Source organism: Anolis sagrei, chromosome 4 (assembly GCF_037176765.1).
Source record: "Anolis sagrei isolate rAnoSag1 chromosome 4, rAnoSag1.mat, whole genome shotgun sequence".
Lineage (NCBI taxonomy): Eukaryota > Metazoa > Chordata > Lepidosauria > Squamata > Dactyloidae > Anolis > Anolis sagrei.
In genome coordinates, this window is record NC_090024.1 from 153636961 (window position 1) to 153781139 (window position 144179).

At 41.6% G+C, this 144179-nt stretch overlaps 3 protein-coding genes across 3 annotated transcripts; all 3 read right to left on the reverse strand.

The window, feature by feature from the left end:
• Positions 1–670: 670 nt before the first annotated feature.
• On the reverse strand, positions 671–36580 carry LOC132773408 (calcium-activated chloride channel regulator 1-like). The gene is made up of 14 exons (XM_067467093.1): positions 36425–36580; positions 34207–34347; positions 27516–27666; positions 22460–22568; positions 20763–20931; positions 20024–20245; positions 17300–17524; positions 15043–15220; positions 13930–14036; positions 11821–12051; positions 11285–11555; positions 9916–10083; positions 3774–3863; positions 671–1092 (listed from the first exon to the last, which is right to left on the reverse strand). Exons 1-14 carry the CDS (start codon positions 36578–36580, stop codon positions 671–673), a joined length of 2640 nt encoding a protein of 879 aa, XP_067323194.1.
• Positions 36581–41833: 5253 nt separating this feature from the next.
• Positions 41834–72307, reverse strand: LOC137096825 (calcium-activated chloride channel regulator 1-like). Its single transcript, XM_067467054.1, has 14 exons — positions 72152–72307; positions 69949–70089; positions 68305–68455; positions 64119–64227; positions 61982–62150; positions 61262–61483; positions 58684–58908; positions 56395–56572; positions 55282–55388; positions 53178–53408; positions 52642–52912; positions 51268–51435; positions 45049–45138; positions 41834–42228 (listed from the first exon to the last, which is right to left on the reverse strand). Exons 1-14 carry the CDS (start codon positions 72305–72307, stop codon positions 41834–41836), a joined length of 2613 nt encoding a protein of 870 aa, XP_067323155.1.
• Positions 72308–76685: 4378 nt separating this feature from the next.
• LOC137096857 (calcium-activated chloride channel regulator 1-like) lies at positions 76686–113281 on the reverse strand. Its single transcript, XM_067467094.1, has 14 exons — positions 113126–113281; positions 110523–110663; positions 108885–109035; positions 103835–103943; positions 101698–101866; positions 100967–101188; positions 98911–99135; positions 96289–96466; positions 93976–94082; positions 91908–92138; positions 91372–91642; positions 90001–90162; positions 82419–82508; positions 76686–77107 (listed from the first exon to the last, which is right to left on the reverse strand). Exons 1-14 carry the CDS (start codon positions 113279–113281, stop codon positions 76686–76688), a joined length of 2634 nt encoding a protein of 877 aa, XP_067323195.1.
• Positions 113282–144179: the final 30898 nt, after the last annotated feature.

Below are 144179 nucleotides of genomic sequence, written 5' to 3' on the forward strand. Positions count from 1 at the left end.
CCACATTACATGTGGATAGATTCAGTTAAGGAAACCACGGCCCAGAGTATGCAAAACTTGACTGGAGCCAATGATAATAGGGTGACTTGGAGGCTGTCATTCATAGGGTTGCCACGAATCCAAGTTGACAATAACAACGTAAAATTCTGGTTCCTGTGTCACTGAATGGGATGCACATAAGCTGTATGAGGGGAAATAAAAACTTCCAATAGAAAGAAGATCACAATGAAATAGGACACTAAATATATTATTAAATCAATCACAATGTTCATCACAATCTAGCAGCTAGTACTTGAATGATATCTTGTCACCCAAACCAGAGTTTGCATAAATAAATTTGCATCAGAGATATTAATAGAGTGGAGAAATTGTAACTATCTCACATTGATATGCTAAATAACTTTAATAGCAAACCCAGAAGTCAGGGAACAAATAAATATAACATGTCTTGACCCCCTTGGCATTATTTCATTGAATGATGAAACGTAATTCACAAAATTAATTAGTAGTTTATTCTTGTAACTTTGAAGAATTTTTTTCCCAACAATTCTTAAAACAGATTCATTTTTCCCTTTATATTTTTCTTTTTAGTCTAAAAATAGGAAAAACTTTATGTCTAGGTGGTGCACAATATATGAAGAACCACCAATGGAAGGGAAACATGTAGTGTTCAATTAACATTTTGACTGGACGCAGTTTGATCCATGCTATCAACACTCTCACGATGACTTTTTTTCCACTTATATAAAACATATAATGTTATGCCAGCAATAACACACAATACAGCAACACATACTATGATCACAGAGGCACGTGAGGAAGTAGGAGTAGGAGGCGCTGCACGAAGGAGCAGAGTGGCCCTTGCAATATTGGATACTTCCCCAATATTGTTGTTTTCATCAATGGCACGAATGGCAAAGTAGAGTAAGGTGCCATTTTCTTTTGTGAGATCATCTGGCTTATACCGAAAGGTCTGTTTGACTCCAGAAAATTCAGGCATCAGATCAGAAGTGTCCAAAGAAGTGGCACTAGGAAAGTTAATCTCTACTAAGTCCAATGGGTTTGAACTGACTTTTATTTCATATCTGTCAGCTGAAAAACATGGGAGAGATGACACATTCACATTAGGCTACATGAACTAAATCGTGACTCTAAATCCGAGGTGTCAAACTTGTGGCCCTCCAGATGTTTGGGCCTTCAACTCCCAGAAGTCCTGGCCACTTTATCCAATTGCCAACACATCTGGAGGGCCACAAGTCTGACACCACTGCTCTAAGCAAACTGTGAAATAATAGTAGTACTGTATTTCCCAAAAAATAAGGCCGGGTCTTATATTAATTTTTGCTCCAAAAGATTAGGGCTTATTTTCAGGGGATAGCTTTCTTTTTCGTGTACACCAATCTACCTTTATTCATGTCCAACAATCTATATTCATGTCACTTTCTTCTGGAACATAGTTGTAATATTCTAGCAATAATATCTATATTGAATTTTATATAATAATAATATTTTATAATTCAATTTGTCTCTTGTGTGTTGCAATGGATGTACTACAGTAATTGGTAATTTTAACTGGATCTTATTTTTTGGGGTAGGGCATATTTTCAGGGAAACAGGGTAGTAGTTTCCCTGCAAGCCCTTAAAATAAAACTTACCGGGCTGTCATAACTCCTCCCTAGAAGGCCTCCTGGAGTGTAGAAATGATGTGCCAGGAGTTTGGGGGGGGGGGGGGGTTGGTCGTGTCAAGAACCACTCGAGAAACTGCAAGTCGCTTCTGGTGTGAGAAAATTGGCCGTCTGCAACAACGTTGCCCAGGGGACACCCAGATGTTTTGATGTTTTCTCATCCTGTGGGAGGCTTCTCTCATGCATGCCAGGAGATGGGGGGCCAGGAGCGATTTGGGGCCCCCAGCCTCCTGGCACGTCATTTCTATACCCAAAGAAATGAGATGGGAAATGGGGACTGATCCCTGGGTAGTCACAAGATTGAGTCCCAACAGGCCCCATTCCCCATTAGACCCAGGTCTTTCAGGAAGGCCTGGGTCTAATGCAGTATCAAATTCATTTGGGATAAAGCAGGGTTTACCTGCTTTGTCCCGAATTAACTCTCTTTTACTGGAGGGGTCATTTGGATGCCCCCAGTAAAAGTCTGATAGGGCCCGCATTTTGGGCCCTGTCTGGAAGGGCTCCAGGTCTCCATTCAGATGGAAATGATTTTGTTGTTGTGGAATCGACCTATATCTGCCTCTGGCTAACATGTTCTCTAACTGTGAATTCAGGAGACACCACCATGCAGCATAAAGAAAATGCACCCAGACAGCCAAACAATAGTAACAAATGCCTCAAAAAGAAAGAATGAAAGACGAGAACCCTGAATTTAACTGTGGGATGGAACCACTTTGCCATCTACTAAAACAAGTGAGAGCATTGTTAGCAGGTCTGAAGACTATACTTTTTGTCCAAAGGAACCCACCATAAGGTGCAAACCTCCTCATCCCTACCTAATTGAAAACCAAAGCCAAAAATTCTGTTTCAGAAATAGTTCTTTTCAGCTTTAACATAATTGCCTCTTCTATTACCAGAAAACCACAACTACTAGAGTACAATTTTCTTTATTTTACTTAAAATTTTAGTTTTGTGTATGTGTGTGGTACTAATGTTGATGGGTTGTTCATCCCCATCCCACAGTAAATCCAACTTTCCTTGCAAGTAACACTGGACCAACTTGAAGATTGATATCTATTACATTATTATTATTGTTGTTGTTGTTGTTGTTGTTGTTGTTGTTGTTGTATAATAACAATTATCATCATTACCATCATCACCATCATCATCTGATTTTCTCTCTCTCTCTCTCTCTCTCTCTCAAAAAAGGAGATCCATAGTGGCTCACAATAATACCAAGGCCAGGCAGCCCCCAAGTGTGAGACAACAGAAAGTGAGAGAAATGTACACCTCAGAAGGGAAATTCACTTCTGAAAGAGTTATCATGGGGAAAGGGTGTCTCCACTGAAGCTTTATCACCAATCTTTGTTTCCACAACAAGCTATTTTTTTCAAAATCCAATTCCCACAGGGACAGAAAGTGGGGTGAAATCTTCTCAAGAGGGGCACAGACAGCAAAACATGGGTGTTAACCCTTCCCTATGCTATCCAAAAGCCTTTGTGTGTGTGTGTATGTATTTGTCTGGAGTTACACTTAAAAATGTAACTGTTCCGACTTATATACAAATTCAACTCAAGAACAAACCCACAGAACCTATCTTGTTGATAATTTGGGGACTGCCTGTACATTACAGTTAAAACTTAAAAATTTCAGTTAAAACTACAGCAACATTATAATACTACTCTTAATGTTAAGGAAATTGGATAATTAATGTTAATAGAACTAAAAACAGTATTTCCTCTTTATACTGCAGAAAAGTCAATCTGTTGAACTGATGGGCTCATAAGTTCAACCGTTCAAATCAGAATTGTACAAAATCATAATCATCCCCAGGGGCTGTCCAAGTCAAGACGAATTCCTCATCCTCATTGTATATTACTTCAAGGTCGGTGATTTTATTTGGTGGAAAGACATCTATATATGTTCCTCCGCCACCTCCTCCTCCTCCGCCACCTCCTCCTCCTCCGCCACCTCCTCCGCCACCTCCTCCTCCACCTCCTCCTCCACCTCCTCCTCTTCCAGGAGTAACACCTCCTCCTCCAGGAGGAACAACTCCTCCTCCAGGAGAAACACCTCCTCCAGGAGGAGCACCTGTTATAATAATACTACCTCCTGATACTACTCTGTCAAAATTTCCTAGGCCAGGAGTGGGTGTCGTATCATTCATTACAGGTCTTGGTGGATTCAGAGTCACTGCACCTGTGTGGAAAAAAAATGGAAAAACCTTCATTTTTGTGCTTGATTATTTCCTTTCATTAATTCTTTTGGATAATGCCAGTTCTGTAAATGCCAACTTTTGTTATATTTTGCCTCCCCATCAAAATGTTGATTCTTCAAAAGCATTACTAATGATAAGGATGAACTAGTCTTATATCTTATTATTGAATATGTTATTATACATTTATTTCCCCATACTTAAAATGTCAGAACAAATGCTAGTGCTCCTTTCATTTTTGTAAAATATATGAAGCTGTGAATCTCCACATGATGAGAAGTTTCTATGGAAGTAGAAGATGACTGGAAATCAGTTTTAAAACACATGCAGATCATTCAGGAAGATCACCATCCAGATGCCAAAATTTGAAAGCCATTCATTTGTTTATCTTTGGAACCACTGAACCTCTTAAATAAGTCCATGACTGTAACATGTCAAGTTTTTTCCAAAAGTATGTGTAATCCTGCATATCTTTTGCACTCTTCTGGTGGCGGTAGCTGAAACATTCATTTAGCTATATTGCTCACGTTAAAAATGTTCTCAGGTAACTGTGCACCAAGAACTCCCCAAAAATTTGGGAACCCTTGCTCAAACCTTGCAACCCCCCCCCCCCAAATTTGGATAAAAGAACTAAAAGATTTGCTAACAGATACACTCAAAAACAGTGATAAATGTGTCATGAAATATAGTATGATGATTAGTCAGAAGTATTAAGTTTTCATGCAGCAATACTAAAAATGTTTTATTTGTTTTCATTTTAGTTTGTGAAAAATTATTTTAAAATGAACTTCTCATTTACCCCATTCTGATAAATGTTTCTCCTTTATTTTCCATTTTAAACCTAAGTCACTGAAAACCATTTTTAATAGAGATAACATTTGGCTTAAACGGGTTTTGTGCAGAGGCAATTACAAGCAGTTCCCCAGGTGATGAACATCTGACTTAGGTATACCTGACCTTGTATACCAATGGGCCTGTCTCTTCCTCACTGCCACAAAATCTCCGTGCTGAGTGAAAGCTTGTCTGTAACTTTCCCTCCTTTTCCTTTCCTTTGTGTCTGTATCTCTCCCCACTTTTCCTTTCCCTTCATGTCTATATCTCTCGCCTCTTTTCCCTTTCCTTCATGTCTGCATCTTTCCTCCATTTCCTTTCCTTCATGTCTAACACCGATTTAATTGTCTGGGCTCAATGCTATGCAATCCTGGGATTCTGTAACATTGAACCAGGGCAGTTAAATTCATTTTACAATATGATGTACCTCAAGGAAGCTGAGGCCGAAGGCACTTCCAGACAGCATCAAAATGTAGGACAAATAAGTGGAACAAAAAATCACAGAACCTGACAGCAAGTCCAAACACAGACCTGTCGGTCCCAGTAAATGGTACTCCGCTGTCTTGACACCTTTGTTTGTAGCAGATTTTAGAAATCTGAAATGTGGATGGGGATATCCAGTGGAAGTTTTTTTAAAAAAAAATGATTCTCCAAGATGCTCTGGACCTCATATGTGCTCATGCAGATATCTCAATGTACACACAAGCAAATTTCTTATTATTTCTCTTCATCCAATGTAATTTCAAACTCTGATTAATTTCATAAAGATCAGAACAAAGGAATCCTTGCAGGGAGTTCTCGTTGTAATTGTTTTTCATTTGTACTTCCATTTAGCCTCCTGTGTGTCCATGGCTCCAATTATTTACAGCCCAGATCACCTGTTTCAGGATGTTAAAATATGCACATGCACTGGAGTACTCCACACCAGGGTATACGAACAAACTTGTGAGCTTTCCTTGACTGCAGGGATATACAGTCATGCGAATATGCACATTTGTCGTCCGAATCAGGTTTTAAACACACATTTTTAACACATGTTTTTCAGATGTTAATCCGAATCAGCATACGTATTACTGAAACATCCTTTCATCATCCCACTTTCTTCCACATTTTAAGGGCATGTGTAAAGGGCCCTAAATAAATAGGTGAGGCTCTCAATTGCTGGAAGCTTTGGTGTTCTAACACTTTTATTTTTAAAGAAAGAATTCTACACATGCAGCAACTGTAATGCACCTCTTTTGGCACTTTTTGCCACTGAGCATTATACTTTGGGGGATGATGAAGTTTCTTGGGCTCCATCATCCCCCTGTGCATCAGGCTTCTTCCAACTTACATAAAAATTCAATTTAAGAATGAACCTATAGAACCTAACTTGTCTGTAATCCAAGGATTGCCTGTACACATCCTGCCCAGGACCTAGAGCCAGATCTCCAAACTCCTGGATATATAGTCATTGTGCCATAGGTTGTTTGTTAGGTTGTTTTGCACAGAGCTATACAGTATTTGATATTTATAATAATTGTTATATGTCTCATGTTTTGTGTTTATTTACAATACAAGGAGTCCAGTCAAAAGCTATTCCTCAGATCTAAAAAATGCCGAACTTACTCTCTTCAAGTGCTGGAGTTCAGAGATGATCAAAGACTCACTGTTAGACTTAAGCTACTTGTTCTTTTATACAGATTTGTATCAAGCTTGCTTCTCTTTTTACAACAATATCCCATCATCTTCGCATGAATATGAATAAGTCCTTATGTGTTTTTAATCGTTATTAAAAACACATTATTTTTTCATTGGATTTTTAAAAATCTATTTGTGCTATTACTTTTTCTTTATTAACATTTCATGTATTGGCTTTCCTAACCTCTTACTGCTTATCACTTGCAAGTTACATTTCAGATTGTAAGTCTAAAGTCCACATACTCAGCTGCAGAAAAAGTTCAAGTAACAAACACTGGTGATTCATAAATTCCAAATATTTCTTTTTCATAATCAGTAACTACATTAAAGTCACTACTCCGTACTGCAGCACCTTCTTGACAAGATCAACCAGATTCCCCTTTTCATTTATTAATGGAACCACACTGAGGGCCTGCCCAGACTGTACCTTCATCCCAGGAGTTCCTGCTTCAAACTGGAGGGTGGCCAAACAATGTCCCCTGAAAATGTGGGAACAATTGCTACAAAGCCCCAAAATTGCAAAATTTTCGGGTGTGGGAATATCCCAGTTTTGGCCAGAAAATGTATGTCCCTACACTCAGAAAATACGGGTTTTTTATATTGGGTTTGTTCCTGGGTTATACATGTCGCTTCCTGATTGGTTGTATTCTAAAAACGTGGCAAACGTTGACTAGATGATGAAAACTTTCTCCTTGCAAGAGAAACTCCACATATTTAATGACGTTTGTGGCTCACAAACAAAGGTTTTGCCTTGTAATCAACTTTCCCCATGTTTTTATGATAAAATCAATGAGGAACAGACATGTATAACCCAAGAACATCACCCTGTTGCTCCATGCCACAAGTACACCATAAAACCTGTCTGCACAGATGGCCAGGCAGTCTCTAAAAATGGTGATAATGACTAAGTTCTATTCCTGGCTTGAAAGTGTGTGTTTCAGTTTGATTGTGTAGTACTGCCTTCAATAGTAGTGGTCCTACTCCAGAAACTTTGTTTGTGTGCCAGAAACTCAATTAAACATGCGGATAGCAACTTTGTCTTGTCAGGACAAGGTTGTCACCCTGTAGTCAACGTTGTAACATCTATCATGAACAGACATGTATAACCAGGAACAGCACCCCATAGTTCCCAGGCACAAGTGCATGGCCCCACTTGTCTACACAGATGGCCACCCAGGCTATATAACCCAGGAACTGAACGTATACAATGAGTCGCATATTCAAATCTTAATTTTTTTAAATAAACTGCTGAAATTTCCAACGGATGTCCTGCAACGGAAATCTTAGAGGTTGCAAAATCCCAGGACAAAGCAGCAAGTGTGGACGATGGAGGCAGAAATCCTAGGACTAGCAGGTCTGTATGTGGACCTCTTCTCAGGTTCGGTGGGATTTTTTAATCCCTTACGAAAACCTGCAATTTGGTGCTGTCTGGAACCGCCCTGAGTTGCATCCTCACATTGACATTTTCCATACTGGAATTTTAAATTGTAATAAATTTGATTGTGGTAATTTTACCATTTTTCTCCCTGCTCCAAAAATAACCTTGAAAATGTGCTTTTCATCATTTGGGATTTATTATGAAAGAAACCAATAATTAAGCTGTTGCAGAAATAAAGGCATGTTCTGTGCTTGTATTATTTTTAAGTAGAAAAAACATTTTTTTCTCTGTGTAGGACACTTGCTTTCTATGCAGAAAATGCAATATTCTTTTTAAAGGAATCACATGCATCTTAAACAGATTAAATCATAAATGGCCAAGGTTTTCATCTATCCAGGAAACTCCTCAATAGCATTACCCCACATATGGGAAACCCAGTTTTGTCTATTACTTGACGATTTTAAAATATTCTTTCCATCTTTATCCCATGCCGCTGCTACATGGGTATGGATACTGCAGCTACATTAGCAAAAAGGGAAAGTAACTGTTTCCCACCCAATCAACATAACGTGTAACATAAAACGTTTATAAACAGTTTGTAAATCCAATTATCAATTCAGTTACAGTGCACCCATGGAACCAATGTTACTTATGTGTCCACTTACCAAATTCCCATACATTCGATGGATCTAACCAAGCTGGAACTAACAACTGCATTTATTTCAGATGTCGCTAGAGACTTCAGGGCCCATCTAGACAGCCCCTTTAATGCGGGAGTTACCACAATAAAAAGGGAGCTGTCCAGATGACATCCTGGATAAACCCGAATTAATTTGCCACAAACCAGGATAGTGGTTTGATAGTGGGTTTATTCCGTGCCTTTTTGGAAGGCATGGGATAAACCCACTACTTCTGGAAACCCACTACTGCAGTCCAGACAGTAGTCCCACAGTTTTCTGTGAGGATACCAACTCCCTCCCCAAAAAGTCCCCAAAAGCAGTGTAAAAAACAAAAGAACTTACCCAGCCTCTATTAGAGGGCTATTGGAGCACTCCTGGCGCGTACAAATGATGCACCAGAAGAAAGGGGGAGGGGAGGGAAATCGCTCCCCTCCGCTTCTCCTGGTGTGTCATTTGTATGCACCAGGAGAGCTCCAACAGCCCTCTAATAGAGGCTGGGTAAGTTCTTTTGTTTTTTACACTGCTTTTGGGGAGTGTGTTAGTGTCCAAGTGTTCTCTCACAAAGTTCAGGGAGAATGTCTGTACACCTACCCCAGAAAGCATGTGTGTGGATAGAGGCTCAGGAACATCCGTGTTTTTTAAAACATGGATGCTCCTGGGATAAAGGGCTGTGTGGAAGGGCCCTCACTCAGAGATCTGCATCTACTTGGTGACTGCATTTATGATTATGATTATGTTTATCAATACCCTGCTTTCTCTCTCTAAAAAGAGAGTTAGGGACCTTCCGTATAGCCATAAAACCCAGAATATCAAGGCAGAAAATCCCACAATATCTGCTTTGAAGTGGGTTATCTGAGTACACACTTCCATATACTCCAGTTCAAAGCAGATAATGTGGGATTTTGTTTAGCTGTGTGGAAGGGGCATTACTGTAGCTTACAGTAAAATCAATACAATATAAATATAGTACAATACAAAACCTGAAATACACAAACATTAAAATAGAATTAAATGTTAATGGTATTAAAAATGAAACAGAAGCTGGGTGACTATCCATCAAGAGTGCTTTCACTTTGTGTTCCTACATGGCTGGGATTGGATGGCCATTGTGGCCCAGCTATGATTCTATGATTCTACAGCTCTTTAGGAAGGCAAAAAAGACTGCCAAAATATTGTTTTAAACACATGTAAGAATTAGGAAAATGTTTAACTGAAACCCCTCCAACGCATTCATTTTGGCACGCTATGTTAGGAAGCACAACTAATAGGATTACAACAGACTGAGTGAATGACTGTGTAACTGTATGCTCACCCTTGTTGCAAAATCAAATCTATACAAAATTAACCAAGGAAATTGGAAAAAGAATGGTAAAAAGCCCCTGTATTTCCATAAGGATTTCACATCCTCAGAATTTCTATCGCCACCAACATCATGCTCTACAGTTTTCCTAGAATTTGGTTACTTACCAGTAGCATCTACATAACCCGATACATGCATAGCTTGACTTTGCCTACGGTTCCTTCTAGAAGTCTTGCCTTGCCCTTGAACACTCACTTTGATGCTGTATCTGCCATTGTCACTGTAAGCTATAAAATACCTTGAATAGATCCCATCATTCTTTATAATATCAGCACCTTAATACATAAAATACTGAGAATTAATAATTATCTATGTATTTTATAGTCAAAATATCTCTGTATCTATGTATGTATTTTTCAGGGTGGCTGAAACTTCCAGAGAACCCCATGACTCCTGCCAACAGTAGATCTTGGCACACAGACCTCCCATGACCAACAAAAAATACTTACAGGAGTTTGGGAGTTATAATTCACCCCACATGCAGAAAGCCTTGTGGCTCCCACCAACAATGGATCTGGACCAAACTTGGCACACGTGCCCAGCATATGAACTCCATGAGGCTGGATCTGGGCCAAACCTGGCACCCATACTCATCATAACCATTTTAAAATATTGGTGGGTTTTTTTTGGGGGGGGTGGGGTGGGGGGATTGACCCTGGATAATGGAAGCAGCAGTCCACACGCAAATCACTGGTGTGTATCCTACATCCAGAGAGCCACATGTATTTCTAATGGGACCACTCATAAAATCCAAAAACCAGACGACAATTTCTAATATTTATCATTTCAAAGAACCTAACCCAGGCATTGCTGGGTACCTAAACTAGTCTACAGTAAACATCTCACTGATGGCCAGTTTTTAAACATCGTAACAGATGTATGATATGTTCACATAATGGTATCCTCCTGTTTTCAGGGAAATAAAGAGTAAATAATTGTTAGGAGTAATTTCAGAAAAGAAAAGAAAAACATTCAAAAATAGTAAAGCAGAAACAAGAGCAGTAGCAGCAATTCAGCAGATCAGAAATGTCTATAGCCAGCAGTTGAGAGATTGAGTTTAAGCAATTCAGGAGCAGAGTCAAGCTTAAAGGTTATAAAAGACGTTATTCAAAGGATTACATATCCAGTTAGGAAAATTAACAGGACCTTGCTGTCTAACTATCAAACTCACAGCAGACATTTTGTCTCTTCATGTTCACAGGAGAAGAACAAAATAAGAACAAATGGATGACTCGGGCTTGCCATGTGCTCAGAAAAAGAGGTGTGTCCCTGAAAAGTATCAGTCTAATAAGAAAGATGGGGAGGAGAGAAAGGAGGAAAGGCAGATGGAGAGGCCAATGGGAGAAGGACTTTTCCTTGTCAACAAACTTATCTGCCTATCTAAGTGAGGACTACAAGCTTGTGCCAGGACGTTTTAATAATAATAATAATAATAATAATAATAATAATAATACAAGCACTTGAAAATAAACTTACCTGCACCATCATCCAATAGCTCTAACTCTACAAGGTAACCAGTTGTGGATTCAACCGTGGCCATAACAATGGCTCCTATAATTGGCAAAAATCCTTGGGTGACTTCTGCATAAATGATCGTTGGATTAGGAAAAGTGTTGTTAGTGTTACTCATGTAGGACTTCACAGTCACTGGAGGAACAGTGGCAGATGCAGCTCGGGTGGTGACCGTTATTGAAATGGCTTGAGGTGCTGTGTCATTATTTTTAATTGAATATGCCCATTCTCCTGTCTGTAAATCAAAGTGTTGAAATATGAAATCTTGCATGTAGAACTTCTGGAAATAGTTATTTTCCATTTATACAATCTGTCATGGCGTTTTATCTGCAGCTAGCAAAGCTGTAATTCCAGCAGCTTTACAAGACATAATGTATATTTAATTTAATAATCCTTATATATAGTCATTTTTAATGACTGAATATTAAGTTAAATATACATATGTATGAATGTTCATTCAATGTATCTAAAATAAAATGGAAATAAAACCCATTTTTTACCTTTGCAGTTCCAGGAATCTTCAGCCTAGCTGTTCGGATGTTGGAATTTTCAATTATAAAGTCATTATTTTCATACTTTCTTCCTCCGGGATCTTTCAGGGAAATTTCGGGTGGACTTGTGCTTGAACTCCATGTAATCAGAAAGAAAGTGTCACTTCCCACAGTTTTATCAATAGTAAAAATACCATCTAGCAATCTCATGGAAGTGATGTCTTCTGCCTTACTTTCAAGCTGTTGGGGGGGGGGGGGTAGGGGGAAAGAGAGAAGGAGTGTTTTAATATAGTGGAAAAGTGAGCACACAGACATCCCACACATATGTGTGTATCTTTGTGTGTGGGTGTGTGTGATCAGGACATTGGCTCAGTGGACTCTATTTGCACAAATAGGTTGAAATCCAGCCCGCGGCATGCAACAGTTGGCTTTCCCTCCCCTCTTTTTTACATCTTTGCCCAGTGACAAAGGCATGTTTTGAGTGGTTTTCCCAGTACTGTGGACCATTTTTTTGTGGTTTGTGGACCTGAAGCAAAGAGAAGGGATTGTCCAGTTGTGCTGGATTCTGATCTACAGGCAGAAGGCTAGTTGAAACAGATATCCCACAACATTCCACCAGATATAAATGTTGGTATGGCAGCCATGAGGAGATTTGTCACAGATTCCATTTTGTCAGCACTGAAATCACATAGAATCATAGAGTTGGAAGAGACCCCAAGGGCCATCCAGTCCAACTCCCTGCCATGAAGGAAAAGCATAATTAAAGCACCTTCAACAGAGAGTCATCCAGCCTCTATTTAAAAGCCACCAAACAAGGAGCCTCCACCACACTCTGAAGTTCTTCCTAATGTCCAGGTGGAATCATTTTCCCCTGTATTTTGAACCATTGCTCCAGGTTCTACTCTCCAGGGCAATAGAAAACAAGTCTGCTCCCGCCTCCTTATTGCATGTTTTCAATATAAAAGTTGTGATTCATTTCAGGCTTTATTCCAGACTTTATTGGTGTTCCCCAAGATGCTAAGTCTTAGGGCAGTGGTTCTCAACCTGTGGGTCCCCAGGTGTTTTGGCATACAATTCCCAGAAATCCCAGCCAGTTTACCAGCTGTTAGGATTTCTGGGAGTTGAAGGCCAAAACATCTGGGGACCCACAGGTTGAGAACCACTGCCTTAGGGCCTATCCAGATAGTCCTTTAAACTGAGACCTGTCTCGGTTTTATTGCAGGCGTCCTCATGATGCCTCCAGTAAAGCCGAATTCATTTGGAACAAGGACTTATGGCACCCGGCAAGTTTTTAAAAGCTTTAAGGGGTTATTTTGGAAGGCTTTGGGTGGCTGCATGCCATCCCCATATTTACCAGGATGACATGTAGACACTTCCCCCCTCCCCCCAGGGTCTAGTGTGGAAGTAACCTTTCACACTAGATTCGGCACCCTGGATAACTCCTTAAAAGCTGGAATGGGTTCATTGCTCCAAATGACATAGAAGTCATCAGCTGCCACTGTCTTACAGCTAAACATAGCTAAACTGTTGAGCAAGCACACCTAACGCCTAAGAGCTGTTGCAAATGAATTCCAATCCCATTACTTCTAAGCTAACTTAAGCAATTTTTTTGTATTTCTATACTTTTTGTGCTTATACATAATTCCCATCTATAAGGTCTTTGAATTTTCTAAGTGAAAGATAGAAATATTTAAGCAAATATACAAAATGCTAAACAAAGAGCTTGCCAGATTGTTTCAAAGGCATATGCTAATTATACATTAATCTACTGCAAGAACTACACATGATAACAGTAATATGCAAAAATTAAAACAGGTGAAATCTCCAAAATGATGCATTACTGGGGTCATTTAATGATCTAAAGCACATTTCAGTATGCACTAAAAATGTATAGCATGTCTGTTAATAGAACTGAAAAAAGCAATGGTAGCAAAAACTGGACTATGAAATTGTTGTTGTTGTTGTTGTTGTTGTTACGTTAGCCACATACCCTTATGGCTTGTAGTGGGGAGCTCTGGTTTAATATTTGCTCACTATCTAGCAATTGCAAACTTGCTGCTATTTGTCATTACAGCTACCAACAAAGCCTACTTCCTTACAAATCTTTGAAATACAGACCTGAATAGATTGTTGAGTGATATCTCCACTTCCAGATGAAATCTTACTGAAAGCATCTATGAGGCCATTGGAGCTCAAACTATCTGTGGCATAAAATGTCATACCTCCTGAAATGGGATTGGAAGAATAAACAAGGTTGCAAATTAGAATAAAAGATAATATGTCTGTAGTAGTGAAATCAAAATAACTTATACAAGAATAAGTGCCCTATTCTCCAGCAGCCCAGTGTTCACATCGATGGTTCTTATGTCCTGTATCTATTCCCAGTCCTCATTTCCCTCCATGTCTAGTTTAGATTGTGAATAAAGACCAGACCAATCTGTTCTTAGAAAAGCATCGCGTACGTCCTGAGCTCCCTCCCCTCTTCATTCTCTCTCTCTATCCCAACACACAGACACAAAATATCACTTCATTTCTCAACTGTATCTCGTGTTATGAGAAACTGAAAAGACCAGGCGGCATTATGAAGAATCACATAGAACAAACTCTTCCCATATTTTGGTCCATCCATGTCACCATGACTTGAGAGAAGGAGGGAAAGGTGGTCCGTTGATCCCTCTTGCTTCCCTGAGATCTCAGCAGATATGCCTACATTGCTGATGAGATCAAAACAAAGCATTCACTTAAAATATCTTAAAAGGCAGACGGGCTCATTTTGAAAGAAATGGGTTTCAGGCAGTCTGGTCCTTAACATTGTGATAATGAGGGTCCTTCCACACAGCCCTATATTCCAGAATACCAAGGCAGGAAATCCCACAATATCTGAGTGTGGACTTAGATAACCCAGTTCAAAGCAGATATTGTGGGATTTTCTGCCTTTATATTCTGGGTTATATGGTTGTGTGGAAGGGCCCGGAATGAATCACTTGTATCAATCTGTATTGAAAGACTTCCACTACGTTTTTGTTCTCAGCATCTGATGCTCATCTGTACTCTCCTTCAGCAACTGGGCATCCCATTTGGTTATTATGACTGCTAAGAATTGTTCCATGTGAGGATCAAGTGAGAAAGACATTGTGAAGTACATTGACACTATGGCCGGGTAGCAACCTACCCAGCTGGCATTAAAGAGCACAGAAGAAAAAACCTTTGATACTTGGCTTGGTCATTCACCTGTCATGTCTGCCAGCATTTCTAGATCATTTGAAGCCGCTGAACCAAAAGCAATGGTATGAATTATAGTCCCACTGTTTTGAATCTGAGAAAGACAAGGGCTTATGTCTGTACCTTCACCATTTGTCAAAAGCACAATTTCACAACCTTCTGAATTTGGATATTTCCCCGTAAATATCTAGATGAAAAAGAAGACTTAGACTTTTAGCAGTGCTGGAAAAAATGTAGGAAGCTAGTTGTTAGAAAAACATTTCAACAATTTATTGCATGATGAGTTTTACGCATGAAACAAGGACGAACGAATGTGCTACTTGTAACAGATGTAATGTTTGATGAGATAGTTGAATATGATAGAATGCCAGTTTTGTTAAATTAACAACATGGAGCATTTCTCCACAGTATGGATCAGGACAGCCTTCTAAATAGCTCTTCACAAAACTGATTCCCCAGCTCTTTCTCCCTAGCTGTTCTTCTGCTACAACTCCCATAGCAGATTCCTGAAGTCTCCTGAAAGACAAGAGTCTATATGAGTGGACATCAAAATTCTCTTCACCAAGCCTGCACAAAGTGGCAGTAATAAGGGGCCGATATTAAATAGGCTAATCCCTCAGTGTAGTGATGAGTTGCAATCCTTTCTGAGAAAAAGAAGAAGCGGCTCAGCTCTTGCCTCCACTGCTCTTCCTTTCTCTTTACCTCTGGGTTGCCTCATTTGTGAGGGCAGAAACTTAGCTAATCTATGAAAACATCACAACAACTTCATAGTGAAGCTACGTCTCTCCCTCATAAGTGAGGGAAATGAACAACACAGAGTTGATGTTTTTCCTACCGGGGGAGTAAGAAAAGACAAAGGAAAAGCAGCAAAGTCAAGTTTCTCACAAGCCCTCACAAGCGCATGGTGCTGAGTTGGCAGTTTTGTCACCAGATGAAAAGGAGATAACAGAGGTGAAGTGAAAAGAAGACCAATAGAAGGAAGAACTGAGTCCCTTCTTCTTTACTACCTCATTCTCCCTCTAAACTAGTGTTTCTCAACCTTTCTAATGATGCAACCCCATAATACAGTTCCTCATGTTGTGGTCAATCCCAACTATAACATTATTTTCGTTGCTACTTCACAACTGAAATTTTGCTACTGTTATGAATCATAATGCAGGGTGTATTTTCATTCATTGGACCAAATTTGGCCCAAATACCCAATACACCCAAATTTGAATACTGGTGGGTTGGGGGGGGGATTGGTTTTGTCTTTTGGGAGTTGTAGTTGCTAGGATTTATAGTTAACCTACAATCAAAGAGCATTCTGAGCTTCACCAACAATGGAGTTGAACCAAACTTGGCACTCAGAACTCCCATGACCAACAAAAAATACTGGAAGGATTTGGTGGGCACTGACCTTAAGTTCACCTACATCGAGAGAGCACTGTAGACTTAAACAATGATAGATCTGGACCAAACTTGGCACAAATACTCAATATGTCCAAATGTGAACACTGGTGGAGTTTGGGTAAAATAGACCTTAACATTTGGGAGTTGTAGATGCTAGGAATTATAGTTCACCTACAATCAAAGAGAATTCTGAACTCCACCAGTAATAGAATTGGGCCAAACTTCCCACACAGAACTCCCCTGCCTTGAAGGGACTCGCTGGCGCAAGCCTCCCTCTCACCTCACATGCTCTCCTTTGCCTACATATGCACACCATGCAGCCATGCACCAAGCACGACTTCTCTCTCCTCCCCACTTGGAGTCTCAAAAACAGCCTCCCCCTTGGCAAAGAGTGGAGGAGGGCTTTTGGTGGGAGTATTCACTGTCTGTTCCCAAAAAGGAAGAGAAGGACAGGTGAAGAGATCTTCAGCCTTCTCTGCCAAAGAGGTTCCTAAAGCCATCAGAAATATGTGTTTTGCAAATTGCTACTCTGCTGTTGTGCTGCATGTGACCTCCCTCTCTAAGGCTGAGGCTCAGAGCCTCTGCAGGCTGCATCCAATCCAGCCCCCAAGCCACATGTTGTGCACAACTGCCTTTCAACAACATACTAAAAGAGAGAGAATCACTACTGCTGCAAACACACAGGGATATTCTATGTCTCTTTCAGTCAGCCTTCATAGATTAGGATGCAGTTGCCAGGCTTTAAAATTCCCTTGAGTGCTCTCCCTTGGGTTCACCTATTTGGTAGAAGTGAAATGTATGTGGAGCTTGCAAAAATTCCTTTGCAGTAAGGTGGGATGTACCCAATGCTTTTGAAAAAAAAGTCCACCTTCACCTGAAATCCTGAAGTCACTCCCTCACATATGTTACTATCTCCAGTGGCTGTGTTAGGAAGAGAGCTTGTAAGACTTTCGTGCACATTGTCATTGACAACCTGTTGCAACCTGGCATTGATATTTGCTTTGGTATTGAATGTTATAATTCCAACCCAGGATCCTTTTTCAATAATCTGGAGAAGAAATAGTTTTGCAGCTTGGTTCATCCGATAAAGGCGATTGTCCTGCATTGGAGGGTAGGGGTGTGTGCATAAGACAAAATTAATTAAATTTCGAAATTCCATAAACAGTATGTATATTCTACATAATTTTACCCATGTTGCAATTTGAGGCAAAAACCAATGTGGAACGCTTTTCCAATATAGTATCTTCATTGCTTTGTTCATTACATTCTCTCTAGTCTATTATCCTTATCAGTCACATTTAAGAATGTAGCTAGTGGCTCCTGTATCAGTGGAATGGAGTCATTAGCCTTTATTGGTTGCTACACTTCACGTTACACACACAGAAAGATATGTGGCCACTTTCCAACAGTGTACACCTTCAAAAGAGTGGCTGCTGGTGGCTTCTATGACAGTGGAGTGGGAAATCTGCCTTATGTTTTAGGGCCCTTCCACACTGCCCTTTATCCCAGATTATCTGCTTTAAACTGGAATATATGACTCTCCACTGCCAGATAACCTGGGATGAGATCCTGGGATGTAGGGGCAGTGTGGAAGGGCCCTTAGTTTGGACTTTTACAAGACATCCATTAAAGGATCTATTAATGTTGCAAAGCCCTCTTTCTCTCTATTCTTCAAAGATCAGTGCTTTGAACTGTTAATATTAGGCAGTCACCAAGTTACGGACAAGATAGGTTCTGTTAAGTCTGATCATAACTTGAATTTGTATGTAAGATGGAACAGGTCAATTTTTAAGTCTATTTCCATATATATATACACACACACACACACACACACACACACACACACACATACACCTTTATCCGATTTGTCATTGATCCACTCCTTTGGGCTTCACGCAAATCTATGATCCTGTCTAGCTGAATAGCTGAAATTCAGATAATATTTTGACTTTGGTATTTTAGTAATTAAATTTTGTGGCAGTGTTGTTCGGGCTGCTAGCCCTTATGTCCTTATAGCTGCTTGTCCTTCCGTCAGTTCCGAGGTTCAATCCCAACTACTGATGGACAAGACACAAATAAGCTGTGTCTTGCCTGTGTCTTAGCACTTCCCTATGCACTTTGGATAGCACAGGGAAGTGTTAGCACTCATGTTGTGCTTGTTTTGCTACCTGTGCCCTGTTCAAAAGAATTCACCTCACTTTCTGTCCCTGTGATAACTTGTGAAAACAAGGACTGATAATAAAACTTCAAGAGAGAAACCTTTTCCCCCTGATAACTCTTTCAGGAGTAAATTTACTTTCTGAGGGGTAGATTTCTCTCAGTTCCTGTTGTCTCACCCCGTTCTTAACTATGAGTGGTCGGACGTTTGTAACTCAGGGAAGCACCTTTGATCTGGTTCTTAAACATCAAAAGGTACTTTCAATGAAATATTTTTCTCCTATGTTGCTTCTGAATTATATTGGGAGAGATCTGGGGCACCTAATGCTCATGGGCAGATGTTCCCACCGCATCCTAGGAACTCTTCTTTCCTCCTGCCCCACAAATCTTCTGACAATAAAGCAGTTTGCCTTTTACTCATAAACGAGGTTTGCAAATATTCAACCAGAGAAATCAGCCATAGTAGAGCACCTGATGAACCAACCTGGACACAGCATTTTATTTGAGAACACAGAAATGCTGGACCACTCTCACAACCACCATGTCAGACTACACAGAGAAGCCATTGAAATACACAAGCATGTGGACAATTTCAACAGAAAGGAGGAAACAATGAAAATGAACAAAATCTGACTACCAGTATTTAAAAACTCTAAAATTGCAACAGCACAACAGAGAGGAAGCAGGCAGGGACATCTAATTACCTCTCAACAAAACAAAACAGTCAGCCCATTGTATGCTAATCAAGGTGGTCAGTTGAAACATTCACACCTAGCTCCAGCAGACAAAAGCCCTTTGTCTCACCCTGGTCATTCCACAGATATATAAACCCCTTTTCCTAGTTCCAACAGACCTCACAACCTCTGAGGAAGCTTGCCACAGATGCAGGCGAAACGTCAGGAGAGAATGCCTCTAGACCATGGCCATACAGCCCGAAAAAACCTACAACAATCCAAATATTCTAGCTGTTTATTACCAAAGAGCTGGATCATTTATTTTACCCATTTGGTATCAGAGGCACCTTTAGAGGAAAGAAATAAGAAATTCACCTCTGAGTATTCTTTAGAGAAGAAACCCTATGAACTTCATGGGGTCACCATAATGCAACATGTGACTTGAAGGCACATGCACACATGCAACATCACCGGGTTAATATCCTTAGAACCAGTGGTTGATGTTGGCTGACATATCTAAACGTTACTTTAAAGGAGGTAGCCATAGTGACAATACTATTTGGGAAATGACATTTAGCACATGTTTGGGAAATTTAGCACCTTGAATAGCTTTAAATTTTAGGCTAAATCTGGTGGACTCACTACTCGACTAAGATGGAAACCACCGCCTAGGACAACTCTTTTATACATATCCATCACTGTATCCAGAATTGCAAATCTAATCAGATACAGAAACAGTAGGCTCAAATAACAGGAGACAAACTTACCCGTCCCATAGCCGCAGAAGCATCAAGTACTAGACAAAGTGCTCTCTCCTGCATTTTCATCAAATGAATTACAGGGTCAGGAGGAGGAGCACCTAATGGACGTGAACTGGCAAAATCAGCGGAGCTCGTAATCACTTCCCATGTGCTTTTGTAGCTGCACATTTTGTTCTGCATGTTTGGCGCCATAAGGTTATGATTGCTTTTGTCACAAAACTGAGATACCTAGAGGAAAAAAGAGTAGGGCATGATTGCAGGATCATTAGTTAAAAACAACTGTTCCCATTTTATAAAATAATAGTACAAATATGGAAAATCTGTGCCACACAAACAAGCTATAGAGACTCTGTGGATTTTTAGTTTGAAATATGCTATGTCCTCAGTCATATAAAATATAAAATGTTCCGGTTTACCTAAAGTTCTGAAATCCCACAAAAAAACTACCTCAAAAAAAAAAAAAGAAAAGAAAGAAAATGGCACAAGAAGGATGGGAGAAATCTAGGAGAAGGAACAAGAGAAAAAGGAGATGGTAAACATGACTGAATATCTGTGATTATTAATAGAAACATCTAGAGAGCTCTACTTCCAAATTTACATTAGTTGCAGAATTTCATGCTGTTGTCGCCTGAAACAATGAAACAAGATTCCATTTGGCAACGTTGGACAATATTTTGTATTTTTGAGGACAGACATTAAACTAACGAATTCCTATAGTATCCCCACAGACTGTAGTCATACTTACTGAAGACAGACTTTGCATGAACATTATTGATGCCGGCGAAATTTGCTTTTTATGAGGAATAAACAGGCATCCAGGTTCATAAAGCTCAGTCTGGTGTTCAATTCTGCATCTTCTGGTCCTGTCTCCCCTAGTTACGAATCTATATAGGCCAGTGATACTAGCTGTACATGTTTACATTATCAGATACAATGGCTCTTTAAATTAAGGAAATGTTTACAGGGTTCCTTACATTAAGAAAGAAGTTAACACAAGGCTCCTTATGTTTACCAACACCAATTAAGAAAAGTCAATATTTGCCAAGAAACTGGGGTGCCAGGATGTTTCAGGCTGGAAAAACACCTATCAATCATTTACAACTTTGGAACAATATTAGCAAGAAATACTGCTCTATAAGAGACTTTATTACAATCCAAAAATTGTGACAGATATTCTATTGAAAGAGATGGTGTATCTTGGGAGTGTCAGATCTACTATGGGAAAGCAGGCTTCTGGACACTTGCTCCTTTTCTCAAGGAAAGAGAAAGGAGTGCAATTTTGGAGTCATGATACTTTTGTTGCAGGGAGTTAGTTTCTGCTGTAGAGGAAGACAGGGATGTGGTCCTTGGCATTGTTCTTAGGGAAACAGGATGCACTTTAGAAGTTTTGAAACTGTGTGTTGGCAGGCTGCAGGGAAAGCAGGGTCTGGCCAAAGAGATGTTGATGAGTTCACCTTGAAGGTACACAACAACCATTTTTAAAATTATTGGCCAAAGCAGTTTGATGACTTTTTAAAAAACAATAATGACTCTTCTGAGAGAATTAACATAAATTGTTCGGCTTCCTTCCCTTCTTCCTCACCTTGTCCTGCCATTTCCCCCCTCTTTTTCAGTTCTCTTTTTAGTCCTCTTTTCTTTCTCTCCCACCTTGTTACATTCATACTGTTATCTGCCTATCTCTCCTTCAACACAGGGAGCAGGAAGAAAGATGAGATAAAGCAAGGAGGGAGTTGGGGCAGCAGAACAAGCTGGAGAAGAGAAAAAGTAGCAATAGGAGACCCTAATGGAAAACAAATATAACACATCAAAATTAAGCATCATTGGGAAAGGAAATAGGAACACCAGGAGGAATAAGGTTTGGGTAAAGTAAGACTCATTGATATCTATTAATTGTCCTTGAATGTCCTTAGATCCAAAATAGAATAAAAAGTAAGGTGGGGTGGGATACTAAGGGAGGGAGGAGACTCAAAAGAATAAAATTAAAATAATGCATGTGCATATATCTATATAAATAAAAATGTAATGTTAGTTTGTGGGATTACCATAACTCAAAAACGACCAGACAAATTGACACCAAATTTGGACACAATACACATATCAGGCCAACAAGTGAACATCACTCATAAAAACATTGAAAAAACACAGCAGAAGAGACTTTAAAAGCCAAAAACTGAAAATACATTAAAACGCATGTGCAAAACCACACACATATATGTGCAAACACACATATACACAAATATATACACACATATATACGTGTGACAGGTGATGGCTAGTGTATGTATGTGTGTGTATACATATACACATATACATACATGGGAAAGGGAAAAAAAGAAAGAAAAAAGAAAAAAAAGTATGTTGACTTCCAATCGTTTTCATCCTGTTGTTGAATTTTCTCTTCTTTTCTATACAAGGCTAGCATGGCTAATTATTGTATGGTACCTTGTTGCTTCAATCTTTCTTCGTCCAATAGAATAGAAGGGTGCATCATAATTGTATTCATCAAAAACACCCCATCTGAGATGAGCCCATTCATGAACTAAGATTTTGCCTGTGAAAAACCAATAAAAACAAGCCAAAGCAGTATTGTTTTTCTTGCATGTTCTCCTGCAACCCCCTTCAAAGATCTAAATAAGATGCTAACCTATACTTCAATTACTCAAGAGACAGATATTTTCAAGATAATAGCCAAAATCCTTTAAACTACTAGAATAATGAAAATTTACACAAGTGAGGTTACTCTGGATTCCAGTGCTGTGAAATACACATCATGTGCCTGTACTCACTCACTGGACAATATAATCATGTTGGCCATGAAGTAAAATGAAACAAAAAGAATAAACATAAAAATCCACAAAAGAGCGATACCTTTATTTCCCAGCTATAATGGACTTGGAAGCTTTCCAAGCTGGGCTGGCTTCTTTCTCAGGTCCAAGATAATAATAAAAATAATGTAGGGTGCATGTGTCAAACTCAAGTTCCACAGTCCAAATTTGGCTCACCTTGTCATTTTATGTGGCCCTCCAGATGCTGGATTACAACTCCTGTATCATTACACATGAAGACTAGAACCGATGGGGATTGTGATACAGTAATATCTGTAAGGTTGCAGTTTGCTCTGTTTAGTCAGGATAGTGGGGTTTCAATTTAAATACAGTGATGTCTTGACTTATGATCAACCCAACTTGCGGGTTTTTTGGAGATACGAGCTGTCGCTAGTCTCGTTTTTTGCTTTGAGATATAAACGGAGATCCGGGTTGAGCTAGATATCCCTTTCTGCAGCCTTCTTCTCCACCATCTCCCCTCCCACAAGTCCACCTCCTCATAATACAACCACTCTTTGGATGGTTGATAATGCAAGCCTCAACGGCACTGCTCGAGGGCATCATCCTTTTCATGATGGAAGCTCAGTGTGCAGTCACACCCAAGCTGATTTACATGTCTGTTTCGCATTAACACATCCTAACTTTCTGTCAGCTTGAGGGATGCTGGATTGCCTTCCTGTTTGAGCAAGGAACCCCACAGAATCAATGTCCACGCTATTGTTTTCACGAAATGGTAACATTTTATTAACTGGTCCTGGGACTATGTCCACCCAGGCACTAACTTGACTTCCTCTCATATTTAAAATTTGAAGGGTAACTGGTTGTACCTGAAGCTGCCAGTTGTGGAAGGTTTCTGAGGAGAATATATGACAGTTTTCCTTGCTCGCTGTCTCTGGTATTGTGGCCTTTAGGGCACCCAATGCCCAAGGCGTTAATTAGTTAATGGCCAACTAATTATTGGTCTAGAAATTGACTTCAAATGGCTTGTCCAAGCCTGGATCTCACTGGGACCAACTGCAGACACTTCTTACTTCCAAGATTCCCTGGTGGTCTATGATCTAAAATGGCTCCCTTTCCTTAGGCAAAGGGGTGGACAAAATGGCTGATACAAACTCCACCCACATAAAACTAACATAAAAGTGACTACTCTAAAACTGTGCGTGAGAAAGCCTGACAAAGGAACTGGAACTTATACATTTCCAGCACACTCAGATTGGATGAGCCGGGCGCCCGTTGTAAGGGAACGAGACGAACACTCTCTGTGTGCCGAGGGGTGTCTCTTTTTTCCCTCTCCACTCTGGTAGCGTCAATGGCTCCTCCTGCTACAGAGCAGTGGTGATGGCGACAGGCTTAAGTCAAAGTGGGGCCAGAGAGGAGGAAAAGGAGGAAGAGAGGGGGATATTTGGGTGACTTCCTCAAGCAAAAGTGGGGGCTGGGGAGGGGGGCAGGAGCGTGTGCACGAGGCACAGGTGGCACAAGTGTCCCCTTCATCAACTGCCACTGAGGAGGAGGAAGAGGAAGGGTGGTAACAAAAAAATTGGTGTGGTTTGGGGGGAGGAATGGAATGGATTAAAAACATTTCAATTCATTCTGATGGGGAAATCTGATTTGACATACAAGCAAACTGAGTAATGAGCTTGGTCCCAGAACAAATTAAACCAATTTCTCATGGTATTATTGTACAAGGCTGGTGGATATGTCTGACTTTCATATGCCCTTTAACCTTTCTCCAGCCTTAGAGCCACAAGAACTCTTGGGTTGCAATTCCCATCATCACCAGTTCATATGGTGGATAAACAAAAAGGATCTCAATGCAGGGAAGAATCTCAATGTAGGCAGAAGCCTTTCCCTTCTTGTGACAATGCAGGGACTGAGACAAGGTTATATGATTTTAAACATATTTTGCCTGATGAAGAAACCGTTGGAATGTTGAAAGTGTGCATCATTGAACAATGGTTAATTAGCTCCTTCTCCCAAACTAGGCAAAAGTGTGAGAAAGAGTGATTATATGTGCTTGCAACAAGTTTGGATTCACTAGAGACCACAGATATGTAAATAATTGTACAACTATTTTTATACAAGTATAGCTGACCAATAGGATTCTAACCAATATATGTAGTCAAGGAAAGCAAAAGGAATTGTTTGATGACTTTAGATTAAGATGTGTCATGGAAACAGCATGTGCACTATATGGACACATTCTGTTCTTATCACAAAAGTGACCTCATCATATTAGCAAGGCAAAGCATCCTGTTTCACCTGACATCACATGGGGAAAGCGTCACCATTGTGGAGAGGCCCTGTACTAGCTCCGAGGGAGCTCCATTGGAGCCAGCAGAACAGGCGAAGCCTCTTGTGTTGAAAGTGAAGCATACAGCGACGTTTCCATTTCAGTTGGAGGAGGGCTTCCACAGGTAGCTCCTCTTCATCATCTGATAGGTGGCGTGCCCATCCAACTTCCAGCTGGAGTAGAAGAGTCGTAAGACAGAATTCTGTCTATCAATATCATGCTGAAACACCATGCTCCTAGCATCTCATGTGTGTGATGATAAGTTTGACCCAATTCTTGTTTTTTATATAGTTTGAAGACATATGACAAGGCAAATCCACTGGGCTTGAAGATTTATTTTATTTTATTTGCAGCTTGAAAATGTATTGAAGAATCAAATTATGGACTATTGCTAGTCCATGTTACATATAGGGCCCTTCCAGACAGAGCTTTATCCCAGGAGCATCCGCGTTTAAAACACACAGATGTTCCTGGAGCCCTGTCCACACTCACCCCAGAAAGCACACACTTTCTGGGCTGGGTGTACAGATGTTATTCTGGGACTGGCCCGGGAGAACATCTGGAGACTCTAAACCCCTCTCCAAAAGCCTTTAAAAATAAAAGTACTTACCAGCCTCCATTGGAGAGTTGCGGCAGTTCTCCTGGCATATATAAATGACACGCAAAGAGAAGGGGGGGGGGAAGGAGCAAATCCTTCCACTGCCACCCACCCCACCCCCCACCCCCCGTTCTCCTGGCGCATCATCTCTACATGGCAGGAGAGCTCCTGCAGCTCTCTGTTGGAGGTTGGTAAGTACTGTTATTTTTAAAAGGGGGGAGCACTTTTGGGGAGGACGTTGGGATTCTTCAATACTAACTTAGTCAGGAAAACTGTGGGAATGTTGTCTGGACTGCAGACCAGACACCGGAAGTAGTGGATTTATCCTGCACCTTCCAAGAAGGCACAGAATAAACCCACTATCTAATAAATTCGCCACAAACCAGGGTTTTCCTGGTTTATGGTGAATTAATTTGGAATTTCCAGGACGTCAACTGGACAGCCCCTTTTTAATTGCAGGAACTCCCACGTTAAAGGGGCTGTCTGGATGTGCCCTCAGTATCCTTTAGAATCGATCATGGGTCCTCAAACTAAGGCCCGAGGGCCGGATACGACCCTCCAAGTTCATTTACCTGGCCCTCGCTCAGGGTCAACCTAAGTCTGAAATGACTTGAAAGCACACAACAACAATAACAATCCTATCTCATCAGCCAAAATCAGGTCTGCACTTCCCATTGAAATATTAATAAGTTTATATTTGTTAAAATTGTTCTTGATTTTAATTGTTGTATTGTTTTAAGGGGTTTTTTTTTTTTGCACTACAAATAAGATATGTGCAGTGTGCATCAGCTGGACGGCATCTAATTGTGCCGGTCTGTACGCCACCCTGCATCGTCTTCAGGCTGAAATGGACGGATAAAAATGGCGTAAATTAAAAAATGATGTAAATAAATGTTTTTTTCAAATTATAATCCGGCCCTCCAACAGTTTGAGGAACTGTGACCTGGCCCTCTGTTTAAAAACTTTGAGGACCCCTGCTTTAGATAAAGGACTGAATGTTGGAAACGGCAACCTTCCAAGCCTGCACTAATTGTTTGAAAAATGTGTATGATTGTTAACTTATATTGTATGTACATTTTGGTTTGCCTATTTGACTGCACCTCTTTGGTGTGGGAGGGGCTTCAGACTCCATTTTGTATTTAGTGTGCTTTTAGATTGATGCAGTTTGTCTCTTTTCAGACTTCAGTGAGTCTATAGTTATGCAGTTTGGACTATATCTACAGGCTTAAAGACATTGGACTATGGACAAGTATGCTGAATATATACAAGAAGTTTGTTAGTACACCTGAGATACTATTTTTCACAAAAGACTACTTTGTTTTTGTCTTTTGAGTGCATATTTTGAAGAAGAGGTTTCAAGGGAGCGTATATCTTTTGGGTGATTACAACTGCAAATTCTACTTCAAAGAAATACCTATACTCTACTTGGCAGTTTAAAGACATGGTTCTTCGGTTTCACAGCTGAGTTACCTGTGTGTGCCATTACATGAATGATTATATCACATCACTTGTTCAAAGGGTTGACTTCTAACAAGGTCATGCTTTTCTCAGCTAGTGATTTTCAAAGGATGGTCTCCATGTTCATGGAAATTCACATTTGCCAAAAGGATGTAACATCATTTTTTACTTTTTCAATAAGGTTATGGTTCACTTACTCCCAATAGGTTCTGGAATTTCCAATAACTGTAAAATGAAATTGTGTTTTCATGGCTTTCCTCATTCTGTGATTTTTTTAAAAAAGGAACTTTGATTATAAGCATTTGTGCTTGAATTAAGAGATACTACCTCGTGACCCATAGATGCTGAGAAAATAGTTATCTGTCAGGAAGTCAGGGGTGAAATGAATGTAGCGTCCCTTTTGGCCACATCCTCCATACTGCAAAGTGTAAGGTTCATCTCCATATTTCTGGAAAGGTTCTGCCACTATGATATCAGCCTAAAATGAATAGAAACTGTTTTAGAGAGCACCATCAAAAGTAGATGTACAAGTAGAAGATGTCAAAGAGGAGGAGGAAGAAGACTATGATAACTATGAGCATTTGTTTAGAATTAAGTCTTGATGTGATCAGCTTATATCCAAATAAGAATCATAATGTTTGAACATAAGACGAGTCTTTCAAAATCAGGTTAAGGGTGTAAACAAAGCCAGAAACTTGTTTCATTTTAAAAGAATTAACTTTATTAAAAAGGTTTTAAAATTTACAGTAAATGATATGGAAGGAAACGGATTTTTGGAACATATGGGGTAAATTTGAGTTGATGAGTTAGTCCAGGTGGAGGTGGCACAAGAAAGGGGTAAGGGATAAGAGGGGAGGGGAGAGGAAATAAAACAAATTATACTTAAGTAGATAGAAGATTGTAACCGAAGTATAAAAATAATATGCCTTAAGCAGAGAAAGTTGTAAACCAGGTTTTGCTTTTTTTTTCATGTCAGAAGCGATTTGAGAAACTGCAAATTGCTTCTGGTATGAGAGAATTGGCCGTCTGCAACGACATTGCCTAGGGAACACCCGGATGTTTTACCATTCTGTGGGAGGCTTCTCTCATGTCCCCGCATGAGGAGCTGGAGCTGATAGATGGGAGCTCAACCCACTCCCTGGGTTCGAACCACCAACCTTTCGGTCAGAAGTCCTGCCCACACAAGGGTTTAACCCATTGCACCACCGGGGGCTCCTAAACTAGATGGGAAGCAACTTATTATTATGCTTATTCTTATTTTAGTTTAGCTACTACATAAATGTTTGCATTCTTAATTATTTTATGTATAAACTGTATTAAGACATCAACAATTTTTCTTTTCTTTAAAAAAATACAGTGTACTTTCCCAACTTAGATACTGTTCTCAAAATGGTTAATTGTATATGCTGTTGGAAAAAAATTAAAATTGAATAAGATACATTAAAAGTTTAAAAAGCGAAGTAAAAAAAGAAATATAGAGTAGAAACACAAAAAAAGGGGGGGGGGGACAAAAAGAAAGAAAGAAGAAAAGGAAAAAGCAGATGATCTCAGATCTATCCTCACCTAACCATAAGAAAACTACATTATTTATTTATTTATTTCTTGCATTTATTGACCGCCCCTCTCAGCCCGAGGGCGACTCGGGGCGGTGAACAACAACAAAAAGACAGTATACAGTGAGCCGTGACGATAACAAACCAGACAACTACAACATAACATATACTTATACTAAAAGTCCGCTTCGTCAAGTCCTGGGGTCATAGCCAAAATTCGTAGTCCTAGTTCATTCCATTGTCATTCAAATACACTCAGTTGAAGGCCTGCTCGAAGAGCCATGTTTTCAGGCCCCTACGAAAGGCCATCAAGGAGGGCGCCTGTCTAACTTCAGCAGGGAGGGTGTTCCACAGCCGGGGGGCCACCACCGAGAAGGCCCGCTCCCTCGTCCCCGCCAAACGTGCCTGTGAGGCAGGCGGGACCGAGAGAAGGGCCTCCCCGGATGATCTCAAGGCCCTCGTGGGCTCGTAGGCCGAGATGCGGTCTGCAAGGTATTTTGGGCCGGAACCGTTTAGGGCTTTGTAGGATAACACCAGCACCTTAAATTGGGCCCGGTAGCAAATCGGCAGCCAGTGGAGCTGGGACAGCAGGGGCGTTGTATGCTCTCTGCGTCCAGCTCCCGTTAACAACATGGCTGCCGCGCGCTGGACTAGCTGGAGCTTCCGGACCGTCTTCAAGGGCAGCCCCACGTAGAGAGCGTTGCAGTAGTCGAGGCGGGATGTGACCAAAGCGTGTACCACCGTGGCCAAGTCAGACTTCCCAAGATACGGGCGCAGCTGGCGCACGAGCCTAAGCTGTGCAAATGCTCCCCTGGTCACCGCTGAAACCTGGGGCTCCAGGCTCAGCGATGAGTCCAGGGTCACACCCAAGCTGCGAACCTGCGCCTTCAAGGGGAGTGCGACCCCGTCCAGCACAGGCTGTAACCCTATACCCTGTTCGGCCTTGCGACTGACCAGGAGTACCTCTGTCTTGTCTGGATTTAATTTCAGTTTGTTCGCCCTCATCCAGACCATTACAGCGGCCAGGCACCGGTTCAGGACTTCGACGGCCTCCTTAGTAGCAGGTGGGAAGGAGTGACAGAGTTGGACGTCATCTGCGTACAGGTGACACCGCACCCCGAAACTCCGGATGATCTCACCCAGCGGCTTCATGTAGATGTTAAACAGCAAGGGGGACAAGATGGAGCCCTGAGGAACGCCACAGGTCAACGGCTGCGGCGTTGAACAGGAGTCCCCCAGTAACACCTTCTGAGTACGACCCTCCAGAAATGACCGGAGCCACTGCAAGGCAGTGCCCCCGAGGCCCATCTCTGCAAGGCGCCCCAGAAGAATACCGTGGTCGACGGTATCGAAGGCCGCTGAGAGGTCCAGGAGCACCAACAGGGACACACTCCCCCTGTCTAGCTCCCGGCGCAGATCATCCACTAAGGCGACCAAGACCGTCTCGGTACCATGTCCCGGTCTGAAACCAGACTGTGCCGGATCCAGATAATCCGTGTCTCTCAAGAATACCTGGAGTTGTGAGGCCACCACGCTTTCCATGACTTTGCCCAAGAAGGGAAGATTAGAAACAGGCCGAAAGTTGTCCAATTTAGTGGGGTCAAGTGATGGTTTTTTCAACAGCGGCTTTATAACAGCCTGTTTTAGGCTCGCTGGAATCTTGCCTTCCCGAAGGGAGGCGTTAACCACCACTGTTACCCACTCGGCCAATCCCCCTCTGGCCTCCTTAAGAAGCCAGGATGGGCAGGGGTCTAGGATGGACGTGGTGGGTCTCATTCCTCCAAGTACCTTGTCCACATCCTCGGGTTTCACAAACTGAAAAGAATCCAACAAAATCTGACAAGCAGGTGCTTGTGTCACATCCACGGAGACTGCATCTAATGTGGCGTCCAGCCCGGAACGGATCAAAGCGACTTTGTCTGCAAAGAACCGAGCAAATGCTTCACAGCGCGTTGCCGAGTTGTCAGGGCTCCCACCAGTCGGGGGAGTTAAAAGGCCTCTGACAACCCGGGACAACTCCGCCGGACGGTTCTTTGCAGACGCAATAGTGGCCGCAAAGAAGGTTTTCTTTGCGGCTTTTATTGCCGCGGCATATGCCCTCAAAAAGGACACAAACCGTGCTCGGTTTGACTCGCTTGGGTCCGATCGCCACACGCTCTCTAGAACCCTCTTCCTTCGCTTCATCGCTGCCAGCTCCTCGGTGAACCAAGGGGCTGGTTTAGCTCGGTTACTTGAGAGGGGACGTTCCGGAGCGATCATGTCAATAGCCCTGGTCATCTCCCCATTCCAGAGAGTGACCAAGGCCTCGACATTGTCGCCTACCGCGGTGGCGGGAAACTCCCCAAGAGCCGTCAGGAATCCGTTCGGATCCATTAGCCTCCTGGGGCGGACCATCTTAATGGGTCCCCCACCCTTGCGGAGGTTAGGGGGCGCAGTGAGCCTAAATCTAATCAGGAAGTGGTCGGTCCACGGCAACGGAGAGATGGACAACTCCTCCACACCGCCACCCTGCTCCCATCCCTGGCAGAAAACCAAGTCCAATGTGTGTCCAGCACAGTGGGTGGGGCCAGTTATTTGTTGGGACAGCCCCATGGTTGCCATGGCGGACATGAAGTCCTGAGCCGCACCTGTGAGGGTTGCCTCGGCGTGGATGTTGAAGTCCCCCAGCACAAGAAGCCGTTGGGACTCCACCGCCAGGCTCGAGACCACCCCCGCTAGCTCAGGTAGGGAGACTGTAGTGCAGCGAGGTGGACGGTACACTAGCAGAATCCCTATTCTGTCCCGGTCACCCACCCTCAGGTGGACGCATTCAAAATTTGTGGTCTGCGGGATGGGGCTCCTGGTTAGATGGATGGTATCTCTATAGACCACTGCGACCCCGCCTCCCCGTCCTCCGGCTCTCGGTTGGTGTTGCACGGAGAAACCTGGAGGACAAAGCTGGGAGAGATTTACGCCCCCCGCTTCATCCAGCCAGGTCTCCGTGATGCACGCCAGATCTGCCCGCTCCTCCAGGATTAGGTCCTGAATCCAAGTTGTTTTCCCGTTGACAGACCTGGCGTTCAACAACACCACCTTCAAGCCAGAGGGCCCGCTCACCTGGTTACACCAAATTACCTTAGGAGACCTATTGGGAATAGTTAATTTGGAAAAGCGGTCCGAATCAGGCCGAATTCAAGGTCTCCTTCTCCCGCATCTCCTCCTTCCCACCACGACCTCTATGGGGGCCCCTCGGCTAGTGGAACACCTCCCCCCCTCCATGCCGCAGTTCTGAGCCATAAGAGTGCTTTCTCCTATGCTTGTTGTTAAGTTTATTGGTTCTTGCCAGCATCCCCCCTCCCCCTCCTCCCCCCTCCCTACCACACTCTCAATCCCAGGCTCCGGACTACCTCCTCCTCCTCTCCCACCCCCTCCCCCACACCAGAGCAACATAAGCAGTATCCAAAGGGGGGCAGGGGACCACATGGGTAGCAGTGATGCAGGTGGTAATATTGGTATAGCTAGTTCTTAAAGTGCAAGGGTTTCAGGAGCAGTCTGTCAGTGAGCGAGGATGATCGTAAATTTCTTAGCAGCAAAACACATTCAAAGGCACATTAATAAAGTGCTAGGTCTAAAGTGCTCTACTTAGCGATATAAAGTGCGGCACAGAGGGACAGGGCAGGGGTGAAAGTGCTGGTGCAATCTAGCAGCAGATGGCAGGCGCCTAGGTGTTCTAAATCGTTCTTATTGCAATGTTAACAGATGACAAACAATGACTATCGGAAAGTGCTAGTTGATATTATACGATATTAACTAAATATTGCTATGACCCCAGTGAGACTCTAATGAGACTCCAGACGGTTGGTGAACCAGCGGATAGGCTTCCGGAGTTGATAACTCGGGGGTGGGGCAGCACAGGTGGTTGGTCACACTTTGCTCAGTAAATAACAGCGAAGAAGCCTACTTCTTCTAATCTAATGGATCTAATGGAAAGGCTACGCAGCCGTGGCCAGTTCGAAATGGCGCTCAGTGAAATCGGGCTCGCCCAGGGTGGAACGGCTCAGTGGTCCGACAGCGGCCCAACAACCCAGCCGGCCCAGCGACGATGACTTTCCCACCGGCGGCGGTTGTGGAGGCCAGGAACATCCGGTCTCTACACCCAGCGACCGGCGGCGGACGGCGGCGGCGGATCGGCGGCGGTGGCTCAGCGGCGGCGGCCCAGCATCCGGCCTCTCCAATTTACAGCTGATGGTGGCGGTGGTTTGGCGGTCCAATAGACTGATGGGTGAGGCCAGGCAGCACTCGGCCTCTCCTTCGGACCAAGCCGCCTCGATGGTCAGCGGGGGCCAAGCAGCGACGGCGGTAATCCGGCTGGCCGAGCCCCCTCTAACGAGGGCTTGAGGCTTGGAGTTTTTCCGGCGGTTGTTCGGTCTCTGACCCCAGGGTGATGATGGTCTCGCCCCGAGTGGCAGCGGCGACGGCCTGGCGGCAAAGGTGGCTGACCACTCAGCAGCGGCCTGATGGTGAAAAGGCCGCGGCAGCGGCCTAATTGCAGTTGCGGCCTAGCCCCTGTAGAGGGCGGCCACTGCAATTGCGGCCTAGCCCCTGTAGAGGGCGATGGTTTCGTCTGGGTGGCGGCGGCCGCGGCCTAGCGTTGATGTCGGCCGCGGCAACGGTCGCGGCCTGTTAGTAGTGGTGGGGGCCGCGGCAGCTGGTGGCTGCGGACCCGCCTGGTGGCTGCGGACCCGCGGCGGCTTGGCGATGGGCTGGCCGGCTCAGCGAAGGACCGGTGGGGCCCGGTGGTGCTCCCAGCCAGCTGCAGGCCCGCCGCGGGGCGGCGACGATCTCCTCCAGGCGGCGGAGGCAGCGGCCCAGCGATGGTGTCGGCCGCGGCCCGGTCGCAATGGCGGCCGCGGCACCTGCGACGGCGGCGGCGGCCCAGCGTCGGCCGCGGCCTAGTAGCGATGGTCTGGCCGGTCTGGCCGGCCTGATGGTGGTCCGGCGGCTGCAACAGTGGCGGCCCGGCGGCGTCCGGCCTCCACAGTGGGCGGCGGCGACCCCCCTCCGGATGGCGACCCAGCGATGATGGCGGCCGCGGCTCATAAACTTCTTGTGTCCAAGATACTTTTTGGACAACTGTAAATACGATTTGAAAGCTACTGGTACTTCTCCACTGTTCCCCATTTTACCTTAGCAACTGATCTTTAGAGGCACATGGAAGTTATCTTTGGTTGTTATGGCTTCAAATATGCATGTTATCAATACTCTATTAACTGATCTGATGGATCCTTCTTTAAAGCTGTTATCACATCCATAATGACTTTACAGTATATTGTGCATAACCCAATTCTCTCCATATTTACTGTAAAGAAAGTCCCCCTGCAATAATTCTATCTATAATTCTTTGCTTTTTATGCTGCCTTTCCCTAATATAGAGACAACAAAAGTGGGGGAAATGCATTTAGACTGAAAGCATGCTTCCCACTTACATGTTCATAGGATTCTCTGGTTGCCCTTTTATATTCAGGTTTGGATGCCCATGTTGAAGGTATTACAATTTTTATAGTCCTGAAATAAAACCTCCGTTGTGAAGCACCATAGAGATAAGAAGAAGCCTCTTCAAACATTTCCTAACAACAGATAGGGAGGGAAGGTTGTAGAGTGAATCACATCTTTGCATCTCAGCCTTCTAATAGATCCCCTTTAACTTTGACAATACAAAAAATTACACATTGCTGTCCCTGGTATCATGAAAATCGATGTGAAGGAACCATTTCTGATAGAAGCACAGGTAAGGGGAATAAAACCAGTCATTTCAGGACTCATAGCTATTTCTACCTTCCCAACTTAAAGTATGGTGCATATGTACATACACGTTCTTAAAAATGTCTACAGTGGAAATCTGTTGTCGAAGGCTTTCATGACCGGAATCACTGGGTTGCTGTGAGTTTTATGGGCTGTATGGTCATGTTCCAGAATTATTCTCGCCTGATATTTCGTCCACATCTATGGCAGGCATCCTCAAACATTGAGGGGTCTGTTGGAAACTAGGCAAGTGAGGTTTACTGTGTATATCTGTGGGATGTATATTGGGTGTCATTTTGGATTCACAGCTGACAATGGAAACTCAGGTCGCTGCTGCCAGCAAACAGGCCTTTTTCCATCTACGACAAGCGAGGTAATTGGCACCCTACCTATCTGATGAGGCTCTGGCAACAGTCATCCATGCCACGGTCACGTCTAGGCTGGACTATTGCAACACCCTGTATGTTGGCCTTTCGATGTCTACGACCCGAAAGCTCTGTATTGTTCAGAATGCGGCAACCGGGCTACTCACAAGAACACCCATGAAATGCCATATAACACCAGTGTTGCGGCATTTGCATTGGCTTCCAACGGATTACCGTGTTCTATATAAGATGCTAGTTCTGACCTTTAAAATTCTTTACAGCCAGGGTCCATCGTATCTTAGGGACCGTCTCTCATTCTCCCATCATCGGAGGTCGCAACAACCATCCCAACGGGACTTACTTTATATACCGGGTCCTAGAGAAGTGCACTTGGAAAGGACCAGACGCAGAACTTTTTCTCTTTCTGCCCCTGCCTTATGGAATTCCTTGCCGCCCTATATGAGAGCCATGTGTGAGTTAGGGCCTTTTACCCTAGCACTTAAGACCTGGCTTTTTACTAGAGCTTTTGATCTATGTTAATTTTATCAATATCGGTATGTATGTATTTTTATCCTTTACAATTTTAGCTTGCAAACTGCCTAGAGCAGTGGTTCTCAACCTTGGGTCCCCAGATGTTTTTGGCCTACAACTCCCAGAAATCCCAGCCAGTTTACCAGCTGTTAGGATTTCTGGGAATTGTAGGCCAAAAACATCTGGGGACCCCAGGTTGAGAACCACTGGCCTAGAGCTTCTTGGATGGAGGGCGATTAATAAGTAATTAAATGATGATGATGATGATGATGAATGTCCAGGATGGAAGAAAGAGCTCTTGTCTGCTTGAGGCAAGAGTGAATGTTGCAAATGGTCACCTTGATTAGCATTTAACTGCCTTGCAGCTTCAAAGCCTGGCTGATTGGTGCCTGGGGGTGCTGGGGGGGTGTTAGCTGACCCTGATTGATTCTTGTCTGGAATACCACTGCTTTTTGAATGTCGCTCTTTATTTACTGTCCTGGTTTTAGAGGGTTTTTTTTTACAGTGGGACATTTATAAAGCTGATTTTCAACCAAGGTGGAAGGAGGTCAAAGAATACATTAAAGCTGAGCTACCACCCATCTTTGCTAACCATTTAATGTAGTTTTAAACCAATGTTGAAGAAAGCAATGTCACTGTGCCAATGATTACATAGGAAATCCTGAAATTAGTTTCAGTCCTGGATGGCGATGCCTCCCACAGGTGTGCATTAAGGGCTTTCTTTTGTGGGTGTTTGTTCAAATGGTCAGTATAGATGGGGCCTCTGTTACCACATCTAGGCAGCGAGGAAGGGACCTATGAGAGGATTTACAACCTAAAACACCCATCTATGGCCACCGAATCTTGTGAATCTCCAAAATAATATATAATAATTATAATAATAATAATAATAATAATAATAATAATAATAATAATTGCCCTTTTCTCCTTGTGGTTCCAGTTAGCTAAAGTCACCAATGGCTACGCTACTACAAATCACTACATCAACAAAATATCGTGGTCTCACCTTTATGCTACTAATGATTCTGCCGCTTTCCGGGATGCTAGGGTGAATGCCAATCACGACATCTTCATATCCACCATTGCGGAGCTTTATAAGGCTCCCTTTCACTCCATGGAGCAGAAGCAATGCCGTGAATAGGTGCCACCCTTTCTGCGCCATCTTTGCTTTGTGCCAGGCTGTATCTCGGGCAGAAATGGTGGCACAGAGGGGTAACCGATATCACTGTGTGTGTGTGTGTGTAAACAAAGACAAAAAGAAACCCTCTGTTACGTTTAACCGGTGTTTTATGACAGGCTTTGTTCTGCCGACAACGTCCAGGCGCTTGCTCCTGTCAGAAATAAACCTGTCACCAGTCCTTAAGAATACTTCTTAGGGAGAGGAAGAGAAGGCCTCCGCCTCCCTTGGGTGCTTTGGAGCGGCCCTGAGGCAGGCTTGTCAAGGCCGGCCTTGTCTCCTTGCTCCATGAGGCAGATCCTCCATCTCTCCTCTGGTTTGCCGCCAATCGCTATGTTGCTGAGGGGATTGGGGCATGGGTAGGCCTTGCAGCCTCAGCAGCCCCTGCTTGCCCTATTGGGAGGACTGTGGGGAGCCTCGGGTCTTGCAGGCCTCTCTAGGCCCCTCCTAGGCCTGCTGCCTTCACAATGGGCCCCGTCCTGCCTGTCCTCCTGTTTCCCAGCTTGAGAGTTTCTACAAAAAGACTTCTAGGAATATATACCTAGGATGCATCTATACCAGGCATGGGCAAACTTTGGCCCTTCTGGCTTTTGGGACTTCAACTGGGAGAAATCATAGGGAGGAAGGGGCAAGCTTGTTTTCTGCTGCCCTGGAGACTAGGGCGCGGAACAATGGCTCCAAACTACAAGAAAGGAGATTCCATCTGAACATGAGGAAGACCTTCCTGACTGTGAGAGCCGTTCAGCAGTGGAACTCTCTGCCCTGAGGTGTTGTGGAGGCTCCTTCTTTGGAAGCTTTTAAACAGAGGCTGGATGGCCATCTGTCGGGGGTGCTTTGAATGTGATTTTCCAGCTTCGTGGCAGGGGGTTGGACTGGGTGGCCCATGAGGACGCTTTGAACTCTATGATTCTATGATGAATTATGTTACTCTGTAGAAAACTACAGAAAGATTCTTTCTGCACTATGATACATATTGGGAAACAGTATGCAACTTGCAGTTTCTCAAGTCTTCCTGTGGATAATAAATTTATGACATTAAAGATGTTTTGACACCTAAGGCAATTCCTTTCACTATTACACTCATACATACAAAACTCCACAACCCCCCAACGAAACTGTACCAAAATTGCCATGCCCATAACACAACCCACAAGGTACAAACATATCTACTCAAAATGAAAAACAACACAACAACACACTCACAAAACGGCAAAACAACAAAACTCAAAAAAACCCAACGAAACTTAACCAAAATTCCCATGCCCATAACACAACCCACAAGGTACAAACATATCTACTCAAAATGAAAAACAACACAACAACACACTCACAAAACGGCAAAACAACAAAACTCAAAAAAACCCAACGAAACTTAACCAAAATTCCCATGCCCATAACACAACCCACAAGGTACAAACATATCTACTCAAAATGAAAAACAACACAACAACACACTCACAAAACGGAAAAACAACAAAACTCACAAACCCCCCAACGAAACTTAACCAAAATTCCCATGCCCATAACACAACCCATAAGGTACAAACATATCTACTCAAAATGAAAAACAACACAACAACACACTCATAAAATGGCAAAACAACTGAGCATGCGCATTGGTGCCCAGCCGCAAGTTCCCTGGCGCGTGCACACAGTTCCCTCTGCGGAAGCCATGCCCACTCCAAGCCCCGCCGCGCCGCTTCCCGCACACACACACCCTGCCGCACGCACACGCACAACCCTACACTCCATCACTCCCCCCGCCGCACACACACACGCAACCCCACGCTCCATCACTTCCCCCACCGCCACACACACACGCGCAACCCCACTCCCCCCTGCTGCCGCACACACACGCAACCCTATGCTCCATCACTCCCCCCACCGCCACACACACACGCACAACCCCACTCCCCCCCCGCTGCCGCACACACACACACAACCTCATGCTCCATCACTCGCCTGCCCCAATCTTACCTCCTTTTACTTCACGCCACGTCCAAACCCCACCCTGCCCCTTCCCGCCCTGTCAAAATCCAGGAAAGACAGGAAGGAAGGAAAGAAGGAAAGAAAAAGGGGAATGAAGGAAGGAAAGAGGGAGTGAAGGAAGGGGGAAGATGTAGAGAAAGAGGGAGGGAAGGAAAGAAGGAAAGAGAGAAGGATGAAAAGAGACCAGAAGAGAAAGAAAAAGGGGGAAGGAAGGAAGGAAGGAGAGAAGAAAAGAAAAAAGGGAATGAAGGAAGGAAAAAGGGAGTGAAGGAAGGGGGAAGATGTAGAGAAAGAGGGAGGGAAGGAAAGAAGGAAAGAGAGAAGGAAGAAAAGAGACCAGAAGAGAAAGAAAAAGGGGGAAGGAAGGAAAGAGATAGAGAAGGAAGAGGAGAAGGAAAGATGGGAGGGAAGGAAGGAAGGAGGGAAAGGAGAGAAAGAGGGAAGGTTGGCCACAGCAACGCGTGGCGGGTAAAGGTTGTTATTTCTATGATTATTATGATGCTATTATTCCTATGAGACCCTTTTAGGGGGAATGGGAGAGGTGTCAGGTCCCAGAGGCAATGCATTGCATTATTGTTATTGTTATGATGGTGGTGAAATAAAAGGAAATAAAAAGAGAAAGAAGGAAGCAAACAGGGAGGGAAGAAAGGCAAAGGAAGGAAAGGGGAGGGAATGAAGGAAAGAGAGAAGGATGAAACCAAGTAGTGAAAGAAGGAAAGAAAGAAAGAAAGAAAGAAAGAGGTAGAGAAGGAAGAAAGGAGAGAAAGGGGGAGGAAAAGGGGGAAGGAAGAGGTAGGTACCTCTCTTTCATAATAGTCCAGATATCTACCTCAACTTTGATAAGTTTTACTATAGGCCACAGCAACGCGTGGCAGGGCACAGCTAGTCTTGTATAATTTTGATGTGTTTGTATTCATTTGAGGCATTGAATATTTGTTTTGTGTCTGTAAACCACCCTGAGTCCTTTCCAGGAGAGAGAGCGGTCTAGAAATAAAATTTTATTATTATATTCTTATTATGTGATGACTTTTTTAATGGAAACCTTTACCTGGCTATTCTTTCCACTGGTAGAAAAGCAAGTCTTTATAAACTTCCTTATGAAGACTTTATTTCCCTTGCATCTGTCTCATTCTTAAGTTATTAGAGTTCTCCTCTGTATTCAGAAGATATAAAAATATTTCTCTAATGTCATGGTGCTGTTACTTTACACTTCAGCATCAAATGTTATTGCATGTTCTGGAAAGGGATGGTAGGGCAATAAGGAATGCCACTTTGACACATGCTATGCTGTGATTGTATATTCAAAATAAAGTGTGAGTCCATCCTCAAACTTTTATTTAAATAAAAATGTAATGTTCGTTTGTGGGATTAAGAGAACTCAAAAACCTCTGGATGAATTGACACCAAATTTGAACACAAGACACCAACTAAAGCAATGTATGTCCTTCACTCAAAAAAACAAACACAATTTAACCGGAAAGAACTTAAGCCCCCACAAACCTATATTGGATAGACCACATCAGCTCTAGATTATTAAATATGGTTTTCTGTGGGTGAGCAGATGGCGACTACTGGACACCATATGTTCTATCAGAAACTAGGGCTGATGTGGTCTATCCAATGGTCGTTTCTGAATCAGCACCCCAAATAACCAAACCAAATCTAAAGTTGACCAAAAACTGATTCATAACCCTTTTGGTACTAATGTTGGAGAGTGGTCCCTGGTCAAAGGGGTCCCACTGGGAACCACTGGTGTAGATGCACCCTAGGGTTTGGAAGGCAACTGAGAAGAAACTAGACAAGATCCCGAAGTGCAAAGTATATCATTGAATAGTAAAGTTAGAACTGCCCATGCCATTATATTCCTAATTTTTATGTATGGTTGTGCTAATGCTGTGATTCAAATTTCTGTTTGATAAAAAGAGGGTGAGACAAAATGACCCATGGGGCCCTATTTGGAGAAGAAAGCACCAAGAGACAATTTAGAAAGTTCAAAGAGGACCATCAAGGCAATTATGAAAGCACAGAAATGTATGAGCAAAGAAACCTGAAAGAACTTCTAAAAAGACATCCCTTCCTGGGTCTGATACAAAAGCGGTTAGGAAAAAAACAAAAAACATTTCATTACATACCAGTATTCATGCTTAATTTTATAGTCATTTCTTGTTATATGGATTTTTTCCTGATGAATATATATAGTGGGGTTGTTCTATAATGATACAGTGCTATTTTTCATAGCCAACCAACAGATCTTTTATGTAAATACACAAGGCTATAAATTCCTGTTCAAGTTGCTATACTTTGGAAAGAACAGAACTTTATAAAATTATTTTCCATTCTGCAGAATGTTCACTTCAACAGTTGTAAAAGCTTATAGAAGATGGCTAAAAGGACAACCATATGAGTCCTGGAGCAAATCAAGCCTGAACTCTCCCCAGAAACCAAGATGACCAAACTGGGACTGCCGTACTTTGGCCATATCACGAGAAGACATCACTAGGAAAGACAATGATGTTTGGTAAATTAGTAGGCAATAGAAAAAAGAAGACGGCCACATTACATGTGGATAGATTCAGTTAAGGAAACCATGGCCCAGAGTATGCAAAACTTGACTGGAGCCAATGATAATAGGGTGACTTGGAGGCTGTCATTCATAGGGTTGCCACGAATCCAAGTTGACAATAACAACGTAAAATTCTGGTTCCTGTGTCACTGAATGGGATGCACATAAGCTGTATGAGGGGAAATAAAAACTTCCAATAGAAAGAAGATCACAATGAAATAGGACACTAAATATATTATTAAATCAATCACAATGTTCATCACAATCTAGCAGCTAGTACTTGAATGATATCTTGTCACCAAAACCAGAGTTTGCATAAATAAATTTGCATCAAAGATATTAATAGAGTGGAGAAATTGTAACTATCTCACATTGATATGCTAAATAACTTTAATAGCAAACCCAAAAGTCAGGGAACAAATAAATATAACATGTCTTGACCCCCTTGGCATTATTTCATTGAATGATGAAACGTAATTCACAAAATTAATTAGTAGTTTATTCTTGTAACTTTGAAGAATTTTTTTTCCCAACAATTCTTAAAACAGATTCATTTTTTCCCTTTATTTTTTCTTTTTAGTCTAAAAATAGGAAAAACTTTATGTCTAGGTGGTGCACAATATATGAAGAACCACCAATGGAAGGGAAACATGTAGTGTTCAATTAACATTTTAACTGGACGCAGTTTAATCCATGCTATCAACACTCTCACGACGACTTTTTTTCCACTTATGTAAAACATATAATGTTATGCCAGCAATAACACACAATACAGCAACACATACTATGATCACAGAGGCACGTGAGGAAGTAGGAGTAGGAGGCGCTGCACGAAGGAGCAGAGTGGCCCTTGCAATATTGGATACTTCCCCAATATTGTTGTTTTCATCAATGGCACGAATGGCAAAGTAGAGTAAGGTGCCATTTTCTTTTGTGAGATCATCTGGCTTGTACCGAAAGGTCTGTTTGACTCCAGAAAATTCAGGTATCAGAGCAGAAGTGTCCAAAGAAGTGGCACTAGGAAAGTTAATCTCTACTAAGTCCAATGGGTTTGAACTGACTTTTATTTCATATCTGTCAGCTGAAAAACATGGGAGAGATGACACATTCACATTAGGCTACATGAACTAAATCGTGACTCTAAATCCGAGGTGTCAAACTTGTGGCCCTCCAGATGTTTGGGCCTTCAACTCCCAGAAGTCCTGGCCACTTTATCCAATTGCCAACACATCTGGAGGGCCACAAGTCTGACACCACTGCTCTAAGCAAGCTGTGAAATAATAGTAGTACTGTATTTCCCAAAAAATAAGACCGGGTCTTATATTAATTTTTGCTCCAAAAGATTAGGGCTTATTTTCAGGGGATAGCTTTCTTTTTCGTGTACACCAATCTACCTTTATTCATGTCCAACAATCTATATTCATGTCACTTTCTTCTGGAACATAGTTGTAATATTCTAGCAATAATATCTATATTGAATTTTATATAATAATAATATTTTATAATTCAATTTGTCTCTTGTGTGTTGCAATGGATGTACTACAGTAATTGGCAATTTTAACTGGATCTTATTTTTTGGGGTAGGGCATATTTTCAGGGAAACAGGGTAGTAGTTTCCCTGCAAGCCCTTAAAATAAAACTTACCGGGCTGTCATAACTCCTCCCTAGAAGGCCTCCTGGAGTGTAGAAATGATGTGCCAGGAGTTTGGGGGGGGGGGGTTGGTCGTGTCAAGAACCACTTGAGAAATTGCAAGTCGCTTCTGGTGTGAGAAAATTGGTCGTCTGCAACAACGTTGCCCAGGAGACACCCAGATGTTTTGATGTTTTCTCATCCTGTGGGAGGCTTCTCTCATGCATGCCAGGAGATGGGGAACCAGGAGCGATTTCGGGCCCCCAGCTTCCTGGCACGTCATTTCTTTACCCAAAGAAATGAGATGGGAAATGGGGACTGATCCCTGGATAGTCACAAGATTACCCGTGAGTGAGTCCCAACAGGTCCCATTCCCCATTAGACCCAGGTCTTTAAGGAAGGCCTGGGTCTAATGCAGTATCAAATTCATTTGGGATAAAGCAGGGTTTACCTGCTTTGTCCCGAATTAACTCTCTTTTACTGGAGGGGTCATTTGGATGACCCCAGTAAAAGTCTGACAGGGCCCGCATTTTGGGCCCTGTCTGGAAGGGCTCCAGGTCTCCATTCAGATGGAAATGATTTTGTTGTTGTGGAATCGACCTATATCTACCTCTGGCTAACATGTTCTCTAACTGTGAATTCAGGAGACACCACCATGCAGCATAAAGAAAATGCACCCAGACAGCCAAACAATAGTAACAAATGCCTCAAAAAGAAAGAATGAAAGACGAGAACCCTGAATTTAACTGTGGGATGGAACCACTTTGCCATCTACTAAAACAAGTGAGGGCATTGTTAGCAGGTCTGAAGGACTATAATTTTTGTCAAAGGAACCCACCATAAGGTGCAAACCTCCTCACCCCTACCTAATTGTCAAAGAACACTGAAAACCAAAGCCAAAAATTCTGTTTCAGAAATAGTTCTTTTCAGCTTTAACATAATTGCCTCTTCTATTACCAGAAAACCATAACTACTAGAGTACAATTTTCTTTATTTTACTTAAAATTTTAGTTTTGTGTATGTGTGTGGTACTAGTGTTGATGGGTTGTTCATCCCCATCCCACAGTAAATCCAACTTTCCTTGCAAGTAACACTGGACCAACTTGAAGATTGATATCTATTACATTATTATTGTTGTTGTTGTTGTTGTTGTTATAATAACAATTATCATCATTACCATCATCACCGTCATCATCTGACTTTCTCTCTCTCTCTCTCTCTCTCTCTCTCTCTCTCTCTCTCAAAAAAAGAGATCCACAGTGGCTCACAATAATACCAAGGCCAGGCAGCCCCCAAGTGTGAGACAACAGAAAGTGAGAGAAATGTACACCTCAGAAGGGAAATTCACTCCTGAAAGAGTTATCATGGGGAAAACGTGTCTCCACTGAAGCTTTATCACCAATCTTTGTTTCCACAACAAGCTATCTTTTTCAAAATCCAATTCCCACAGGGACAGAAAGTGGGGTGAAATCTTCTCAAGAGGGGCACAGACAGCAAAACAAACATCACATGGGTGTTAACTCTTCCCTATGCTATCCAAAAGCCTTTGTGTGTGTGTGCGTGTGTATGTATTTGTCTGGAGTTACACTTAAAAATATAACTGTTCCGACCTATATACAAATTCAACTCAAGAACAAACCCACAGAACCTATCTTGTTGATAATTTGGGGACTGCCTGTACATTACAGCTAAAACTTAAAAATTTCAGTTAAAACTACAGCAACATTATAATACTACTCTTAATGTTAAGGAAATTGGATAATTAATGTTAATAGAACTAAAAACAGTATTTCCTCTTTATACTGCAGAAAAGTCAATCTGTTGAACTGATGGGCTCATAAGTTCAACCGTTCAAATCAGAATTGTACATACCTTGTCCAAAATCATAATCATCCCCAGGGGCTGTCCAAGTCAAGACGAATTCCTCATCCTCATTGTATATTACTTCAAGGTCGGTGATTTTATTTGGTGGAAAGACATCTATGTATGTTCCTCCGCCACCTCCTCCTCCTCCGCCACCTCCTCCTCCTCCGCCACCTCCTCCACCACCTCCTCCTCCACCACCTCCTCCGCCACCTCCTCCGCCGCCACCTCCTCCTCCACCACCTCCTCCTCCTCCACTACCTCCTCCTCTTCCAGGAGTAACACCTCCTCCTCCAGGAGGAACAACTCCTCCTCCAGGAGGAAAACCTCCTCCTCCAGGAGGAACAACTCCTCCTCCAGGAGGAACACCTCCTCCTCCAGGAGGAGCACCTGTTAGAATAAAACTACCTCCTGATATTACTCTGGCAAAATTTCCTAGGCCGGGAGTGGGTGCCGTATCATTAATTACAGGTCTTGGTGGATTCAGACTCACTGCACCTGTGTGAAAAAAATGGAAAAACCTTCATTTTTGTGCTTGATTATTTCCTTTCATGAATTTTTTTGGATAATGCCAGTTCTGTAAATGCGAACTTTTGTTATATTTTGCCTCCCTGCCAAAATGTTGATTCTTCAAAAGCATTACTAATGATAATGATGAACTAGTCTTATATCTTATGATTGAATATGTTATTATACATTTATTTCCCACATACTTAAAATGTCAGAACAAATGCTACTGCTCCTTTCATTTTTGTAAAATATTTGAAGCTGTGAATCTCCACATGATGAGAAGTTTCTATGGAAGTAGAAGATGACTGGAAATCAATTTAAAAACACATGCAGAACCACTGAACCTCTTAAATAAGTCCATGACTATAACATGTCAAGCTTATTTCCAAAAGTATGTGTAATCCTGCATATCTTTTGCACTCTTCTAGTGGCTGTAGCTGAAACATTCATTTAGCTATATTGCTCACGTTAAAAATGTTCTCAGGTAACTGTGCACCAAGAACTCCCCAAAAATTTGGGAACCCTTGCTCAAACCTTGCAACCCCCCCCCCCCCAAAATTTGGATAAAAGAACTAAAAGATTTGCTAACAGAGACACTCAAAAACAGTGATAAACGTGTCATGAAATATAGTATGATGATTAGTCAGAAGTATTAAGTTTTCATGCAGCAATACTAAAAATGTTTTATTTATTTTCATTTTAGTTTGTGAAAAAATATTTTAAAATGAACTTCTCATTTACCCCATTCTGATAAATGTTTCTCCTTTATTATCCATTTTAAACCTAAGTCACTGAAAACCATTTTTAATAGAGATAACATTTGGCTTAAACGGGTTTTGTGCAGAGGCAATTACAAGCAGGTCCCCAGGTGATGAACATCTGACTTAGGTATACCTGACCTTGTATACCAATGGGCCTGTCTCTTCCTCACTGCCACAAAATCTCCGTGCTGAGTGAAAGCTTGTCTGTAACTTTCCCTCCTTTTCCTTTCCTTTGTGTCTGTATCTCTCCCCTTCTTCCATTTCTTCATGTCTGTTTCTCTCCCTACCTTTTTCCTTTGTGTCTGTATCTTTCCCATTTCACCATTTCCTTCATGTCTGTATCTCTCCCCACTATTCCCTTCCCTTCGTGTCTGTATCTCTCGCCTCTTTTCCCTTTCCTTCATGTCTGCATCTTTCCTCCATTTCCTTTCCTTCATGTCTAACACCGATTTAATTGTCTGGGCTCAATGCTATGCAATCCTGGGATTCTGTAACATTGAACCAGGGCAGTTAAATTCATTTTACAATATGATGTACCTCAAGGAAGCTGAGGCCAAAGGCACTTCCAGACAGCATCAAAATGCAGGACAAATAAGTGGAACAAAAAATCACAGAACCTGACAGCAAGTCCAAACACAGACCTGTCGGTCCCAGTAAATGGTCCTCCGCTGTCTTGACACCTTTGTTTGTAGCAGATTTTAGAAATCTGAAATGTGGATGGAGATATCCAGTGTAAGTTTTTTTTAAAAAAAAAATGATTCTCCAAGATGCTCTGGACCTCATATGTGCTCATGCAGATATCGCAATGTACACACAAGCAAATTTCTTATTATTTCTCTTCATCCAATGTAATTTCAAACTCTGATTAATTTCATAAAGATCAGAACAAAGGAATCCTTGCAGGGAGTTCTCGTTGTAATTGTTTTTCATTTGTACTTCCATTTAGCCACCTGTGTGTCCATGGCTCCAATTATTTACAGCCCAGATCACCTGTTTCAGGATGTTAAAATATGCACATGCACTGGAGTACTCCACACCTGGGTATACGAACGAACTTGTGAGCTTTCCTTGACTGCAGGGATATACAGTCATGCGAATATGCACATTTGTCGTCCGAATCAGGTTTTAAACACACATTTTTAACACATGTTTTTCAGATGTTAATCCGAATCAGCATACGTTTTACTGAAACATCCTTTAGCCATCCCACTTTCTTCCACATTTTAAGGGCATGTGTAAAGGGCCCTAAATAAATAGGTGAGGCTCCCTGAGAGAAGGGCTATCTATTTCTCTACTTTTCTTCTCAATTGCTGGAAGCTTTGGTGTTCTAACACTTTTATTTTTAAAGAAAGAATTCTACACATGCAGCAACTGTAATGCACCTCTTTTGGCACTTTTAGCCACTGAGCATTATACTTTGGGGGATGATGAAGTTTCTTGGGCTCCATCATCCCCCTGTGCATCAGGCTTCTTCCAACTTACATAAAAATTCAATTTAAGAATGAACCTATAGAACCTAACTTGTCTGTAATCCAAGGATTGCCTGTACACATCCTGCCCAGGACCTAGAGCCAGATCTCCAAACTCCTGGATATATAGTCATTGTGCCATAGGTTGTTTGTTAGGTTGTTTTGCACAGAGCTATACAGTATTTGATATTTATAATAATGGTTATATGTCTCATGTTTTATGTTTATTTACAATACAAGGAGTCCAGTCAAAAGCTATTCCTCAGATCTAAAAAATGCCGAACTTACTCTCTTCAAGTGCTGGAGTTCAGAGATGATCAAAGACTCACTGTTACACTTAAGCTACTTGTTCTTTTATACAGATTTGTATCAAGCTTGCTTCTCTTTTTACAACAATATCCCATCATCTTCGCATGAATATGAATAAGTCCTTATGTGTTTTTAATCGTTATTAAAAACACATTATTTTTTCATTGGATTTTTAAAAATCTATTTGTGCTATTACTTTTTCTTTATTAACATTTCATGTATTGGCTTTCCTAACCTCTTACTGCTTATCACTTGCAAGTTACATTTCAGATTGTAAGTCTAAAGTCCACATACTCAGCTGCAGAAAAAGTTCAAGTAACAAACACTGGTGATTCATAAATTCCAAATATTTCTTTTTCATAATCAGTAACTACATTAAAGTCACTACTCCGTACTGCAGCACCTTCTTGACAAGATCAACCAGATTCCCCTTTTCATTTATTAATGGAACCACACTGAGGGCCTGCCCAGACTGTACCTTCATCCCAGGAGTTCCTGCTTCAAACTGGAGGGTGGCCAAACAATGTCCCCTGAAAATGTGGGAACAATTGCTACAAAGCCCCAAAATTGCAAGATTTTCGGGTGTGGGAATATCCCAGTTCTGGCCAGAAAATGTATGTCCCTACACTCAGAAAATACAGGATTTTTTATATTGGGTTTGTTCCTGGGTTATACATGTCGCTTCCTGATTGGTTGTATTCTAAAAACGTGGCAAACGTTGACTAGATGATGAAAACCTTCTCCTTGCAAGAGAAACTCCACATATTTAATGACGTTTGTGGCTCACAAACAAAGGTTTTGCCTTGTAATCAACTTTCCCCATGTTTTTATGATAAAATCAATGAGGAACAGACATGTATAACCCAAGAACATCACCCTGTTGCTCCATGCCACAAGTACACCATAAAACCTGTCTGCACAGATGGCCAGGCAGTCTCTAAAAATGGTGATAATGACTAAGTTCTATTCCTGGCTTGAAAGTGTGTGTTTCAGTTTGATTGTGTAGTACTGCCTTCAATAGTAGTGGTCCTACTCCAGAAACTTTGTTTGTGTACCAGAAACTCAATTAAACATGCGGATAGCAACTTTGTCTTGTCAGGACAAGGTTGTCACCCTGTAGTCAACGTTGTAACATCTATCATGAACAGACATGTATAACCAGGAACAGCACCCCATAGTTCCCAGGCACAAGTGCATGGCCCCACTTGTCTACACAGATGGCCACCCAGGCTATATAACCCAGGAACTGAACGTATACAATGAGTCGCATATTCAAATCTTAATTTTTTTTAAATAAACTGCTGAAATTTCTGACGGATGTCCTGCAACGGAAATCTTAGAGGTTGCAAAATCCCAGGACAAAGCAGCAAGTGTGGACGATGGAGGCAGAAATCCTAGGACTAGCAGGTCTGTATGTGGACCTCTTCTCAGGTTCGGTGGGATTTTTTAATCCCTTACTAAAACCTGCAATTTGGTGCTGTCTGGAACCGCCCTGAGTTGCATCCTCACATTGACATTTTCCATACTGGAATTTTAAATTGTAATAAATTTGATTGTGGTAATTTTACCATTTTTCTCCCTGCTTCAAAAATAACCTTGAAAATGTGCTTTTCATCATTTGGGATTTATTATGAAAGAAACCAATAATTAAGCTGTTGCAGAAATAAAGGCATGTTCTGTGCTTGTATTATTTTTAAGTAGAAAAAACATTTTTTTCTCTGTGTAGGACACTTGCTTTCTATGCAGAAAATGCAATATTCTTTTTAAAGGAATCACATGCATCTTAAACAGATTAAATCATAAATGGCCAAGGTTTTCATCTATCCAGGAAACTCCTCAATAGCATTACCCCACATATGGGAAACCCAGTTTTGTCTATTACTTGACGATTTTAAAATATTCTTTCCATCTTTATCCCATGCCGCTTGTACATGGGTATGGATACTGCAGCTACATTAGCAAAAAGGGAAAGTAACTATTTCCCACTCAATCAACATAACGTGTAACATAAAACGTTTATAAACAGTTTGTAAATCCAATTATCAATTCAGTTACAGTGCACCCATGGAACCAATGTTACTTATGTGTCCACTTACCAAATTCCCATACATTCGATGGATCTAACCAAGCTGGAACTAACAACTGCATTTATTTCAGATGTCGCTAGAGACTTCAGGGCCCATCTAGACAGCCCCTTTAATGCGGGAGTTACCACAATAAAAAGGGAGCTGTCCAGATGACATCCTGGATAAACCCGAATTAATTTGCCACAAACCAGGATAGTGGTTTGATAGTGGGTTTATTCCGTGCCTTTTTGGAAGGCATGGGATAAACCCACTACTTCTGGAAACCCACTACTGCAGTCCAGACAGTAGTCCCACAGTTTTCTGTGAGGATACCAACTCCCTCCCCAAAAAGTCCCCAAAAGCAGTGTAAAAAACAAAAGAACTTACCCAGCCTCTATTAGAGGGCTATTGGAGCACTCCTGGCGCGTACAAATGATGCACCAGAAGAAAGGGGGAGGGGAGGGAAATCGCTCCCCTCCGCTTCTCCTGGTGTGTCATTTGTATGCACCAGGAGAGCTCCAACAGCCCTCTAATAGAGGCTGGGTAAGTTCTTTTGTTTTTTACACTGCTTTTGGGGAGTGTGTTAGTGTCCAAGTGTTCTCTCACAAAGTTCAGGGAGAATGTCTGTACACCTACCCCAGAAAGCATGTGTGTGGATAGAGGCTCAGGAACATCCGTGTTTTTTAAAACATGGATGCTCCTGGGATAAAGGGCTGTGTGGAAGGGCCCTCACTCAGAGATCTGCATCTACTTGGTGACTGCATTTATGATTATGATTATGTTTATCAATACCCTGCTTTCTCTCTCTAAAAAGAGAGTTAGGGACCTTCCGTATAGCCATAAAACCCAGAATATCAAGGCAGAAAATCCCACAATATCTGCTTTGAAGTGGGTTATCTGAGTACACACTTCCATATACTCCAGTTCAAAGCAGATAATGTGGGATTTTGTTTAGCTGTGTGGAAGGGGCATTACTGTAGCTTACAGAAAAATCAATATAATATAAATATAGTACAATACAAAACATGAAATATACAAACATTAAAATAGAATTAAATGTTAATGGTATTAAAAATGAAACAGAAGCTGGGTGACTATCCATCGAGAGTGCTTTCACTGTGTGTTCCTACATGGCTGGGATTGGATGGCCATTGTGGCCCAGCTATGATTCTATGATTCTACAGCTCTTTAGGAAGGCAAAGAAGGCTGCCAAAATATTGTTTTAAACACATGTAAGAATTAGGAAAATGTTTAACTGAAACCCCTCCAACGCATTCATTTTGGCACGCTATGTTAGGAAGCACAACTAATAGGATTACAACAGACTGAGTGAATGACTGTGTAACTGTATGCTCACCCTTGTTGCAAAATCAAATCTATACAAAATTAACCAAGGAAATTGGAAAAAGAACGGTAAAAAGCCCCTGTATTTCCATAAGGATTTCACATCCTCAGAATTTCTATCGCCACCAACATCATGCTCTACAGTTTTCCTAGAATTTGGTTACTTACCAGTAGCATCTACATAACCCGATACATACATAGCGTGACTTTGCCTACGGTTCCTTCTAGAAGTCTTGCCTTGCCCTTGAACACTCACTTTGATGCTGTATCTGCCATTGTCACTGTAAGCTATGAAATACCTTGAATAGATCCCATCATTCTTTATAATATCAGCACCTTAATACATAAAATACTGAGAATTAATAATTATCTATGTATATTTTATAGTCAAAATATCTATGTATCTATGTATGTATTTTTCAGGGTGGCTGAAACTTCCAGAGAACCCCATGACTCCTGCCAACAGTGGATCTTGGCACACAGACCTCCCATGACCAACAAAAAATACTACAGGAGTTTGGGAGTTATAATTCACCCCACATGCAGAAAGCCTTGTGGCTCCCACCAACAATGGATCTGGACCAAACTTGGCACACCTGCCCAGCATATGAACCCCATGAGCCTGGATCTGGGCCAAACCTGGCACCCATACTCATCATAACCATTTTAAAATATTGGTGGGGGTTTTTTGGGGGGTGGGGTGGGGGGATTGACCCTGGATAATGGAAGCAGCAGTCCACACGCAAATCACTGGTGTGTATCCTACATCCAGAGAGCCACATGTATTTCTAATGGGACCACTCATAAAATCCAAAAACCAGACGACAATTTCTAATATTTATCATTTCAAAGAACCTAACCCAGGCATCGCTGGGTACCTAAACTAGTCTACAATAAATATCTTACTGATGGCCAGTTTTTAAACATCGTAACAGATGTATGATATGTTCACATAATGGTATCCTCCTGTTTTCAGGGAAATAAAGAGTAAATAATTGTTAGGAGTAATTTCAGAAAAGAAAAGAAAAACATTCAAAAATAGTAAAGCAGAAACAAGAGCAGTAGCAGCAATTCAGCAGATCAGAAATGTCTATAGCCAGCAGTTGAGAGATTGAGTTTAAGCAATTCAGGAGCAGAGTCAAGCTTAAAGGTTATAAAAGACGTTATTCAAAGGATTACATATCCAGTTAGGAAAATTAACAGGACCTTGCTGTCTAACTATCAAACTCACAGCAGACATTTTGTCTCTTCATGTTCACAGGAGAAGAACAAAATAAGAACAAATGGATGACTCGGGCTTGCCATGTGCTCAGAAAAAGAGGTGTGTCCCTGAAAAGTATCAGTCTAATAAGAAAGATGGGGAGGAGAGAAAGGAGGAAAGGCAGATGGAGAGGCCAATGGGAGAAGGACTTTTCCTTGTCAACAAACTTATCTGCCTATCTAAGTGAGGACTACAAGCTTGTGCCAGGACGTTTTAATAATAATAATAATAATAATAATAATAATAATAATAATAATACAAGCACTTGAAAATAAACTTACCTGCACCATCATCCAATAGCTCTAACTCTACAAGGTAACCAGTTGTGGATTCAACCGTGGCCATAACAATGGCTCCTATAATTGGCAAAAATCCTTGGGTGACTTCTGCATAAATGATCGTTGGATTAGGAAAAGTGTTGTTAGTGTTACTCATGTAGGACTTCACAGTCACTGGAGGAACAGTGGCAGATGCAGCTCGGGTGGTGACCGTTATTGAAATGGCTTGAGGTGCTGTGTCATTATTTTTAATTGAATATGCCCATTCTCCTGTCTGTAAATCAAAGTGTTGAAATATGAAATCTTGCATGTAGAACTTCTGGAAATAGTTATTTTCCATTTATACAATCTGTCATGGCGTTTTATCTGCAGCTAGCAAAGCTGTAATTCCAGCAGCTTTACAAGACATAATGTATATTTAATTTAATAACCCTTATATATAGTCATTTTTAATGACTGAATATTAAGTTAAATATACATATGTATGAATGTTCATTCAATGTATCTAAAATAAAATGGAAATAAAACCCATTTTTTACCTTTGCATTTCCAGGAATCTTCAGCCTAGCTGTTCGGATGTTGGAATTTTCAATTATAAAGTCATTATTTTCATACTTTCTTCCTCCGGGATCTTTCAGGGAAATTTCGGGTGGACTTGTGCTTGAACTCCATGTAATCAGAAAGAAAGTGTCACTTCCCACAGTTTTATCAATAGTAAAAATACCATCTAGCAATCTCATGGAAGTGATGTCTTCTGCCTTACTTTCAAGCTGTTGGGGGGGGGGGGGGTAGGGGGAAAGAGAGAAGGAGTGTTTTATTATAGTGGAAAAGTGAGCACACAGACATCCCACACATATGTGTGTATCTTTGTGTGTGGGTGTGTGTGATCAGGACATTGGCTCAGTGGACTCTATTTGCACAAATAGGTTGAAATCCAGCCCGCGGCATGCAACAGTTGGCTTTCCCTCCCCTCTTTTTTACATCTTTGCCCAGTGACAAAGGCATGTTTTGAGTGGTTTTCCCAGTACTGTGGACCATTTTTTTGTGGTTTGTGGACCTGAAGCAAAGAGAAGGGATTGTCCAGTTGTGCTGGATTCTGATCTACAAGCAGAAGGCTAGTTGAAACAGATATCCCACAACATTCCACCAGATATAAATGTTGGTATGGCAGCCATGAGGAGATTTGTCACAGATTCCATTTTGTCAGCACTGAAATCACATAGAATCATAGAGTTGGAAGAGACCCCAAGGGCCATCCAGTCCAACTCCCTGCCATGAAGGAAAAGCATAATTAAAGCACTTTCAACAGAGAGTCATCCAGCCTCTATTTAAAAGCCACCAAACAAGGAGCCTCCACCACACTCTGAAGTTCTTCCTAATGTCCAGGTGGAATCATTTTCCCCTGTATTTTGAACCATTGCTCCGGGTTCTGCTCTCCAGGGCAATAGAAAACAAGTCTGCTCCCGCCTCCTTATTGCATGTTTTCAATATAAAAGTTGTGATTCATTTCAGGCTTTATTCCAGACTTTATTGGTGTTCCCCAAGATGCTAAGTCTTAGGGCAGTGGTTCTCAATCTGTGGGTCCCCAGGTGTTTTGGCATACAATTCCCAGAAATCCCAGCCAGGTTACCAGCTGTTAGGATTTCTGGGAGTTGAAGGCCAAAACATCTGGGGACCCACAGGTTGAGAACCACTGCCTTAGGGCCTATCCAGATAGTCCTTTAAACTGAGACCTGTCTCGGTTTTATTGCAGGCGTCCTCATGATGCCTCCAGTAAAGCCGAATTCATTTGGAACAAGGACTTATGGCACCCGGCAAGTTTTTAAAAGCTTTAAGGGGTTATTTTGGAAGGCTTTGGGTGGCTGCATGCCATCCCCATATTTACCAGGATGACATGTAGACACCTCCCCCCTCCCCCCAGGGTCTAATGTGGAAGTGACCTTTCACACTAGATTCGGCATCCTGGATAACCCCTTAAAAGCTGGAATGGGTTCATTGCTCCAAATGACATAGAAGTCATCAGCTGCCACTGTCTTACAGCTAAACATAGCTAAACTGTTGAGCAAGCACACCTAACACCTAAGAGCTGTTGCAAATGAATTCCAATCCCATTATTTCTAAGCTAACTTAAGCAATTTTTTTGTATTTCTATACTTTTTGTGCTTATACATAATTCCCATCTATAAGGTCTTTGAATTTTCAAAGTGAAAGACAGAAATATTTAAGCAAATATACAAAATGCTAAACAAAGAGCTTACCAGAATGTTTCAAAGGCATATACTAATTATACATTAATCTACTGCAAGAACTACACATGATAACAGTAATATGCAAAAATTAAAACAGGTGAAATCTCCAAAATGATGCATTACTGGGGTCATTTAATGATCTAAAGCACATTTCAGTATGCGCTAAAAATGTATAGTATGTCTGTTAATAGAACTGAAAAAAGCAATGGTAGCAAAAACTGGACTATGAAATTATTGTTATTGTTGTTGTTACGTTACCCACATACCCTTATGGCTTGTAGTGGGGAGCTCTGGTTTAATATTTGCTCACTATCTAGCAATTTCAAACTTGCTGCTATTTGTCATTACAGCTACCAACAAACCCTACTTCCTTACAAATCTTTGAAATACAGACCTGAATAGATTGTTGAGTGATATCTCCACTTCCAGATGAAATCTTACTGAAAGCATCTATGAGGCCGTTGGAGCTCAAACTATCTGTGGCATAAAATGTCATACCTCCTGAAATGGGATTGGAAGAATAAACAAGGTTGCAAATTAGAATAAAAGATAATATGTTTGTAGTAGTGAAATCAAAATAACTTATACAAGAATAACTGCCCTATTCTCCAGCAGCCCAGTGTTCACATCAATGGTTCTTACGTCCTGTATCTATTCCCAGTCCTCATTTCCCTCCATGTCTAGTTTAGATTGTGAATAAAGACCAGACCAATCTGTTCTTAGAAAAGCATCGCGTACGTCCTGAGCTCCCTCCCCTCTTCATTCTCTCTCTCTATCCCAACACACAGACACAAAATATCACTTCATTTCTCAACTGTATCTCGTGTTGTGAGAAACTGAAAAGACCAGGCGGCATTATGAAGAATCATATAGAACAAACTCTTCCCATATTTTGGTCCATCCATGTCACCATGACTTGAGAGAAGGAGGGAAAGGTGGTCCGTTGATCCCTCTTGCTTCCCTGAGATCTCAGCAGATATGCCTACAATGCTGATGAGATCAAAACAAAGCATTCACTTAAAATATCTTAAAAGGCAGACGGACTCATTTTGAAAGAAATGGGTTTCAGGCAGTCTGGTCCTTAACATTGTGATAATGAGGGTCCTTCCACACAGCGCTATATTCCAGAATACCAAGGCAGGAAATCCCACATTATCTGAGTGTGGACTTAGATAACCCAGTTCAAAGCAGATATTGTGGGATTTTCCGCCTTGATATTCTGGGTTATATGGTTGTGTGGAAGGGCCCGGAATGAATCACTTGTATCAATCTGTATCGAAAGAGTTCTACTACGTTTTTCTTCTCAGCATCTGATGCTCATCTGTACTCTCCTTCAGCAACTGGGCATCCCATTTGGTTATTATGACTGCTAAGAATTGTTCCATGTGAGAATCAAGTGAGAAAGACATTGTGAAGTACATTGACACAATGGCCGGGTAGCAACCTACCCAGCTGGCATTAAAGAGTACAGAAGAAAAAACCTTTGATACTTGGCTTGGTCATTCACCTGTCATGTCTGCCAGCATTTCTAGATCATTTGAAGCCGCTGAACCAAAAGCAATGGTATGAATTATAGCTCCACTGTTTTGAATCTGAGAAAGACAAGGGCTTATGTCTGTACCTTCACCATTTGTCAAAAGCACAATTTCACAACCTTCTGAATTTGGATATTTTCCCGTAAATATCTAGATGAAAAAGAAGACTTAGACCTTTAGCAGTGCTGGAAAAAATGTAGGAAGCTAGTTGTTAGAAAAACATTTCAACAATTTATTGCATGATGAGTTTTACGCATGAAACAAGGACGAACGAATGTGCTACTTGTAACAGATGTAATGTTTGATGAGATAGTTGAATATGATAGAATGCCAGTTTTGTTAAATTAACAACATGGAGCATTTCTCCACAGTATGGATCAGGACAGCCTTCTAAATAGCTCTTCACAAAACTGATTCCCCAGTTCTTTCTCCCTAGCTGTTCTTCTGCTACAACTCCCATAGCAGATTCCTGAAGTCTCCTGAAAGACAAGAGTCTATATGAGTGGACATCAAAATTCCCTTGACCAAGCCTGCACAAAGTGGCAGTAATAAGGGGCCGAAATTAAATAGGCTAATCCCTCAGCGTAGTGGTGAGTTGCAATCCTTTTCTGAGAAAAAGAAGAAGTGGCTCAGCTCTTGCCTCCACTGCTCTTCCTTTCTCTTTACCTCTGGGTTGCCTCATTTGTGAGGGCAGAAACTTAGCTAATCTATGAAAACATCACAACAACTTCATAATGAAGCTATGTCTCTCCCTCATAAGTGAGGGAAATGAACAACACAGAGTTGATGGTTTTTCCTACTGGGGGAGAAAGAGATGACAAAGGAGTCAAGTTTCTCACAAGCCCTCACAAGCGCATGGTGCTGAGTTGGCAATTTTGTCACCAGATGAAAAGGAGATAACAGAGCAACTTGCAGTTTCTCAAGTCGCTCCTGACACGATTTAAAAAAAGAAAAACAAAACAGAGGTGAAGTGAAAAGAAGACCAATAGAAGGAAGAACTGAGTCCCTTCTTCTTTACTACCTCCTTCTCCCTCTAAACTAGTGTTCTCAACCTTTCTAATGCTGCAACCCCATAATACAGTTCCTCATGTTGTGGTCGCCCCCAACTAGAACAGTATTTTTGTTGCTACTTCATAACTGAAATTTTGCTACTGTTATGAATCATAATGCAAGGTGTATTTTCATTCATTGGACCAAATTTGGCCCAAATACCCAATAAACCCAAATTTGAATACTGGTGGGTTGGGGGTTTTGTCTTTTGGGAGTTGTAGTTGCTAGGATTTATAGTTCACCTACAATCAAAGAGAATTCTGAGCTCCACCAACAATGGAGTTGAACCAAACTTGGCACACAGAACTCCCATGACCAACAAAAAATACTGGAAGGATTTGGTGGGCACTGACCTTAAGTTCACCTACATCGAGAGAGCACTGTAGACTTAAACAATGATAGATCTGGACCAAACTTGGCACAAATACTCAATATGTCCAAATGTGAACACTGGTGGAGTTTGGGTAAAATAGACCTTAACATTTGGGAGTTGTAGATGCTAGGAATTATAGTTCACCTATAATCAAAGAGAATTCTGAACTCCACCAATGATAGAATTGGGCCAAACTTCCCACACAGAACTCCCCTGCCTTGAAGGGACTCGCTGGCGCAAGCCTCCCTCTCACCTCACATGCTCTCCTTTGCCTGCATATGCACACCATGCTGCCATGCACCAAGCACGACTTCTCTCTCCTCCCCACTTGGAGTCTCAAAAACAGCCTCCCCCTTGGCAAAGAGTGGGGGAGGGCTTTTGGTGGGAGTATTCACTGTCTGTTCCCAAAAAGGAAGAGGAGGACAGGTGAAGAGATCTTCAGCCTTCTCTGCCAAAGAGGTTCCTAAAGCCATCAGAAATATGTGTTTTGCAAATTGCTACTCTGCTGTTGTGCTGCATATGACCTCCCTCCTAAGGCTGATGCTCAGAGCCTCTGCAGGCTGCATCCAATCCAGCCCCCAAGCAACATGTTGTGCACAACCGCCTTTCAACAACATACTAAAAGAGAGAGAATCACTACTGCTGGAAACACACAGGGATATTCTATGTCTCTTTCAGTCAGCCTTCATGGATTAGGATTCAGTTGCCAGGCTTTAAAATTCCCTTGAGTGCTCTCCCTTGGGTTCACTTATTTGGTAGAAGTATGTGGACATTGCAAAAATTCCATTGCAGTAAGGTGGGATGTACCCAATGCTTTTGAAAAAAAGTCCACCTTCACCTGAAATCCTGAAGTCACTCCCTCACATATGTTACTATCTCCAGCGGCTGTGTTAGGAAGAGAGCTTGTAAGACTTTCGCGCACATTGTCATTGACAACCTGTTGCAACCTGGCCTTGATATTTGCTTTGGTATTGAATGTTATAATTCCAACCCAGGATCCTTTTTCAATAATCTGGAGAAGAAATAGTTTTGCAGCTTGGTTCATCCGATCAAGGCGATTGTCCTGCATTGGAGGGTAGGGGTGTGTGCATAAGACAAAATTAATTAAATTTCGAAATTCCATAAACAGTATGTATATTCTACATAATTTTACCCATGTTGCAATTTGAGGCAAAAACCAATGTGGAACGCTTTTCCAATATAGTATCTTCATTGCTTTGTTCATTACATTCTCTCTAGTCTATTGTCCTTATCAGTCACATTTAAGAATGTAGCTAGTGGCTCCTGTATCAGTGGAATGGAGTCATTAGCCTTTATTGGTTGCTACACTTCACCTTACACACACAGAAAGATACGTGGCCACTTTCCAACACTTTCCCTTAGTTTGGACTTTTACAAGACATCCATTAAAGTATCTATTAATGTTGCAAAGCCCTCTTCTCTCTATTCTTCAAAGATCAGTGCTTTGAAACGTTAATATTAGATCTACAGGCAGTCACCAAGTTACGGACAAGATAGGTTCTGTTAAGTCTGATCATAAGTTGAATTTGTATGTAAGTTGGAACAGGTCAATTTTTAAGTCTATTTCCATATATATATATATATACACACACACACACACACACACACACACACACACCTTTTTCCGATTTGTCGTTGATCCACTCCTTTGGGCTTCACGCAAATCTATGATTTGTCAAAATATATGATCCTGTCTAGCTGAATAGCTTAAATTCAGATAATATTTTGACTTTGGTATTTTAGTAATTAAATTTTGTGGCAGTGTTGTTCGGGCTGCTAGCCCTTATGTCCTTATAGCTGCTTGTCCTTCCGTCAGTTCCGAGGTTCAATCCCAACTACTGATGGACAAGACACAAATAAGCTGTGTCTTGCCTGTGTCTTAGCACTTCCCTATGCACTTTGGATAGCACAGGGAAGTGTTAGCACTCATGTTGTGCTTGTTTTGCTACCTGTGCCCTGTTCAAAAGAATTCACCTCACTTTCTGACCCTGTGATAACTTGTGAAAACCAGGACTGATAATAAAACTTCAATAAAGAAACCTTTTTCCCATGATAACTCTTTCAGGAGTAAATTTCCTTTCTGAGGGGTAGATTTCTCTCAGTTCCTGTTGTCTCACCCCGTTCTTAACTATGAGTTGGTGTAAGTCGGAAGTTTGTAACTCAGAGAAGCACCTTTGATCTGGTTCTTAAACATCAAAAGGTACTTTCAATGAAATATTTTTCTCCTGTGTTGCTTCTGAATTCTATTGGGAGAGATCTGGGGCACCTAATACTCATGGGCAGATGTTCCCACCACTTCCTAGGGACTCTTCTTTCCTCCTGCCCCACGAATCTTCTGACAATAAAGCAGTTTGCCTTTTACTCATAAATGAGGTTTGAAAATATTCAACCAGAAAAATCAGCCATAGTAGAGCACCTGATGAACCAACCTGGACACAGCATTTTATTTGAGAACACAGAAATGCTGGACCACTCTCACAACCACCATGTCAGACTACACAGAGAAGCCATTGAAATACACAAGCATGTGGACAATTTCAACAGAAAGGAGGAAACAATGAAAATGAACAAAATCTGGCTACCAGTATTTAAAAACTCTAAAATTGCAACAGCACAACAGAGAGGAAGCAGGCAGGGACATCTAATTACCTCTCAACAAAAGTTTGCTCCAAGCACAGTCAGCCCATTGTATGCTAATCAAGGTGGTCAGTTGAAACATTCACACCTAGCTCCAGCAGACAAAAGTCCTTTGTCTTACCCTGGTCATTCCACAGATATATAAACCCCTTTTCCTAGTTCCAACAGACCTCACAACCTCTGAGGATGCTTGCCATAGATGCAGGCGAAACGTCAGGAGAGAATGCCTCTAGACCATGGCCATACAGCCCGAAAAAACCTACAACAATCCAAATATTCTAGCTGTTTATTACCAAAGAGCTGGATCATTTATTTTACCCATTTGGTATCAGAGGCACCTTTAGAGGAAAGAAATAAGAAAGTCACCTCTGAGTATTCTTTAGAGAAGAAACCCTATGAACTTCATGGGGTCACCATAATGCAACATGTGACTTGAAGGCACATGCACACATGCAACATCACTGGGTTGATATCCTTAGAACCAGTGGTTGATGTTGGCTGACATATCTAAACGTTACTTTAAAGGAGGTAGCCATAGTGACAATACTATTTGGGAAATGACATTTAGCACATGTTTGGGAAATTTAGCACCTTGAATAGCTTTAAATTTTAGGCTAAATCTGGTGGACTCGCTACTCGACTAAGATGGAAACCACTGCCTAGGACAACTCTTTTATACATATCCCTCACTGTATCCAGAATTGCAAATCTAATCAGATACAGAAACAGTAGGCTCAAATAACGGGAGACAAACTTACCCGTCCCATAGCCGCAGAAGCATCAAGTACTAGACAAAGCGCTCTCTCCTGCATTTTCATCAAATGAATTACAGGGTTAGGAGGAGGAGCACCTAATGGACGTGAACTGGCAAAATCAGCGGAGCTCGTAATCACTTCCCATGTGCTTTTGTAGCTGCACATTTTGTTCTGCATGTTTGGCGCCATAAGGTTATGATTGCTTTTGTCACAAAACTGAGATATCTAAAAAGGAAAAAAGAGTAGGGCATGATTGCAGGATCATTAGTTAAAAACAACTGTTCCCATTTTATAAAATAATAGTACAAATATGGAAAATCTGTGCCACACAAACAAGCTATAGAGACTCTGTGGATTTTTAGTTTGAAATATGCTATGTCCTCAGTCATATAAAATATAAAATGTTCCAGTTTACCTAAAGTTCTGAAATCCCACAAAAAAACTACCTCAAAAAAAGAGAAAGAAAATGGCCCAAGAAGGATGGGAGAAATCTAGGAGAAGGAACAAGAGAAAAAGGAGATGGTAAACATGACTGAATATCTATGATTATTAATAAAAACATCTAGAGAGCTCTACTTCCAAATTTACATTACTTGCAGCTGTCGCCTGAAACAATGAAACAAGATTCCATTTGGCAACGTTGGACAATATTTTGTATTTTTGAGGACAGACATTAAACTAACGAATTCCTATAGTATCCCCACAGACTGTAGTCATACTTACTGAAGACAGACTTTGCATGAACATTATTGATGCCGGCGAAATTTGCTTTTTATGAGGAATAAAGAGGCATCCAGGCTCATAAAGCTCAGTCTGGCGTTCAATTCTGCATCTTCTGGTCCTGTCTCCCCTAGTTACGAATCTATATAGGCCAGTGATACTAGCTGAGCATCTGAGGAATATCAGAAAAATACAGTTATTATATACAGTCATATATAAGTTGACTCGTAAAAGTTAAGGTGCATGTTTGGAGATCAAAATTAAGGGTTTTGTAATGATACGTGGATAGGTCAAGAGTGGAGAGGGGAAAACACCAATGTTGCCTCGGGGGTCCAGCTGTCCCTGGCAGCTCCTTCCATGTCCCTGCACATGTGATGCATAAATATATGATGTATGGTTTGAATGGAATTGTATGAAAGGTGTACGAATGAGGCCTAATTGGGCTGAAAACATCTAAAATATTGAGGCTTGGAAAACAAATACACTCAGAAACTGTAATTAAAAGTTGCTGAACTGCTGACATTGATGAATTGTGACAAATTATTAACTGTTGAACTTTTGGGGGGAAACATGTTTACATTATCAGATACAATGGCTCTTTAAATTAAGGAAATGTTTACAGGGTTCCTTACATTAAGAAAGAAGTTAACACACGGCTCCTTATGTTTACCAACACCAATTAAGAAAAGTCAATATTTGCCAGGAAACTGGGATGCCAGGATGTTTCTGGCTGGAAAAACAGCTATCAATCATTTACAACTTTGGAACAATATTAGCAAGAAATACTGCTCTATAAGAGACTTTATTACAATCCAAAAATTGTGACAGATAGCGGTGCTGTTCACCCACCATGTTCTATTGAAAGAGATGGTGTATCTTGGGAGTGTCAGATCTACTATGGGAAAGCAGGCTTCTGGACACTTGCTCCTTTTCTCAAGGAAAGAGAAAGGAGTGCAATTTTGGAGTCATGATACATTTGTTGCAGGGAGTTAGTTTCTGCTGTAGAGGAAGTCAGGGATGTGGTCCTTGGCATTGTTCTTAGGGAAACAGGATGCACTTTAGAAGTTTTGAAACTGTGCGTTGGCAGGCTGCAGGGAAAGCAGGGTCTGGCCAAAGAGACGTTGATGAGTTCACCTTGAAGGTACACAACAACCACTTTTAAAATTATTGGCCAAAGCAGTTTGATGGCTTTTTAAAAAACAATAATGACTCTTCTGAGAGAATTAACATAAATTGTTCGGCTTCCTTCCCTTCTTCCTCACCTTGTCCCGCCATTTCCCCCCTCTTTTTCAGTTCTCTTTTTAGTCCTCTTTTCTTTCTCTCCCACCTTGTTACATTCATACTGTTATCTGCCTATCTCTCCTTCAACACAGGGAGCAGGAAGAAAGATGAGATAAAGCAAGGAGGGAGTTGGGGCAGCAGAACAAGCTGGAGAAGAGAAAAAGTAGCAATAGGAGACCCTAATGGAAAACAAATATAACACATCAAAATTAAGCATCATTGGGAAAGGAAATAGGAACACCAGGAGGAATAAGGTTTGGGTAAAGTAAGACTCATTGATATCTATTAATTGTCCTTGAATGTCCTTAGATCCAAAATAGAATAAAAAGTAAGGTGGGGTGGGATACTAAGGGAGGGAAGATATAAGAGAAGGAGGGAGGAGACTCAAAAGAATAAAATTAAAATAATGCGTGTGCATATATCTATATAAATAAAAATGTAATGTTAGTTTGTGGGATTACCATAACTCAAAAACGACCAGACAAATTGACACCAAATTTGGACACAATACACATATCAGGCCAACAAGTGAACATCACTCATAAAAACATTGAAAAAACACAGCAGAAGAGACTTTAAAAGCCAAAAACTGAAAATACATATGTGTGTGGTTTTGCACAACGCATGTGCAAAACCACACACATATACACAAATATATACACACATATATACGTGTGACAGGTGATGGCTAGTGTATGTATGTGTATGTATACATATACACATATACATACATGGGAAAGGGGGGGAAATGAAAGAATAAAGGGAAAAAAGTATGTTGACTTCCAATCATTTTCATCCTGTTGTTGAATTTTCTCTTCTTTTCTATACAAGGCTAGCATGGCTAATTATTGTATGGTACCTTGTTGCTTCAATCTTTCTTCGTCCAATAGAATAGAAGGGTGCATCATAATTGTATTCATCAAAAACACCCCATCTGAGATGAGCCCATTCATGAACTAAGATTTTGCCTGTGAAAAACCAATAAAAACAAGCCAAAGCAGTATTGTTTTTCTCGCATGTTCTCCTGCAACCCCCTTCAAAGATCTAAATAAGATGCTAACCTATACTTCAATTACTCAAGAGACAGATATTTTCAAGATAATAGCCAAAATCCTTTAAACTACTAGAATAATGAAAATTTACACAAGTAAGGTTACTCTGGATTCCAGTGTTGTGAAATACACATCATGTGCCTGTACTCACTCACTGGACAATATAATCATGTTGGCCATGAAGTAAAATGAAACAAAAAGAATAAACATAAAAATCCACAAAAGAGCGATACCTTTATTGCCCAGCTATAATGGACTTGGAAGCTTTCCAAGCTGGGCTGGCTTCTTTCTCAGGTCCAAGATAATAATAAAAACAATGTAGGGTGCATGTGTCAAACTCAAGTTCCACAGTTCAAATTTGGCTCACCTTGTCATTTTATGCGGCCCTCCAGATGCTGGATTACAACTCCTGTATCATTACACATGAAGACTAGAACTGATGGGGATTGTGATACAGTAATATCTGTAAGGTTGCAGTTTGCTCTGTTTAGTCAGGATAGTGGGGTTTCAATTTAAATACAGTGATGTCTTGACTTATGATCAACCCAACTTGCGGGTTTTTTGGAGATACGAGCTGTCGCTAGTCTCGTTTTTTGCTTTGAGATATAAACGGGGATCCGGGTTATGAGCTAGATATCCCTTTCTGCAGCCTCCTTCTCCACCATCTCGCCTCCCACAAGTCCCTTTCAAACCCTCCCTTCTTTTTTTTCTCCACCTCCTCATAATACAACCACTCTTTGGATGGTCGATAATGCAAGCCTCAACGGCACTGGTCGAGGGCATCATCCTTTTCATGATGGAAGCTCAGTGTGCAGTCACACTCAAGCTGATTTACATGTCTGTTTCGCATTAACGTGTCCTAACTTTCTGTCTGCTTGAAGGATGCTGGATTGCCTTCCTGTTTGAGCAAGGAACCCCACAGAATCAATGTCCACACTATTGTTTTCACGAAATGGTAACAATTTATTAACTGGTCCTGGGACTATGTCCACCCAGGCACTAACTTGACTTCCTCTCATATTTAAAATTTGAAGGGTAAATGATTGTACCTGCAAGTTGTGGAAGGTTTCTGAGGAGAATATATGACAGTTTTCCTTGCTCGCTGTCTCTGGTATTGTGGCCTTTAGGGCACCCAATGCCCAAGGCGTTAATTAGTCTGACTATGTCTGGATATGTCTGGATATGTCTGACTTTCATATGCCCTTTAACCTTTCTCCAGCCTTAGAGCCACAAGAACTCTTGGGTTGCAATTCCCATCATCACCAGTTCATATGGTGGATAAACAAAAAGGATCTCAATGCAGGGAAGGATCTCAATGTAGGCAGAAGCCTTTCCCTTCTTGTGACAATGCAGGGACTGAGACAAGGTTATATGATTTTAAACATATTTTGCCTGATGAAGAAACCGTTGGAATGTTGAAAGTGTGCATCATTGAACAATGGTTAATTAGCTCCTTCTCCCAAACTAGGCAAAAGTGTGAGAAAGAGTGATTATATGTGCTTGCAACAAGTTTTGATTCACTAGAGACCACAGATATGTAAATAATTGTACAACTATTTTTATACAAGTATAGCTGTCCAATAGGATTCTAACCAATATATGTAGTCAAGGAAAGCAAAAGGAATTGTTTGATGACTTTAGATTAAGATGTGTCATGGAAACAGCATGTGCACTATATGGACACATTCTGTTCTTATCACAAAAGTGACCTCATCATATTAGCAAGGCAAAGCATCCTGTTTCACCTGACATCACATGGGGAAAGCGTCACCATTGTGGAGAGGCCCTGTACTAGCTCCGAGGGAGCTCCATTGGAGCCAGCAGAACAGGCGAAGCCTCTTGTGTTGAAAGTGAAGCATACAGCGACGTTTCCATTTCAGTTGGAGGAGGGCTTCCACAGGTAGCTCCTCTTCATCATCTGATAGGTGGCGTGCCCATCCAACTTCCAGCTGGAGTAGAAGAGTCGTAAGACAGAATTCTGTCTATCAATATCATGCTGAAACACCATGCTCCTAGCATCTCATGTGTGTGATGATAAGTTTGACCCAATTCTTGTTTTTTATATAGTTTGAAGACATATGACAAGGCAAATCCACTGGGCTTGAAGATTTATTTTATTTTATTTGCAGCTTGAAAATGTATTGAAGAATCAAATTATGGAATATTGCTAGTCCATGTTACATATAGGGCCCTTCCAGACAGAGCTTTATCCCAGGAGCATCCGCGTTTAAAACACACAGATGTTCCTGGAGCCCTGTCCACACTCACCCCAGAAAGCACACACTTTCTGGGCTGGGTGTACAGATGTTATTCTGGGACTGGCCCGGGAGAACATCTGGAGACTCTAAACCCCTCTCCAAAAGCCTTTAAAAATAAAAGTACTTACCAGCCTCCATTGGAGAGTTGCGGCAGTTCTCCTGGCATATATAAATGACACGCAAAGAGAAGGGGGGGGGGAAGGAGCAAATCCTTCCACTGCCACCCACCCCACCCCCCACCCCCCGTTCTCCTGGCGCATCATCTCTACATGGCAGGAGAGCTCCTGCAGCTCTCTGTTGGAGGTTGGTAAGTACTGTTATTTTTAAAAGAGGGGAGCACTTTTGGGGAGGACGTTGGGATTCTTCAATACTAACTTAGTCAGGAAAACTGTGGGAATGTTGTCTGGACTGCAGTCCAGACACCGGAAGTAGTGGATTTATCCTGCACCTTCCAAGAAGGCACAGAATAAACCCACTATCTAATAAATTCGCCACAAACCAGGGTTTTCCTGGTTTATGGCAAATTAATTTGGAATTTCCAGGACGTCAACTGGACAGCCCCTTTTTAATTGCAGGAACTCCCACGTTAAAGGGGCTGTCTGGATGTGCCCTCAGTATCCTTTAGATCATGGGTCCTCAAACTAAGGCCCGAGGGCCGGATACGACCCTCCAAGTTCATTTACCTGGCCCTCGCTCAGGGTCAACCTAAGTCTGAAATGACTTGAAAGCACGCAACAACAATAACAATCCTATCTCATCAGCCAAAATCAGGTCTGCACTTCCCATTGAAATATTAATAAGTTTATATTTGTAAAAATTGTTCTTGATTTTAATTGTTGTATTGTTTTAAGGGTTTTTTTGTGGCACTACAAATAAGATATGTGCAGTGTGCATCAGCTGGACGGCATCTAATTGTGCCGGTCTGTACGCCACCCTGCATCGTCTTCAGGCTGAAATGGACGGATAAAAATGGCGTAAATTAAAAAATGATGTAAATAAATGTTTTTTTCAAATTATAATCCGGCCCTCCAACAGTTTGAGGAACTGTGACCTGGCCCTCTGTTTAAAAACTTTGAGGACCCCTGCTTTAGATAAAGGACTGAATGTTGGAAACGGCAACCTTCCAAGCCTGCACTAATTGTTTGAAAAATGTGCATGATTGTTAACTTATATTGTATGTACATTTTGGTTTGCCTATTTGACTGTACCTCTTTGGTGTGGGAGGGGCTTCAGACTCCAATTTGTATTTAGTATGTTTTTAGATTGATGCAGTTTGTCTCTTTTCAGACTTCAGTGAGTATATAGTTATGCAGTTTGGACTGTATCTACAGGCTTAAAGACATTGGACTATGGACAAGTATGCTGAATATATACAAGAAGTTTGTTAGTACACCTGAGATACTATTTTTCACAAAAGACTACTTTGTTTTTGTCTCTTGAGTGCATATTTTGAAGAAGAGGTTTCAAGGGAGCGTATATCTTTTGGGTGATTACAACTGCAAATTCTACTTCAAAGAAATACCCATACTCTACTTGGCAGTTTAAAGACATGGTTCTTCGGTTTCACAGATTAGTTACTTTTTCAATAAGGTTATGGTTCACTTACTCCCAATAGGTTCTGGAATTTCCAATAACTGTAAAATGAAATTGTGTTTTCATGGCTTTCCTCATTCTGTGATTTTTTTAAAAAGAAACTTTGATTATAAGCATTTGAGCTTGAATTAAGAGATACTACCTCGTGACCCATAGACGCTGAGAAAATAGTTATCTGTCAGGAAGTCAGGGGTGAAATGAATGTAGCGTCCCTTTTGGCCACATCCTCCATACTGCAAAGTGTAAGGTTCATCTCCATATTTCTGGAAAGGTTCTGCCACTATGATATCAGCCTAAAATGAATAGAAACTGTTTTAGAGAGCACCATCAAAAGTAGATGTACAAGTAGAAGATGTCAAAGAGGAGGAGGAAGAAGACTATGATAACTATGAGCATTTGTTTAGAATTAAGTCTTGATGTGATCAGCTTATATCCAAATAAGAATCATAATGTTTGAACATAAGACGAGTCTTTCAAAATCAGGTTAAGGGTGTAAACAAAGCCAGCAACTTGTTTCGTTTTAAAAGAATTAACTTTATTAAAAAGGTTTTAAAATTTATAGTAAATGATATGGAAGGAAACGGATTTTTGGAACATATGGGGTAAATTTGAGTTGATGAGTTAGTCCAGGTGGAGGTGGCACAAGAAAGGGGTAAGGGATAAGAGGAGAGGGTAGAGCAAATAAAACAAATTATACTTAAGTAGATAGAAGATTGTAACCGAAGTATAAAAATAATATGCCTTAAGCAGAGAAAGTTGTAAACCAGGTTTTGCTTTTTTTTTCATGTCAGAAGCGATTTGAGAAACTGCAAATTGCTTCTGGTATGAGAGAATTGGCCGTCTGCAACGACATTGCCTAGGGAACACCCGGATGTTTTACCATTCTGTGGGAGGCTTCTCTCATGTCCCCGCATGAGGAGCTGGAGCTGATAGATGGGAGCTCAACCCACTCCCTGGGTTCGAACCACCAACCTTTCGGTCAGAAGTCCTGCCCACACAAGGGTTTAACCCATTGCACCACCGGGGGCTCCTAAACTAGATGGGAAGCAACTTATTATTATGCTTATTCTTATTTTAGTTTAGCTACTACATAAATGTTTGCATTCTTAATTATTTTATGTATAAACTGTATTAAGACATCAACAATTTTTCTTTTCTTTAAAAAAATACAGTGTACTTTCCCAACTTAGATACTGTTCTCAAAATGGTTAATTGTATATGCTGTTGGAAAAAATTAAAATTAAATAAGTTACATTAAAAGTTTAAAAAGCGAAGTAAAAAAAGAAATATAGAGTAGAAACACAAAAAAAGGGGGGGGGGGGGACAGAAAGAAAGAAAGAAGAAAAGGAAAAAGCAGATGATCTCAGATCTATCCTCACCTAACCATAAGAAAACTACATAAACTTCTTGTGTCCAAGATACTTTTTGGACAACTGTAAATACGATTTGAAAGCTACCGGTACTTCTCCACTGTTCCCCATTTTACCTTAGCAACTGATCTTTAGAGGCACATGGAAGTTATCTTTGGTTGTTATGGCTTCAAATATGCATGTTATCAATACTCTATTAATTGATCTGATGGATCCTTCTTTAAAGCTGTTATCACATCCATAATGACTTTACAGTATATTGTGCATAACCCAATTCTCTCCATATATACTGTAAAGAAAGTCCCCCTGCAATAATTCTATCTATAATTCTTTGCTTTTTATGCTGCCTTTCCCTAATATAGAGACAACAAAAGTGGGGAAAATGCATTTAGACTGAAAGCATGCTTCCCACTTACATGTTCATAGGATTCTCTGGTTGTCCTTTTATATTCAGGTTTGGATGCCCATGTTGAAGGTATTACAATTTTTATAGTCCTGAAATAAAACCTCCGTTGTGAAGCACCATAGAGATAAGAAGAAGCCTCTTCAAACATTTCCTAACAAAAGATAGGGAGGGAAGGTTGTAGAGTGAATCACATCTTTGCATCTCAGCCTTCTAATAGATCCCCTTTAACTTTGACAATACAAAAAATTACACATTGCTGTCCCTGGTATCATGAAAATCGATGTGAAGGAACTATTTCTGATAGAAGCACAGGAAAGGGGCCTAAAACCAGTCATTTCAGGACTCATAGCTATTTCTACCTTCCCAACTTAAAGTATGGTGCATATGTACATACACGTTCTTAAAAATGTCTACAGTGGAAATCTGTTGTCGAAGGCTTTCATGACCGGAATCACTGGGTTGCTGTGAGTTTTATGGGCTGTATGGTCATGTTCCAGAATTATTCTCTCCTGATATTTCGTCCACATCTATGGCAGGCATCCTCAAACATTGAGGGGTCTGTTGGAAACTAGGCAAGTGAGGTTTACTGTATATATCTGTGGGATGTATATTGGGTGTCATTTTGGATTCACAGCTGACAATGGAAACTCAGGTCGCTGCTGCCAGCAAACAGGCCTTTTTCCATCTACGACAAGCGAGGTAATTGGCACCCTACCTATCTGATGAGGCTCTGGCAACAGTCATCCATGCCACGGTCACGTCTAGGCTGGACTATTGCAACACCCTGTATGTTGGCCTTTCGATGTCTACGACCCGAAAGCTCTGTATTGTTCAGAATGCGGCAACCGGGCTACTCACAAGAACACCCATGAAATGCCATATAACACCAGTGTTGCGGCATTTGCATTGGCTTCCAACGGATTACCGTGTTCTATATAAGATGCTAGTTCTGACCTTTAAAAGTCTTTACAGCCAGGGTCCATCGTATCTTAGGGACCGTCTCTCATTCTCCCATCATCGGAGGTCGCAACAACCATCCCAACGTGACTTACTTTATATACCGGATCCTAGAGAAGTGCACTTGGAAAGGACCAGACGCAGAACTTTTTCTCTTTCTGCCCCTGCCTTATGGAATTCCTTGCCGCCCTATATGAGAGCCATGTGTGAGTTAGGGCCTTTTACCCTAGCACTTAAGACCTGGCTTTTTACTAGAGCTTTTGATCTATGTTAATTTTATCAATATCTGTAGGTATGTATTTTTATCCTTTACAATTTTAGCTTGCAAACCACCTAGAGCAGTGGTTCTCAACCTTGGGTCCCCAGATGTTTTTGGCCTACAACTCCCAGAAATCCCAGCCAGTTTACCAGCTGTTAGTATTTCAGGGAATTGTAGGCCAAAAACATCTGGGGACCCCAGGTTGAGAACCACTGGCCTAGAGCTTCTTGGATGGAGGGCGATTAATAAGTAATTAAATGATGATGATGATGATGATGAATGTCCAGGATGGAAGAAAGAGCTCTTGTCTGCTTGAGGCAAGAGTGAATGTTGCAAATGGTCACCTTGATTAGCATTTAACTGCCTTGCAGCTTCAAAGCCTGGCTGATTGGTGCCTGGGGGTGCCTGGGGGGTGTTAGCTGACCCTGATTGATTCTTGTCTGGAATACCACTGCTTTTTGAATGTCGCTCTTTATTTACTGTCCTGGTTTTAGAGGGTTTTTTTTTACAGTGGGACATTTATAAAGCTGATTTTCAACCAAGGTGGAAGGAGGTCAAAGAATACATTAAAGCTGAGCTACCACCCATCTTTGCTAACCATTTAATGTAGTTTTAAACCAATGTTGAAGAAAGCAATGTCACTGTGCCAATGATTACATAGGAAATCCTGAAATTAGTTTCAGTCCTGGATGGCGATGCCTCCCACAGGTGTGCATTAAGGGCTTTCTTTTGTGGGTGTTTGTTCAAATGGTCAGTATAGATGGGGCCTCTGTTACCACATCTAGGCAGCGAGGAAGGGACCTATGAGAGGATTTACAACCTAAAACACCCATCTATGGCCACCGAATCTTGTGAATCTCCAAAATAATATATAATAATAATAATAATAATAATAATAATAATAATTGCCCTTTTCTCCTTGTGGTTCCAGTTAGCTAAAGTCACCAATGGCTACGCTACTACAAATCACTACATCAACAAAATATCGTGGTCTCACCTTTATGCTACTAATGATTCTGCCGCTTTCCGGGATGCTAGGGTGAATGCCAATCACGACATCTTCATATCCACCATTGCGGAGCTTTATAAGGCTCCCTTTCACTCCATGGAGCAGAAGCAATGCCGTGAATAGGTGCCACCCTTTCTGCGCCATCTTTGCTTTGTGCCAGGCTGTATCTCGGGCAGAAATGGTGGCACAGAGGGGTAACCGATATCACTGTGTGTGTGTGTGTGTAAACAAAGACAAAAAGAAACCCTCTGTTACGTTTAACCGGTGTTTTATGACAGGCTTTGTTCTGCCGACAACGTCCAGGCGCTTGCTCCTGTCAGAAATAAACCTGTCACCAGTCCTTAAGAATACTTCTTAGGGAGAGGAAGAGAAGGCCTCCGCCTCCCTTGGGTGCTTTGGAGCGGCCCTGAGGCAGGCTTGTCAAGGCCGGCCTTGTCTCCTTGCTCCATGAGGCAGATCCTCCATCTCTCCTCTGGTTTGCCGCCAATCGCTATGTTGCTGAGGGGATTGGGGCATGGGTAGGCCTTGCAGCCTCAGCAGCCCCTGCTTGCCCTATTGGGAGGACTGTGGGGAGCCTCGGGTCTTGCAGGCCTCTCTAGGCCCCTCCTAGGCCTGCTGCCTTCACAATGGGCCCCGTCCTGCCTGTCCTCCTGTTTCCCAGCTTGAGAGTTTCTACAAAAAGACTTCTAGGAATATATACCTAGGATGCATCTATACCAGGCATGGGCAAACTTTGGCCCTTCTGGCTTTTGGGACTTCAACTGGGAGAAATCATAGGGAGGAAGGGGCAAGCTTGTTTTCTGCTGCCCTGGAGACTAGGGCGCGGAACAATGGCTCCAAACTACAAGAAAGGAGATTCCATCTGAACATTAGGAAGACCTTCCTGACTGTGAGAGCCGTTCAGCAGTGGAACTCTCTGCCCTGGGGTGTTGTGGAGGCTCCTTCTTTGGAAGCTTTTAAACAGAGGCTGGATGGCCATCTGTCGGGGGTGCTTTGAATGTGATTTTCCAGCTTCGTGGCAGGGGGTTGGACTGGGTGGCCCATGAGGACGCTTTGAACTCTATGATTCTATGATGAATTATGTTACTCTGTAGAAAACTACAGAAAGATTCTTTCTGCACTATGATACATATTGGGAAACAGTATGCAACTTGCAGTTTCTCAAGTCTTCCTGTGGATAATAAATTTATGACATTAAAGATGTTTTGACACCTAAGGCAATTCCTTTCACTATTACACTCATACATTTTTGCCATTTGATTAATACATATTCAGCAGATTTTTTTTAGTTAAAACAACTTTGAATAGGATAGAATTAATGAGGGCTTTGAACATGATAGAATGAATCAACAGTTTGTATGTTAGCACACAAAGATGAAACTAGCACATGCTAACATAATTTCGAGATTTATAGTTAGAAGAATACCAGTGAGAAGAGTTGCATAACTCACATAAACCAAGTTATCTCTTCTTCAAGTAAGATGTTTTTCTAAAGAAGCTTTCTATATAGCTTTCTTCAAACTACAGGAAAGAAGATTCCACCTGAAAATTAGGAAGAACTTCCTGGCTGTGAGATCTGTTCAGCGTTGGAACTCTCTGCCCCGGAGTGTGGTGGAGGCTCCTTCTAAGGAAGCTTTTAAACAGAGGCTGGATGGCCATCTGTCGGGGGTGCTTTGAATGTGATTTTCCTGCTTCGTAGCAGATGGTTGGACTGGATGGCCTACGAGGTCTCTTCCAACTCAATAATTCTATTATTCTATAGTAATTATTTCCGTGGTAGAAATAATTAAGTGGATGTCTTTTTGAAATGCTGTCTATGGAGGGGGAGGATTAGGACATTTTAACCCATTCGTATGCTTTGTTGTTTTTTTCGTGTCAGGGGCAACTTGAGAAACTGCAAGTTGCTTCTGGTGTTCACTGACTAATCCAATTGTATTTTGTGGCTCCTACGATACATATTAAATGAATATTGGTGTTAGCTATTTTAATGTAATTGTATCATAATTACTTTTAGAGTACATGTTGTAATGTTTAATCATGTTTTAGTTTACTATGTCTTATTGGATTGTTTTTTATTATTTTCATCTCAATGCTTAATTCTTTGTTGTAAGTTTACTGTTGCATTATCTTGTATAATTTTGATGTGTTTGTATTCATTTGAGGCATTGAATATTTGTTTTGTGTCTGTAAACCACCCTGAGTCCTTTCCAGGAGAGAGAGCGGTCTAGAAATAAAATTTTATTATTATATTCTTATTATGTGATGATTTTTTAATGGAAACCTTTACCCGGCTATTCTTTCCACTGGTAGAAAAGCAAGTCTTTATAAACTTCCTTATGAAGACTTTATTTTCCTTGCATCTGTCTCATTCTTACGTTATTAGAGTTCTCCTCTGTATTCAGAAGATATAAAAATATTTCTCTAATGTCATGGTGCTGTTACTTTACACTTCAGCATCAAATGTTATTGCATGTTCTGGAAAGGGATGGTAGGGCAATAAGGAATGCTACTTTACACATGCTATGCTCTGATTGTATATTCAAAATAAAGTGTGAGTCCATCCTCAAACTTTTATTTAAATAAAAATGTAATGTTCGTTTGTGGGATTAAGAGAACTCAAAAACCTCTGGATGAATTGACACCAAATTTGAACACAAGACACCAACTAAAGCAATGTATGTCCTTCACTCAAAAAAACAAACACAATTTAACCGGAAAGAACTTAAGCCCCCACAAACCTATATTGGATAGACCGCATCAGCTCTAGATTATTAAATATGGTTTTCTGTGGGTGAGCAGATGGCAACTACTGGACACCATATGTTCTATCAGAAACTAGGGCTGATGTGGTCTATCCAATGGTCGTTTCTGAATCAGCACCCCAAATAACCAAACCAAATCTAAAGTTGACCAAAAACTGATTCATAACCCTTTCGGTACTAATGTTGGAGAGTGGTCCCTGGTCAAAGGGGTCCCACTGGGAACCACTGGTGTAGATGCACCCTAGAGTTTGGAAGGCAACTGAGAAGAAACTAGACAAGATCCCGAAGTGCAAAGTATATCATTGAATAGTAAAGTTGGAACTGTCCATGCCATTATATTCCTAATTTTTATGTATGGTTGTGCTAATGCTGTGATTCAAATTTCTGTTTGATAAAAAGAGGGTGAGACAAAAATGACCCATGGGGCCCTATTTGGAGAAGAAAGCACCAAGAGACAATTTAGAAAGTTCAAAGAGGACCGTCAAGGCAATTATGAAAGCACAGAAATGTATGAGCAAAGAAACCTGAAAGAACTTCTAAAAAGACATCCCTTCCTGGGTCTGATACAAAAGCGGTTAGGAAAAAAACAAAAAACATTTCATTACATACCAGTATTCATGCTTAATTTTATAGTCATTTCTTGTTATATGGATTTTTTCCTGATGAATATATATAGTGGGGTTGTTCTATAATGATACAGTGCTATTTTTCATAGCCAACCAACAGATCTTTTATGTAGATACACAAGGCTATAAATTCCTGTTCAAGTTGCTATACTTTGGAAAGAACAGAACTTTATAAAATTATTTTCCATTCTGCAGAATGCCCAAATTAAAGGTTGATTGATTTCTTATATTTTTGAGGGATTGTTTATTAATTCAAAAGTTCACTTCAACAGTTGTAAAAGCTTATAGAAGATTGCTAAAAGGACAACCATATGAGTCCTGGAGCAAATCAAGCCTGAACTCTCCCCAGAAACCAAGATGACCAAAGTGGGACTGCCGTACTTTGGCCATATCACGAGAAGACATCACTAGGAAAGACAATGATGTTTGGTAAATTAGTAGGCAATAGAAAAAAGAAGACGGCCACATTACATGTGGATAGATTCAGTTAAGGAAACCATGGCCCAGAGTATGCAAAACTTGACTGGAGCCAATGATAATAGGGTGACTTGGAGGCTGTCATTCATAGGGTTGCCACGAATCCAAGTTGACAATAACAACGTAAAATTCTGGTTCCTGTGTCACTGAATGGGATGCACATAAGCTGTATGAGGGGAAATAAAAACTTCCAATAGAAAGAAGATCACAATGAAATAGGACACTAAATATATTATTAAATCAATCACAATGTTCATCACAATCTAGCAGCTAGTACTTGAATGATATCTTGTCACCCAAACCAGAGTTTGCATAAATAAATTTGCATCAGAGATATTAATAGAGTGGAGAAATTGTAACTATCTCACATTGATATGCTAAATAACTTTAATAGCAAACCCAAAAGTCAGGGAACAAATAAATATAACATGTCTTGACCCCCTTGGCATTATTTCATTGAATGATGAAACGTAATTCACAAAATTAATTAGTAGTTTATTCTTGTAACTTTGAAGAAATTTTTTCCCCCAACAATTCTTAAAACAGATTCATTTCTTCCCTTTATTTTTTCTTTTTAGTCTAAAAATAGGAAAAACTTTATGTCTAGGTGGTGCACAATATATGAAGAACCACCAATGGAAGGGAAACATGTAGTGTTCAATTAACATTTTGACTGGACGCAGTTTGATCTATGCTGTCAACACTCTCACGACGACTTTTTTTCCACTTATGTAAAACATATAATGTTATGCCAGCAATAACACACAATACAGCAACACATACTATGATCACAGAGGCACGTGAGGAAGTAGGAGTAGGAGGCGCTGCACGAAGGAGCAGAGTGGCCCTTGCAATATTGGATACTTCCCCAATATTGTTGTTTTCATCAATGGCACGAATGGCAAAGTAGAGTAAGGTGCCATTTTCTTTTGTGAGATCATCTGGCTTGTACCGAAAGGTCTGTTTGACTCCAGAAAATTCAGGTATCAGATCAGAAGTGTCCAAAGAAGTGGCACTAGGAAAGTTAATCTCTACTAAGTCCAGTGGGTTTGAACTGACTTTTATTTCATATCTGTCAGCTGAAAAACATGGGAGAGATGACACATTCACATTAGGCTACATGAACTAAATCGTGACTCTAAATCCGAGGTGTCAAACTTCTGGCCCTCCAGATGTTTGGGCCTTCAACTCCCAGAAGTCCTGGCCACTTTATCCAATTGCCAACACATCTGGAGGGCCACAAGTCTGACACCACTTCTCTAAGCAAACTGTGAAATAATAGTAGTACTGTATTTTCCAAAAAAAATAAGACCGGGCCTTATATTAATTTTTGCTCATAAGATTAGGGCTTATTTTCAGGGGATAGCTTTCTTTTTCGTGTACACCAATCTACCTTTATTCATGTCCAACAATCTATATTCATCTCACTTTCTTCTGGAACACAGTTGTAATATTCTAGCAATAATATCTATATTGAATTTTATATAATAATAATATTTTATAATTCAATACGTCTCTTGTGTGTTGCAATAGATGTACTACAGTAATTGGCAATTTTAACTGGATCTTATTTTTTGGGGTAGGGCATATTTTCAGGGAAACAGGGTAGTAGTTTCCCTGCAAGCCCTTAAAATAAAACTTACCGGGCTGTCATAACTCCTCCCTAGAAGGCCTCCTGGAGTGTAGAAATGATGTGCCAGGAGTTTGGGGGGTTTTTTTGGTCGTGTCAAGAACCATTTGAGAAACTGCAAGTCGCTTCTGGTGTGAGAAAATTGGCCATCTGCAACGACGTTGCCCAGGGGACACCCAGATGTTTTGATGTTTTATCATCCTGTGGGAGGCTTCTCTCATGCATGCCAGGAGATGGGGAACCAGGAGCGATTTGGGGCCCTCAGCTTCCTGGCACGTCATTTCTATACCCAAAGAAATGAGATGGGAAATGGGGACTGATCCCTGGGTAGTCACAAGATTACCCGTGAGTGAGTCCCAACAGGCCCCATTCCCCTTAGACCCAGGTCTTTCAGGAAGGCCTGGGTCTAATGCGGTATCAAATTCATTCGGGATAAATCAGGGTTTACCTGCTTTGTCCCGAATTAACTCTCTTTTACTGGAGGGGTCATTTGGATGCCCCCAGTAAAAGTCTGACAGGGCCCGCATTTTGGGCTCTGTCTGGAAGGGCTCCAGGTCTCCATTCAGATGGAAATGATTTTGTTGTGGAATCGACCTATATCTGCCTCTGGCTAACATGTTCTCTAACTGTGAATTCAGGAGACACCACCATGCAGCATAAAGAAAATGCACCCAGACAGCCAAACAATAGTAACAAATGCCTCAAAAAGAAAGAATGAAAGACGAGAACCCTGAATTTAACTGTGGGATGGAACCACTTTGCCATCTACTAAAACAAGTGAGGGCATTGTTAGCAGGTCTGAAGGACTATAATTTTTGTCAAAGGAACCCACCATAAGGTGCAAACCTCCTCACCCCTACCTAATTGTCATAGAACACTGAAAACCAAAGCCAAAAATTCTGTTTCAGAAATAGTTCTTTTCAGCTTTAACATAATTGCCTCTTCTATTACCAGAAAACCACAACTACTAGAGTACAATTTTCTTTATTTTACTTAAAATTTTAGTTTTGTGTATGTGTGTGGTACTAGTGTTGATGGGTTGTTCATCCCCATCCCACAGTAAATCCAACTTTCCTTGCAAGTAACACTGGACCAACTTGAAGATTGATATCTATTACATTATTGTTGTTATTGTTGTTGTTGTTGTTGTTGTTGTTATAATAACAATTATCATCATTACCATCATCACCATCATCATCTGACTTTCTCTCTCTCTCTCTCTCTCTCTCTCTCTCTCTCTCTCTTTCTCTCAAAAAAAGAGATCCACAGTGTCTCACAATAATACCAAGGACAGGCAGCCCCCAAGTGTGAGACAACAGAAAGTGAGAGAAATGTACATCTCAGAAGGGAAATTCACTCCTGAAAGAGTTATCATGGGGAAAAGGTGTCTCCGCTGAAGCTTTATCACCAATCTTTGTTTCCACAACAAGCTATCTTTTTCAAAATCCAATTCCCACAGGGACAGAAAGTGGGGTGAAATCTTCTCAAGAGGGGCACAGACAGCAAAACAAACACCACATGGGTGTTAACCCTTCCCTATGCTATCCAAAAGCCTTTGTGTGTGTGTGTGTGTGTGTATGTATTTGTCTGGAGTTACACTTAAAAATGTAACTGTTCCGACTTATATACAAATTCAACTTAAGAACAAACCCACAGAACCTATCTTGTTGATAATTTGGGGACTACCTGTACATTACAGCTAAAACTTAAAAATTTCAGTTAAAACTACAGCAACATAATAAATATCTGGCCCCACCCACTGTGCTGGACATACATTGGACTTGGTTTTCTGCCAGGGATGGGAGCAGGGTGGCGGTGTGGAGGAGTTGTCCATCTCTCCGTTGCCATGGACTGACCACTTCCTGATCAGATTTAGACTCACTGCGCCCCCCAACCTCTGCAAAGGTGGAGGACCCATTAAGTTGGTCCGCCCCAGGAGGCTTATGGATCCGAATGGATTCCTGACGGCTCTTGGGGATTTTCCCGCCACCTCGGTAGGTGACCATGTCGAGGCCTTGGTCGCTCTCTGGAATGGGGAGATGGCCAGGGCAATTGACATGATCGCTCCGGAACGTCCCCTCTCAAGTAGCCGAGCTAAACCAGCTCCTTGGTTCACTGAGGAGCTGGCAGTGATGAAGCAAAGGAAGAGGGAACTAGAGAGCGTGTGGCGTTTGGATCCGAGCGAGTCAAACCGAACACGGTTTGTGTCCTTTCTAAGGGCATATGCCGCGGCAATAAAAGCCGCAAAGAAAACTTTCTTTGCGGCTACTATTGCGTCTGCAAGGAACTGTCCGGCGGAGTTGTTTCGGATTGTCAGAGGTCTTTTAACTCCTGCCCCCTCAGACGGGAGCCCTGACAATTCGGCCACGTGCTGCGAAGCATTTGCTCGGTTCTTTGCAGACAAAGTCGCTTTGATCCGTTCCGGCCTGGACACCATGTTAAATGCAGTCTCTGAGGATGTGACACAAGCACCTGCTTGTCCTATTTTGATGGATTCCTTTCAATTTGTGAAACCCGAGGATGTGGACAAGATACTTGGAGGAATGAGTCCCACCACATCCATCCTAGACCCCTGCCCATCCTGGCTTCTGAAGGAGGCCAGAGGGGGATTGGCTGAATGGGTAACGGTGGTGGTTAACGCTTCCCTTCGGGAAGGCGAAATTCCAGCGAGCTTAAAACAAGCTATTATAAAACCGCTGTTGAAGAAACCATCATTGGATCCCACTAAATTTGACAACTTTCGGCCTGTTTCCAATCTCCCCTTTTTGGGCAAAGTCATGGAAAGCGTGGTGGCCTCACAACTCCAGGTATTCTTGAGAGACACGGATTATCTGGATTCGGCACAGTCTGGTTTCAGACCGGGACATGGAACTGAGACGGTCTTGGTCGCCTTAGTGGATGATCTGTGCCGGGAGCTAGACAGGGGGAGTGTGTCCCTGTTGGTGCTCCTGGACCTCTCAGCGGCCTTCGATACCGTCGACCACGGTATCCTTCTGGGGCACCTTGCGGAAATGGGCCTCGGAGGCACTGTTTTGCAGTGGCTCCGGTCATTTCTGGAGGGCCGCACACAGAAGGTGTTATTGGGGGACACCTGTTCAACACCACAGCATTTGACTTGTGGGGTTCCACAGGGCTCTATACTGTCCCCCATGCTGTTTAATATCTACATGAAGCCGCTGGGTGAGATCATCCGGAGTTTCGGGGTGCGGTGTCATCTGTACGCAGATGATGTCCAACTCTGTCACTCCTTCCCACCTGCTACTAAGGAGGCTGTCGAGGTCCTGAACTGGTGCCTGGCCGCTGTAATGGTCTGGATGAGGGCGAACAAATTGAAATTAAATCCAGACAAGACAGAGGTACTCCTGGTCAGTCGCAAGGCCGAACAGGGTATAGGGTCACAGCCTGTGCTGGACGGGGTCGCACTCCCCTTGAAAGCACAGGTTCGCAGCTTGGGTGTGATCCTGGATTCATCGTTGAGCCTGGATCCCCAGGTTTCAGCGGTGACCAGGGGAGCATTTGCACAGCTCAGGCTCGTGCGCCAGCTGCGCCCGTACCTCGGGAAGTCTGACTTGGCCACGGTAGTACACGCTCTGGTCACATCCCGCCTTGACTACTGCAACGCTCTCTACGTGGGGCTGCCCTTGAAAACGGCCCGGAAGCTTCAGCTAGTCCAGCGCGCGGCAGCCATGTTACTAACAGGAGCGGGACGCAGGGAGCACACAACGCCCTTGTTGTTCCAGCTCCACTGGCTGCCGATCTGCTACCGGGCCCAATTCAAGGTGCTGGTGCTGGCCTACAAAGCCCTAAACTGTTCCGGCCCAAAATACCTCTCTGACCGCATCTCGGCCTATGAGCCCACGAGGACCTTGAGATCGTCTGGGGAGGCCCTTCTCTCGATCCCGCCTGCCTCACAGGCACGTCTGGCGGGGACGAGAGATAGGGCCTTCTCGGTGGTGGCCCCCCGGCTGTGGAACGCCCTCCCTGTAGATATCAGACAGGCGCCCTCCCTTATGGCATTCCGCAAGAGCCTAAAGACATGGTTATTTGAGAAGGCGTTTGACTAAGTGCTACAACAATTGGCAATGATGATCGGAACGGAATATGGATAACGAGTTTGGTATATGATTCTACGATGAGACGGCGCGGATGATTTAGTGTAATTGTATTATTGATAGTTATGTTGATTTTGTTGTGATATTGCCTATTGTAAACTGTTTTTATATGTTGTACACCGCCGTGAGTCGCCCTAGGGCTGAGAACGGCGGTCAACAAATGCAGTAAATAAATAAATAAATAAATTCTACTCTTAATGTTAAGGAAATTGGATAATTAATGTTAATAGAACTAAAAACAGTATTTCCTCTTTATACTGCAGAAAAGTCAATCTGTTGAACTGATGGGCTCATAAGTTCAACCGTTCAAATCAGAATTGTACATACCTTGTCCAAAATCATAATCATCCCCAGGGGCTGTCCAAGTCAAGACGAATTCCTCATCCTCATTGTATATTACTTCAAGGTCGGTGATTTTATTTGGTGGAAAGACATCTATGTATGTTCCTCCGCCACCTCCTCCTCCGCCACCTCCTCCTCCTCCGCCACCTCCTCCACCACCTCCTCCTCCACCACCTCCTCCACCACCACCTCCTCCACCACCTCCTCCTCTTCCAGGAGTAACACCTCCTCCTCCAGGAGGAACAACTCCTCCTCCAGGAGGAACACCTCCTCCTCCAGGAGGAGCACCTGTTAAAATAAAACTACCACCTGATACTACTCTGGCAAAATTTCCTAGGCCGGGAGTGGGTGTCGTATCATTAATTACAGGTCTTGGTGGATTCAGAACCACTGCACCTGTGTGAAAAAATGGAAAAACCCTCATTTTTGTGCTTGATTATTTCCTTTCATGAATTTTTTTGGATAATGCCAGTTCTGTAAATGCCAACTTTTGTTATATTTTGCCTCCCCATCAAAATGTTGATTCTTCAAAAGCATTACTAATGATAATGATGAACTAGTCTTATATCTTATTATTGAATATGTTATTATACATTTATTTCCCACATACTTAAAATGTCAGAAGAAATGCTACTGCTCCTTTCATTTTTGTCAAATATTTGAAGCTGTGAATCTCCACATGATGAGAAGTTTCTATGGAAGTAGAAGATGACTGGAAATCAATTTAAAAACACATGCAGAACCACTGAACCTCTTAAATAAGTCCATGACTGTAACATGTCAAGCTTATTTCCAAAAGTATGTGTAATCCTGCATATCTTTTGCACTCTTCTAGTGGCTGTAGCTGAAACATTCATTTAGCTATATTGCTCATGTTAAAAATGTTCTCAGGTAACTGTGCACCAAGAACTCCCCAAAAATTTAGGAACCCTTGCTCAAACCTTGCAAACCCCCCCCCCCATTTTGATGAAATAACAAAAAATTTGCTAACAGAGACACTCAAAAACAGTGATAAATGTGTCATGAAATATAGTATGATGATTAGTCAGAAGTATTAAGTTTTCATGCAGCAATACTAAAAATGTTTTATTTGTTTTCATTTTAGTTTGTGAAAAAATATTTTAAAATGAACTTCTCATTTACCCCATTCTGATAAATGTTTCTCCTTTATTTTCCATTTTAAACCTAAGTCACTGCAAACCATTTTTAATAGAGATAACATTTGGCTTAAACGGGTTTTGTGCAGAGGCAATTACAAGCAGTTCCCCAGGTGATGAACATCTGACTTAGGTATACCTGACCTTGTATACCAATGGGCCTGTCTCTTCCTCACTGCCACAAAATCTCCGTGCTGAGTGAAAGCTTGTCTGTAACTTTCCCTCCTTTTCCTTTCCTTTGTGTCTGCATCTCTCCTCTTCTTTCCTTTTCTTCATGTCTGTTTCTCTCCCTACCTTTTTCCTTTGTGTCTGTATCTCTCCCATTTCACCATTTCCTTCATGTCTGTATCTCTCCCCACTTTTCCCTTCCCTTCGTGTCTGTATCTCTCGCCTCTTTTCCCTTTCCTTCATGTCTGCATCTTTCCCCCATTTCCTTTCCGATTTAAATGTCTGGGCTCAATGCTATGCAATCCTGGGATTCTGTAACATTGAACCAGGGCAGTTAAATTCATCTTACAATATGATGTACCTCAAGGAAGCTGAGGCTGAAGGCACTTCCAGACAGCATCAAAATGCAGGACAAATAAGTGGAACAAAAAATCACAGAACCTGACAGCAAGTCCAAACACAGACCTGTCGGTCCCAGTAAATGGTCCTCCGCTGTCTTGACACCTTTGTTTGTAGCAGATTTTAGAAATCTGAAATGTGGATGGGGATATCCAGTGGAAGTTTTTTTTTAAAAAAAAAAATTGATTCTCCAAGATGCTCTGGACCTCATATGTGCTCATGCAGATATCGCAATGTACACACAAGCAAATTTCTTATTATTTCTCTTCATCCAATGTAATTTCAAACTCTGATTAATTTCATAAAGATCAGAACAAAGAAATCCTTGCAGGGAGTTCTCGTTGTAATTGTTTTTCATTTGTACTTCCATTTAGCCACCTGTGTGTCCATGGCTCCAATTATTTACAGCCCAGATCACCTGTTTCAGGATGTTAAAATATGCACATGCGCTGGAGTACTCCACACCTGGGTATACGAATGAACTTGTGAGCTTTCCTTGACTGCAGGGATATACAGTCATGCGGATATGCACATTTGTCGTCCGAATCAGGTTTTAAACACACATTTTTAACACATGTTTTTCAGATGTTAATCCGAATCAGCATACGTTTTACTGAAACATCCTTTAGCCATCCCACTTTCTTCCACATTTTAAGGGCATGTGTAAAGGGCCCTAAATAAATAGGTGAGGCTCCCTGAGAGAAGGGCTATCTATTTCTCTACTTTTCTTCTCAATTGCTGGAAGCTTTGGTGTTCTAACACTTTTATTTTTAAAGAAAGAATTCTACACATGCAGCAACTGTAATGCACCTCTTTTGGCACTTTTTGCCACTGAGCATTATACTTTGGGGGATGATGAAGTTTCTTGGGCTCCATCATCCCCCTGTGCATCAGGCTTCTTCCAACTTACATAAAAATTCAATTTAAGAATGAACCTATAGAACCTAACTTGTCTGTAATCCAAGGACTGCCTGTACACATCCTGCCCAGGACCTAGAGCCAGATCTCCAAACTCCTGGATATATAGTCATTGTGCCATAGGTTGTTTGTTAGGTTGTTTTGCACAGAGATATACAGTATTTGATATTTATAATAATTGTTATATGTCTCATGTTTTATGTTTATTTACAATACAAGGAGTCCAGTCAAAAGCTATTCCTCAGATCTAAAAAATGCCACACTTACTCTCTTCAAGTGCTGGAGTTCAGAGATGATCAAAGACTCACTGTTAGACTTAAGCTACTTGTTCTTTTATACAGATTTGTATCAAGCTTGCTTCTCTTTTTACAACAATATCCCATCATCTTCGCATGAATATGAATAATTCCTTATGTGTTTTTAATCGTTATTAAAAACACATTATTTTTTCGTTGGATTTTTAAAAATCTATTTGTGCTATTACTTTTTCTTTATTAACATTTCATGTATTGGCTTTCCTAACCTCTTACTGCTTATCACTTGCAAGTTACATTTCAGATTGTAAGTCTAAAGTCCACATACTCAGCTGCAGAAAAAAGTTCAAGTAACAAACACTGGTGATTCATAAATTCCAAATATTTCTTTTTCATAATCAGTAACTACATTAAAGTCACTACTCTGTACTGCAGCACCTTCTTGACAAGATCAACCAGATTCCCCTTTTCATTTATTAATGGAACCACACTGAGGGCCTGCCCAGACTGTACCTTCATCCCAGGAGTTCCTGCTTCAAACTGGAGGGTGGCCAAACAATGTCCCCTGAAAATGTGGGAGCAATTGCTTGTTGTTGTTGTTGTTCATTCGTTCAGTCGTCTCCGACTCTTCGTGACCTCATGGACCAGCCTACGCCAGAGCTCCCTGTCGGCCGTTACCACCCCCAGCTCCCTCAAGGTCAGTCCAGTCACTTCAAGGATGCCATCCATCCATCTTGCCCTTGGTCGGCCCCTCTTCCTTTTGCCTTCCACTTTCCCCAGCATAATTGTCTTCTCTAGGCTTTCCTGTCTCCTCATGATGTGGCCAAAGTACTTCAACTTTGGCTCTAGTATCTTTCCCTCCAGTGAGCAGTCGGGCTTTATTTCCTGGAGGATGGACTGGTTGGATCTTCTTGCAGTCCAAGGCACTCTCAGAACTTTCCTCCAGCACCACAGCTCAAAAGCATCGATCTTCCTTCGCTCAGCCTTCCCTAAGGTCCAGCTCTCACATCCGTAGGTGACTACAGGGAATACCATGGCTTTGACTAGGCGGATCTTTGTTGCCAGTCTGATGTCTCTACTCTTCACTATTTTATCGAGACTGGACATTGCTCTCCTCCCAAGAAGTAAGCGTCTTCTGATTTCCTGGCTACAGTCTGCATCTGCAGTAATCTTTGCACCTAGAAATACAAAGTCTGTCACGGCCTCCACGGTTTCTCCCTCTATTTTCCAGTTGTCAATCATTCTTGTTGCCATAATCTTGGTTTTTTTGACGTTTAGCTGCAACCCGGCTTTTGCGCTTTCTTCTTTCACCTTGATTAGAAGGCTCCTCAGCTCCTCCTCGCTTTCGGCCATCAGAGTGGTGTCATCTGCATATCTGAGGTTGTTAATGTTTCTTCCAGCAATTTTCACCCCAGCTTTGCATTCATCCAGCCCCGCACATCGCATGATGTGTTCTGCATACAAGTTAAAAAGGTTGGGTGAGAGTATGCAGCCTTGCCGTACGCCTTTCCCAATCTTGAACCAGTCTGTTGTTCCGTGGTCAGTTCTGACTGTTGCTACTTGGTCCTTGTACAGATTCCTCAGGAGAGAGACAAGGTGGCTTGGGATGCCCATCCCACCAAGAACTTGCCACAATTTATTATGATCCACACAGTCAAAGGCTTTAGAATAGTCAATGAAGCAGAAGTAGATGTTTTTCTGAAACTCCCTGCCTTTCTCCATTATCCAGCGGATATTGGCAATCTGGTCTCTCGTTCCTCTGCCTTTTCTAAACCCAGCTTGAACATCTGGCAACTCTCGCTCCATGTATTGCTGGAGTCTTCCTTGCAGGATCTTGAGCATTACCTTACTGGCATGAGAAATAAGGGCCACTGTACGGAAGTTGGAGCAGTCTTTTGCATTTCCCTTTTTTGGTATGGGGATATAAGTTGATTTTTTCCAGTCTGATGGCCATTCTTGTGTTTTCCATATTTGCTGGCAAATGGCATGCATCACCTTGACAGCAATTGCTACAAAGCCCAAAAATTGCAAGATTTTCGGGTGTGGGAATATCCCAGTTCTGGCCAGAAAATGTATGTCCCTACACTCAGAAAATACGGGATTTTTTATATTGGGTTTGTTTCTGGGTTATACATGTCGCTTCCTGATTGGTTGTATTCTAAAAACGTGGCAAACGTTGACTGGATGATAAAAACTTTCTCCTTGCAAGAGAAACTCCACATATTTAATGACGTTTGTGGCTCACAAACAAAGGTTTTGCCTTGTAATCAACTTTCCCCATGTTTTTATGATAAAATCAATGAGGAACAGACATGTATAACCCAAGAACATCACCGTGTTGCTCCATGCCACAAGTACACCATAAAACCTGTCTGCACAGATGGCCAGGCAGGCTCTAAAAATGGTGATAATGACTAAGTTCTATTCCTGGCTTGAAAGTATGTGTTTCAGTTTGATTGTGTAGTACTGCCTTCAATAGTAGTGGTCCTACTCCAGAAACTTTGTTTGTGTACCAGAAACTCAATTAAACATGCGGATAGCAACTTTGTCTTGTCAGGACAAGGTTGTCACCCTGTAGTCAACGTTGTAACATCTATCATGAACAGACATGTATAACCAGGAACAGCACCCCATAGTTCCCAGGCACAAGTGCATGGCCCCACTTGTCTACACAGATGGCCACCTAGGCTATATAACCCAGGAACTGAACGTATACAATGAGTCGCATATTCAAATCTTAATTTTTTTTAAATAAACTGCTGAAATTTCCGACGGATGTCCTGCAACGGAAATCTTAGAGGTTGCAAAATCCCAGGACAAAGCAGCAAGTGTGGACGATGGAGGCAGAAATCCTAGGACTAGCAGGTCTGTATGTGGACCTCTTCTCAGGTTCGGTGGGATTTTTTTATCCCTTACGAAAACCTGCAATTTGGTGCTGTCTGGAACCGCCCTGAGTTGCATCCTCACATTGGCATTCTCCATACTGGAATTTTAAATTGTAATAAATTTGATTGTGGTAATTTTACCATTTTTCTCCCTGCTTCAAAAATAACCTTGAAAATGTGCTTTTTATCATTTGGGATTTATTATGAAAGAAACCAATAATTAGGCTGTTGCAGAAATAAAGGCATGTTCTGTGCTTGTATTATTTTTAAGTAGAAAAAACATTTTTTTGTGTGTAGGACACTTGCTTTCTATGCAGAAAATGCAATATTCTTTTTAAAGGAATCACATGCATCTTAAACAGATTAAATCATAAATGGCCAAGGTTTTCATCTATCCAGGAAACTCCTCAATAGCATTACCCCACATATGGGAAACCCAGTTTTGTCTATTACTTGACGATTTTAAAATATTCTTTCCATCTTTATCCCATGCCGCTGCTACATGGGTATGGATACTGCAGCTACATTAGCAAAAAGGGAAAGTAACTGTTTCCCACCCAATCAACATAACGTGTAACATAAAACGTTTATAAACAGTTTGTAAATCCAATTATCAATTCAGTTACAGTGCACCCATGGAACCAATGTTACTTATGTGTCCACTTACCAAATTCCCATACATTCGATGGATCTAACTAAGCTGGAACTAACAACTGCATTTATTTCAGATGTAGCTAGAGACTTCAGGGCCCATCTAGACAGCCCCTTTAATGCGGGAGTTACCACAATAAAAAGGGAGCTGTCCAGATGACATCCTGGATAAACCCGAATTAATTTGCCACAAACCAGGATAGTGGTTTGATAGTGGGTTTATTCCGTGCCTTCTTGGAAGGCACGGGATAAACCCACTACTTCCAGTGTCTGGACTGCAGTCCAGACAGTAGTCCCACAGTTTTCTGTGAAAATACCAACCCCCTCCCCAAAAAGTCCGCAAAAGCAGTCTAAAAAACAAAAAAACTTACCCAGCCTCTATTAGAGGGCTATTGGAGCGCTCCTGGCACGTACAAATGATGCACCAGGAGAAAGGGGGAGGGGAGGGAAATCGCTTTGTATGCACCAGGAGAGCTCCAACAGCCCTCTAATAGAGGCTGTTTTTTACACTGCTTTTGGAGAGTGTGTTAGTGTCCAAGTGTTCTCTCAGAAAGTTCAGGGAGAATATCTGTACACCTACCCCAGAAAGCATGTGTGTGGATAGAGGCTCAGGAACATCCGTGTTTTTTAAAACATGGATGCTCCTGGGATAAAGGGTTGTGTGGAAGGGCCCTCACTCATAGATCTGCATCTACTTAGTGACTGCATTTATGATTATGATTATGTTTATCAATACCCTGCTTTCTCTCTCTAAAAAGAGAGTTAGGACCCTTCCATATAGCCATAAAACCCAGAATATCAAGGCAGAAAATCCCACAACATCTACTTTGAAGTGGGTTATCTGAGTTCACACTTCCATATACTCCAGTTCAAAGCAGATAATGTGGGATTTTGTTTAGCTGTGTGGAAGGGGCATTACTGTAGCTTACAGAAAAATCAATATAATATAAATATAGTACAATACAAAACATGAAATATACAAACATTAAAATAGAATTAAATGTTAATGGTATTAAAAATGAAACAGAAGCTGGGTGACTATCCATCGAGAGTGCTTTCACTGTGTGTTCCTACATGGCTGGGATTGGATGGCCATTGTGGCCCAGCTATGATTCTATGATTCTACAGCTCTTTAGGAAGGCAAAGAAGGCTGCCAAAATATTGTTTTAAACACATGTAAGAATTAGGAAAATGTTTAACTGAAACCCCTCCAACGCATTCATTTTGGCACGCTATGTTAGGAAGCACAACTAATAGGATTACAACAGACTGAGTGAATGACTGTGTAACTGTATGCTCACCCTTGTTGCAAAATCAAATCTATACAAAATTAACCAAGGAAATTGGAAAAAGAACGGTAAAAAGCCCCTGTATTTCCATAAGGATTTCACATCCTCAGAATTTCTATCGCCACCAACATCATGCTCTACAGTTTTCCTAGAATTTGGTTACTTACCAGTAGCATCTACATAACCCGATATATACATAGCTGGCCTACGGTTCCTTCTAGGAGTCTTGCCTTGCCCTTGAACACTCACTTTGATGCTGTATCTGCCATTGTCACTGTAAGCTATGAAATACCTTGAATAGATCCCATCATTCTTTATAATATCAGCACCTTAATACATAAAACATTGAGAATTAATAATTATCTATGTATATTTTATAGTCAAAATATCTCTGTATCTATGTATGTATTTTTCAGGGTGGCTGAAACTTCCAGAGAACCCCATGACTCCTGCCAACAGTGGATCTTGGCACACAGACCTCCCATGACCAACAAAAAATACTACAGGAGTTTGGGAGTTATAATTCACCCCACATGCAGAAAGCCTTGTGGCTCCCACCAACAATGGATCTGGACCAAACTTGGCACACCTGCCCAGCATATGAACCCCATGAGCCTGGATCTGGGCCAAACCTGGCACCCATACTCATCATAACCATTTTAAAATATTGGTGGGGGTTTTTTGGGGGGTGGGGTGGGGGGATTGACCCTGGATAATGGAAGCAGCAGTCCACACGCAAATCACTGGTGTGTATCCTACATCCAGAGAGCCACATGTATTTCTAATGGGACCACTCATAAAATCCAAAAACCAGACGACAATTTCTAATATTTATCATTTCAAAGAACCTAACCCAGGCATCGCTGGGTACCTAAACTAGTCTACAATAAATATCTTACTGATGGCCAGTTTTTAAACATCATAACAGATGTATGATATGTTCACATAATGGTATCCTCCTGTTTTCAGGGAAATAAAGAGTAAATAATTGTTAGGAGTAATTTCAGAAAAGAAAAGAAAAACATTCAAAAATAGTAAAGCAGAAACAAGAGCAGTAGCAGCAATTCAGCAGATCAGAAATGTCTATAGCCAGCAGTTGAGAGATTGAGTTTAAGCAATTCAGGAGCAGAGTCAAGCTTAAAGGTTATAAAAGACGTTATTCAAAGGATTACATATCCAGTTAGGAAAATTAACAGGACCTTGCTGTCTAACTATCAAACTCACAGCAGACATTTTGTCTCTTCATGTTCACAGGAGAAGAACAAAATAAGAACAAATGGATGACTCGGGCTTGCCATGTGCTCAGAAAAAGAGGTGTGTCCCTGAAAAGTATCAGTCTAATAAGAAAGATGGGGAGGAGAGAAAGGAGGAAAGGCAGATGGAGAGGCCAATGGGAGAAGGACTTTTCCTTGTCAACAAACTTATCTGCCTATCTAAGTGAGGACTACAAGCTTGTGCCAGGACGTTTTAATAATAATAATAATAATAATAATAATAATAATAATAATAATAATACAAGCACTTGAAAATAAACTTACCTGCACCATCATCCAATAGCTCTAACTCTACAAGGTAACCAGTTGTGGATTCAACCGTGGCCATAACAATGGCTCCTATAATTGGCAAAAATCCTTGGGTGACTTCTGCATAAATGATCGTTGGATTAGGAAAAGTGTTGTTAGTGTTACTCATGTAGGACTTCACAGTCACTGGAGGAACAGTGGCAGATGCAGCTCGGGTGGTGACCGTTATTGAAATGGCTTGAGGTGCTGTGTCATTATTTTTAATTGAATATGCCCATTCTCCTGTCTGTAAATCAAAGTGTTGAAATATGAAATCTTGCATGTAGAACTTCTGGAAATAGTTATTTTCCATTTATACAATCTGTCATGGCGTTTTATCTGCAGCTAGCAAAGCTGTAATTCCAGCAGCTTTACAAGACATAATGTATATTTAATTTAATAACCCTTATATATAGTCATTTTTAATGACTGAATATTAAGTTAAATATACATATGTATAAATGTTCATTCAATGTATCTAAAATAAAATGGAAATAAAACCCATTTTTTACCTTTGCAGTTCCAGGAATCTTCAGCCTAGCTGTTCGGATGTTGGAATTTTCAATTATAAAGTCATTATTTTCATACTTTCTTCCTCCGGGATCTTTCAGGGAAATTTCGGGTGGACTTGTGCTTGAACTCCATGTAATCAGAAAGAAAGTGTCACTTCCCACAGTTTTATCAATAGTAAAAATACCATCTAGCAATCTCATGGAAGTGATGTCTTCTGCCTTACTTTCAAGCTGTTGGGGGGGGGGGTAGGGGGAAAGAGAGAAGGAGTGTTTTAATATAGTGGAAAAGTGAGCACACAGACATCCCACACATATGTGTGTATCTTTGTGTGTGGGTGTGTGTGATCAGGACATTGGCTCAGTGGACTCTATTTGCACAAATAGGTTGAAATCCAGCCCGCGGCATGCAACAGTTGGCTTTCCCTCCCCTCTTTTTTACATCTTTGCCCAGTGACAAAGGCATGTTTTGAGTGGTTTTCCCAGTACTGTGGAGCAAGTTTTTGTGGTTTGTGGACCTGAAGCAAAGAGAAGGGATTGTCCAGTTGTGCTGGATTCTGATCTACAGGCAGAAGGCTAGTTGAAACAGATATCCCACAACATTCCACCAGATATAAATGTTGGTATGGCAGCCATGAGGAGATTTGTCACAGATTTCATTTTGTCAGCACTGAAATCACATAGAATCATAGAGCTGGAAGAGACCCCAAGGGCCATCCAGTCCAACTCCCTGCCATGAAGGAAAAGCATAATTAAAGCACCTGCAACAGAGAGTCATCCAGCCTCTATTTAAAAGCCACCAAACAAGGAGCCTCCACCACACTCTGAAGTTCTTCCTAATGTCCAGGTGGAATCATTTTCCCCTGTATTTTGAACCATTGCTCCAGGTTCTACTCTCCAGGGCAATAGAAAACAAGTCTGCTCCCGCCTCCTTATTGCATGTTTTCAATATAAAAGTTGTGATTCATTTCAGGCTTTATTCCAGACTTTATTGGCGTTCCCCAAGATGCTAAGTCTTAGGGCAGTGGTTCTCAACTTGTGGGTCCCCAGGTGTTTTGGCATACAATTCCCAGAAATCCCAGCCAGTTTACCAGCTGTTAGGATTTCTGGGAGTTGAAGGCCAAAACATCTGGGAACCCACAGGTTGAGAACCACTGCCTTAGGGCCTATCCAGATAGTCCTTTAAACTGAGACCTGTCTCGGTTTTATTGCAGGCGTCCTAATGATGCCTCCAGTAAAACCGAATTCATTTGGAACAAGGACTTATGGCACCCGGCAAGTTTTTAAAAGCTTTAAGGGGTTATTTTGACATGTAGACACCTCCCCCCTCCCCCCAGGGTCTAGTGTGGAAGTGACCTTTCACACTAGATTCGGCATCCTGGATAACTCCTTAAAAGCTGGAATGGGTTCATTGCTCCAAATGACATAGAAGTCATCAGCTGCCACTGTCTTACAGCTAAATATAGCTAAACTGTTGAGCAAGCACACCTAACGCCTAAGAGCTGTTGCAAATGAATTCCAATCCCATTACTTCTAAGCTAACTTAAGCAATATTTTTTCTGTATTTCTATACTTTTTGTGCTTATACATAATTCCCATCTATAAGGTCTTTGAATTTTCTAAGTGAAAGATAGAAATATTTAAGCAAATATACAAAATGCTAAACAAAGAGCTTACCAGAATGTTTCAAAGGCATATGCTAATTATACATTAATCTACTGCAAGAACTACACATGATAACAGTAATATGCAAAAATTAAAACAGGTGAAATCTCCAAAATGATGCATTACTGGGGTCATTTAATGATCTAAAGCACATTTCAGTATGCGCTAAAAACGTATAGCATGTCTGTTAATAGAACTGAAAAAAGCAATGGTAGCAAAAACTGGACTATGAAATTGTTGTTGTTGTTGTTGTTGTTGTTGTTACGTTAGCCACATACCCTTATGGCTTGTAGTGGGGAGCTCTGGTTTAATATTTGCTCACTATCTAGCAATTGCAAACTTTATGCTATTTGTCATTACAGCTACCAACAAACCCTACTTCCTTACAAATCTTTGAAATACAGACCTGAATAGATTGTTGAGTGATATCTCCACTTCCAGATGAAATCTTACTGAAAGCATCTATGAGGCCGTTGGAGCTCAAACTATCTGTGGCATAAAATGTCATGCCTCCTGAAACGGGATTGGAAGAATAAACAAGGTTGCAAATTAGAATAAAAGATAATATTTTTTCAGGCTATATAGCCCGAAAAAACCTACAACAACCCAGTGATTCTGGCCATGAAAGCCTTCGACAATAAAAAGATAATATGTTTGTAGTAGTGAAATCAAAATAACTTATACAAGAATAACTGCCCTATTCTCCAGCAGCCCAGTGTTCACATCAATGGTTCTCACGTCCTGTATCTATTCCAAATCCTCATTTTCCTCCATGTTTAGTTTAGATTGTGAATAAAAACCAGACCTATCTGTTCTTAGAAAAGCATTGCGTACATCCTGAGCTCCCTCCCCTCTTCAATCTCTCTCTCTATCCCAACACACAGACACAAAATATCACTTCATTTCCCAACTGTATCTCGTGTTGTGGGAAACTGAAAAGACCAGGCGATATTATGAAGAATCACACAGAACAAACTCTTCCCATATTTTGGTCCATCCATGTCACCATGACTCCCATGTCAGTGGAAAGCATGGAAATATCAGCAGCAAGGATGTAAAATATGAAGAAAAGGATGTGGGTTTTAAAATGGTGCATTTCTGAATTAAAGATCTAGACTCAAAACAAATATAAGAAATATAAGGTGGTAAGGTTCCTCTTCCCAGTACACTTAAAAATATTGTTTCTCAGGAGTCCAGATTTAAACTCCCGGATCAGCATCAGTCCATTTCTACAGCAGAGATCTCCAAGGATGGAGAACCCCCAATAAGATGGCCAAGAAAGGTTCTTAAGGTAATAAACAACACTGCTTTAACAATGAAGAAGACAGATTGGTGTAAAATTATTTTAAAGCAACAACAAGGATCACCACAGAGCTCCCGGTGGCGCAGTGGGTTAAAGCCCTGTGCCGGCAGGACTGGAGACCGACAGGTCGCAGGTTCGAATCCAGGGAGAGGCGGATGAGCTCCCTCTATCAGCTCCAGCTCCTCATGCGGGAACATGAGAGAAGCCTCCCACAAGGATGATAAAAACATCAAATCATCCAGGCGTCCCCTGGGAAACGTCCTTGCAGACGGCCAATTCTCTCACAACAGGAGTCACTCCTGACACGACAAAAAAAAAAAAAACCACAGTCCCAATACGGGAGGAGGGGGGGCACTGACGTGAAGAAATCTAATGTCATTTATTCAATCATTTTATTTAATTTGCACCCTGTCTTTCTCTCTGTCTGAGATTCAAAGTGGCTTTCAAGATGAGCTAAAACAGTAGATTCTACCAAAGATGAGTGGGAGGGGAATAATTGCATGGAAAAACATTAATTTTAGAAAGTTTAAAAAGGCTGTTGAAATGATAAAAGATACAGCATCTACATAAATAAAAATGTAATGTTAGTTTGTGGGATTAACATAACTCAAAAACCACTGGACAAATTGACGAAATTTGGACACTACACTCCTAATAGACCAACAAGTGACCATCATTCATAAAACCCCGCAAAAAATAGAAAGGACTTTAAAAACCCCAAAAGCTAAATGACAATACAGTGCATGTGCAAAAATGACTCTTCTGGCCTCACCCCCCTCCTGCGTGAGGGAAAAGAAAGGAAACAGCAGCCGAGAAAGGGGGCGCTTGAGAGAAGGTGGGAAATGTGGTCCGTTGATCCCTCTTGCTTCCCTGAGATCTCAACAGATATGCCTACAATGCTGATGAGATCAAAACAAAGCCTTCACTTAAAATATCTTAAAAGGCAGACGGGCTCATTTTGAAAGAAATGGGTTTCAGGCAGTCTGGTCCTTAACATTGTGATATTGAGGGCCGTTCCACACAGCCCTATATCCCAAAATATCAAGGAAAGAAATCCCACATTATCTGAGTGTGGACTTAGATAACCCAGTTCAAAGCAGATATTGTGGGATTTTCTGCCTTGATATTCTGGGTTATATGGTTGTGTGGAAGGGCCCGGAATGAATCACTTGTATCAATCTGTATCGAAAGAGTTCCACTACGTTTTTGTTCTCAGCATCTGATGCTCATCTGTACTCTCCTTCAGCAGCTGGGCATCCCATTTGGTTATTATGACTGCTAAGAATTGTTCCATGTGAGGATCAAGTGAGAAAGACATTGTGAAGTACATTGACACAATGGCCGGGTAGCAACCTACCCAGCTGGCATTAAAGAGCACAGAAGAAAAAACCTTTGATACTTGGCTTGGTCATTCACCTGTCATGTCTGCCAGCATTTCTAGATCATTTGAAGCCGCTGAACCAAAAGCAATGGTATGAATTATAGCCCCACTGTTTTGAATCTGAGAAAGACAAGGGCTTATGTCTGTACCTTCACCATTTGTCAAAAGCACAATTTCACAGCCTTCTGAATTTGGATATTTTCCCGTAAATATCTAGATGGAAAAGAAGACTTAGACTTTTAGCAGTGATGGAAAAAATGTAGGAAGCTAGTTGTTAGAAAAACATTTCAACAATTTATTGCATGATGTGTTTTACGCATGAAACAAAGACGAACGAATGTGCTACTTGTAACAGATGCAGGCCCGTAGCCAGGATTTCGTTTCGGGGGGGCTGAATTTTTTTTCAGGGGGGGTTTCGGGGGGGCTGAGTTTTGGGGGGGGGCTGAGTCTGAGTGAAAGAGGGTCTAGCCTAGCAACCTTTTGTATCATTATCCCAATACCCCCATGCATATGGGATATATTGAGTATGGTGATCAGATCATGATATGAATAAACAGAACAGTTTAAATAATGCACCAATAAGGCTTTTCGCGAACCACCATGAAAATTTCGGGGGGGGCTGAAGCCCCCCGAGCCCCCCCCCCCCCCCCCCGGCTACATGCCTGAACAGATGTAATGTTTGATGAGATAGTTGAATATGATAGAATGCCAGTTTTGTTAAATTAACAACATGGAGTATTTCTCCACAGTATGGATCAGGACAGCCTTCTAAATAGCTCTTCACAAAACTAATTCCCCAGCTCTTTCTCCCTAGCTGTTCTTCTGCTACAACTCCCATAGCAGATTCCTGAAGTCTCCTGAAAGACAAGAGTCTATATGAGTGGACATCAAAATTCTCTTCACCAAGCCTGCACAAAGTGGCAGTAATAAGGGGCCGAAATTAAATAGGCTAATCCCTCAGCGTAGTGGTGAGTTGCAATCCTTTTCTGAGAAAAAGAAGAAGTGGCTCAGCTCTTGCCTCCACCGCTCTTCCTTTCTCTTTACCTCTGGGTTGCCTCATTTGTGAGGGGAGAAACTTAGCTAATCTATGAAAACATCACAACAACTTCATAGTGAAGCTACGTCTCTCCCTCATAAGTGAGGGAAATGAACAACACAGAGTTGATGTTTTTCCTACCGGGGGAGTAAGAAATGACAAAGGAAAAGCAGAAAAGTCAAGTTTCTCACAAGCCCTCACAAGCGCATGGTGCTGAGTTGGCAGTTTTGTCACCAGATGAAAAGGAGATAACAGAGCAACTTGCAGTTTCTCAAGTCGCTCCTGACACGATTAAAAAAAAACAAAAACAAAACAGAGGTGAAGTGAAAAGAAGACCAATAGAAGGAAGAACTGAGTCCCTTCTTCTTTACTACCTCCTTCTCCCTCTAAACTAGTGTTCTCAACCTTTCTAATGCTGCAACCCCATAATACAGTTCCTCATGTTGTGGTCACCCCCAACTAGAACAGTATTTTTGTTGCTACTTCATAACTGAAATTTTGCTATTGTTATGAATCATAATGCAAGGTGAATTTTCATTCATTGGACCAAATTTGGCCCAAATACCCAATACACCCAAATTTGAATACTGGTGGGTTGGGGGTTTTGTCTTTTGGGAGTTGTAGTTGCTGGGATTTATAGTTAACCTACAATCAAAGAGTATTCCGAGCTCCACCAACAATGGAATTGAACCAAACTTGTCACACAGATCTCCTGTGACCAACAGAAAATACTGGAAGGATTTGGTGGGCACTGACCTTAAGTTCACCTACATCGAGAGAGCACTGTAAATTCAAACAATGATAGATCTGGACCAAACTTGGCACAAATACTCAATATGTCCAAATGTGAACACTGGTGGAGTTTGGGTAAAATAGACCTTAACATTTGGGAGTTGTAGATGCTAGGAATTATAGTTCACCTATAATCAAAGAGAATTCTGAACTCCACCAATGATAGAATTGGGCCAAACTTCCCACACAGAACTCCCCTGCCTTGAAGGGACTCGCTGGCGCAAGCCTCCCTCTCACCTCACATGCTCTCCTTTGCCTACATATGCACACCATGCTGCCATGCACCAAGCACGCCTTCTCTCTCCTCCCCACTTGGAGTCTCAAAAACAGCCTCCCCCTTGGCAAAGAGTGGGGGAGGGCTTTTGGTGGGAGTATTCACTGTCTGTTCCCAAAAAGGAAGAGGAGGACAGGTGAAGAGATCTTCAGCCTTCTCTGCCAAAGAGGTTCCTAAAGCCATCAGAAATATGTGTTTTGCAAATTGCTACTCTGCTGTTGTGCTGCATGTGACCTCCCTCCTAAGGCTGAGGCTCAGAGCCTCTGCAGGCTGCATCCAATCCAGCCCCCAAGCAACATGTTGTGCACAACTGCCTTTCAACAACATACTAAAAGAGAGAGAATCACTACTGCTGGAAACACACAGGGATATTCTATGTTTCTTTCAGTCAGCCTTCATAGATTAGGATGCAGTTGCCAGGCTTTAAAATTCCCTTGAGTGCTCTCCCCTGGGTTCACCTATTTGGTAGAAGTGAAATGTATGTGGACATTGCAAAAATTCCATTGCAGTAGGGTGGGATGTACCCAATGCTTTTGAAAAAAAGTCCACCTTCACCTGAAATCCTGAAGTCACTCCCTCACATATGTTACTATCTCCAGTGGCTGTGTTAGGAAGAGAGCTTGTAAGACTTTCGCGCACATTGTCATTGACAACCTGTTGCAACCTGGCCTTGATATTTGCTTTGGTATTGAATGTTACAATTCCAACCCAGGATCCTTTTTCAATAATCTGGAGAAGAAATAGTTTTGCAGCTTGGTTCATCCGACCAAGGCGACTGTCCTGCATTGGGGGGTGGGGATGTGTGCATAAGACAAAATTAATTAAATTTAGAAAATTTCCATGAACAGTATGTATATTCTACATAATTTTACCCATACTGCAATTTGGGGCAAAAACCAATGTGGAACGCTTTTCCAATATAGTATCTTCATTGCTTTGTTCATTACATTCTCTCTAGTCTATTGTCCTTATCAGTCACATTTAAAAATGTATCTAGTGGCTCCTGTATCAGTGAAATGGAGTCATTAGCCTTTATTGGTTGCTACACTTCACCTTACACACACAGAAAGATACGTGGCCACTTTCCAACACTTTCCCTTAGTTTGGACTTTTACAAGACATCCATTAAAGTATCTATTAATGTTGCAAAGCCCTCTTCTCTCTATTCTTCAAAGATCAGTGCTTTGAATCGTTAATATTAGATCTACAGGCAGTCACCAAGTTACGGACAAGATAGGTTCTGTTAAGTCTGATCAGAAGTTGAATTTGTATGTAAGTTGGAACAGGTCAATTTTTAAGTCTATTTCCATATTTCCACACACACACACACACACACACACACACACATACACCTTTATCTGATTTGTCGTTGATCCACTCCTTTGGGCTTCATGCAAATCTATGATTTGTCAAAATATATGATCCTGTCTAGCTGAATAGCTTAAATTCAGATAATATTTTGACTTTGGTATTTTAGTAATTAAATTTTGTGGCAGTGTTGTTCGGGCTGCTAGCCCTTATGTCCTTATAGCTGCTTGTCCTTCCGTCAGTTCCGAGGTTCAATCCCAACTACTGATGGACAAGACACGAATAAGCTGTGTCTTGCCTGTGTCTTAGCACTTCCCTATGCACTTTGGATAGCACAGGGAAGTGTTAGCACTCATGTTGTGCTTGTTTTGCTACCTGTGCCCTGTTCAAAAGAATTCACCTCACTTTCTGTCCCTGTGATAACTTGTGAAAACAAGGACTGGTAATAAAACTTTAATAGAGAAACCTTTTCCCCATGATAACTCTTTCAGGAGTAAATTTCCTTTCTGAGGGGCAGATTTCTCTCAGTTCCTGTTGTCTCATCCCATTCTTAACTATGAGTTAGGTGTAAGTTGGATGTTTGTAACTCAGGGAAGCACCTTTGATCTGGTTCTTAAACATCAAAAGGCACTTTCAATGAAATATTTTTCTCCTGTGTTGCCCCTGAATTCTAGTGGGAGAGATCTGAGGCACCTAATACTCATGGGCAGATGTTCCCACCGCATCCTAGGGACTCTTCTTTCCTCCTGCCCCACAAATCTTCTGACAATAAAGCAGTTCGCCTTTTATTCATAAATGAGGTTTGCAAATATTCTAGCTGTTTATTACCAAAGAGCTGGATCATTTATTTTACCCATTTGGTATCAGAGGCACCTTTAGAGGAAAGAAATAAGAAAGTCACCTCTGAGTATTCTTTAGAGAAGAAACCCTATGAACTTCATGGGGTCACCATAATGCAACATGTGACTTGAAGGCACATGCACACATGCAACATGACTGGGTTGATATCCTTAGAACCAGTGGTTGATGTTAGCTGACATATCTAAACGTTACTTTAAAGGAGGTAGCTATAGTGACAATATTATTTGGGAAATGACATTTAGCACATGTTTGGGAAACTTAGCACCTTGAATAGCTTTAAATTTTTGGCTAAATCTGGTGGACTCACTACTCGACTAAGATGGAAACCACCGCCTGCTATTGCCTAGAACAACTCTTTTATACATATCCATCACTATATCCAGAATTGCAAATCTAATCAGATACAGAAACAGTAGCCTCAAATAACGGGAGACAAACTTACCCGTCCCATAGCCGCAGAAGCATCAAGTACTAGACAAAGTGCTCTCTCCTGCATTTTCATCAAATGAATTACAGGGTCAGGAGGAGGAGCACCTAATGGACGTGAACTGGCAAAATCAGCGGAGCTTGTAATCACTTCCCATGTGCTTTTGTAGCTGCACATTTTGTTCTGCATGTTTGGCGCCATAAGGTTATGATTGCTTTTGTCACAAAACTGAGATATCTAAAAAGGAAAAAAGAGTAGGGCATGATTGCAGGATCATTAGTTAAAAACAACTGTTCCCATTTTATAAAATAATAGTACAAATATGGAAAATCTGTGCCACACAAACAAGCTATAGAGACTCTGTGGATTTTTAGTTTGAAATATGCTATGTCCTCAGTCATATAAAATATAAAATGTTCCAGTTTACCTAACGTTCTGAAATCCCACAAAAAAACTACCTCAAAAAAAGAGAAAGAAAATGGCCCAAGAAGGATGGGAGAAATCTAGGAGAAGGAACAAGAGAAAAAGGAGATGGTAAACATGACTGAATATCTGTGATTATTAATAAAAACATCTAGAGAGCTCTACTTCCAAATTTACATTAGTTGCAGAATTTCATGCTGTTGTCGCCTGAAACAATGAAACAAGATTCCATTTGGCAACGTTGGAAAATATTTGTAGTTTTGAGGACAGACATTAAACTAACGAATTCCTATAGTATCCCCACAGACTGTAGTCATACTTACTGAAGACAGACTTTGCATGAACATTATTGATGCCAGCGAAATTTGCTTTTTATGAGGAAAAAAGAGGCATCCAGGCTCATAAAGCTCAGTCTGGCGTTCAATTCTGCATCTTCTGGTCCTGTCTCCCCTAGTTATGAATCTATATAGGCCAGTGATACTAGCTGAGCATCTGAGGAATATCAGAAAAATACAGTTATTATATACAGTCATATATAAGTTGACTCGTAAAAGTTGAGTGCATGTTTGGAGATCAAAATTAAGGGTTTTGAAATTATACGTGGATAGGTCAAGAGTGGAGAGGGGAAAACACCAATGTTGCCTCGGGGGTCCAGCTGTCCCTGGCAGCTCCTTCCATGTCCCTGCACATGTGATGCATAAATATATGATGTATGGTTTGAATGGAATTGTATGAAAGGTGTACGAATGAGGCCTAATTGGGCTGAAAACATCTAAAATATTGAGGCTTAGAAAACAAATACACTCAGAAACTGTAATTAAAAGTTGCTGAACTGCTGACATTGATGAATTGTGACAAATTATTAACTGTTGAACTTTTGGGGGGAAACATGTTTACATTATCAGATACAATGGCTCTTTAAATTAAGGAAATGTTTACAGGGTTCCTTACATTAAGAAAGAAGTTAACACAAGGCTCCTTATGTTTACCAACACCAATTAAGAAAAGTCAATATTTGCCAAGAAACTGGGGTGCCAGGATGTTTCTGGCTGGAAAAACACCTATCAATCATTTACAACTTTGGAACAATATTAGCAAGAAATACTGCTCTATAAGAGACTTTATTACAATCCAAAAATTGTGACAGATAGCGGTGCTGTTCACCCACCATGTTCTATTGAAAGAGATGGTGTATCTTGGGAGTGTCAGATCTACTATGGGAAAGCAGGCTTCTGGACACTTGCTCCTTTTCTCAAGGAAAGAGAAAGGAGTGCAATTTTGGAGTCATGATACATTTGTTGCAGGGAGTTAGTTTCTGCTGTAGAGGAAGTCAGGGATGTGGTCCTTGGCATTGTTCTTAGGGAAACAGGATGCACTTTAGAAGTTTTGAAACTGTGCGTTGGCAGGCTGCAGGGAAAGCAGGGTCTGGCCAAAGAGACGTTGATGAGTTCACCTTGAAGGTACACAACAACCACTTTTAAAATTATTGGCCAAAGCAGTTTGATGGCTTTTTAAAAAACAATAATGACTCTTCTGAGAGAATTAACATAAATTGTTCGGCTTCCTTCCCTTCTTCCTCACCTTGTCCCGCCATTTCCCCCCTCTTTTTCAGTTCTCTTTTTAGTCCTCTTTTCTTTCTCTCCCACCTTGTTACATTCATACTGTTATCTGCCTATCTCTCCTTCAACACAGGGAGCAGGAAGAAAGATGAGATAAAGCAAGGAGGGAGTTGGGGCAGCAGAACAAGCTGGAGAAGAGAAAAAGTAGCAATAGGAGACCCTAATGGAAAACAAATATAACACATCAAAATTAAGCATCATTGGGAAAGGAAATAGGAACACCAGGAGGAATAAGGTTTGGGTAAAGTAAGACTCATTGATATCTGTTAATTGTCCTTGAATGTCCTTAGATCCAAAATAGAATAAAAAGTAAGGTGGGGTGGGATACTAAGGGAGGGAAGATATAAGAGAAGGAGGGAGGAGACTCAAAAGAATAAAATTAAAATAATGCGTGTGCATATATCTATATAAATAAAAATGTAATGTTAGTTTGTGGGATTACCATAACTCAAAAACGACCAGACAAATTGACACCAAATTTGGACACAATACACATATCAGGCCAACAAGTGAACATCACTCATAAAAACATTGAAAAAACACAGCAGAAGAGACTTTAAAAGCCAAAAACTGAAAATACATTAAAACGCATGTGCAAAACCACACACATATATGTGCAAACACACATATACACAAATATATACACACATATATACGTGTGACAGGTGATGGCTAGTGTATGTATGTGCGTGTATACATATACACATATACATACATGGGAAAGGGAAAAAAAGAAAGAAAAAAGAAAAAAAGTATGTTGACTTCCAATCGTTTTCATCCTGTTGTTGAATTTTCTCTTCTTTTCTATACAGGGCTAGCATGGCTAATTATTGTATGGTACCTTGTTGCTTCAATCTTTCTTCGTCCAATAGAATAGAAGGGTGCATCATAATTGTATTCATCAAAAACACCCCATCTGAGATGAGCCCATTCATGAACTAAGATTTTGCCTGTGAAAAACCAATAAAAACAAGCCAAAGCAGTATTGTTTTTCTTGCATGTTCTCCTGCAACCCCCTTCAAAGATCTAAATAAGATGCTAACCTATACTTCAATTACTCAAGAGACAGATATTTTCAAGATAATAGCCAAAATCCTTTAAACTACTAGAATAATGAAAATTTACACAAGTGAGGTTACTCTGGATTCCAGTGTTGTGAAATACACATCATGTGCCTGTACTCACTCACTGGACAATATAATCATGTTGGCCATGAAGTAAAATGAAACAAAAAGAATAAACATAAAAATCCACAAAAGAGCGATACCTTTATTGCCCAGCTATAATGGACTTGGAAGCTTTCCAAGCTGGGCTGGCTTCTTTCTCAGGTCCAAGATAATAATAAAAACAATGTAGGGTGCATGTGTCAAACTCAAGTTCCACAGTTCAAATTTGGCTCACCTTGTCATTTTATGTGGCCCTCCAGATGCTGGATTACAACTCCTGTATCATTACACATGAAGACTAGAACCGATGGGGATTGTGATACAGTAATATCTGTAAGGTTGCAGTTTGCTCTGTTTAGTCAGGATAGTGGGGTTTCAATTTAAATACAGTGATGTCTTGACTTATGATCAACCCAACTTGCGGGTTTTTTGGAGATACGAGCTGTCGCTAGTCTCGTTTTTTGCTTTGAGATATAAACGGGGATCCGGGTTATGAGCTAGATATCCCTTTCTGCAGCCTCCTTCTCCACCATCTCCCCTCCCACAAGTCCACCTCCTCATAATACAACCACTCTTTGGATGGTCGATAATGCAAGCCTCAACGGCACTGGTCGAGGGCATCATCCTTTTCATGATGGAAGCTCAGTGTGCAGTCACACCCAAGCTGATTTACATGTCTGTTTCGCATTAACACGTCCTAACTTTCTGTCAGCTTGAGGGATGCTGGATTGCCTTCCTGTTTGAGCAAGGAACCCCACAGAATCTATGTCCACGCTATTGTTTTCACAAAATGGTAACATTTTATTAACTGGTCCTGGGACTATGTCCACCCAGGCACTAACTTGACTTCCTCTCATATTTAAAATTTGAAGGGTAACTGGTTGTACCTGAAGCTGCCAGTTGTGGAAGGTTTCTGAGGAGAATATATGACAGTTTTCCTTGCTTGCTGTCTCTGGTATTGTGGCCTTTAGGGCACCCAATGCCCAAGGCGTTAATTAGTTAATGGTCAACTAATTATGGGTCTAGAAATTGACTTCAAATGGCTTGTCCAAGCCTGGATCTCACTGGGACCAACTGCAGACACTTCTTACTTCCAAGATTCCCTGGTGGTCTATGATCTAAAATGGCTCCCTTTCCTTAGGCAAAGGGGTGGACAAAATGGCTGATACAAACTCCACCCACATAAAACTAACATAAAAGTGACTACTCTAAAACTGTGCGTGAGAAAGCCTGACAAAGGAACTGGAACTTATACATTTCCAGCACACTCAGATTGGATGAGCCAGGCGCCCATTGTAAGGGAACAAGACGAACACTCTCTGTGTGCTGAGGGGTGTCTCTTTTTCCCCTCTCCACTCTGGTAGCGTCAATGGCTCCTCCTGCTACAGAGCAGTGGTGATGGCGACAGGCTTAAGTCAAAGTGGGGCCAGAGAGGAGGAAAAGGAGGAAGAGAGGGGGATATTTGGGTGACTTCCTCAAGCAAAAGTGGGGGCTGGGGAGGGGGGCAGGAGCGTGTGCACGAGGCACAGGTGGCACAAGTGTCCCCTTCATCAACTGCCACTGAGGAGGAGGAAGAGGGAGGGTGGTAACAAAAAAATTGGTGTGGTTTGGGGGGAGGAATGGAATGGATTAAAAACATTTCAATTCATTCTGATGGGGAAATCTGATTTGACATACAAGCAAACTGAGTAATGAGCTTGGTCCCAGAACAAATTAAACCAATTTCTCATGGTATTATTGTAGAAGGCTGGTGGATATGTCTGACTTTCATATGCCCTTTAACCTTTCTCCAGCCTTAGAGCCACAAGAACTCTTGGGTTGCAATTCCCATCATCACCAGTTCATATGGTGGATAAACAAAAAGGATCTCAATGCAGGGAAGGATCTCAATGTAGGCAGAAGCCTTTCCCTTCTTGTGACAATGCAGGGACTGAGACAAGGTTATATGATTTTAAACATATTTTGCCTGATGAAGAAACCGTTGGAATGTTGAAAGTGTGCATCATTGAACAATGGTTAATTAGCTCCTTCTCCCAAACTAGGCAAAAGTGTGAGAAAGAGTGATTATATGTGCTTGCAACAAGTTTGGATTCACTAGAGACCACAGATATGTAAATAATTGTACAACTATTTTTATACAAGTATAGCTGTCCAATAGGATTCTAACCAATATATGTAGTCAAGGAAAGCAAAAGGAATTGTTTGATGACTTTAGATTAAGATGTGTCATGGAAACAGCATGTGCACTATATGGACACATTCTGTTCTTATCACAAAAGTGACCTCATCATATTAGCAAGGCAAAGCATCCTGTTTCACCTGACATCACATGGGGAAAGCGTCACCATTGTGGAGAGGCCCTGTACTAGCTCCGAGGGAGCTCCATTGGAGCCAGCAGAACAGGCGAAGCCTCTTGTGTTGAAAGTGAAGCATACAGCGACGTTTCCATTTCAGTTGGAGGAGGGCTTCCACAGGTAGCTCCTCTTCATCATCTGATAGGTGGCGTGCCCATCCAACTTCCAGCTGGAGTAGAAGAGTCGTAAGACAGAATTCTGTCTATCAATATCATGCTGAAACACCATGCTCCTAGCATCTCATGTGTGTGATGATAAGTTTGACCCAATTCTTGTTTTTTATATAGTTTGAAGACATATGACAAGGCAAATCCACTGGGCTTGAAGATTTATTTTATTTTATTTGCAGCTTGAAAATGTATTGAAGAATCAAATTATGGAATATTGCTAGTCCATGTTACATATAGGGCCCTTCCAGACAGAGCTTTATCCCAGGAGCATCCGCGTTTAAAACACACAGATGTTCCTGGAGCCCTGTCCACATTCACCCCAGAAAGCACACACTTTCTGGGCTGGGTGTACAGATGTTATTCTGGGACTGGCCCGGGAGAACATCTGGAGACTCTAAACCCCTCTCCAAAAGCCTTTAAAAATAAAAGTACTTACCAGCCTCCATTGGAGAGTTGCGGCAGTTCTCCTGGCATATATAAATGACACGCAAAGAGAAGGGGGGGGGGGAAGGAGCAAATCCTTCCACTGCCACCCACCCCACCCCCCACCCCCCGTTCTCCTGGCGCATCATCTCTACATGGCAGGAGAGCTCCTGCAGCTCTCTGTTGGAGGTTGGTAAGTACTGTTATTTTTAAAAGAGGGGAGCACTTTTGGGGAGGACGTTGGGATTCTTCAATACTAACTTAGTCAGGAAAACTGTGGGAATGTTGTCTGGACTGCAGTCCAGACACCGGAAGTAGTGGATTTATCCTGCACCTTCCAAGAAGGCACAGAATAAACCCACTATCTAATAAATTCGCCACAAACCAGGGTTTTCCTGGTTTATGGCAAATTAATTTGGAATTTCCAGGACGTCAACTGGACAGCCCCTTTTTAATTGCAGGAACTCCCACGTTAAAGGGGCTGTCTGGATGTGCCCTCAGTATCCTTTAGATCATGGGTCCTCAAACTAAGGCCCGAGGGCCGGATACGACCCTCCAAGTTCATTTACCTGGCCCTCGCTCAGGGTCAACCTAAGTCTGAAATGACTTGAAAGCACGCAACAACAATAACAATCCTATCTCATCAGCCAAAATCAGGTCTGCACTTCCCATTGAAATATTAATAAGTTTATATTTGTAAAAATTGTTCTTGATTTTAATTGTTGTATTGTTTTAAGGGTTTTTTTGTGGCACTACAAATAAGATATGTGCAGTGTGCATCAGCTGGACGGCATCTAATTGTGCCGGTCTGTACGCCACCCTGCATCGTCTTCAGGCTGAAATGGACGGATAAAAATGGCGTAAATTAAAAAATGATGTAAATAAATGTTTTTTTCAAATTATAATCCGGCCCTCCAACAGTTTGAGGAACTGTGACCTGGCCCTCTGTTTAAAAACTTTGAGGACCCCTGCTTTAGATAAAGGACTGAATGTTGGAAACGGCAACCTTCCAAGCCTGCACTAATTGTTTGAAAAATGTGCATGATTGTTAACTTATATTGTATGTACATTTTGGTTTGCCTATTTGACTGCACCTCTTTGGTGTGGGAGGGGCTTCAGACTCCAATTTGTATTTAGTATGTTTTTAGATTGATGCAGTTTGTCTCTTTTCAGACTTCAGTGAGTATATAGTTATGCAGTTTGGACTATATCTACAGGCTTAAAGACATTGGACTATGGACAAGTATGCTGAATATATACAAGAAGTTTGTTAGTACACCTGAGATACTATTTTTCACAAAAGACTACTTTGTTTTTGTCTCTTGAGTGCATATTTTGAAGAAGAGGTTTCAAGGGAGCGTATATCTTTTGGGTGATTACAACTGCAAATTCTACTTCAAAGAAATACCCATACTCTACTTGGCAGTTTAAAGACATGGTTCTTCGGTTTCACAGCTGAGTTACCTGTGTGTGCCATTACATGAATGATTATATCACATCACTTGTTCAAAGGGTTGACTTCTAACAAGGTCATGCTTTTCTCAGCTAGTGGTTTTCAAAGGATGGTCTCCATGTTCATGGAAATTCACATTTGCCAAAAGGATGTAACATCATTTTTTACTTTTTCAATAAGGTTGTGGTTCACTTACTCCCAATAGGTTCTGGAATTTCCAATAACTGTAAAATGAAATTGTGTTTTCATGGCTTTCCTCATTCTGTGATTTTTTTAAAAAGAAACTTTGATTATAAGCATTTGAGCTTGAATTAAGAGATACTACCTCGTGACCCATAGACGCTGAGAAAATAGTTATCTGTCAGGAAGTCAGGGGTGAAATGAATGTAGCGTCCCTTTTGGCCACATCCTCCATACTGCAAAGTGTAAGGTTCATCTCCATATTTCTGGAAAGGTTCTGCCACTATGATATCAGCCTAAAATGAATAGAAACTGTTTTAGAGAGCACCATCAAAAGTAGATGTACAAGTAGCAGATGTCAAAGAGGAGGAGGAAGAAGACTATGATAACTATGAGCATTTGTTTAGAATTAAGTCTTGATGTGATCAGCTTATATCCAAATAAGAATCATAATGTTTGAACATAAGACGAGTCTTTCAAAATCAGGTTAAGGGTGTAAACAAAGCCAGCAACTTGTTCCATTTTAAAAGAATTAACTTTATTAAAAAGGTTTTAAAATTTACAGTAAATGATATGGAAGGAAACTGATTTTTGGAACATATGGGGTAAATTTGAGTTGATGAGTTAGTCCAGGTGGAGGTGGCACAAGAAAGGGGTAAGGGATAAGAGGGGAGGGGAGAGGAAATAAAACAAATTATACTTAAGTAGATAAGATTGTAACTGAAGTATAAAAATAATATGCCTTAAGCAGAGAAAGTTGTAAACCAGGTTTTGCTTTTTTTTATGTCAGAAGCGATTTGAGAAACTGCAAATTGCTTCTGGTATGAGAGAATTGGCCGTCTGTAACGACATTGCCTAGGGAACACCCGGATGTTTTACCATTCTGTGGGAGGCTTCTCTCATGTCCCCGCATGAGGAGCTGGAGCTGATAGATGGGAGCTCAACCCACTCCCTGGGTTCGAACCACCAACCTTTCGGTCAGAAGTCCTGCCCACAAAAGGGTTTAACCCATTGCACCACCGGGGGCTCCTAAACTAGATGGGAAGCAACTTATTATTATGCTTATTCTTATTTTAGTTTAGCTACTACATAAATGTTTGCATTCTTAATTATTTTATGTATAAACTGTATTAAGACATCAACAATTTTTCTTTTCTTTAAAAAAATACAGTGTACTTTCCCAACTTAGATACTGTTCTCAAAATGGTTAATTGTATATGCTGTTGGAAAAAAATTAAAATTGAATAAGTTACATTAAAAGTTTAAAAAGCGAAGTAAAAAAAGAAATATAGAGTAGAAACACAAAAAAGGGGGGGGGGGACAAAAAGAAAGAAAGAAGAAAAGGAAAAAGCAGATGATCTCAGATCTATCCTCACCTAACCAAAAGAAAACTACATAAACTTCTTGTGTCCAAGATACTTTTTGGACAACTGTAAATACGATTTGAAAGCTACCGGTACTTCTCCACTGTTCCCCATTTTACCTTAGCAACTGATCTTTAGAGGCACATGGAAGTTATCTTTGGTTGTTATGGCTTCAAATATGCATGTTATCAATACTCTATTAACTGATCTGATGGATCCTTCTTTAAAGCTGTTATTACATCCATAATGACTTTACAGTATATTGTGCATAACCCAATTCTCTCCATATTTACTGTAAAGAAAGTCCCCCTGCAATAATTCTATCTATAATTCTTTGCTTTTTATGCTGCCTTTCCCTAATATAGAGACAACAAAAGTGGGGGAAATGCATTTAGACTGAAAGCATGCTTCCCACTTACGTGTTCATAGGATTCTCTGGTTGTCCTTTTATATTCAGGTTTGGATGCCCATGTTGAAGGTATTACAATTTTTATAGTCCTGAAATAAAACCTCCGTTGTGAAGCACCATAGAGATAAGAAGAAGCCTCTTCAAACATTTCCTAACAACAGATAGGGAGGGAAGGTTGTAGAGTGAATCACATCTTTGCATCTCATCCTTCTAATAGATCCCCTTTAACTTTGACAATACAAAAAATTACACATTGCTGTCCCTGGTATCATGAAAATCGATGTGAAGGAACCATTTCTGATAGAAGCACAGGTAAGGGGAATAAAACCAGTCATTTCAGGACTCATAGCTATTTATACCTTCCCAACTTAAAGTATGGTGCATATGTACATACACGTTCTTAAAAATGTCTACAGTGGAAATCTGTTGTCGAAGGCTTTCATGACCGGAATCACTGGGTTGCTGTGAGTTTTATGGGCTGTATGGTCATGTTCCAGAATTATTCTCGCCTGATATTTCGTCCACATCTATGGCAGGCATCCTCAAACATTGAGGGGTCTGTTGGAAACTAGGCAAGTGAGGTTTACTGTGTATATCTGTGGGATGTATATTGGGTGTCATTTTGGATTCACAGCTGACAATGGAAACTCAGGTCGCTGCTGCCAGCAAACAGGCCTTTTTCCATCTACGACAAGCGAGGTAATTGGCACCCTACCTATCTGATGAGGCTCTGGCAACTGTCATCCATGCCACGGTCACGTCTAGGCTGGACTATTACAACACCCTGTATGTTGGCCTTTCGATGTCTACGACCCGAAAGCTCTGTATTGTTCAGAATGCGGCAACCGGGCTACTCACAAGAACACCCATGAAATGCCATATAACACCAGTGTTGCGGCATTTGCATTGGCTTCCAGCGGATTACCGTGTTCTATATAAGATGCTAGTTCTGACCTTTAAAATTCTTTACAGCCAGGGCCCATCGTATCTTAGGGACCGTCTCTCATTCTCCCATCATCGGAGGTCGCAACAACCATCCCAACGTAACTTACTTTATATACCGGGTCCTAGAGAAGTGCACTTGGAAAGGACCAGACGCAGAACTTTTTCTCTTTCTGCCCCTGCCTTATGGAATTCCTTGCCGCCCTATATGAGAGCCATGCGTGAATTAGGGCCTTTTACCCTAGCACTTAAGACCTGGCTTTTTACTAGAGCTTTTGATCTATGTTAATTTTATCAATATCGGTATGTATGTATTTTTATCCTTTACAATTTTAGCTTGCAAACTGCCTAGAGCAGTGGTTCTCAACCTTGGGTCCCCAGATGTTTTTGGCCTACAACTCCCAGAAATCCCAGCCAGTTTACCAGCTGTTAGGATTTCTGGGAATTGTAGGCCAAAAACATCTGGGGACCCCAGGTTGAGAACCACTGGCCTAGAGCTTCTTGGATGGAGGGCGATTAATAAGTAATTAAATGATGATGATGATGATGATGATGAATGTCCAGGATGGAAGAAAGAGCTCTTTTCTGCTTGAGGCAAGAGTGAATGTTGCAAATGGTCACCTTGATTAGCATTTAACTGCCTTGCAGCTTCAAAGCCTGGCTGGTTAGTGCCTGGGGGTGCTGGGGGGTGTTAGCTGACCCTGATTGATTCTTGTCTGGAATACCACTGCTTTTTGAATGTCGCTCTTTATTTACTGTCCTGGTTTTAGGGGGGGTTTTTTTACAGTGGAACATTTATAAAGCTGATTTTCAACCAAGGTGGAAGGAAGTCAAAGAATACGTTAAAGCTGAGCTACCACCCATCTTGGCTAACCATTTAATGTAGTTTTAAACCAATGTTGAAGAAAGCAATGTCACTGTGCCAATGATTACATAGGAAATCCTGAAATTAGTTTCAGTCCTGGATGGCGATGCCTCCCACAGGTGTGCATTAAGGGCTTTCTTTTGTGGGTGTTTGTTCAAATGGTCAGTATAGATGGGGCCTCTGTTACCACATCTACACCCGTCCTCAAAATCTATGCTCAATGGACCAGTCAACAATTTATGGAAAATGGGGGAAGGAAAGAGAGGGAAGGAGGAATGTGTGGAAATAAAAATGGAATAAATTGCCCTGGGACATGACTGGCTGACAAAAGAGCACACAGAACTTTGTGTTGCAGGCCCTTTAGGTGACATGATGCCAGATCTTCCAGGTCACAAGTTTGCAAAAGTGCAAAAAGTCTCATATAATCCACTTGAAATCAGATAATCTTGAATCAGATAGTGGATTATATGGCAGTGTAGTTCCAGTCTGACAAAAGAGTGCACAGAATATCATTTTACTACAACTTGGGCCCCTTTTATACTGCCACATACAATTCAAATTATCTGCTTTGATAATGTGGATTATATGGCAGCATGGAAGGGGCCTATGAGAGGATTTACAACCTAAAACACCCATCTATGGCCACTGAATCTTGTGAATCTCCAAAATAATATATAATAATAATAATAATAATAATAATAATAATAATAATAATTGCCCTTTTCTCCTTGTGGTTCCAGTTAGCTAAAGTTACCAATGGCTACGCTACTACAAATCACTACATCAACAAAATATCGTGGTCTCACCTTTATGCTACTAATGATTCTGCCGCTTTCCGGGATGCTAGGGTGAATGCCAATCACGACATCTTCATATCCACCATTGCGGAGCTTTATAAGGCTCCCTTTCACTCCATGGAGCAGAAGCAATGCCGTGAATAGGTGCCACCCTTTCTGCGCCATCTTTGCTTTGTGCCAGGCTGTATCTCGGGCAGAAATGGTGGCACAGAGGGGTAACCGATATCACTGTGTGTGTGTGTGTGTAAACAAAGACAAAAAGAAACCTCTGTTACGTTTAACCGGTGTTTTATGACAGGCTTTGTTCTGCCGACAACGTCCAGGCGCTTGCTCCTGTCAGAAATAAACCTGTCACCAGTCCTTAAGAATACTTCTTAGGGAGAGGAAGAGAAGGCCTCCGCCTCCCTTGGGTGCTTTGGAGCGGCCCTGAGGCAGGCTTGTCAAGGCCGGCCTTGTCTCCTTGCTCCATGAGGCAGATCCTCCATCTCTCCTCTGGTTTGCCGCCAATCGCTATGTTGCTGAGGGGATTGGGGCATGGGTAGGCCTTGCAGCCTCAGCAGCCCCTGCTTGCCCTATTGGGAGGACTGTGGGGAGCCTCAGGCCTTGCAGGCCTCTCTAGGCCCCTCCTAAGCCTGCTGCCTTCACAATGGGCCACATGGGAAGGGCGAGAGGTCCCTGTCCTGCCTGCCCTCTTGTTTCTACAAAAAGTCCCAAAAGACTTCTAGGTATATATACCCCGGGTATATAATTAGCACAGTTTGATACCATCTGAACTGACATAGATCGATGGTATGCAATTATGGAAGTTTGGTGAGGCATCAGCATCCTTTAGCAAAGGTTAAAGAAAAGGTAAAACTACAACTCCCATGATTCCATGGCATTGATCCAGGGCAGTGCAAGTGGTATCAAACTGCATTAATTCTGCACTTCAAGCATTTGTCCAGATCAAAGCTTTTCCAACTGTGTGCCATGACACCTTAGTGCCCTTTCACACAGGCATATGACCGAATATTAAGACAATCCCACAATATCTGCTTTGAACTGGGATATCTGAGTCCACACTGCCATATATTCCAGTTCAGATAATGTGGGATTTCATTCAGCTGTGTCGAAGCCCTTCCACACAGCCATATAACCCAGACTATCAAGGCAGAAAATCCCACAATACCTCTGAACTGGGATATCTGAGTCCACACTGCCATATATTCCAGTTCAAAGCACATAATGTGACCTAAGGGACCTAAGTGTATTGGCTGCAGTGTGTCACAAATATATTGGTTGTTGTTGTTGTTCGTTCATTCAATCGTCTTCAACTCTTCGTGACCTCATGGACCAGCCCACGACAGAGCTCCCTGTCGGCCGTCACCACCCCCAGCTCCTTCAAGGTCAGTACAGTCACTTCAAGGATGGCATCCATCAATTACATTAGAAATCACTTTTTTAAAGTATAAATGGAAAGTTTTCATGAGATGTATTGTGTCATTACAATTTACGTGGTGTACATATCTCTTATAAGGGGCTGGCTTGAACTCCGGTTTGCTAATAAAACTGAATTACTGTGTTGTGAAATGATGCATGTCTAAAAATGTGTCACTAACAAAATGTTTTATTCAATAGTAAAGCAATAATTCGCTCTCTTTTTTTTTACACCAAAGGTGGCCAGTATATGCTAGCTGCAGCAAAGGTCTTCCAAGCAAAGGTAACAGCCCAATTATTATAGGCAATTCCGGTGTGGATCACAGGCTTCACATCTAAAGTAGAACAAGTTCAATCAGGGTTTCTCAGAAAACTGTTTGCTGTCCCCAGTTGTGTCCCATCTGCTGTTTTAAGACTGGAATCAGGAACAGCCTCACTTGAATCACTAGCCTGGAGAAGGGCCCTAGGATATCGGATGGAGAGAGTGTACAAAGGGCCCGAAGTGGGTTATACATATTTGATTTACCCAGGCATTTCAAAGCCCAATTCAATGCATTTGTGGTGGGTTGCAATGGATGGACTTAATTTTGCTGTTGGACTTAATTTTGGGACAACTACAACTCATAATAATAATAATAATAATAATAATAATAATAATAATAATAATATCGAAGCAGGCTACGACACAGTTAAAATGCCCAGAAATTTTTTTTAAAAAATGTCATAAAATACAGAAAGATGTCAGCTACTTTTTGCATAATCAGGATTTCTTTTGGAGGGTGGGGGGAGTTGTGTGTGTGTATCAGGAGCGACTTGAGAAACTGCAAGTCACTTCTGGTATGAGAGAATTAGCAGTCTGCAAGGACATGGACCGAGGGACACCCGGATGTTTTGCCATCCTATGGGAGGCTTCTCTCATGCCGCTACATGAGAATCTGGAGCTGACAGATGGGAGCTCATCCTGCTCCCCGGATTCAAACTGCCAATCTTTCGGTCAGCAGTCCTGCTGGCACAAGAGTTTAACCCATTGCACCATCTGTGGCTCCTATAATCAGGATAATACTGTGATAAGCATCCCTTTTGGTAGATTTCAACGCTTCTCAGAAACTTCTGCTGGTTTAAATAAACATTTTATAGTATATTTAAAGAAGGAGTCGCATATTGACATTGATAAAGTGAGAGGAAAAGAGAGGGAGAATTATTTCAGTCTACATAGGGCCCTATTTAAAGTCATTCAGATTAGCTGTCATATCATACAACCTTAAAGTGTGACCTGAGAGGCAAGGCGTAATGCACATACCTAGTTTATGCCAAGGAGTTCTTGGTTCCTTTTTTGTCTCTCAATGACCATACATGCTCCTAACTATTACAACAGGAGCCACAGTGGTACAATGGGTTAAACCCTTGTGCCAGCTGAACTGCTGACTTGAAGGTCAGTGGTTTGAATCAGTGAGCTCCCATGAGCTCTTGTCTGTCCTGTGAGCTACCATTTATCAGCTCCAGCTTCCCATGCCGGACATGAGAGTAGCCTCCCACAGGATGGTAAAGTATCCAGGAGTCCCCTGGGTAACATCCTTGCAGACAGTCAGTTCTCTCACACCAGAAGCTACTTGCAGTTTCTAAGTTGCTCCTGACATGAAAAAAAAAACTATTGCTATTCAAGTAAGCCCATTTCATAGGTGAAAATGAAGAGCATGAATGGATAACCTTGCCACTGGCACAAGCCATGTGCTTTTTTCCCCTTTGTGTCTACTTTCCCCTCTTTTCTCTGTGCCTTTTCTGTATATCTTTAAATTTGATTTAACCAATTAGTCCAAAAGTTTCCAGAAGAGTATCAGACTATACATAAATAGTGTGTTATAGACTCCAGGTCTCCATTCAGATGGAAATGATTCTGTTGTCGTGGGATCTACCTATATACCTCCCCCCCTCACCCCGTCATTTCCTTCCCTCAGAACAGTGTGAGGAGAGGCTTCATGGCTTCCAGGGATCTTTTCCAGTAAGTTTTGGAGCTTCCAGGGAGGGGGTGGGTGCCATCCCACTCCTCCAGGCTTTTCAAAGCCCAAAGAAGCGAGATGGCTGCAGTGATAGTAGTGAGTCCCCACAGGCCCAGCGCCTTGTTAGACCTGGGCCTTTCAGGAAGGCCCAGATCTAATGAGGTATTTAATTAATACAGAATAAACAAAGGAAACTTTAGTTTACTCTGGATTAATTCGCTTTTACAAGAGGCATCATTCGGACGCCTCTGGTAAAACCGAGACAGGTTCCGCTTTGGGGCCTGTCTGATGGGCCCTAACATGATGTCCCCTGACTCTGAATTCGGGAGACTATAAAGTACAGCCTACAGCAGGGGTCCTCAAACTAAGACCCGGGGGCCGGATACGGCCCTCAAAGGTCATTTACCTGGCCCTCGCTCAGGGTCGTCTGAGACGACTTAAAAGCACACAACAACAACAACAACAATCCTATCTCATCAGCCAAAAGCAGGACCACACTTCCCATTGAAACACTAATAAGTTTATATTTGTTTAAATTGTTTTTCATTTTAATTATTGTATTGCTTTTAAGTGTTTTTTGCACGACAAATAAGATATGTGCAGTGTGCATAGGAATTCATTCATGTTTTCTTTAAATTATAATCCAACCCTCCAACAGTTTGAGGGACTGTGACCTGGCCCTCTGTTTAAAAAGTTTAAGGACCCCTGACCTACAGCCTAAAGAAAACACACCCCAAACAACAGCAAGCAACACCTCCAAAAATAATTTAACTGTGAGATGAAACCATTTTACCCTCTATGAAAACAAATGAGGATATCTTTGGCAGGTCTGAAGGACTACAACTTTTGTTCAAAGGAAGCCATCACATGATGCAGATCTCCTCATCCCTACCCTATTGTCACAGAACACTGAAAACTAAAACCAAAAATTCTGTTTCAGAAATACAGTCAGTCCCCAAGTTACAAACAAGATGGGTTCTGAAAGTTTGTCCTTGAAGTCGGAACAGGTACTCTAACTGTGTGTGTGTGTGTGTGTGTGCGTGTCCCCGCCCGTCCAAGCTTTGGAAAGCATAGGGAAGGGTTAACACCCCAGTTGTATTTGTTTTGCCAAAGACCTGCCAAATATATCCTCATTCAGAAGATTTCACCTCACTTTCCGTCCCTGTAATAATTGGATTTTGAAAAATGTGGCTTTTTGTGGAAATAAGGATTGGCGATAAAGCTTCAGTACAGACACCTTTTCCCCATGATAACTCTTTCAGGACTGAATTTTCCCTTCCGATTGGTAGATTTCGCTCACTTTCTCTTGTCTCACTCCCCTTTGTAACTATGAGTTGTTTGTAATTTGGATGTTTGTAACTCGGGGACTGCCTGTAGTCCATTTTAGTTTTAACAGAATCCCTTTTTTGACTAAAACATTTTATAAGAGAAACACACCTACCATGTTGATCTTTGTATCCTGTGTTTTAGTGTATGTGTTTTATAATTATATGTATTTTAGGTTTTTAGGTTTTGACTTTGTTGTACTCCGCCTTGAACCATTAGAAGAGGCAGGTAAGAAATGAAATGTGTTGTTGTTGTTGTTGTTGTTGTTATCAGATAATAATTTTATTTTAGTTCAAATAATGTTAAGTGTGTGCATACATGCACAAAGCAGCAGTGCTGATGGGTTGTCGACCCCATCCCACAATAAACCCAAGTCTACTCACAAATAATAGTTTGAGGGTTGACATCCTTTTTTCCACAGCAACAATGCAATACTCCTTTAGGATGCTAAGGAAAGGGAATAACTGGTGTAAATAGAAAATATTGAAAACAATATTTAGATTGCAGAAAAGGCAGTTTAAATATGCAGTTTAACTGATGGGCTAATAATAGGTGGAGTTCAGAGATGACCATTCAAAGAGCCACTGTTACACTTATAATAATAATAATAATAATAATAATAATAATAATAATAAACCTTTATTTGTACCCCGCTACCATCTCCCGAAGGACTCGGTGCGGCTTACAAGAGGCCGAGCCCAAATACAACAATAAAAACAGCAGCAGCAACAACAACACAATAACTCAAAAAACAAAGCAATAACATTAACAATACCCAATGACACAATTAAAAACAATGGCCGGGCCAAATGTAATAATTAAAATTAAAAGTGCTGGGCATGACAAGGTGGGCTGTTTAGAGGGGGGTGGGCATGCAGATATCCTGGATCTCTGATAAAATTAAGCGACTTGTTCTTTTGTATAATTTGTATCATGTCTGCTCCTCTTTTTACAATGATATATCATACATATGCATAACATTTATTAATATGAATTATTCGTTCTGTATTTTAAGCAGTTATTAAAACACATTATTTTTCTCTTTCGAATTTTGTTATCTATTAGTGCCATTTCTTCATCTTTTTCAACGACAACATTTCATATCTCCACTGCAGAAAAAAGTTAAAGTAACTAACATTGATGATGCATACATTCGAAATGCTTCATTTCATATAATCAGTAAATACATTTAAAATCATAACTCTGTAATACAGCACGTTCTTGATTAAGGTCCCCCAGATCTTTTCAATCCTTAATGGAACAATATTGAGCTGCTTCCTCACAATGCTGTCCTCATGCTGGGAGTTGTAAATCTTAATACATTGCATTCTTTTAATTCCACCCCCCCCCCCACCCTTCCCGTTGTAAAAACTAGCCTTGAAAATGTGCTTCTTATCATTTGGGATGTATTCTGAAGGAAGCCAATAACTGATTTATTTATTTTTTACAGATAGTGGTCTCTTCTGTTCATATATTACTTTTTGAGTAGAAAAATCATGTTTTCTGTGCAGGAAACTTGCTTTCTGTGCAGAAAATGCAGTATTCATCATAAATAAATCACATGCATTTTATACAGGATACCACGGTTCTCATAATAGTTGCAACCGCATAATAATTGCACTCCCATTTTGGGGTGGCAAAATTGGTATTTTTGTGTGTTCCTGCATACCAGGGACTAGAAGGCTCTTGTGGTCTCTTCCAACTATGATTCTATGTTGCTAAAGTGCTTCAGAAAGGTAAAGGAAGGCTGCCAGAATATTATTTTAAGATCCATGTAAGAATTAAGAAAATGTTTAATTGAGACTCTTCCATCACATTGAGTTTGGGACACTATGGTAGGAAGCACATGACTGATAGGATTACAAGAGGCTGTGGGTATGATCAGATTTATACAAAATCAGCCAAGGAAATTGATGAAGGAATGGTAAAAAGAGCCCAGTTTTTGAATAAGGATTTCCACTCCTGGAATTTTTATCACCACTAACACTATACTCTGCAGTTTTCAAAGAAAGGAATACTATTTGAGTACTTACCATCATCTGCTATAAAACCTGGTAGATATATACCTTGCCTTTGCCTATGGGTCCTTCTGAAAAGCTTGCCTCCCCCCTGGACACTCACTTGGATGCTGTATCTGCCATTGTTTTTGAAAGATGTGAAATACCGTGAATAGATCCCATCAAACTTTATTATATCAGCACCTTAAAACATAAAATATTGAGATTTAATATCTATCTATAATATCTATCTATCTAATAAAATATCTATTTATTTATTTATGCATGCATGCATGTATTTTTCAAGATGGGTTCCACATCTAGATAGTTTTGTGATTCCCACTGACAATGACTCTGGACCAAACTTTGCACAAGCACCCCCTCAATCAACAGAAAATATTGGAAGGGTTTGGAGATATTGTATGTAAAATTTCATTCATATAATCCAGAACCAAACAATGACAATTTTAATATTTATCATTTCAAAATATCTAACCTAGGCATCACTGGGTACCAAAACTAATTTAAAAGAAACATCTTACTGTTGGTCATTTTTTTCAAAACCTATCAAATGTATATGCTCACATCATGGTATCTTCTCCTGTTTACAAGGAAATAAAGAACATATATTGACACTTGAAAATAAACTTACCTGCACCATCATCAAATAGCTCTAACCTTTCAGGTTCACCAGATATAGATTCAACTGTGGCCATGACAATGGCTCCAAAAACTGGAAAAGTCCTTGGGTGACTTCTGCATAAATGATCATTGGATTAGGAAAAGCGTTGCTACTTGTGCTCATGTAGGACTTCACAGTCACTGGAGGCACAGTGGCAGATGCAGCTCGGGTGGTGGCCGTTATGGAAATTACTTGAGCTGCTGAGTGAATATTCTGAATTGAATAAACCCAGCGTCCTGTCTGCAAATCAAAGTGTTACAGTATGAAATGCTGCATGTAAAACTTCTTGAAATAGTTATCCCCCATTTATACAATGCCATGCTGTTTTATCTGTAGATAGCAAAGCTGTAATTCCTCTGTGTGTGTGTGTGTATATATATATATATAATATTAATGTTTAGTCACTAAAATCAGAGTAATCAGAAAGGTCTTCCCTTGCCATTAGACAGAGAGCAGAGAATGGGGCAACCCAACTTCTTGCAGCAAGAAATTCCAGTTATGGAATAGCCACTGAGATTCTTTTCTCCTGAGATCTCACCAAACATGCCTATGATGCTGATAGGATCAAGAAAAAGCCTTCATTTCAAATGTCTTAAAATGCAGACAGGCTAATTTGGGAAGAAATGGGTTTTCAGGCAGTCTGGTCCTTAATTTGTGATATTGAATGAATCACTTGTCCCAATCTGTACCAAAAGAGTTCCCCTACTTTTTTGTTCTCAGCATCTGATGCTCATCTGTACTCTCCTTCAGCAGCTGGGCATCCCATTTAGTTATCACGACTGCTAAGAATTGTTCCATGTGAGAACAAAGTTGCAAAGACATTGTGAAATACATGGATACAATGGCTGGATAGCAGCCTGTTTTTGTTGATGTTAATTTGATCTTCAATTTTATTACATGTTAACATTCTGGGTCATCTTTAGAGAAAATCATCAGTAAAGCAAACCACTATTTTCTTGCTCAGTTCCTATTGAGAGTACATTATTTATTTATTTATTTATTTATTTATTTATTTAGAACATTTGTATCCCATCCTATTCTCGACCTCCGAAGAGGGACTCAGGGTGGCTTCTAACAATATAAAAACACCAATAAAATACACAATTACATAAATTGATAATTAATATACATTATTTGCCAAGTTTAAAATTTTCTCCAAATCAGTCCAAAAATGCAGTCCATACAATCTCATCTAAGCCAATAAAAACTGCCTATTCTGTGAATGCTTGCTCCCACAGCCAAGTCTTAAGTGTCTTGTGAAAAGTCAGGAGGGAGGGGGCAGATCTACCCCTTCCTTCAAATGTTGAAACGAATGTGAATTACAGAAGCAGTCTAGGACTTCTGACTCCCTTTAGAAGTTTGGACAGTCTAAAAGAGAACTGATCTGTATCAGTCCATACATTGAAATCTGATTCTCTGCAAGCTATTTTTATTAAAATCAGAAGGGGTTTATATCCTCTATCGTATCTATCTCTATGTAAATTGCCACTGTTATATGTATTTTACTACCTTGTGTATTCTGTTGCAATATTGTGTGCTTTTTGCAAGCCGCCCAAGTCCTTTTTGGGAGATGGAGGCAGGATATAAATAAAGCTATTATTATTATTATTATTATTATTATTATTATTATTGACACAAAAGCACAGTATGTCACAGCAAACGAGATCTATATGCTGGATTTTGTATCAAAAAATCACAAGTCGAACCCTTCCCAAGCGTCTAGGACAGGGGTCCCCAAACTACAGCCCGGGGGCTGGATCCGGCCCCCGGGGGGCATTTATCCAGCCCTTGGCAGGGGCAGCTGAACCAATAGCAGCCTGGCTGCTGTTCCTCTCCCGCTTGGGGGCTGGGAAGGAAGAGGGAGGCAGAGGAACGGAAGCTGTGAGTGCTGGATCTGAATGGAGGGAGCGAGAAGGCAGGCAAGCTGATCAGGGTCTTCCTCTCCCCCCCCCCCAGCCCCCGGATGCTCCATCTCCGCCTGTAGAGCTCCAGGGTGTATGAGCCGTGGTGCACCATGGCTGGGGCTGCAGGGCTGGCAGGCAGCGGGAGGCCCCGATCTGCTTGCTTGCTGCCTGCATGCATTCCATCCTTCCTTCCCTCCTTTTGCCTTTCTTTCCCCTTTCCTTCCTTCTATCCTTATTTCCTTCCCTCCTTCCTTCTTTCTGCCTTAATCCCTTCCCTCCCTTCACCTTTCCTGGCTTTTCCATTTCTTCCTTCTTCCCTTCGGCACTTGGCCGCTTCCTCACTCCACTCAGATTAAGCTCCGCCTCCTTATCCTCGCCCTCTACAGCCACCCGTAGCAGCAGCAGGGCAAAGGGGAGACACAAAGGCCAGTATTCCATTTTCAGGATATCAGGATATCAGGTGCCAAATTTGGTAAAGACCCATCATTGTTTGAGTTCAGAATGCTCTCTGGATGTAGGTAAACCACAACTCCAAAACTCAAGTCCAATATCCTTCAGTTTACTTCATAAGACTATTGTTGTTGATGATGATTTTGTAATTCTTTTTTGGACTTCCACTCCCACTACTGGCTGTTAGGAATTGTGGGAGTTGAAGTCCAAAACACAAGGAGGGCCCAAGCTGGCCCATGCCTGTTTTAAAGAATAGCAATGATGTTTAATTCTATTTTAATGTTTCATATATTTGTAGATTTAAATTATATTGAAATGTAAGCTGCTTTGGCCCCTTCCACACAGCTGTATAAAATCCGCACTTAACTGGCTTATATGGCAGTGTGGACTCTGATAATGCAGTTCAAAGCAGATATTGTGGATTATCTGCCTTGATATTCTGGGTTATATGGCTGTTTGGAAGGGCCCTTTCAGACAGGCCCTATATCCCAGGATCTGATCCTAGGTTTTCTGTTTATCCCAGATTATCTGGCAGTGCAGACTCATATAATCCAATTTAAAGCAGAAAACCTGGGATCAGATCCTGGGATATAGGGCATCTGGAAGGGCCCACAGTCTCCTTGTGGAGACAAAAAGTGATGTATAAATAAACATCATAATAATATTGTAGAACAGAAATCTGTTCCTGGTTTGAAAGTGTTATTTTCTGTTTAATTGTGCGGCCCTTACTTTGAAAGTAGTAGTTCTCATTCAGAAACTTTGTGTGGCTGCCACAAACTATCCGCCAAACTCCCATGACAAGAGTTCATGGGAGTTTGGCTAATAGGCTGATAAGTAAACATATTCATGGGTTCCTGCTGTTATAGTAAACCTGTTACCCATGCCACTACATGCTTGAAGTCAAAATTTCATTTATTTGTAATTAGAAATAAATGTTTTACAATATATAAAACAAATGTTTCACAATATTCCTGTGTAAACTATAGTCCGGCCCTCCAACAGTCTGAAGGACAGTGAACTGGCCCCCTGTTCAAAAAGTTTGAGGACCCCTGGTCTAGGACTGTGTGATGTATTTTCGAATGATGTGCGCAGATTCAAGTAAGGTGGTCTTTTGCAGTTGACAGATCGTGATTTTGTCGATGTTTATTGTTTCCAAATGCCGGCTGAGATCTTTTGGCACGGCACCCAGTGTGCCAATAACCACTGGGACCACCTGTATTTGTTTATGCCAGAGTCTTTGCAGTTCGATTTTGAGGTCTTGATAGTGGTTGAGTGTTTCCTGTTGTTTTTCCTCAATGTGACTGTCACCTGGTATGGCGAGATCAATAATCCAGACTTTTATCTTTTCCACAATAGTGATGTCTGGCGTGTTGTGTTCCAAAACTTAGTCAGTCTGGATTCGAAAGTCCCACAGTATTTTTGCATGTTCATTTTCCATGGCCTTTGAGGGTTTATGATCCCACCAATTCTTTGCTGCTGGCAGGTGGTACTTGTGACATTTGGGCCACAGAGTTGTGTCTTTGTCTGTGTGATTTTCTTGCAACAGCTGAGGATATGGTCCATGGTTTCATCAGCTTCCTTGCACAGTCTGCACTTTGGGTCATCAGCTGATTTTTCAATCCTGGCCTTAATTGCATTGGTTCTGATGGCTTGCTCCTGGGCTGCAAGAATCAGGCCTTCTGTCTCCTTCTTCAGTGTTCCGTTCGTGAGCCATAACCAGGTCTTCTCCTTGTCAATTTTTCCTTCAATTTTGTCAAGGAACTGCCCATGCAATGCTTTGTTGTGCCAGCTGTCAGCTGGCACAACAAAGTGCAGATTTCTTGTACTGACTCTTTGTTTGCTGTGCTTTGAGAAGATTTCCAATTATTGACTTCAATTAAAGTAGGTTCTTGGCTTTCCTTGACATATTCTGCCAGGGCGTGTTTTTCTTCTTCGACTGCTTGTTTTACTTGTAAAATCCTCTGCCCCCAGACTTTCTAGGCAGATAGAGCCGGTCAACATCACTGCGAGGATGTAATGAATTATGAATGGTCATGAGTTTTCTTGTTTTTCTGTCCAAATTGTCCAGTTCTGCCTGTGTCCAGTTTATGATGCCAGCAGTATATCTTATGACAGGTATGGCCCAGGTGTTTATGGCCTTGATGGTGTTGCCTCCATTGAGCTTGCTTTTGAGAATTTTTCTGACCCTTTGAATGTATTCTTTGCTGACCACAGTTTTCACATGTTCATGTTTGATGTTTTCCAGCTGTAGTATGCCCAGATATTTATAGGCCTCTGGCTGGAGACACTTTATTGCTTGGCTACTGGGAATATTTATGCCCTCACTTTCAGTGATTTTTCGCTTTTTCAGTGCCACTGTCAAACATTTGTCCAAACCAAACTCCATGTTGATATCCGTGCTAAATATTCGGACATTGTTAGTCAGAGATGTTGCGCTGAGTCAAATTGTTGCGCAGTAGCAATGTCCAATATGCCCAAAAACCCAATGCCAAAGACACAGACCAGTCAGAAGAAATAAAACAGTAGAACTTTACTCTTGAATGCAGAGTTGAAAAATAAAACAGTTTGGCACACTTACATAGTCACTGTAAGTAATACAGAATAAATCTTCTGTGTTTTAAATCATAGAGCATAACAAAATAAAACATGGTTACTTCACCATAACCTAAGCTTCTTGCTTCTTCTCTCCAGCAATTCAAACTTCCAACTGCCAGCCGTCTATTACTATACTAATAATCCAACCACAGCAGCATGTAATGGTCTTAAGAGATTGCTGAGATATTTGAAAGACACCCAAAATTTTTGTTTAGTTTTGAATCCTGACGATTCACTAATTCTAGAAGGCTATGTAGATAGTGATTTCGGAAATAGCCCAGATAGGAAGTCAACAACTGGCATTTTGTTTATGTTTAGTGGTGCAGTCATAGACTGGAAATCTAAGAAACAAAGTTTTGTGGCTTTGAGTTCGAGTGAAGCCGAGTTTGGTGCTCTTTCTCAAGCATACACAGAGTCATGTGTGTTTGAATCTTTCTCACAAACCTTTCTATTTTGCCATTTTTGGCACTTTGATATGGGCACGTCTCTCTGTGTTTAATCCCTTCTTTCTTCAAGAAACCCTGTAAATCGTGTGATGTGAATTTGCCTCCTCTATCAGTTTGCAAGGCTTTCACATCTACCTCAAACTGTCTCCTTACGTAAGCAACCCAGTTCTTAAAAGTTTCAAACACTTCACTTTTATGTTTTAACAAAAAACTCCACGCAAAATTGGAGTAGTCATCAAGAATACACAAACAATAAATTGCCCTTCCTTTGCTGGGATGAAATGGTCCAATTAAATCTGCGTGCACTAACTGAAAAGGCTTTTCAGAATTCCTTAAGCTCTTTTTGCTTACAGGCGCAGATTGAGCTTTACTTCCCTTGCATACAGTGCAATCCAGGAAATGTTTACAGTCTTCCAATTTTAAACCCTCACTGTACTCCTGCATCTTGTACAGAACTTTAAAACTTGGATGACCCAAAACCCTGTGCAGCTCATGAATGCACCTATGGTGTAAAGGCGTATTCTTGCTCACTATGTTGATATTATTTGCACTCCTTGGCTCTAAGGCATATATACCATCCTGTATTGTCCCTGTTCCATACAGTTTGGTTCCTTTCAGGATTTTGACCTGGCCTCCTGAAAATATAACATCAAACCCCTCACTATCAAGTTTTGCCACTGATATGAGATTATAATCAATCTGTGGAACATAAAATACATTCTCCAAGGTTATACCCAAACTATCAACAAAAACCTCTCATTTTCCTTGAACAGAGTAATGTTTTCCATCAGCAAGTGTCACATTGAAACCATTCAGCTTAGTAAATTTTCTAAACAAAGTCTTGTTATTTACAATGTGTTGTGAACACCCTGAGTCAACATGAAAGTCATCCTTCTGTTCTGGGCTTGAATTTGTCTGTACAACCCTTACGTGCGAGGGACCGCTCTTTTTCTGTTGAGGCTGACTCCCCTTCTGCTTGTCTCGCAGCTTTGGGCAATCTTTCTTCATGTGCTTTGGAGAATTGCAAACAAAGCACTTTCTCACAGCACAAACTGTCTCTCTTCCTTGCTCTGCTGCTTCCCCAGCAGGCCGTCTGTGTTGAACACGACCAGTTGAGCTTGTGGTCTCCAAACACCGATCCTTTCTTCGTTCATCGTCGGCAAGAAGACGCGAAGAAACATACTGCAGATTCAGCTGCGCTTGTGGGAGTGATTCCAAAGAATTCACAATTCTATCATAAGAATCGTCCATGGAGGATAACAAAATAAAACACTTATTTGCCTCAGTGAGCGTGATGTTTCTCTGCTCCAGCTCAACAAATAAGCTCTGCAATGTCTGTAAATGGTCTCTCAGCTCCTCTCCTCTCTGGAGACACTTTCTGTACAGCCTTCTAGCTAATACAGCCACAGTTGCTGAAGAGTCCGAGACATGCACCTCCTTAAGCCGCTCCCATATGGCATGTGCAGTGGGCAAACTGCAAACATGAATCAGCTGTTCGTCGTCGACTCCGAGAATGAGACTTGCCTTGGCCTTCTCCAATGCTCTATGCTCCTCTGCTGTTGGTTTTTGTGGTGGTGGGTTCACAATACAATCCCACAGAGATTCCCTCCTTAAGTAACTCTCCATACGAACCTTCCATATGGAGTAATTCCTGCCATTCAACCTGGCAATAGGGAATGCTGCAATATTCACTCCTGGATCCATCGTCCAGAGTTTAGTCCCACAACAAAGTAAAGTCAATTTTTTTTCCTCTGTTAGGGTCTTTGCAAAATTAGGCTGGGTTATACTGGTGCATACTGGGTTATGCTGGGCCCATAACCTGTTGCACTGAGTCAATTTGTTGCGCAGTAGCAATGTCCAATATGCCCAAAAACCCAATGCCAAAGACACAGACCAGTCAGAAGAAATAAAACAGTAGAACTTTACTCTTGGATGCAGAGTTGAAAAATAAAACAGTTTGGCACACTTACATAGTCACTGTAAGTAATACAGAATAAATCTTCTGTGTTTTAAATCATAGAGCATAACAAAATAAAACATGGTTACTTCACCATAACCTAAGCTTCTTGCTTCTTCTCTCCAGCAATTCGAACTTCCAACTGCCAGCTGTCTGCACAAGCCTCAAATTGTTACATTTAAAAGGTGTGGCCTAGCTAGCATTCTGCAGCTGCAGTTAATCATTAATACTTTGCAAGGCTTTTCTGTTCAGAAATGGGGCTACAATGTGGAATCCTCAACATGCGAGTGTGGAGAAGAGCAAACCACTGACCACCTGCTGCAATGCAACGTGAGCCCTGCTACATGCACAATGGAGGACCTTCTTGCAGCAACACCGGAAGCACTCCAAGTGGCCAGATACTGGTTATCTCTTGTGTTATTTCACAAGTTTTGTATTTTGTCTGTTTGTTTGCTTTCTTCTGTTAGAAATGTAATATAATGGACTGGTTGCTCTGACACAACAAACAAAACAGTTTTCTGGTGCGTCTCCTTTTGCTGGATCCTTTTGTATCAGATATGTTCTCCCAAGTGTTAACCATTCACTGATACTTCCTTTTTGCAGCATCTCATTGAATTGTTGGGCCATTTTTCCATGTAGGCTAGCCGGATATTTTAGCCAAAATCCATGCAGTTGATCACTACCAGGCGATGTCCAGTTCTTGAATTTTTGCACTCATTTCAGTTGTTATTTCCATCTGTTCCATTTTGTCTGTGATCATTTTTCTTCAGACTCCTTTATCCACCCAGCATTTTTGTTGCAGTTCTTCTTATTTTCCCAGAGTTCTTTCCAAAGCTTAGTTGTTCCAGTTTTCTCAGGCTTTATGACTGTGTCTATTGTTTGGTTCAGACTCTGGTAGAACTGTCTTTGGTCTGATTGAAACAGTTGATTTTGTCTGTACTGGATGATTCTGGCATCATATCTTTCAATTTTTCTGACTGTTGCTGTAATTTGTTCTTTCACAATCTCCAAAGCTTCTTCAATTTTTCTGGTGTTCAGCTAGTACTTTCTGATCAGATATTGCTTGATTTTGTCATTCTTCAATTTCTTCTCCTTCATATTTTTCAGGTTACTTGCATCTGATCGTAGATTTTTGATTTTCAATTCCAACCTGACCTTCCATTTTGGTTTTCCAGTTGATTTTCTCGGAGGCTGCATTGGTTGTAGGAGCCCAAGCTCTACTGTTACTATCACTGCTGTACTGTAGGCAAACTGGTTTGATGTTATTTGAACAATAGAAAGTAATGTATTCACATCCTTCATGAGAGGTGCCAGTTGTCTCTTAGGCACGGTTTTTAAAGTTGGGAGTCGCTTTCTTGTTGCATTTGATATAGCATGGGCCATGATTTTATCCTTGAGCTCTTGTTGTCTTGCTGTCAATGTTCCTGGTAGTTCAACAAGTGCTTCAGATGCCAGTTCTTCAAATTCTTGCAAAAGTTCCACATTTTCTTCTGGTTTAGTCTGTTCCAGAGTTCCAAGTGTTGCTGGAGTCTCTGCTACTGTCTGTGCTGTGACCTGATGGTCATTGGCTTGGCAGATTTTCTGAATTTCTTCGAGTTCAACTTCACTGAACACTTTGTTTCTGATTATGAATCTTTGTTGAGCAGCCAGTCCAGTTTCAGTTATCTGTGAGTCAGGGTACTCTTGTTTCCACAATTGATACGTCCTTTTTTGGTAGCCACGCTTTTGAGGTTCTGATTTGTAATAGCATTTCATAACTGTGCGGTTTTCTGGCATTGTATATTTCTGCTGCTTCTGTGATTGTTATTTGTATTTTGATTCTGTAGCCCATTTGTCGATGGATGTCCAGAATCAACAGCATCCACCGCAGTCCTTTTTATCCTGGGTGTCGACCGAGCCAGTATAGACTTTGTTTTGGTTTACTACGTGCATTTAGAAAGTCTCTAAATACTTTTGGGCATGTAGATGTGGGTTGAGCTGAGTCTCATTAAAAGCAGATGCTGATGGCTACTGAAAGCAAACTTCAGTTCATTTCTTTTTTAAAAAAATTATTAAGAGAATTTTCAGTTACATACAAAATAAAAGGTAAGGGAAGAAGAGGGGGTAAAAAGGGAGGGTGGGGGTTTGGGAAGGGTTAAAGAGGGGAGGCTGAGGTGAGGTATAGAGGTTGAAGGCAAGTAGTGATAAGGGGAGGAGGAGGATTGAGTTCAGCGGAGGGGGGGGATAGCTTCCCATCTTAATTCTGGGTTAGAGCTTCTTTTTGTCGTACTTCTTGTATTCGCTGTCCTCTTCTTCTTCAAGTGGTTGTAGGGATGAGATTTCTCTCCCTATAACATTTATATCCAAATTTCTAGTTTTTCTCCTTCCATAAATTTTGTTAAAGAACTCCAATTTTATTTGATTTCTGTCTGAGTTGTTGTGTCAGGCTATCTATATTTCTGATTTCTATCATTTTAGTTAGCCATTCATTTAGACTGGGGGTTCCTTTTCCTCTCCAATATCGTGCATAAACTATTATCACTGTGGTTATTGAATAGTTAAATAATGCTTCTTTGTTTCTATCCAAGTAAAAGTCTATTATGCCTAAAAGGTAGCATTCTGGTTTAATTTGAAATTTGTTTTGAGAATTTTTTGGACCACTTTATGAATCTCCCTCCGATACTTGTTTGCTATTTCACAGCTCCACCACATGTGGTGAAAAATTCCCTTTTCATTTTGACATTTCCAGCACTTTCCATTGATATTTTTATAACATTTTGAAAGTTTATCCGGTGTTATAGACCACCGGAAAAACATTTTGTACCAGTTTTCCTGGATATCATATGAATAGGTAAATTTTATTTTTCTTGACCACATTATTTCCCACTTCTCCAGGCTTATTGAGTGGCCTATATTGTCCACCCATTTGATCATGCAGTCCTTAACCCTCTCCTTTTCCGTTTCCCATTCTAGTAATTTTTTTATAAATTTTAGCGATAAATTTGCTTTGTGTTTGCAATGCTTTATTCCTTGTCCGTAAAGCCTAATAAAGCAAACTTCCATTCATTTCTTGACATTTTGGGTTTATGACCCTTGGACTACTCATTGGCTTTTTTACTTAGAAGCTGTTCAGATTTATGGCTTCTTGACCTTGAACTGTCTCTTATTGGATTTCTTTCTTGCTTTCGCTTCTAAACTTAAAGACTGGGACACTGCCCAACCTCAAATCGCCATATAAGTAATGTTTTCAAGGTGCTCTTTTGCTTCTGTCTCACAGTTCCACGTATATTTATGTTCTTTTTCTCTTCAGCCATACAAATATGAATACACTCACATAAATAATGTTTCTTTAGGGGTTTTTTTGTAATGAAAACAGAGCATCAGCATAACGCTCCAAACAAGCCTAGATTCAAGCTCTACACTAACATGGATTTTAGATTTTACTCTTTTGTGGCATACTTCAAAGATTTATTTGGTGGTATAATAGCTCACTGAAGAGAAATGTTTGCATTCAGGATGACCTGAAATGTCAGAAATGGCATACAGATGGAGCTGCTAAACTGGTACCTCTATGTTGGTTCCCACCCCTACTCCCCGCATTTGGATTCTTAATGTGAAATAACGCTTGCCTAGAAATGTGACATTATGACATTGTATTTCTCCAACATTACTGGAAATGCATAATGGCATGACAAAATTGGGTAAGTTCTACTACACCCATTCTGGAAGGTGATGGAAAGAACAATACAGGGGTGTTGCATGCTATAAAGTATGATTCCACCCTCTGAATAAATATGGAAATGGAACTGCAACTGTTCATGATTTCATAGGTAATGTTTATAGCTACAGTTCTTGTAAGGAAATACAGAATTAGATCTCGTGTGTTCCATTTCAAAACCCCAAAACATTGAACAAACAGAGAGTTCAAAGAATGAAAATGCACTTAGGTAACCTTTAATGGAGCAAGGAGGCACTCCCGTGTGAGAGTACAACATAACACCGTGAGGTTAGGATGTCACAAGGCATTGTTCTGCCTAAGCAGAACAACTAATAATGACATCAAGCTGAGTAGTACTTACACCCAATTACATACTTGGCACAGAAAATCCCATAAGAATATCTTCTAATCAACGGGAGGAAAATACCATATGTACTCGAGTATAAGCCAGCCCCAATATAAGCCAAGGCACCTAATTTTACCACAAAAAACTGGGAAAACGGATTGACTTAAGTATAAGCTGAGGGTGGGAATTGCAGCAGCTACTGGTACATTTCAAAATAAAAATAGATACCAATACAATTACATTAATTGAGGCATCAATAGGTTAAATGTTTTTGAATATTTATATAAAACTGTAATTTAAGATGAGACTTCCCAATTCTAATTAAACCATTGTTCTAACCTATGTAAATGTGTTTACGTATCCTTCTAATAATAATAATAAGTAGAGTAAAATAGTAAATGTAATAATAATAATAATAATAATAGAGTAAAATAATGGAAATGTAATAATTAAAATAATAAATAGATTAAAATAATAAATGTAATAACAACAACAGAGTAAAATAATTAACCTTGTCTTGAGTATAAGCTGAGGGGGATTTTTCCAGAACTGGGCTTATACTCAAGTATATACAGTACTACCGAAGAAGAAGAATCACACAACAAGAACCAGCAAGTCTTTTTTTTTTTTTTTGCATACAGACAATAGCTGCAATCCTGTATATCTGCAGATAGCATAGGAGGCCCACATGAAGACATATGCTAGACTGAGCCATATACCGCAGCCCAACTTACTGAATAACCTCCAAGCCCCTCACCACTCTATGCTTCCTGGTAAAAAGGCATGTTTGCAGAAAGGTTGGGCTATGTGTCCGTAGTCAATGACAAAATTATTAATGCAGTGTCGATAATCCAGAGGTGTCCAGCAGATCTTGGTGTTGATGTCATCATTTCACATCTGATTTCAAGTTAATAGCATTAAAAAATCATGTAAGGAATGGGCATTCTAAAGTGAACTATCAGCTAGTAATCACGGGGCTAGGAAACAAAGAGAGAGAGGAAAACAGAAATTGCCACTTAAGAGCCAAAAATGTAGAAAAATATAAAAATAAAAAGGTTTTCATCCAGATAATTGTTGTTGTTGTTGTGTGTCTTCAAGTCATTTCTGACTTTCCCATGGCTGAGCAGGGATTTGAACCCTAGCATCTAGATTCATATCAATCTCATCAGATGGGCTCCTGGAATCACCCTGCATCCAGCAGTGCATCCAGCAGTGCTCATTGGGGGATATGGGGAACCCGTCGCCGCATGCCCCCCCCCCCATCGCCCAACTACACAAGTCCCAATCCCATGGGGGGAATTGTCACCTGCCCGGCTTCACCCCATTTACTTCTATTCAACACAGGAAGCCACCTGTGTTGCCACTGCAGCAGTATGTGCCGGTTTGCCTCTACTTTTACAATGGAGCCCCACTGGAAATTACTCTATGTCATGGGGTGGGAGCCAGTAAAAATAGAGGCAAACCAGCGCATGCTGCTGAAAAGGATGTGATGAGATCATTCATCTAAAACTCCGACTGTTGGAAGTGAAGAAGCATCCCCACTTGTATATAGAGCAACTGGAGTCAGAGGGAATGCTGTAGCACTTGCCTGCTGTCTTGTTTTCACCTCTGTTTCTTAGGTCAAAACAACTCAGGGTATTTTGCTTCCTACCGCCTTTAGTTCTTACCTGCCTTTAGAGATCACTTCCCCCTTCTTCCCAGAAGTATTTGAGTGCTTTATTGCCCTTAGTTTAAGAAGGGAGCTTCTCTGGCTCAAGAGGTCTGACACACATTTATAAGAGTCAACATTAGGGGCTTTTCTACCAAAGTTAGGTAGTTTTCTTTTGTCTATCTACTCTTTTATCTGAGATACATTAGCTGTAACAATAAAAGTATGACAAGTTTTTACCTTTTTACACCATACCAGAGCTTCCTGTGTATTTTCTCTCCTGTTTCTAACCATAAGCTCATATATAGTACTGGCTACACTGCACTCTGCTATAGGTAAAGATAAAGCTTTTCCCTTGACATTAAGTCTACTCGTGTTCGACTGGGGAGTGGTGCTCATCTTCATTTCAAAGCCAAAGAACCAGTGTTGTCCGTAGATGCATCCAAGGTCATGTGGCTGGAATGACTGAATGGAGCGTTGATTGCCTTCCCACCAAAGCAGTGATGTAGAGCACGATTTTAGGGGGCCCTGCCAAGGCAGAGGCCAGCAAGATCAAAAAAGAGGATCCGTTACGCCTGGTGAGACAATAAACACCAGTAAAAGTTTTCCTATTTTCAAATAAATGTCACCAGAATGAAGCAAGGCCATCGAAGTTTATTTTCTATTCCACCTGGAAAGGATGACAACTACAGTAACCTGCCAAGGAGCCGACAACTCCTAAGCAAATACTGGTAGGTTACATACCTGTGACCATCTTTCTTTGAGTGGTGCTCTGTGAATTCACACAGGTGGAGTGATTGTGCCTGCGCAGGCACCAATGGAAACTTCCCTAGTTTAAACTTTTCAAGTCTTGGCGGTAACCCCGCCCAGTCCCAGGCAGGGCATAAAAGGCGCCCTGTGCCCGCACTCCTCAGTTCCTATGCCACAAGGCAGTGAGTAAGGAGGAGGTTTGTTAGGGGGGAGGCTGGGTGGGTTTGTGTGAATTCACAGAGCACCACTCAAAGAAAGATGGTCACAGGTATGTAACCTACCATTTTTCTTCATGGTATCTGAGAATGCACACATGTGAAGATTAGCAAGCTAAAGGTCCCGGAGGCAGGAAGAACAAACCGACCTTCATAGAAGGACCAAACAAGTTTATTTTTAATCACACAAAACAGCAACACAGAATAAAGGACATAATGTCCCAATAGTCGTGTAATGCCGATATACTTACTGTCCTCATGGCCGAAATTCAACATGAACAACTTCACACCTCCATAAACCCGAGGTAGTAGATTGCATAGCAAAACAATACCCCCTGAAGGGGGAAACTGTACGGTACAAGAGTCTGGTCACAGTATCGAAAGGCAATATTACAGTACACATTTGCAATGCCTATCAGAAACATCAGCACATTTACAGAGTAAACGTTACAGAAACTTGCTTAATAACATACATGAGTCAAATAAACGGCCCTCATCTGCCTACCCCCATAGGCAGACAGGAAAAAATTTGCATCGCAGTATGCTTCCAAAACCAAAGAACGACCATACCGGTAAGATTGGACAATCATGTTAAGCAATAACAAAGAGGGTAATAACAAGAGTTTTAACCACACGAGGCATTATGCAAGCTGAAATACACCCAGTCGAACACAAAATGAGCCCCCAACCAGTAACAAAGTTCATGGGGGGCAAGAGGAATGGATTGCCCATTCAAAGGCACAGTCCCTCCTATGCCTAGTGTCGAGTCTGTAATGAGAGACAAAGGTCAAAGGGCTGGACCAAATGACCGCCTTACATATCGAGTCCAAGGGGATGCCTTTGAGGAAAGCTGTCGAGGCCACCATGGCCCTAGTCGACCGAGCCCGTACAACCGGCAGAGGTTGATGGTGGGTTAGCTGATAACAGAGTTCTATGGTTGACACAATCCATCTGGATAACCGCTGGGACGAGACCGGTAGGCCCAGCTTATCCAGTGCATATGACACAGAGTTTCTGAGTCTTACGGTACTGAGACGTTCTGTCCCAATAGAACAACAAAGCCCTCCTGACATCGAGGGGGTGCAGTCTCTTCTCCATCGGGGTTGATGGCAACTGGACGAAGGAGGGAAAAAACAATGTCCTCATTGACATGGAATTGGGACACCATCATTAGCAGAAAAGATATGTCCATGCAAAGAACTGCTATGTCTGCATGAAAAAGGAGATAAGGTTCATCCACCCTTAATGCTGCCAGCTCAGGAGGACAGCGGGCAGAGGTGATCGCCACCAGAAAGGCCACCTTCCAGGAAAGCAGGCAAAGGTCAATTGACGCCAAGGGCTCAAACGGTGGCAGCACCAGCAAAGAAAGGACAAGGTCGATATTCCCGCCAGGAGTAGGGGGATGAACCGGTGGATGCAAATTGTTGTAGCCTCTCAGGAACGTCTTCACCAAGGCATTGTGGAACACAGATGTCCCTCCACATTACTGAAGATTCCAGGAAATGGCCGCCATGTACGACTTCAATGAGGATAAGGAAAGGCCCTGCCCGGTTAAGGAGAGGAGAAACCCCAGGATCGTTGGTATCAAGCGTGGAAACGCTTGGTTCCCCTTTTCTGAATCTCTGGAAGCGGACAAAACAGGAGGAATAGCTTCTGGCCGTTGATGGTTTGTAGGCAGCTGTCAGAATGGAGCGGATGTCTGGACACAACCTCATCAGTATTGGATTCTCCATGCTGTCAGGTAGAGAGATGGGAGGTCGGGATGGAGGATCAGGCCCTGCTCCCTTGTGAGAAGGCCCTGTCGTAGAGGAAATTTTCGACACCGTCCGCCGAATATCTGCAGCAGGACAGGGTACCAGGCCTGTCTCGGCCATGCCGGGGCCACCAGGATGCAGTTGGTCCTGGACATCTGAGGATGAGAGGGAAGGTGGGGGGGGGGGGAGAGAGATAGAGGAATCCTTCCGACCAATCCAGGAGTAGTGCATCGCCTAGGCATCCTGGAGCTGCCCCCGGAGGGAGACAGGCTCCGTATCGAGGAAGCTAGGCATTCATCGGTGAGACAAACAGGTCGACCTCTGGTCATCCCCACTCATTGAATAGGCGGGCAAGTTTGTCTGGGGCCAGCCTCCATTCGTGGGATGTCGCTCGAGACCGACTCAATGAATCTGCTTCGACATTCAAAACACCCGGCAAGTGGATTGCGGACACTGATATCGACCGGGTGACACACCAGTCCCACAGAGTCATCAAAAGCGCCAACAGCTTTCTTGAGCCTGTACCGCCCTGTTTGTTCACATAGTACATAGCTACCATGTTGTCTGTGAGAATTTGCACCATCTTGTTTGTGACCAGGGGGGGCAAAAGCTTTCAGCAATTTGAATATCACCAGCAGTTTGAGGTAATTGATATGATGCAGCCTCTCCTCCGGTGACCATTGGTCTTGTACGGAGAGTTCTCCTGTGTGGCATCCCCAGGCGAACATCGATGCATCCATTGTGAAGGTGATCGATGGGGGTTTGGGATTGTAAAGGATCTCCGCCAATGGTAATGAAGCTGCCACCAAAGTGTAAAGAGACGCTACCAACTAGTGAGGAAGTGCCTAGGTTTAGGAGAGAGGAGCCGCTGATTTGTAAAAGGCTCTGGTATTAAAGGCTCTGTTTGTGTGGTGAGGTAATTTTGGTAGAGTGGGTGCACAGAACGTAAAATTAATGGAGATGAGGCAGTTTTAAAAACCAAAGAGAACAAGTTTATTTTTAAACAAAGCGTATGGTTGCAGTATGAAGATGTTAAGCTTGGCAAATACTTGATGGTTACATGTAACTTGGTTGCGATACAATTCAGGCTTTCGATGTTACCACTTATGAACTCTTGCTGTGGTGAAGCGCTTTATTAACCAGTGTTCCCTGCAGTGAATAGTCTCTCTGTTTGATCTATACTTGATCAAATCACAGATCTCCAGTCTTCCCCCGACTAGCGATCCTAACAAGCCTCTGTTAGTTCTTTCTAACTAAAGCAACTAACAAGGTTTTCCCCTTCAGCTTCCTAGCTGAAGAAATCTCTACTATTCACGAACACTAAAACCTGACTCTTCACTTCTTCACTCCTCAGAGTCTAAAAAACTGACTCTGCTGCTCTCTCAGAGTCTTCCCCCTGACTGACTCTAACTGTCACTTTTTAAAACCTTTACTCTCTAAGCTCCTCCCACCTCCTCTTCTGCCTCGTTTCCATGGTAACACATTTCTCACAGCTAGGCCGCTCCAGCCTTAGGGCAACCAATGCAAACATAAATACAGTTATAAGCATATTATTATAAACACTTCTGTACACCTTCCCCCCCCCGAAAAATTATTTTTGGACCATTCTCAATCCCGGAATGGCAAAAATAATTCCACATATTATCCAACAATATATACATACACACCATTTCTGAAAGGCAAACATATTATGGTTAAATACATTACAATTTATACATACATACAAACCTTTAACCTTACGAAATTCTAGATAAGGCGTCTGCAACTATGTTCCGTTTACCTGAAACATGTTTAATTTCAAATGTAAAATCCTGTAAACATAAACTCCATCTCAACAATTTGTTATTCGTACCTTTCACATTATCTAGCCATCTTAATGGAGCATGGTCCGTTTGTAAGGTAAACTTTCTCCCCCACAAATATGGTTTTAGTTTTTTAACTGACCAGATGATGGCATAGCATTCTTTTTCAATTGTTGACATACTATATTCATTAGAATGCCATTTTTTACTTAAAAACAAAATAGGTCTGTCCTCACCCTCTACATCTAACTGGCTTAGGACAGCTCCTAGCCCAGTATCTGATGCATCACATGTTAGAATAAAAGGTTTATCAAAATCTGGCGCCATTAGGACAGAATCCGATGTAATGGATTTCTTCAATTGATCCATGGCAGTTTGACAATTTGGAGTCCAAATTACCTGGTTCGGGTTCTTCTTTTTGGTAAGATCCAAAAGAGGGGCTGCCAAATTACTAAAAGATGGAATAAATTTGCGATAGTATCCAGCCAATCCAAGGAATGTCCTAACCTGTTTTTTTGTTTTGGGCACTGGCCACTGGTGAATAACTGCCACTTTAGTAGGGTCAGGTCGCTGAAATTTCTGAGGTATTATTTCTGGATGTACTATACATACTTCGGAGCCTGTATCTCGAAGTCCTTTCACGTCTTTGTTGTCAATGGAAATGGATTCTAAGTAATCTTTAGATGGGTTGTTTGACAAGATGAACAAACATTGTTTCTCTTGAGGCTCTGATTCTGAACTCTCCTTTGACAAAGTATCTGGTTCTGCTTTTTGTGTTTCTTTTACTTTATTCACAAAGAGGGTTGTTTTCTCTTTTCTTAAAAGGGGACATTGATACTTTATATGGTCCCACTTTCCACACTGGAAGCACCTTCTTTTTCCCTCAGGAGCAGTTTGTCTTGTTACACCCTGCCTCCTCCAGGTGGTGTTTTCTATGTCAGAACCTTTTTCTTGCTGTGGGCGCGTTTGTTGTTGGTAAAATGGCTGCCTGTTTCTTCTTTTATCACTTGGCAGATCTTCCCTTTTGAATCCTTCTTTTAGGGTTATTATTTGATCTACCATAACCGCTGCCTCTACTATAGTGGATGGTTTGCGATCCTGAATCACCCAGCGAATATCATAAGGCACTAATTGAAAAAATTGTTCCAACTTTAAAAGTTCTCTCAGCTGTTGGTAATCTTCCACCTCAGACGTCCTTAGCCAACTATCGAACAGTTGAGACAATTTAGAGGCCACCTGAGCAAAACTTTGGGTTTTATCTCTCTTTAGGGTCCTGAACTTAAATCTGTAGAATTCAGGAGTTAATCGAAACTCTTGTAGAATTTGTTTCTTAAATAAATCATAATCTCCATAAGACCCCTCAGGCAAATCTCCATAAATCTGTAAAAGTCTTCCAGTTATCTGTGGCCTTAGATATATCATCCATTTTTCCTTAGCAACCCCAAAATCTCTACAACATCTCTCGAAAGAGATCAAAAATTTCTCTACATCGTCATCCTTGGTAAATTTAGGGAATCTCTTTATCAAATCTGGGGTATCCACTCCAGATCTCCCTTCCTGGATGTCACTGGATGTTTGAGACAAAGCCAATCTTTGCTTCTGCAGCTCAAATTCCATTCTCTTCCATTCTATCTCCTGTTCTCTCTCTTTCTGTCTTTCTTCAAATTCTCTTTGTTTCGCCTCTCTCTCCATCTCCAATCGTTTCATCTCTAGTTTGTACTTATAAGCCATTTCTGACACAGGCCCTGGCTCCGTTTCCGCCTCAGAGCCCGAACTTCCTTCTTGGTCTCCCTCTGTTTCCTCAGCAAGCTTTCTCTGTCGCCTGGTAGCCATATTCCAATAACTTTTACCTCACAACTTATTCTTAAAATAGTCTTAAGGCACTTGATCAGTTGTTAAACGTATCCCGTCGTCTGCCACCAATATTGTAAAGGATCTCCGCCAATGGTAATGAAGCTGCCACCAAAGTGTAAAGAGACGCTACCAACTAGTGAGGAAGTGCCTAGGTTTAGGAGAGAGGAGCCGCTGATTTGTAAAAGGCTCTGGTATTAAAGGCTCTGTTTGTGTGGTGAGGTAATTTTGGTAGAGTGGGTGCACAGAACGTAAAATTAATGGAGATGAGGCAGTTTTAAAAACCAAAGAGAACAAGTTTATTTTTAAACAAAGCGTATGGTTGCAGTATGAAGATGTTAAGCTTGGCAAATACTTGATGGTTACATGTAACTTGGTTGCGATACAATTCAGGCTTTCGATGTTACCACTTATGAACTCTTGCTGTGGTGAAGCGCTTTATTAACCAGTGTTCCCTGCAGTGAATAGTCTCTCTGTTTGATCTATACTTGATCAAATCACAGATCTCCAGTCTTCCCCCGACTAGCGATCCTAACAAGCCTCTGTTAGTTCTTTCTAACTAAAGCAACTAACAAGGTTTTCCCCTTCAGCTTCCTAGCTGAAGAAATCTCTACTATTCACGAACACTAAAACCTGACTCTTCACTTCTTCACTCCTAAGAGTCTAAAAAACTGACTCTGCTGCTCTCTCAGAGTCTTCCCCCTGACTGACTCTAACTGTCACTTTTTAAAACCTTTACTCTCTAAGCTCCTCCCACCTCCTCTTCTGCCTCGTTTCCATGGTAACACATTTCTCACAGCTAGGCCGCTCCAGCCTTAGGGCAACCAATGCAAACATAAATACAGTTATAAGCATATTATTATAAACACTTCTGTACAGGGATGGAAAGGGATTCCCCTGCATACGTGGTGTCGAGACATCCACCATCGAAGTGACTTCCGTACCGTCACCGGTATCGAGAGCCATTTGGAATTGTGGTGCCTCCCTGGTTTGAAGTGGTTGCAGAACCATTTTGGAGTGGGCGAAAACGTAGCCTGGCTAAGGGAGTCACCTTCACTATCAACGCCATGTGTCCCAGGAGGACCTGGACACATTTTGCCATCACCGACCGTGTCTGAGTGCAACACCGAATCTCGCGGATGAGGGCTTGGAACCGTGCCTCGGGAAGGTAGACTGATTGCTTCTGAGAATTGAACATGGCACCAATGAACTTTATCGTGGTCGTTGGCGTCAAGTGTGACTTTTCAATATTTAATCGCAGGCCAAGGCCTTCGAGGAGGGACAAAGTTGTGTGTATCTGCGACTTCAACATCGCGGGAGACTGCGCTGCCAGCAACCAATTGTCCAGGTACAGGAAAACCCGAATCTTCTGCCTCCTGTGGTAGGCAGCGACCACCGACATACATTTTGTGAAGGTTTGTGGTGCAGTCACGAGACAGAAAGGAAGAACATTGAAAGTATATGTTTAGCCGTTGACCCAGAAGGCGAGGAACAGTCTGTGACGTCCTCTTATTGACAAATGAAAATATGCATCCCGAAGGTCAATCGACGTGAAGAAGTCCCCTGGCCGGAGGAAAGGAAGTATGGACGACACCGTCACCATTTTGAACTTCTGGACTCTTATGGAAGAGTTGAGATTTCTCAAATCGAGGATTGGGCGGAGAGAGCTCTCTGGCTTGGGAACTGAAGTATCTTGAAAAGAAAGCCCATTCGTTGCAGCGTGCTGGAAAGAGAGAAATTGGCCCTTTTTAGAGCAGAGTGTCGACCTCTGACAAGATTGGCAAGGAAGGCTCGGTGTTGACGATGGAACCTGTCAGTGGGAGCTCTTCGAACTCTACCGCATAGCCGTCCTCCATAATCTTGAGCACCCATACATCTGAGGTGAGTCGCCATGGATTGATGAAGTGTGCCAGCCGATCCCTAAACGTGGGTTGGAGAGGTCGACGGGTGGAGTGTGGGGCAGGGGTTGGTGTGATAACGACATTTATATCTAAGGAGGAGACGGTATCATCTGGTGCAATGTCAAACTCGGCGTCTCAGTTGATTGATACCAGAGGTGTGCCAAGGGTGGGGACGATGCTGTTTTTTAGGATGCCGTTGCTGCTGCTGTTGCTGCTGCTGTTGCTGCAGTTGTGGGCTTGGTAGAGGGCGAAGGGTCTGTCGGTATGGGTACTGACGGTATGGAGTACCATATTGACGCTTGGTATGTTGATACCAGTGGGTTCTTTGGGCCTGGGACTGGTTTTCGATCCCACACTTTGCAGCCAAGGGCTTAAAGTCCTGGTTGGCCTTCAGTTTGTCGTCTGTGCCTGCATTGAACAGCCCCCAAAGCATCAAACGGGAGGTCCTCGATCACCTGTTTAGACGAAATCGACAGTCCTGAGGACCGGAGCCAAGCATGCCTTCTGATGGCGACTGCATGGGCGATCATCTTACCTGCTGTATCTCCCGTGTTCTTCGCCATCTGGATTTGGTGATGAGCCAATGAATTGGCTTCTTGTGCCAAGGTATTTAGAATGGTACGGTCCTCTTCAGACATGCACTGAAAAAACGGAAAAGCTTTCTCCCACAAAATCTGCTGGTACGCTCCCATGCACGCACCATAATTTGCCATCCTGGCCAAGAGGAGGGCACCTGAGTAGAGTTTTCAGCCCACCGCATCAAACCTCTTTCCTTCATGGTCAGACGGTGTCGAAGACTGTCGACAGAAGGATTGCACTGCCTTCACGACCACTAAGTTCGGGTCAGGGTGGTGTTTCAGTCACTCCAGGCCCTCATCATTCGTCTGATACCAAGTTTCAATCTTTTTGGAAGTAGGTGGTATGGACAACGGGGTCTTCTACAAGGCCTGTATCTGTTACAATCCAGAGCAGGGAACGAGGCCCTAAGATAACTATCCACCACACTTGGCTGTGAAAAACAATCCTTTTTTATTGAAGAAAAATGGTTACAAAATAAAGGAAAAATGCAAGTCAAAAGCCACAGCAAAATCAGCAAACATGAATTTAAATGGACAAAGCAAAACCAAAAGCCTCACTGGGAAGTACTGGAATCTGTTAGCAATCCACTAACCGTACTTGATATCCTAGAAATCTTCCCAAACTATGGCCAGGGAACCGGGAGAACTGCCAAGGTCTTCATCAATTTTGAAACGATGCCTGAACTGAGGCAATCAGCCTGGCGTATTGCAATTAAAACTCAAGAATCGGTTCCGTGAACCGCCCTTATAGACAACACTATAAGTAGGGGATGGGAGTAGAAGGCCCTACCTTAGCATGATACATATCTTCATAGCCAGTTGCAAAGACTAGTCCTGTTCAGTTCCAGCTGTGGAGTACAATAAGGTTTCATCTTGCTGTTTTAATAATCTATATAAATGGTCAACCTTTGGGTCATCCAGATGTTTTGAATTTCAGCGACCACAATCCTTAACAGCTGGTCAGATGGCTGGGATTTCTGGGAGTTGGAGTTCAAAACATCTGGAGAACCAAAGGATGTGAACCACTGATCCATATGAAGCCGCATGTTGAAGTCCTCAGTGGAATGTCACTAGTGTTCTATGCAATATTTATCCTCCTTCTTGAAATGAGCGGATGTGCTGGACCAGTACCTGTGTACTGGAACAGGTTTTTGATTCCAGGGATTCTGTAAACAGTCTGTCATAGATGAGATTTCATTCTCCCACAGGAAGCAAGTACCTAGGTTATGATCCATCCCTATCCCTGGAGCACTGCTTGGCTGTAGCTCAAAGTGTTTGGAATCAGCTTCAATAGGTGTACATTACACCATTTTCTGAAGATAACCTAGCTGCAGAAATTCATACATTCACAATGCCCTGATTAGACTACTGTGATTAAATTTCTGTGGGGCTGTTCACAAAGAAGGCTTAGAAGCCACAACTGGTGTGCAATGAAATAGGCTGAATGCCAGCTAGAATACTATAGAGCAGCAGTTCTCAAAGTGAGCATACTGAGAGGCTCCACAGTTACCTCCTCCTCCTCCCCTCTCCAAGCTTTCCCTCCTCTTTCCTGCTCCCTCCCTCCTCATCTCCCTTGCTGCCAAAAACCTTTTCCCCTAGGTCTCCTCATGCCAAAAGCCTTCTCCCCCTACTCACCACCAAAAGCCTTTTCAACCTGCTTCCCTTGCTGCCAAAAGCCTTTTCCCCCCTCAGTCTCCTCATCTTGCTTTTTTCTAAAACCCTATTTCCCTCCCACTGTGAAGAGGGTCCTT

Excerpts from the sequence above, each read along its gene's own strand:
- LOC132773408 (XM_067467093.1), bottom strand. The coding sequence starts at position 36,580 with ATGGCGCAGAAAGGGTGGCACCTATTCACGGCATTGCTTCTGCTCCAT. Across the intron at positions 20,246-20,762 it reads TCATGCAAAGTCTGTCTTCA|GTATCTCAGTTTTGTGACAA; the intron begins GTAAGTATGACT and ends TTTTTCCTCTAG. Across the intron at positions 10,084-11,284 it reads GCTATTGGATGATGGTGCAG|GTGCTGATATTATAAAGAAT; the intron begins GTAAGTTTATTT and ends TTATGTATTAAG.
- LOC137096825 (XM_067467054.1), bottom strand. The coding sequence starts at position 72,307 with ATGGCGCAGAAAGGGTGGCACCTATTCACGGCATTGCTTCTGCTCCAT. Across the intron at positions 55,389-56,394 it reads AATGCTGGCAGACATGACAG|GAGGTATGACATTTTATGCC; the intron begins GTGAATGACCAA and ends ATCCCATTTCAG. Across the intron at positions 42,229-45,048 it reads TGCCAGAGTAATATCAGGAG|CTGACAGATATGAAATAAAA; the intron begins GTAGTTTTATTC and ends CATGTTTTTCAG.
- LOC137096857 (XM_067467094.1), bottom strand. The coding sequence starts at position 113,281 with ATGGCGCAGAAAGGGTGGCACCTATTCACGGCATTGCTTCTGCTCCAT. Across the intron at positions 109,036-110,522 it reads CCAGAGAATCCTATGAACAC|GCTGATATCATAGTGGCAGA; the intron begins GTAAGTGGGAAG and ends TATTCATTTTAG. Across the intron at positions 94,083-96,288 it reads AATGCTGGCAGACATGACAG|GAGGCATGACATTTTATGCC; the intron begins GTGAATGACCAA and ends ATCCCGTTTCAG.